General features: G+C 37.8%; 5 protein-coding genes across 8 annotated transcripts in view; 4 read left to right on the forward strand and 1 right to left on the reverse strand.

Moving 5' to 3' along the window:
- LOC149083643 (sushi, von Willebrand factor type A, EGF and pentraxin domain-containing protein 1-like) overlaps positions 1-28,381 on the forward strand; it is a 67,929-nt gene extending 39,548 nt beyond the window's left edge. Inside the window, exons 12-20 of one of the 2 annotated variants that reach the window (XM_089234129.1) lie at positions 1,267-1,376; positions 4,320-4,473; positions 6,938-7,489; positions 11,374-11,541; positions 14,555-14,704; positions 20,016-20,219; positions 22,529-22,612; positions 24,128-24,334; positions 25,867-28,381. In XM_089234129.1, the coding sequence (XP_089090255.1) occupies positions 1,267-1,376; positions 4,320-4,473; positions 6,938-7,489; positions 11,374-11,541; positions 14,555-14,704; positions 20,016-20,219; positions 22,529-22,612; positions 24,128-24,334; positions 25,867-26,066 (1,829 nt within the window). In that variant the 3' untranslated portion in view covers positions 26,067-28,381. Of the gene's footprint in view, positions 1-1,266; positions 1,377-4,319; positions 4,474-6,937; positions 7,490-11,373; positions 11,542-14,554; positions 14,705-20,015; positions 20,224-22,528; positions 22,613-24,127; positions 24,335-25,866 lie in introns of those variants that run through there. The other variant, XM_089234130.1, reaches the window with a different exon arrangement.
- An 11,648-nt stretch (positions 28,382-40,029) lies between these two features.
- Positions 40,030-51,265, forward strand: LOC149083645 (8.6 kDa transglutaminase substrate-like). Of its 2 annotated transcripts, none has more exons than XM_089234132.1 (4): positions 40,030-40,181; positions 46,022-46,124; positions 46,276-46,405; positions 51,016-51,265. In XM_089234132.1, exons 2-4 carry the CDS (start codon positions 46,078-46,080, stop codon positions 51,133-51,135), a joined length of 297 nt encoding a protein of 98 aa, XP_089090258.1. In that variant the 5' UTR covers positions 40,030-40,181; positions 46,022-46,077; the 3' UTR covers positions 51,136-51,265. The 2 variants fall into 2 exon arrangements, with proteins under 2 accessions (XP_089090258.1, XP_089090259.1); XM_089234133.1 differs by lacking the exon at positions 40,030-40,181 and adding an exon at positions 44,063-44,151.
- A 5,068-nt stretch (positions 51,266-56,333) lies between these two features.
- LOC149083646 (transmembrane protein 256 homolog) lies at positions 56,334-62,817 on the forward strand. The gene is made up of 3 exons (XM_089234134.1): positions 56,334-56,616; positions 61,272-61,393; positions 62,438-62,817. Exons 1-3 carry the CDS (start codon positions 56,394-56,396, stop codon positions 62,579-62,581), a joined length of 489 nt encoding a protein of 162 aa, XP_089090260.1. The 5' UTR covers positions 56,334-56,393; the 3' UTR covers positions 62,582-62,817.
- A 3,460-nt stretch (positions 62,818-66,277) lies between these two features.
- Positions 66,278-84,896, forward strand: LOC149083647 (uncharacterized). 2 transcript variants are annotated; one of them, XM_089234136.1, is made up of 15 exons: positions 66,278-66,534; positions 68,563-68,649; positions 68,764-69,673; positions 69,825-69,978; positions 70,891-71,035; positions 72,318-72,358; positions 72,486-72,567; positions 73,597-73,742; positions 76,977-77,126; positions 77,284-77,403; positions 80,249-80,316; positions 80,423-80,557; positions 80,667-80,920; positions 82,385-82,533; positions 83,602-84,896. In XM_089234136.1, the coding sequence occupies exons 2-15, from the start codon at positions 68,583-68,585 to the stop codon at positions 83,665-83,667; spliced, it is 2,487 nt and encodes an 828-aa protein (XP_089090262.1). In that variant the 5' UTR covers positions 66,278-66,534; positions 68,563-68,582; the 3' UTR covers positions 83,668-84,896. The 2 variants fall into 2 exon arrangements, with proteins under 2 accessions (XP_089090262.1, XP_089090261.1); XM_089234135.1 differs by having other exon boundaries at positions 66,356-66,534; positions 82,385-82,528.
- Positions 84,897-86,299: 1,403 nt separating this feature from the next.
- On the reverse strand, positions 86,300-101,149 carry Taf9 (TBP-associated factor 9). Its single transcript, XM_089234137.1, has 6 exons — positions 100,784-101,149; positions 98,897-99,033; positions 95,030-95,164; positions 91,060-91,117; positions 86,595-86,750; positions 86,300-86,475 (listed from the first exon to the last, which is right to left on the reverse strand). The coding sequence occupies exons 1-6, from the start codon at positions 100,899-100,901 to the stop codon at positions 86,378-86,380; spliced, it is 702 nt and encodes a 233-aa protein (XP_089090263.1). The 5' UTR covers positions 100,902-101,149; the 3' UTR covers positions 86,300-86,377.
- Between the last annotated feature and the right edge of the window lie 631 nt (positions 101,150-101,780).

The following is a 101,780-nucleotide window of genomic DNA, read 5'->3' on the forward strand; positions in this document are numbered from 1 at the left end:
ATTTCCTTTGTGTTGCCAATTTTCCAACTTGAAATCACACATATTCCTCAATTTATTTATTTTTTAACACAGAAGACCAAGCTCTATCATTCCTATAGAATTTGAACACATCATTTTTCATTGTTTTTTGACCAAAATATCTATACAGGGTGGATACAAATTAGTTGGATAATTTTGTAACTGAATAATTTATGAAATATTAATTGGAAGGTACCAGTTCAATGACAGATGAGTAATGTATCCTAGGTTTGTGGATAGATGGTGGTTATTGCTGTGGTAAGGCGACTTTTCATGAGTGGCAAAGTGAATGAACATAATGTCAGGACTCAGTGATCATAAAAATAGTACTCGTACTGCTCCAACTGGGGACTTTCAACTATTAACATAGTTCAGGTCACATTTGACATATTTATGGGGCGCTGTGAGCCACTAACTTTACAATGCACATGCTACCAAAGAACTTAGCTACCACTAGTTGCTACTACTAATCCACACATGTTCCTCATCCATAGTCCTCTGATGAATTTCTAATGAATTAGTACATGTGTTATGAACCTAACGTGAGAAGTTTGTTTCTGTGTAATGTTTTTTATAGGGCTGGCATCTATTTTTCGAACTGTGAGTGAAGTGTAATGATACCACAAGTTGCTGCCAGGCCATGCGTTGAAGGCTCCTGGTCAGGGCCATCTTAAGAGCATCATGGGCCTCCTGGACAAGTAGTTTTTCTGAGGCCCTACCTGGTAAATTCTAAAAAATTTCAACCAGATCTCATTTTTGTGAGGCCCCCCTCTTCTCTTGAGGCCCCCGGGCCATGTGTTAAGACGGCACTGCTCCTGGTTTAGGCAGCATGAGGATTTGCTTAACCCTGAATCCTGACATAATGTCTATTCACTTTGCCACGCAAATGAAAAATTGCCTCGTCACTGAAAACCACCATCTATCCGTAAGTGCTTATATCTAAACTTTGGATGCGAGAGATGATCCAGATGACTACTAGGAATGTTCTCTTGGTTGATAGCAGGAGTTGAGGGTCTGGGAGTGCAATGCCATAGTTTTTTTTTTCTCAATTTTTTTTTGTGTCTTTAATGACAATGATCGTAAATCTTCTTTTTTTAAATAACTATCAGCCATTGAACTGGTACACCTTACAATTAATTTCTCGCATATTATTCAGTTGAGAAATTGTTCAACTAATTTGTGTCCAACCTGTATTGTAAAGCAACTAAATATTGCAACATGTTGAATTCTGTGGGATTTTTTTCATAGGCCGATGTGTAGTTCCAGTTGTTGATCAGGGAATTGTCTCAAGACTAATAGAAGTAAAAAAGTTGAAGGTTTTAGAATTCTCTTATCAATACAGAATGGAATATTCTCCAGTGAGTATCAAATAATACAGCTTTAAGGCTTAGATATAGCTTATTGTGTGGTATTTAACTTATTTTATTTGTTCTTGCATCTGATTGTAGTTGTTTTCTTCAGGAAACAAATATTTACGTATTATTATTTGCATTGAACATTGAAGGACCGAACACACCAGGCTTCACATCTCAGATGTATATCATGTAGTAAACCCTGCCACCCCCCCCCCTCTTTTGCAGACACTGATGGGGACAAAGAATTTGTCTATAAAAGAAAATGTAGAAGAGTTGATCAACTTTACCCAAGAATATTGAGAAGACACCAACGAATAAGGCAAATACACAAAAAATAATAAAAGTCCTAATGCATTTCAACACCAATGGGTGCCGTCTTCAGAGGAAAAATTTAACCACTAGTCTCGCTGACCGAGTTTCCCACTTGGGTTGAATACCAAATCTTAACGCTCGGTTGCTCAGCGGAAGAAGTATGTCTGTTCACTTCAAACGTCGTGGTCAGAATGGACCACAACTTCCGCTGAGCAACCGAGCGTTAAGATTTGGTATTCAACCCAAGTGGGAAACTCTGTCAGCGAGACTAGTGGTTAAATTTTTCCTCTGAAGACGGCACCCATTGGTGTTGAAATCCATTAGGACTTTTATTATTTTTTGTGTATTTGCCTTATTCGTTGGTGTCTTCTCAATAAAAGAAAATGGTTCCCTATAAACTAATAAACACAGTTTTAATAGCATTTGTTAAAAATTGTGTGTGAAACTGGTACATATTTTTGTACAAATGTGCAATTTAATTTACAATGGAATGCATTAAAAAATTCAGAATTTTCTGTTGAATAAGCCACTGGAATGTGTAACCCGCCTACAGAAAAATAGCTGGTTTTTCTTTTTCAAAAGTATTTGTTTTGATTGGAGATTTCTCTGGATTCTATTATCCTATCAAGTATAAAATTATATCACGCAAAGACCACATCTCCAAAGAATGAATACTGAGCTGAATTTGAAATGAAGTTAATCTTGTTTATGATATCAACAACCATGGGTGGATATAGAGGAAAGGGGGCATGAAAGGATTGCCCCCCCCCCCAGCATCAAAGGTGGAGCAGACTGGTCTAATGTATATATAAATTGGCATCATCATGTTTCCCCCCAGCAATCAGTCTATGTCATTGTAAAGGTTTTCTTTGTTTGACTGTCTGCTCATCCGCAAGTTTAATCCCCAGGTGGGCAACTTATAATGGAATCACTTTAGTTGCTGAGTTATAAAAAATTAAAAAAAGATGAAATTTAATAATTTATCAAGTTTTTTCATAGCATTTATCATGGATAAGTTTCTACAAAAGAAAGCAGAAGAGAGATGTCAATCATGATGAGAGAAGTGGTGATAACGTCCTGTTCCAAAAAAAATCAAAGAAATTTTATTGATTTTATGAGGAATATTAATGGCAAACAGACCCAAACTTAAGCAAAAGGTTAATTTAACCTCTTTATGATCACACATGTAATATTACGTCCAAACTCCAGTGTAATAAATTCAAACAAGTTCTCCGTGTTTTCTTTCCTCTCTCTTCACCATCGCGAAGCTTCATAGTTAACTCTATCTTTATGGAAGTTGCTTTTTCTTTCTGTACTCCTGTTAAATATTTTTTCCCCCCACACATATAATGTGTAATGTATCTTTTTTTATACACGTAAGGTGAAAGAGAACACATAGGGTGAATGTGAAAAAAGAGGACTCTAAAGAAAACTCTTATCCATTATACTTTTTCCTTTTATATATTTTATTATTTTCTCCCTTTCTTTTTTCTAACGTGTGGTTAGGTTACCAGGTTTATCGCTGATTTGTCGAACATAATCCAAGTCTTTTGCCAAAAGATTGTATGTGAAGCGGTTAAATGTTTGTCAGAAGTGGTTAAATTCCTGATTTGGTCAAGTTGAATAAACAAAAGAATTCATTTGAACTTTTAAAATAGTCATGAGAAAAACCATTGGGGGAGGTCTCCCCTCTCTTTGGCAAACATTGCCACTATGAAGAGGCTTGGTCCCAAGGTTTGCATGTATGTGGAAATGTTATTTTCATTCACGAATCGATAAAATAGTAATATTTAAAAAAGCTTAATTGCAAGACAAGTGAGAAAAAGGCATCATATGTACCTACAGTGGCTGATACTTTTTTTAATAGTACAAGGTATTCACCCGAAGAAACTAGAAATTGTTTACTGCTGGAAAAGAATTAATGTAGATTTTTGGATATTTCAGTTTGGCCATAGCTACTTTTTAAAATGATGTAGCACACAAACAACATATTCAAACATTATTTTCAGTCAGATAATCTATGGTAGAAGACCCGTTGAATATAAAAAACCCTAAAATAAAACGCTAAAAATTTCACCATATTGTCAAAAAAATTTGTCGTTTTCACCAAAAAGTCGAAAAATATTTCTGATGTAGGCAAAAGAATTAAATCACTCAAATAAGTGATTTATCTATATTAAGCTTTCTATATAAACTGTGTGAAAATCTCAAAAGGGTTGAAGAGTATATAGTTTTGTGAAAAGTGACACGGGAATGCAAATGTTGATATCAAAGCCTGTCTTGAGCTTGTAGAAAACTTGCAGAGATGTTGGTGAGAAACGTGAAGGCATCTGACCATACAAATGGAAAAACACTGTTCTCGATGTTATTTACATTCAGTATAGCCCTTGTAAAATTTTGCTGCCTTCAAATACTGTTTCTGTCATCGCCTAAATTAAATAAAACTGTTGCATTAAAAAAAATTTAAAAAAATGTGATCCTCTATGTATAATTTATATGCATAAGAAAGATTTTGAAAATGAATAACCTAAGAAGTACTTTTATAATTTATTTGTGTGCCACTCACCAGATTACGCTTACGTTTTATAGAATCATCCCTGTAGATATCACAGTTTCAATTACCTCATCATTTAGGTTAACCCTGGATGGCAGGTGGAAAATGGAGAGAAGCTTTATGTGTATTGTAAGCCGCCTACCATATTTTCTGGTGATGTTGCTAATGACGATGGACAAGTTATAATTTTTTGCATTAAAGGAAAATGGCAGCCACCTCCCATATGTGAGCTAGGTAAGTCTAACAGTATTTCAAGAACATGCATTAGATTCAGTAGATCGAGGGTGTCTGCAAACTACAACTCGTGAGCCATATGGGGATCACATTATTTTAGTACTTACACGTGACTCTGAAGTAAAACTGATTAGAAACTATCGTAGTTTCATACTTCAATTTTTTACAAATTCTGGACTTAAGAAACAATGACTTATTGAACTCAAAATTGGCATGTCTTGGCACTAAAATAGAACAGAAAAAAGACAATCGGATTTCACAGTGCAAGTATTTTGCTGTAAAAAATCTACACAGAGAGCAAACTCAATGATTTTCAATACTTTTAATAGTCTTGTGGACTTGTGTCATGAATGGAAAGAAAAAATGCATTAGTATCTCCAATTCCACATATTTGTGCAAACAATCATTGTATAATATGTATTTAAATGTTAATTTAGGCGCCAAATTACAGATGCTAACTCGGAATCACGCCTTAAATTAAAATTGACAAATTACCAAGGTGGGCATTGCTCAATACCAAACTAATGTAAAATACATTTTTTGTGCTTTTTTTTTCTTCATTTGATAATTTTTTAATATTTTCATGTTTATTGTCATGTTTATTCATTGTTTAATATTTTATCATGTATATATGTTGTTTCTAATTTTTGTAAATGCCTTTTTAATTGGGTTGCTGTAATTTTGAAATATGACATCTTTATTTTGGTTATGGACAACTTTTTCTCAGCTACCTCATTGGGCATTTTTTTTGTTGCAGGGCATTGTATTTGTATTTGATGAAGAAATCACCTTAATTTATTGTAAATAAGCCACTGGAATGTATGAGTTACACTAAGAAAAATTACCAAAAGAAGAAATGTCTTACAAATCTTTGTATTATAGTTCATTTAATTATAGTTATTAAATTATAGTTCATAAATTTTAATTTTAAAAAAGCACTGATATGAAAATTAAATTAAATGTGTTGCCTGTTCAACTTGCTGGTCAAGTTTTCCCTTGAAATTTATATGTGATTATATACAACATTAGACATTACTCTTGAGTGAAAGTATAATTTTTCAACCGGAATAAAAAGAAATGCATAAAAAAATGCTCATAAAAAATCAATTGAAATCTCTTAAAATCGGAAGAAAAAAAAAGTTTTTGGATCAATTCCTGCTTTTCAACAGCTAAAATTTCAATTTTAAAGCTATATAAGCCATGGCTTTGTTCAGAAAAATATGGTTGCATTAATTATCTGAAATTTTTCTTTCTTACTTGGAATATATTTATGGCTCTCGTATAATTTTTCGTTTCAACTCTTTCGTGTTAAAATTTTGTTGCCCCCCCCCCCCATGCACTAATTCACTGATTAATCACCCATTTGTTACTTAAAAAACTGCTTTTTATGAAAATGGAAGAGCACATCATTAGATTGCCAAAGACTAACATTTTTTCCCCTCAATATTATACTTTTCGTGAATTATTAGAATCCCTGATGTAACTGCATTTTCAATTTGGTGATTATCATTTTATAACTATTCTTTGTTTTCAGAGTCCCACAAAAGTAATGGCCTGCAGACCAGAGGTGGTCAACAAGCAGACTTGAAAATTTAATTCTAATTAAAAGGATTTAAAATTAAAATTATTCTTTTTTGAGTCATAAATACGGTGGAATATTCAATATTCAAGGACTTAGGAAAAATTATCATTATAAGAGTGTTTTTTTTTTGCCTCGGCCAACCAATATTGAATAAATAAATAAATAATAGTTGCAATGTAATTTTAGTAAGCTATCATTGTGGGAAATCTCCAGACCAATGATTAATATATAGTCCTCCAACCATGAGATCAGACTTGGCTACGGCGTGTCGCATCACATCAAAGGATTCTATTCTTTTCCAGAAGGCCAAGCTAAACATGAAAACTCATTCACTGACGGGCTGTTCTCAATGTGCAATCGTTTTACCTAAAAAAATTGAATAAAATCGTCCAACATGATGTGACATGACATGTCAATCAAATCTCATCTCGCGAAAATTGTAACTTGTTCAATTGGTTTGATGTCTTTTCTGCAGAGTTACCATTACACCATAAATCAATAATCTGATGCTTTGTATAATTCTATTATGTATGCATATTACTTTTAACTGCATGACCTGAAATGTATTTTCAAGTTGTAGTAGTTTGTATTTTGAAATTACTTTGCTTTGCAGGGTGAAATTCTCAAAAATGCCAGATTTGCCTACATATCTGGGACCAATACTTGCATCAATACTGCAGACAGTATTGCTATATAGGATTTTGACAGTGTCAGAATTGTTCACCTAAAAGATTAGACCTAAATACTGTTAGTTAGAGGTTTATCGAGCTGTTTCAGTCATGTTAATGGTACCGGAGTTCAAACCAGTTAAATGGTCTGTGCTAGAAATTTTTTGATTTCAAAAGTACTGAAATTTTATTCTTGTTTTTAATTTTTTTACAGATGGAATAAAAATTGATGCCACATCATCTGTTATGCCTGTGACAACAATAGTTCCTATACTATCCTCATCGAATGTCATAGATCCCGAGTTGAAATTATCGCACAACACTTCAAACACCACATTCTCAATAGCAAATGAAACTTTGGAACCAAAACCACACAATGCATCTGTAGCCATTGAACCACCACCTCCACAGGTACCGAATAGACAAGGAGAAGTTTCATCTGTGAATACAGCTGAGGAAAATAAACAGCAAGGAGCATCTGAAAGAGGAACGAAATTACCTCCATTACTGAAAAATGTTACAGTTTTAGCCGAAAAATCTAAACCTGAGAAATGTACCTGTACCTATAATTCTCTGGATGAGAATCTTGTAGCCTATTCCGGCAAAAGACTTCTAGAGCTGGGCTCAGAAGTTGAGAAAGGGGATGAAGTGGTTTTCCATTGCAAGGTTGTTGGCTACCAGCGCTTGATTGGAGTGAAGAATATCACTTGCACTCACTGCTTTTGGACTCCTTCAGATTTTCCTGTTTGTGGAAAGCCTGTTGCAGGTAAAACTTTGCTTCATTCTTGTAGCGAGTTTGTAATGTTTAGTAGATTTTTTTTTTTTTTTTTTGAGGGGGGGTTCAGTTAAGTTTGGCTCTATATACTGGGTAGTAAAGAAAGTCACTAAGCCACATTTTAGTGGAGAATCATTGATCTTAGAGGCATACTTCCAGTTAAAAAAAGTATCCAAATAACATGCAGACCTCAGAAACATCATTCACATTGCAAGGTGTGTATAGTTATTAAATACAAAACTTTTTATACGGACACCCTGTGCTCAAATATCAAATTAGAAAGTTGTCTGTCTCTCTTTGAGGCCAACAAAAAAAATTTCACTTTTCTAAGTTCTATATTTGAATTCAAAAATTCGAAAAAAATTGGGATAGAAGAAAGAAAAGGGGGGAGAAAGCATTGTCCGTTAGCTTATTCTGTTCTTTCCCGACTTTTCTCCGATTTTTGAATTCAAATACCTCAGCGAATATTACACTTGGAAACGTTGAAATTTCTTGTGTTGGACTCAGGAGAGACCGGGCAACAACTTTCTAATTTGGTTTTTGAGCACAGGGTGTCTGAATAAAAAGTTAGTTTTTGTGTTTTAATAACTATAAAATTGTAATAAATATGAATGGCGTATCTAACGTCTGCACACTATTTGGATACTTTTTCTGATTGGACATTATGCCTCTAGGATCAACAGCTCACCTGTAAAATGTGTCTCAGCAACTTTCCTTTTACTACCCTGTATAGTCAAAGTGTTATTTTGAAACGCTTCTAGCAACTGATATTGCTATATTCAAGAAGTTACCTCAAATTTAATTTATGCTAACAGATCTTTGATTCGTAGATTTATCACGGAGATTAAAATTACTTTAAACAGAGCCCCTCGCATCTCAGAGCTTAACTCATAGGCCGGAATCTTTGGCTGATCTAGGACCTGCATTTTTCATGGACCCTCAAATGTAAGTTTGTAATTCAAAATCCAAAGATAATATATTGTATATACTCGTGTATAAGCTTTCCCCCCCCCCACCCCACTTGAGAACCACCAAAATAGCAAAAAATTTAAAATCCACTTACAAGAAGACCCCAAAAATTAGGAAAATTTCAGAGGAAAAAAGTTTTATTTCTACTAGTGGGTGCTCCTGCCCCCCTTTCACCTTTGGCGGCCAACCCCCCCCCCCTCCCCTTTTTCTCTTCACAACATATCTTGTTTATTTCTTTCCACTTCATAAGAGTGCTATGAAAAGTGGCATGTGAAAGCACCAGACAAATTTTACAATAATAAAGCAACAAAAAACAAATGTGATTCATCAATTTACCTCCCAGAAGTCCTGTTGAACCTCGACAAATTTTCACAAAATTTATTTTCACAAAAACGCATAGTTTTCCAACATTTTTTGTCCCGTCGCCCCCTTCTTCAGAATTTTTTTGTCCCATCGCCCCCAAAGCAATCTAACCCATAGGATCTTAAGTTATACCCGTAGCTTCTACCATCTCGCCCCCCTGGAATATTCCATCACCCCCCCCAAGGGATGTTATTAATTTTTTTATCACTGGTTAAAAATTTAATATTGAAATTAATATATTTAATTATCTTAAATTTTCCATCAACCCATTCAAATTTTGTCGAAAATTTTGTATTCATTTTACCAACAAATAAATTCCAGGGGCCCAATCAACGACCCGAGACCTAATTTGTACAATTTCAGCGGGGGCTTAAACTGGATTTATCTTGGGCTTCCACTGTTGCAAATTTTACTGTGTAAAACAAAACAAAAAAATATGATTCATTCATATGGCCCTCAGAATGAAACCTGTCAACTACTACATGGACGTTTGTCGGACATCCCTTTCCCTGTGAGGGCCACAAAGAATTTTCATTTATATTCATTTTACTGACAATTATATAATATCCGGAGTCCCCAACTAGTTACCTGGGACCCAATTTACATACTTTTAGTGGGGCCCCCAAACTGGCTTTATCTTGGGCTAGAGATGTTGCAAATGTTTTTACAATGTTAAAATCAATGAGATCAACAAAAATCAATGAGATTCATCCAGGGCTGCCCGAAATGAAGCCTATCAACTTTTATATTTAGCCCTGACTTGAAGGCTTGTCGGGCATTCCCCTGTGAGTGCTATCAAATTTTTTTTTTATTAATTTCACAACTAATAAAATCCAGGGCCCCAACCAATTACCTAGGACCCAATTCACATACTTTTAGTGTGGGCCCAGATGCTTTATCTTGGGATACCAATGTTACAAATTCTACCACCAAGTATTTCAGCTCAGGGACCCTGCTGCAAGATGTGGGGCCATGCCTCTCGGTACATACACATAACTTGGTCCTGATGAGTCAAACGGTTCCTGATATATTGAAGAGTTAAATTAAGACTTGACCCAAAATCGTAACCGATTTCCATAACACAAAAACGTAACTGATTTCTGTCACTCAAAAACATAACCGACTTTCTCTACATAAAATCTTTTCTCTAATTTCCGTTGCATAGAAATGGGCCCTTTTCGAGTTTGTGATTTTATATTATAGGATAGATATATGACATAGAAAGTTACAATAAAAATAATCAAAACCTTCCAAAACTTTTTCTTTTTCAAATTTATTCTGCTGACACTTTATGAGACATAAATGATATTTTTTTTCTATCATATCATATCAATCAGGCCAATCAAACACTGCTTGAACAAAGAAGCTGGGGTGTATAATTACAGTCTGCTAATCGCATGGAATAATTGTATGATTAAAGGCCTGTTGCTCTCTTTAAAAAATCTTGTCACAGAGAACAACTGGCGTACAATGATACAATCATTCAATCATTACACTTCACTCATAGTTGGAAAAATTAATGTCAGCACTACACGTAACAAGCATTACACAGAAACAAATTTCTCATTGTGTTCACTACACACACACATTCATTCCAGCACGTACAAATTCATTAGAAATTCTGCAGAGAAATATGGATGAGGTGCATGTGTGGTTTAGTAGTAGTAGTCTGCTGCCTGGATATGTGTGATTGCTACTGTTTGCCAGCCCAAACTGATGTATTTAACAGTGGTACTCAAACTTTTGTCACTCGTGTGGTTTCCTTAAACTACTCATCTGGTTCATCTGCGGCTCTTGGGAATAGCTTAGTAGACATTGTGCGTTTATAAAAGAACTACTTCAAAGCATAAATAGGCACACATGTCAATACTTGCAGCTCATCGTGATGCCTCTAAAAGTCGCAACGCACACTTTGAGAAACACTGACTTAACGTATTGTGCGGACTGATTTTTTTTCGAAACCCACTTAACACAGGGCCGTCTTAATGCATGGGTTCACCAGGGCATTTTCCAGGTGCCTTTTGGTGCATGAGGGACGTTAAAGACCCTATGACAGCAATTACCATCACTTTTGTTTAACTTGTGAGGCTTCAGTGTATTGATTAGATCGAGGAAGGCCCCCCTGATATTGCACAGATAGCTCGGTTTTCATAGGTCGAAGTGAACCCATTTTGTGAGGCCAGAATATGTGTACTCATACTATTAAAGGGAGGTTTTGGTTATACTCGGATTGATTTTTTTTGCTCTTCAAAAACTGACAATATTATAATAATAATACTGTTTATATAATCAGACCTTCCCGTATATATTAACAAAAAACTTGAGGGTAATTAATCAAGGGCCTCCAAGCTAAAGCTTGCCCATAACATGACACACAAAACACAATTCAGGAGTCTGCTACTTTCACTGCTAATTTAGAGCGCTTCCAATTTAATGTTTGTATAGTTTTCAAACATATATTCTTATACTGATTGAACAAAATTATTTCAGAATTTTTTGGCATGAAATATGGGCGTGGAAAAAGTTTTCCTTTTTTCTTTTAGGAGATGCTGTAATGGATTTGGAAACAGTCTCTTCGATAACGATTCCAGTTGGGCCATCTGGTCTTGTGTACCTGCCTGAAGGCATCGAAGTTCATATTATATGTCATATTAAGGGCAGACATGTGTGGCCTATTCTTATAGGACCTAATCCTGCATTCCAAGTTCAATGTAACATTTCTTTTCTTTAGCGTTTGCATGATGTTAAATTTTCATAACACATTTTGAAGAACTTTACTTGGCGGGGGAAATTTTTTTTTGTTTTGGATCATTGCTATGTACAGTTTTAGAATGACTGATGAAGAAGTTTGATTCAAGATGCAAGTGTTTCAGATTATGAGCACATTCATGAAACAAATTACCTATTAAATCAAAATTCGACTGTAAGTTTTTTACCCATACATCAACAGTAGATTGAGGCTAAAATATTTATAGTCCTGATTCCGCAAGAAATTTCAATTATTGAGCTCTATGTGTTGTAGATAATTGATATGTTTATGAAATGTATCGGAGAATGCAAGTGATTCTTACCCATAGTATGATATATGAAGAGATGAAGCATTAAAGAGAGGAATTAATTACCAAAGCCTTGTTGCTAAGTTATTAGCCAGGTTAGCCAGTTAGTTAATACTTGCCAATTACCTACATTGATGTTTCAAAATTATTATTTTTTTAACTTTACTGACTTGCAACATATTTAGGTTGATGTGACCAAATCCTCTGTTAGCGCAAGGTATTTTTTCAATTCTGTGACTTGTGTGCCAGCTGTTTCAAACCTTGCATCAAAGCATTTCAAATACAGGTATCCCTCGCTTCACACGATTTCGCTATAACATTTTTAAAAGTTGATTTTAGGAATTCCAACCTGCAAAATTCAGCATGGAGTTTAACTTTAATCCTGGAAATGGGCTTGCACATTGACGATTTATATATTACATAGTTAAATCTTTTGACAAAAAAAGACATTGTATTTGATGATGTAGCTGAGGCACAGATGAGAGAGATTCTCAGATACAACTCCAGAGACGTCATGGATGAACAACGTTTGGTAACACATTGGCAATGCCGTGAGAAATTTAGTCGAAAAAAGCTGTTCCAGTGAAACACTAGAATTTTTATATTTTCGAGAAATATGTGGAATTGTTTGGCTTTGCCACTAAAGTTTTCATTAAGAGACAAAAATGCTGCTGGTCAGCTAAATCTCAACTGTTTGATCAAAAAGAGTTATCAACCTATTATACCAGACTCTTCAGGAAAGAAAACATCCACATTCACTAAAATCAATCAGAAATAGTAAAGAAAGAAAAAGTATTAATTTAATTCATTCTCATATTACTTAAATTCCACAGGATTTATTTGTATAAGTTTGAATAATTAATTCATTAAAAAGTTCCTTTGCTATTGGGTTCAGTTTTTTCATCTTTCTGAAGAAAATCAACCTCCCTATCCCTATCTTTCCCTTTGTTAAATTCAACTCACTTTAAGCGATTTCGTTTTATGCTATTTTGGGGAAACAATTTATCTTGTAAAGTGAGACAGGCCTATACAATGCCATGCCATTCTTAACCTTTGAGTGAATGACTGACTGAAAATAAACGAGAATTACATCAATATTTAAAATTGATATCTTCCACTCGTATTTATGTGATGATTTTCTTTGTTTTTAAATTACTCTTTTTTATCACAAAATACTCTTTTTTTAAAACCAGTCTTGCTCTATTCTGTGTAATTTTGACAATATATTTCATTCCCAGAGGTGTCAGCTCCCCATTTTGTTCTGGACGTGTCGTCTACAAGGAACCACTTTCAATACAAAGACACAAAGACCACAAGAGGCAAATTTCCCAACAAGGTGGCATGTCCATAAAAATATGGATGTCACATATAACTAAAATACCGCAACCCAAAACAAAAGCATGTATCATGAAAAAAAATAACTAGTAATATATAAATATACACTGCCCATAAAAAGATTATGGCTGTGTCAATCTAAGTATGGATAGCTTCTTGATCTATCCCACGATGCCTGTCATACTTCTTTTTAAACGTGTCAACTGTATTAGAATTCACGACTTTTCGGAGATAAGCTATTCCATTTATTGACAACCCTATTAGAGAGAAACTCCCTGCGACACCATAACCTGGAGTTTTCCCTTATCAATAAATAGTGGTGTTTCCTTGTCAAAGCACTTAGTTGACTTGTGTATTAATAACTGATGGTCCATTCTATCCAATCCTGTTGAGAACTTTAAACACTTCAATCATATCCCTGTTACCCGTGGCTTCGCTCGCATGGATTTGGTAATCTGAAAATTATTTTGGCGATAATTCCCCGTGCAACATTTGAAACTATCATGATCGTTTGGGGGTTGAATTTTCAGAAATTCTCTCTTAGTGGGTGTCTACATTATAAAATATTATACCAACCAAATTTCATATTTATAGCTTCAGCGCGACACCATGATTTCTCCATGTAACCTTTGAATCACCTTATGATCCCCTTTACAGGTTGAAATTTGGAAAATTCCTCCTTCGTGAGCCTTCACATCATAAAATGAAACAACTGACTAAATTTCATATTTATAGCTTCAGCAATGATTGCTCCATATAACCTTTGAACCCTGCTTAGGGGGTTAAATTTTGAAAAATACCTTTTTAGTGAATTTCTACATTATAAAATGAAACTACTGACCAAATTTAATATTTTTCGCTTCAGTGGTTTCAGCTTGGCGTGATTTCTCTATATAACCTTTGAAACCCCTCCCCCCTCTTAGAGGTGGAATTTTAAAAAAAAACACCTTAGTGACTCTACGTCATGAAATAAAACTACTGACCAAATTTTGTGTTATAGCTCCAGCGGTTTCGGCTCAGCGATGATGAATCAGTCAGTCAATGAATCAATCAGGACATGTTATTTTATATGTATAGATGATATATGACATGAATATACGCTCTAGCGAAGGAAAATCTCTATCTCCTCTGTAGCTTAGTGGTCAGATCACTCGTCCGGCAATCGAGGGACCCGGGTTCGACTCCCGGTAGAGGCAGAGATGAGTTTTTTCCTTCCTTAAAAAATTAACATCTGAAATAATAAATATCTTCACAACATCCAGTCTTCTGTATATCTTGTATAGATGATATGTTGGTTTTTCAAAAATTATTTTTCTTGTTTCTTTTTACTCAGATCAAAGTTTGAGGAATGGTAGGAAGACCCTTTTCCAAGCAGCGTTTATTATTCGAAGAACTAGTAAGATGCACAATGGAATATACAGATGTCTGCATTTGAGAGATCTATATGATTACACATCCACCCACATCAATATTACAATTGGTGGTAAATTGTTTATGTATTATCGTTTGAATGGGTTATGTTATTCCAAAATTATAAAGATTTTGCATTGTTTTAATGTTTTTTAACCTAAAAAAATTCCTGCTTTCTTAATATCTTAATACAGTGCAACCTCTATACCTCGACTGCCCGGTAATTTGACATGTAATATTCCAATAGTTGGCACAATACTAAATTCCCTCATTTCACAAATCTCTCTCATTCAACACATGATGACCAAATCCTGCTTAAGTAGACTACGATTTATATTGCATCATCACAACTCATTTTCAGAAATCGTCCATGTGTTGATCAGTTTGAAAATTTTTACATTACTCTCGCTGTGTACATTACTCTCTGTGTGTTTCTGTTGATTGATATGAGTCAAAGATTTTCCCAAACACTTTTGTGTAGGGTTACTTCCCGTTGTTCTTCTGTTTGGAACCTGAAAACTCAACCCGTAGAAAGCCACAAATAGATGTGAATGATCTCTGAAATTTTTGAGCAAGAGATGGTTGAAAAAACGAGATCAAAATACTTTTAAATGAGAGGGAAAAAGTTATATTGTGGACAATTGCACTGCTTATTCACAAATCACAGATCTTCCGGCAATCAAAATATGCTTTTTGCATTTAATTCGGGATTATTCTAAGCACAAACTTTCCACAGAAAATTTCAGATCAAAGCATTTTATGAATTTGTGTAGATGATGGAATATAGAATTGTTCAACACTATCACTATGCAGGCACATATGCATACATAAACAATTTTTAAAGGTGAAATAAAGCCTTGAACATCTGCTCAAGTCAATATGTTTTTCTATCACCCTTGGGGTGGGGAGTTATCAAGGTTCCACTGTACTTGTCAGCTGAGACAAGCACACATTTAGACGCCCGTGTAATTTAGAAGGAACAGTTAAAGAGTGAATTTGGTGCCTCCCGATCCAGCACCATAGGCGGAGATTGACTTTGAAGTCTGAGGGGGCAAGGTCATTATTGCTGGGGGGGACGATGATGATGATGTCAGCTCATACATACATATATACATTAGATCAGTCAACTCCACCTTTGACGCTGGGGGGGGGGGGGCATTGCCCCCCCCCCCACCCGTATCTCCGCCCATGTCCAGCACCCGCGGCACCTACCCGTCTCCAGTTGCGGCCTTGTCTGGATAGATTTGTAAGTCCCTTGCATGCACAGATTCCAAAACTTTCATATTTATCATGCCTTTGATGATGAGGCAATTTAGCAGCACCCGAATCGCTATTCTACTTTGATTGGGAATCACCCGTCCCGTGAATTCATGAATATCTATAGAAGTTAATGAAATATTATTTCATTTAAAGGAAATTAATGCTTTTGAGTGCATAAAATTTAGCTTTTGATCAGCCACAGGGGCGTAGCCAGAAATTTCGTTTGGGGGGGGACCAAAGTGATAGAGCAATAGATTTTGCCATCTTTATCCTTTTTTTCAGTCATTTTCTCACATTTCGGGGGGGGGGGACCAGACCCCTATTCCCCCCGCTACGCCCTTGATCAGTCATATTGAATGTTCTGTGTAAATGTCCAAAATGCACTGATTTAGGGCCAGGGACAGATCCAAAGGAGAGCAATGGGGTTGAACGTCCCTCCCAAGATCCAGATCATATGGGAAAAAACAGTCTGTCCCATAAAATATGAGAAAATCCTAAGGCAGGATTAGTCTCCCCTCCCAACACATCACAATGGATCAGCGCCTGTTCAGGGCTGTCTCAACGGCATCATATTGTTCCGGATAATTTTCCACAAGACTTCGGGATTGCAAAACAAGAAGCGGTTCGACGAACAAACACAGATTTATTTACAGAACAGCAATTTACACGTATTTACAAGCTAATCAGAGAGCTAACAACTTTCTCTCAACGTTCAATCACAAATGACTTTTCATCCAGTCTCTCTATATTCTAGCCTACTTGAGCCTGCCATCTTGTGGGCGCCACACTATTTATCACCCCAGTGAAACTTCGAAAAAAAGAACATTCTACAAAATTCTATTTTACAGTTTCCAAGTCGACGGCGCCACCGTACGGAGGGATTGAACTAATGTCTGGAGGAGCGGGACTTTCTAGAATGTTCTCACCAATCGGACCTTTTTCCGTTTAACCGAAACCGGCATCAACTGATTTTGACATTTTGAGAGCCATAGAACGAATCGCGCCATCTATCATCGATAGATCGTAACAGTATATTCCCAGGCAAAGTAGTGTTTTAAGCCTTCTTACCAGGATCGAAGTACACCAGGACCTAGAGTATCAGAACCTTGATTAACCGAGTTTCCATTTATCTGCGGTACTTTCCATAAATTCCTTTTAAAAAGTGGATGCAGTAAAATGACAAGCTAAATGCTTAGCAAACTCATTCATAGAATGCTGTAGCGCGTGAAAGATCTCCAGGGGTTGTAGAGGTTAGATCAGCATTTTCCAACACATCAGAGATATTGCCCTTTGGGGATGCGATAGAACAGATCTGGGGGGACAGTATAAGCTAAAGATGCAACACAAGATCTTATTGGTTGGCTTAGCTGGGGAGCAATAGAAATTTGTTTTGTTTTTTCCGAGAAAGGGATTGATTAGAAAAATAAGTTAACACTCTTGACTAGAGACTAATATCTTATACCTGTTGATTATGAGCACTTTGGTGTTTCCTGAAGCATTTAAGAGTGCTGATGATCTCAGAAGACATTTAAAGACTCTTTTTCAAAGTACTGTGTATAATCTTTATAAATATATTGCAATATCTCATACAACTTTATACTGTATTCATTTGATCGTTTTATTGCTCTATACAGGCTGTCCCAAATGGTTTCACAATAGCTATCTCTGCAGCCGTTGACTTTAGGAACATACTTTTTGATCGCAGAAAGTTTCCAAACGACTTGGAATTACTTGGAATCTCAATTTGTTTAAGGGGTGGCATACTTGAAAAAATAAAAAAAATGAACTTTTTGTGCAGTCTCCGTGTGCTAAAAGTTCCAATTGTTGAAATGTAGATCCCGCTCTGAAAAGTCATTTGATAAAAATTTCATATTTTTAAATGCAAATAGATGTATCTCTAGTGCTACTAATCACTGTATTGACAAGTTTTCATTGGCTCAATACTAAGTGTCATTTTTTATAGACTACACAAATAGAATTGAACTTACCTGTTTTATTTTTTCACTACCAATAAATAACAATTGCATTTTTTGGCAATTACTGAATTTTTACAGCTTTGATTTTAATTTACGTTTTACAATTTGTGAATAACCACACTGTCAATAATTGGCGATAAATGCTGAAAACTTCAAAGTCAAATATACAGTTGCCCCCCCCCCCCCGTATTCGCGGTTTCCTTATTCGCGGGGGTTTTTTTTCTTTATTGGAATTTTTTTTTTTTTTCAACATAGAAATCGTCATTCATGTGTTTTGTTTACAAAATTTGAGTTGTGTATGTTTAAGATGGCTCATTTTTGGATGGCTCGCTAAAGACATTACTGTCATCACTGAAGCCGTGGCAGCTCCCGAGAGAGAAACAGTCACCTCGGGTTGGATTAACATTTGGCCACAATAGGCGCTAAAGGACACAACCATTTCTACAGAGCCAACTAAAGAGACCATAAAAGACATTGTCACATTAGCGAAACAGGTGGGGGGGGGAGGGTTCAATGATATGGATGTAAAAGAAGTCGAACAGCTAATTAATAGCAATTCAAAGGTACTGACCGAGAAAAAATTAATGCAGTTGAATGCTCCTGAAACTGAAGCGGTACCAGATGAAGAAGATCAAGATGTGGAAGACAAGTTCACACCATGAGTAACAGAACGGAAGGGCTTCGCAAGTTCAAATCAGTGATAGATTGTTTTCATGACATAGATCCCTCTGTGTTACACTCTTCACATGTAAAAAATTGGTAGAGGAAGCCTTGTCAACATACTCTAACATACTTGATGATATGAAGAAGAAACGGCAAACAGAAATCACAATGTTCTTTCATAAAAAATCGCCAATAATCGCTGCACCCTCTTTTACATTCCCTTATACCTATGTGTTACCCTGCTCTTCTCATGCTGTTCAATAAACGAGATATACAAGAAAAAACTATGGTTTCTGTTATTTGCGGATTTCCCTTATCCGCAGTCACCACCGGACCGTAACCCCCGCGAATACGAGGGCCGACTATATCTATTAATATTGCATTTAAAAATATGCAATTTTTTGTAAGATCTACATTAACATTTCACTTAATGAAAGTTTTACCAGACAGGAGCTACATAAAAAGTTAATTCTCTTCTGTTATGTATGCAACCCCCTTGGAAAATTTTAAGACATTTTGAGTAATTGCACATCATTTGAAATCTTTTTGTAATTGGAAGTATTTTTCTAATGTCAGCGGTTGAAGAAATATCCACTGTGCAAAAAATTTGGGACTGCCTACGCAACAATTACAAATAACTTTCTTGAAAACATAATTTTCACCATTTATGGCTTTGTTTATTTCATTCAATGCCAAAATTGTTAAAGTTTTGGTTATCCAAGTTAGGTCTGGCCCACATTAGCTTTGATAATTAGGGCCCTACTGTACCATTTTACAAACTGTAGAAATCGTAATACCAGATCTCATTATCACGAGACACCTGTGTAGGCCCATGTTTTATAAAAATAATAATAATAAAAAAATATATATATGTATATATTCAATAAGAAAAATACAAAAAAATATTTATAATTTAAAAAAAAACCAGATTCCTTTTTTACTATCTATTTTAGCCAAGTATCATTTTATATTATTTATTTAACCAAGAATCCTAGGACTATTTTGAATTATCAGTAGAACATACTGACACACATGATGTGAATCAATTTCAATGTACAGAATATATACTCAATATTTAACCATTATTTAACCAAGATTATCCCCTTCATTTCCCCCCCCCGCTTCCCTCGTCCCACTCTTCTGAACCCCTATGCCCATTTAGCATAATATCAATGGGTATACAGCCATGTTGATTGCTCTAAAAACTCAATTGAGTTCCAAAGATGGAGAAGATGCGGCGAAAGCAGGTGCTTCGTAACACTGTCCACCGTAATGGTAACGGCACATGTTTTAAGCCCAAGATTATGATAAAAGCGACAGAAAAACCTAGCCGTGTTCCAATGCCTTCTGTTCCAGAAAATGTTTATTTTAATGTGATAAAAATAGACAATAGCATCCGGAACATGTTGTTAAAAATGCCAAAACTTTCATTACGACCTGATTGATACGTCATAAAATTACTTTTCTTATTTTTTTCTCTGATAGAACCTACACCTTCACTGCATACACCGACTCTCATAGAAATCAAATCCTCCACATCTTCAATTTCCTTAACATGGGAATTTCCATCGCATTTGATGGAGTCCATTAATGGGTATGTTGTATCATTGAATGAGAATGGAAAAGCCTCTGAAAAAACTGAAGTTTTTATAAACAAGTTACAGGGACAATACACAATCAAGAACCTCAGTGAGTATGTGAAATAATATAGTTGTCTGACTGAATTCTTTCAAAATTATTTCTTTGCCGTTATACATTCTGTCTGTTATATGAAAGTATCGAATCATTATGTTTGAAGAAAGGCATTTAATAATTCCAGAGTGGGGACTCGCATGAATTCTTACCACTGTTCCCCCTAAGCTATGTGTGTGTGTGCATGCATGACTGTGCAAAGGGAAGATGTTTCATATAACACTGGACAGCAAAGTTTGGCAAAGTTTCTGCATCCGAAACAAAAATAGCCATTTCTTATGTAATTGGTGTGCTGAACACAAATTTGACCAATAAAAAGCTGGATTGGCTACGGTTTTCTCCAAAATGGCACATTTAATACACATGGTAACATAACTCAAGTATATAGAAAACAAAATAAATATACATAAAAACAATACAAATACATGGAAGTGCAAATGTATCGCAGCACAATAGTTCATTTATTGCATCTGACATGTATTTTGTTTTGCATTGTGTTGGTACCTGACATAAAGAATGTCTTTCAATTGTGCAACAGTGGTCAGCCCGCATTGAGATTGACCATTTTCCTTGGTAATGTTGATTTATAGTACTTATGTGTTTTACGTCCTTACTTCTTTTTTCAAGGTACAAAAAGCTCATAAAGCACTTTCCGACTGTTTACAGGATAATATTTCAAAAAGAAGAGGCAATAAAACTTTTTCATCGTGATATTCGTGTTCACCAGGTCAAAACCATTCAGAATCATATTTCTTGTCAGATGCAATTTCATTGTTGTCCAGTGTAATTTATATAAATCTTTGATAACTTAATTTTGAGAAAAATGACCCCTTTGCCTAAATGCCTTGTCTATTAGATATTTGGCTACGAAAATGATGGCATGTTGATGTTTTATTCAATTTTCAATGAAAATAATGGTATTTTTATATCATTCAATTTTGTTGCGCCATCTCTTTTCATGTATTCTAATAACCTAGCACCTTAAAATGATTCCAAATAGTTTAAAAAAAAGAACATCATGGAAACTAGTTATTCGAACCAGGACTTTCAAAACCATTGCATTAACTCAATTTATAGAAAATTGATGCAATTGTTTTTTTTTTTGTTTTTTTTTTTTGTGAAAATTTCAATGAAAGTGAAATACACTCATGTCCATAAATTAAGGATAATTCAGAATCACACGGAAATCGAAATCTAAAATAAAAATTTCACCTGTAGAATTATCACACACATCTGCAAGAATGATATGCAAATTTCAGGAAGCCACCAGATGATGCCGATAGTGCGTCACAATGCGAGAGTGTAAGAGAGGGGTATATAAGGAATGGTGGCAAAGAAGTGAAATTGTTCACAAGAGTTCTGTAAGGCGCTCAGTGCCATAAGCGAATAGTTATGTCACAGAGGACGCATGTGGATAATTTTTTACGTGGTAGAATTATCGGCCGACTGGAATGTGGGTGTACTCAGATGGAAGTATCCGAGGAACCTGGAATTGCCCAAAGTATCATCTCTAGGCTTTGGCAACGATTCCAAGATAACGGAAATGTCAGTAGACGTTACAGTACAGGTTGCCCCCGAGTTACAACGCCGAATGAACACCGGTATTTGGCAGTAACTGCCAAAAGAAGCAGACGGAGCACCGCATCCGACCAGTCTCGTCAGCTATCTGCAGCCACGGGTACCACAGTTTCAAGGCAAACCATGTACAGACGTTTGGGAGATATTGGTCTATATTCTCGCAGGCCTGTCAGATGTGTTCCGCTCACGGCAACTCACTGTCGGAAGCGATTATATCCTGGAGATATGGAATGGCCAGCATTCTCACCTGACTTGAATCCGATAGAGCATGTGTGGGACATGCTTGGCAGACGAGTTGCAGCCCGTCAACCACCTCCTACATGTGTACCGGAACTTCGGAGAGCATTGCTTACTGAGTGGAGTGATCTTCCCCAAAATCAGATCAATAATTTGATACTCAGCATGCCTAGGCGTTTTATGCACTGTATTTCATCGCATGGGAGACATACAATGTATTAACCATCATACCAACCATGTAATAGTAAGTTTTAGTAAAGGAGAAATTTTTTACAATTGCTCCAGGGAGCAAAAATCGTAGTTTTTATGAATGGTATCATACATACACCATCGTTTTTGTTCCTTATCTTTTGTTTAATAAATGGGCTTTATGAATAAGTAATGTTTGTTTTGTTTCTGAACCTTTATTTGCCGGAGCTGGCATTATCCTTAATTTATGGACATGAGTGTATTTTATCCTTGTGAATCATGGCTCCTTTTTTCTTTTCCAGAGCCTTCAACAGAGTATATGGTAACCTTACAAGCATACAAGTCACATGATAGAAGTTTGCCTGTGTCCAAGATTATGCGAACAGGTGTGAAAAGCAGAGCTTTCTTCCAGATTTTTATCCTTTCCTTGTTTTTTACTGAATTTCTTTCCTCTTTGCGCCCTTTTTTTTTCTGACCACCTTTGCCCATTCTTAATTTTCCTCTCTTCTTCTTGCCCCTTTTCTGAATTTCTTCACCCTTTCCTCTCCTTACCTTTTTGGCTTCCACTGTTCCTGGCATTTACCGATGTAGTTAGTTTATGCCTATGCATTATATAAAGTTTTCTTCTTTTCACAAAGTTTTTGGCAGAAGTCTGTATAAAAGTCTATTCACACACATGTCAGTCACAGCCTTTCTACACTTTATCTCAGTTCAAAATATATTGTTACAAAGTTACTGTAAGACATTATTTATTTAATAGCAATTTGGTTTTTTCACTTGCATGCAGATGTACATAAATAACGTTTGTATTATTTGAAAACTGTAATTAGGGGCAAAATGGTGCATTTACTGAAAATCATGGTAAGTTGGTTACCATGATTAATTTACTGAGTTAGTTTGGCGACATCAATAGCATTTATGATGCATGCGGAAGCTTGTGTATCTCACGGAAAAAAGACAAGTATTCTTGAGGTTCTTTGAGAAGATTCCCCTCCCCCCCCCCCCCTCTCCATGGATTTGGCTAATGAACATTTCCATTAATATGGATGCATGCACTAATATAAAGCAGCCATGTTGTGAGCTGAATTTTTGCACCAATCATAATCAGTTTCACCATGCAAAACTCTCAACATCAAACTGAACAGTGGACATTCTAGGAGCTTATATTTTCCATCTGCATGCATCATGGCCCCCCACAAGAGAGGAGCTGACAGGGCCTGGGATGATTCTCATCATTTTTTTTATTTTTCAAGCTTTAAAACAGCTATAGAAAGGCCCATGAAAAGTCTGACCTGCAAAAGATCCTAGTCTAGGGACCCCTGCTCTAAAATGTGAGGATCATGGCATGCATGAGACAGAAATGAGCTTACCAAATCATAAATGGACAGGGAGTATATATATGTAACTCTTTTTATTAGCATGTCATATTGCTGTACATATGTGAATTGTGGCACCCTGTTTGAGTTTGAGAGGGTGCGCAAATCTTTGTGCCTTTAATAATTTTGAGGGTTTGAAGATAATCTGTGAAAATATTTTTATCTCTACCAGCCTAATCATTCACTCATCAGACTCAGTTCAGAATCTGATCCTAATATGTTTTGGAGAGACGAGATGAATCTCTCTAGCAATGGCGTCAGAAGTTCCTCAAACTTGTAGGTGCTTTTCTTGAGCTTTATGTACAAAACTTTGATTTCGAAATCAATTCTGGGTGTGCTCGTAACAGTGCCACAAATTACTGCGAGTGTCAGAGCACCCCCAGCTCCGGCACTACTGTATCACAGAATGAAAATGGGCTATGACTGCTGTTAAGCAGTTACTACTTTATTGCAAACTTATTTCATTTGTTATTGTCTTATTTCAATATATATATGTCATCCAATTTTTTATAACATTTGTTTCAGCTGCTGGGTGTTCAATTTCATCTATTCAGGATGTATTACCGGAAGATATTGTTATCAATGAGGATATTGAGAGCAGTGGTACTGACACTGTTGCAGAAGGTACAGCATTTCGCCTGGCCTGTGGCACTGTTGGTATGAGACCAAATGGCCAACCCTTTGTTACATGTCATGACAGTGGGAACTGGAAAGTAACGCCAGATTTAAAATGTGAGTTTGCATTTATGTGGTACTTCACTGACTTACATTTCAAACATTTTGTCTGTTTTGTCATGCCGGTTAGGTTTTGCAATCAGACTAGTGCATATGATTTGAAAGCTAGACAAAGCCAATTATTTCTTGACTGCAATCGGATATCAAACTAAATAGTGGAAGGTTTACATCAGCCTCATGATCACAGAGAAGGAAGGAGGGCGCAAAAATTATCAAACACATTTCAAAAGCATCAAACCAAAAGTTTCGTTCTGTGCATCTCAATATAGGGAAGCCTTTTTCCCAACATCAGCTAGCAAGTCGGTTTGCTTAACTTGTTTTGCACATATCACTTCTATCACTGAACCATCTGTAAAAAATATTGTATCGTTTTTAATCAAGTACTTTTCCTTCTAATTTTCAACAGGTGCAAAGTAAGAGATATGGGGGGGGGGGGGGGGGTTTCATTGAGGAATAAACTTTACTAAATATCTGGGCTGTCATTGCTATAATAAAAGGCCTTTAACCCTTTAAGTAGTTTTTAAAATTTTCCTGGTGTGCATTATAACTGCCACAGCAGAAATCACTAAAACTCTATAAATTGTCACTTTTATAGAGAAAAAACTTATTTTTAAGATTTTTTTTCTAATTTGTGAGTTAATAGATGCTTCCCCCCCCCCCCCAATATAAAATAATTACAATAATGAAACAAGGAAAAAATTATTGCTTTCTATTATTTATGCTGTATGCATAAACGTGTATTAATTTGAATTGAAAGGGAAAAAAAAACATTTTCTCTCCCCTTTTGTTCTCTAACTTTGAATAAAAGCAGACTCCGCCCACTAGCAATTGATCGACTGGAAGGGGGAATGGAAAACATGTTTTACTGTAAAAACAATTTCAACACAATAACTGGGCTCTGGGTTGCCGAAATGAGAGCGTTTTAAGAACCTGAGATATTTCAGGATTGCTGAAATAAAGCAGATCAAGTCAGATGAAATATCTCTGAATTGCCAGTGTAAGGGTTAACGAGGCAAGATATCTCATCAATATCAGTGAGAGGGTGAAATGAAAAGTCTAGTTTAAAATACTGGTCGAGTGTAATGTCACTGGGGGGGGGGATTCTGAACCTCCGTATTAGAAGCCAACAGGATCGACATTTTGTTATACACAACAATCTTCATTCCTGACTGACTTCGATGGTATTTCCAAGTTCACTTCAGCAAAATAATATCCAGAAAAGTCTCTTCTTTCAGAAAAATAACATCTTTCTCTATTGTTGCCATCTGGGGAATATTTTCTGAAATTAAGGAAGGCTGCAATATCTCCAATCAGCACATTACACTACTATGTGTTTTAGGGAAGAAGAGTCATGTCTCTATGGTACATTGGATAGCATGCTTTGCTTGGACTACTAGAGAACTTGTGGGTTGGATTCCCTGAGGCGTCCAGTAGACTTTTCAATTTAACCCTGGCAATAATATACAGAAAGTCTCTTTCTTGACAACAATCTCCAGACTTACAACTTTCTTTTGTGTTATTTTTTCCAGGTATCATTGCATGTGGTCCAATCAACAAGCCATTAGGTTCAAACTTGCGCATCGACCCTGAAAAAGATATGTACAGATTTGGAGAATCTGTTGCTTTGTCATGTCCTACTGGACAGAGATTGAACACAACAACCGTGAGAATAATGTGTTTGAAGGATAGATGGTCAACAGAATTTGTTCCGCACTGCAAGGACATTTAACTAGTTAATTTTTCTTATGCTTTATCATTGTAAGCTGTTTTAGTGTCTATTATAAATGTTATTTTACCTTAAAAGCATGCCTGATGATAAGATTCAAAAGTATGATTACACAGTTACCAACTCGTTGGTTATCTTCAATGTTATATGTCTTTGAATTCTCAAGATAAACATATTTTCTACCGATAATTATTTTCTGGACGCTTACATATACCAGTAATCCATAATTTTGGTTCGTGGCATTTGCTGCTGTTATAATGTCATACTAGTGGTTGCTATTCTTGTAGACATTTATACTCTCTAAAGTCTCTCCACAGACCTCTCTGACAGACCCCCCAACACAATACTTATATAATATGAAAATTCAGACATTTTTTTACTTTAAAATATGAATTACAGATAATAGTACAAACAGCAAAACAAGCATAACTCTGACAACATATCTACATTAGGACCATGCATACACTACACACACAAGACTTTCTTGCATGTAACCAATTCATTTGAATTGGATCTTCACAGAGGAATGTATACAAGCATCATGTATGTTTAAGTAGTAGTAGGACTTTCATATTATTCCTACAATGCAGTGGTACAGTATAACTGGTGTCTTTGTCAATATGACAAAGTAGTACAAAAACATGTCTGAAGAAATTATTGTTGTAGCTTGCTCATGGGGCTTAATCTCAACCTGATCTAGCAGTTGCCAACGACTTTGAGGTCAGCAGTTGCACATACATCGGCTTCGCAATTCTTTCTTCTTTAGAGAGTATTTGCACCATTATAATTTCTGAAAAGGTACCATTAATCTCCTAAGACTTCTGATCAAGATCTGGATTAGATCAAGTTGAGTTTTTCACTTCAAAGTCAATGCAAGCTGCGATTTTGACATCATATGTTGGTCTGGACTTAAATTCCAGTTCAATTCATAACAACTGCCCAATTGGGTTGAGATAAGGTCTCTAAGCTGGTTACAACAATTGTTTCAGACCCAAGTCTTCTTACCGCTGTTGAACACCTATATTTCTGTGGTACTGTGTATCATAATATTTATAAAGACAATACTCACTACTGCCCATGGCCGCAACCAGATACTTTGTCAGCTGGGACAAGCACACATTTTGGTGCTCCCATGCAATGTGGGAGGAGTTAAAATGTGAATTTACGTCTGTTAGTCCAGCGCCCGAGTCACCAGACCTGTCTGCTTCCCCTTTTTAGTATCCCTGGTACTGCCACAGTATAAGATTGATGTGATTGTTTAGAATTATTTTCATTTATCCTACTGTCATGAAAGTAAAAACAACACATAGGTAAAAGCAGAAAATGCCCCAGACTAAAACTACACTGCCCAGATGACCTCTTGTGGTCCAGAGCTCCAAGTTTGTAGCATAGCAGTAGAAGGGTTTGATTCCACCTTCTGGGCGGAACAGGCAACTTTTTTTAGAACTCGAGTGGCATAGTGGTAAGATGCTCGTCTACCACCATGAAGGTTGCTGTCACGGTTTCAGGTTCAAAAACCCAGGTAAGAATATAGATAAGATATTTTATCTTAATTACCCTAATGAGCTTGATGCAACCACAGATAGATGACACTTTCATTTCCAGCCCAACTCATTAATGGCAGTAAATTGCAATATAGCAATATGACCAGAGTTGGTGTTTGATGAAGTAGACCAAAATTACATGCAGCTGATGCACATAGTTTGCATCTGGACAATTTGTATCCCTAGGTGATGTGCTTTTCATTTACCAAGAACTTAAAAAAAATAATATTGAACAAAAACAAAATACGAAACATCGCACACACCCCCAATACAAACAATCAACACACAAAACATGAATCCAAGATTGGGATCTCCCAATTGATTCATTTTCTCCATCCAGATTCATGGCCACCATTTTTCTCGGATATTATGAATTTTCAGTTTGTCTCATTGTATATTGTTTCGGTGAATATCACAACTAAAGCTGTGACTGAAAAATTGGTAAAAGACAAAGAACAAAAAAAAAACGCTTTTTCATGTGCTTCAACTAAAAACCTTTTAACCTTTATTCACATGCAAAGTTATTTTTGTGAGTTAACATAGCATTCAGATGTATTTTTCCCAAACATCTGAAATTGAATTACTTAGTAGCATTCATTCCCCCACGAGTTATAATTGAGCTGAATTATATTTTTGCATTATTGATACTCTTTTTCTTTTTTTGAATGACTGTTCTATCCTTGCTTGAACCTTGTTCAGTCGCCAAAAGTGTCCAAAGCAGGCATAGAAATTAACTGTATCAACTCTTTGTTATTAAAATCTGATTTACTTTAACTGAAAAGTTTAGTAATTTTGTGAGACAGACACATTTTTTGCAGACTAAAAGACAACCTTTTTCAACTCAAACGCACACCTAAAAATTCTCTTTTCAAACACTGAAAATAAACGATAAATACAATGAAAATTAGTTTAGGGATTACTTTCGACCTTCTTTATCAACACTAGATGACAGCACCACACAGACAGATCCATACTTTTGGCCTGTGTTTATTTTTTGAAAACCCATATTTTTCACAAAGAAATGTATTCAAATTTCAAAAAAATGTTATTTTGCTGCCTGTACAATAATCTCTTCATTCTGCATAAGTTTTAATTTGTCATATTGAAAGCTTACCTAAAATCGAGTCCCAAACTCAAGGTGTGCCCTCTTTAGGCACATCCACAAAATTAAAATGGTATAAGTGCAATCTTTACAAAATTATACCTACCTACCCCTCTAGGCCTACAATTTTTTTTTTTTTTTGAAATTCCAACTTTAAAGGGTAGCGTGCTGGAAAGAGTTAATGAAGTATTGGTCTTTCTTTGATTAAAACCCATTATGCATCGTTTACTGGTATTATACTGCATGAAATGAACAAAGGCAGGGCCTGTGTTTCTCATAAGTTTAGGCCTGGGGGCAAGTATGAATTTTTGGGGGCCCCTTATTTATAGTCTTGTTTAAGGCAGAGGCATATGCAAGGGAGGGGGGGGGGAATGTTTGATGTTCCTGCTATTATATGATTTCTTATCTTCGTCTGAGGCTCCCATGTTTCATTGTTTTTAATAAAGCTTTATGGGTACACCCATCCAGGGACGGGCTTAACTATTTTGCGGCCCGGTGCGCTGTGGAACAAAGTGAGTGCACCTAACAGTTTGAGTGTGTAGCTAGTGTTGTGTTTGATATTTCAGTGCTGCCATCCATCGGCAAAGCCCCTGGCGTTCATTCATTCATGCGGCCCGGTGCGAAAACAGCTGCTTTGCGGCCCCACGAAATTATTTTTCCCGATCCTTGAGGGGGCTGAAATAAACTCAGCCCCCAGGTTCCGATGCCTATGCTATTTTCTGGTATAGCTCTCTTCATCGAACCCATTCTGCTGCATAATGTGGGTGCCATCTCTACAACATCTGTACACAGCACATCACAATGGAAGGGCTTCAGGGCTAGAACCCCTTAATACAATTCTGGTATATGAAGGCGTCTTAGGCAGGGCTAGACGACGGATTATCTGCCCAGAGTTACAACTAAATACTCTTTCAGCTGTGACAAGCATGCATTTTGCCACACCCCCCCCCCCGAGTAGTTTTAAATAAGTGCGTCGTTAGAGTGAGAATTCGGCGCTCTTTCTTGTCCAGCGCCCCTGAGCAAATAGGGCACGTGCCCACAAATTTACAGGACGCAAAACTTGGCTGCTTTTTGCATAACAGGCAAATCCCTCCCCACGCCTCTGCCTCAAAGAAAACTGTACAAGAGCCGCCCAAAAATAGTATTTGCCCAGAGCACGAACTTATGAGATGCAGGCAGACCGTGGGTTGTCAAAATCCTAGATCTCGAGGGTCCGATGTCTTGGACAGAATCTGAAGATATTGCTTTGATAAGAAGTCAAAATGTAACTCAATGTAATCAACGCATTTTTCTCAATGTAAACAAAGTATTTTTAATTCATTTTGCGGCCCCTAAAATTTTGCCGTCAGGTGCGGCTGCATCCTTCGCACTTGCGTAAGTCCGGCCTTGTGCCCATCTTTCAGGAACTCTTCAATAGCTCTCTGAGATAGGTAAGCGTGCTGTGTTCGGTCTTCAAAGGAGTGTTCCTGAAATACAAAAGGAAGCTGATTTTTGAGCCCTGAAAATTTATGGACCCTGGGCATGTGCCTAATTTGCTCATGCAAGAAACAGGCCCTGCCAGAAGACTGGCAACTTGTCACCAAAAAATCATCTGCATTAAATGAAAATCTAGATTGGATGTCTTGTATATTTGTGCAGTCCGTCAATCACACGAAGAGATGGTAACATCGTTTGGTGGGGGGGGGGGGGGGGGGACACTGGGCCAAAGCAGAAATTAGAGAGCTTCTACGACTAGGGTCAAAGATAATTCAATTAATGAGTGAGTATGCGTAGTTCGAGTTTTGAGGCCCCGAAATCGTATGGGCCCTGGGCAATGGCTGGATGCCCCTCCATCTTATATCCCCTAGGTGGACAGAGCGGGGACCATGGTTGGTCTGGACGGCAAATGCCCCTATAGCCAATACCTTCTAAAGCAGCTTGCTCTAGAAGGTGTTGCTATAGCCCAAGCGGAAAGCAGACCCTGTTTCTCGTACACCTAGAAGTTCAAATTTAAATTTTATTGAGTGCGCTGGGAAGCTGTGGGAAAAAGAATGCATACATAAGGGGCCACAACTATGCTGGTCCATGAGCTTTAGGAGCGAGGAGAACATGTAAAATATGTATGCTAATTGAACATGAAAAGATTAGCTAGATGCGTTTCAGAACTAAGCCAAGTTCCTTCTTCAGTAGCTTACAAAAAGAGGAAATGGAAAAAATGACAAAAAAAAAAAAGATGATCCTGATGAAAAGGAGCATCCTGAGCAATGTCGCTTGAAAGAAAGATATAGTCCTCCTACCACGAGATGAGATTTGGCTACGGCACGTCATGTCACGTCAAACGATTCTATTTTATCCTAGAAGGACATGCCAATCGTGAAAGCTCAGTCACTGATGAACTTTTCTCGATGTACAATCGTTTTACCAAAAAAAAAAATTGAATAAAATCATCCGACGTGACGTGACATGACGCAGCAAAAATTCATCTCGTGGTCGGAGGACTATACAATAGCTCTTAATACAGCTTTGATCCTGAGCAGCGAGTTGTCCCCGCTATACGGGGTTTTCGCTTTTTTCCCTCCTCATTTTGTCACCTACTTCAGAAAGAACTTTATACAGTTCGGAAACATGTTTAGAATTCGTGCCTTCCCCCCCCCCCCCACAAGCCGACCAAAAATTAAAATATCGAAAGATAATATAGTTCTCATACTGTATTTTAACCAATTTCTATAAATTAAAATGCTTTTTGAAAGGTGGTAGCGCGCTCCAAATGTCTCGGAAAGAAAATTTTGGTACCCCTCATCCTTTTTGGGCCCCCTCCAAAGGTCGATGATGCGTACGCCTCTGCTCTGGTGGGCTACAGCCCGCTTATTCTCTCACCCCCTCCTGTAAATATGCTTCTAAGCTATATATTTTGGATCGATGATTCTGATACAGAAGAAGAAACAAAATGCTAAAATTTTTTTGCCGATGAAGCCCGCTATCTCTAATTTTACTGCTGCATTGGAGATTTTATCATAATAGCTCGGAGACACACTCCCCTAACATTTTTGTGGTGTCTTTACGGATGGGTCAATCGAGCCACACGGGGGCGTCGGAAGTGTTTCGAACCTGTGGGTGCTCGTCTTGAACTTTATGTTGGGAACTTTGATTTCTGAATCAATTCTGGGGGTTGCTCGGACCAGTGCCACAAATTACCCGAGGCTCCGACGCCACTGGAACCACAGCAATCTCGATTCTAGCTATTCTGTGGTACCGGCCCAGATGGAGCCCAGGGTGCCATGTTAAATTGTCGCACGAAATTATTGAAGATTTGTGTTTAAAAAAACTGGGCTCCTGGGGGCACCAAAAAACGATTGGGTCTGCATTTGCATTGGGAATAAAATATAATAAAGTAAAACCGTAATTGGTGAAACGGGGTTCCAATGGATAGTTATAATCCATCAAACCCCCTTCATCATGACTCTGCCAATTCCTGTGCTGTAGTGCGCTTTGCAATGATAGTTAGATTCTAATAAGGTGGGTGAAGACGTAGGTTCACCTGAGACCCAAGGGTTTTTTTTTGTTTTTTTTTTTTCTTTCAAAAGTTTTCAAATCTTCATAGACCTGGCAACACACGTCGAGGCATGTGTAGAATATTTTTTGGTCTTTTTAATCGTGCTTTGTGTCTACTGTCGTATGATGAGATCTCCGCAAGGTGTGGAAATTCAGAATCGTTCAATTTATAAGTTCTTTGCCAGTTTCTTTGCATATGACGTTACATCAGCCACTCCGGAATCACGTCTGATATTAACGTTTCTAACGCACCAAGGTAGTCCGGTGTATCTCCTCAGAGTCTTGTTCTGAAATCTCTCCGGAGCGATGATATTCATTTTCTTCGAGAACAACCAGACAGGCGCAGCATACAGAAGAATCGGTCTAATTGCCATCTTATACAGAATAATTTTATTTCGAATTGAAAGACTTGAGTGCCTGTGGCTTAGTCTGTTGAGCATGACCGAGGCCACGGTCGCCCTACGGATGGCATCAACACACTGCCGGGAGAAACTGAATCTCTTGTCCATTATCACCCCCAAATATTTATTGTGAATGACTGGGTTGATTATAACTCCTTGTACCTCTATGTGTGCTTGTGGTAATGAGGACTTGTTAGTGAACCACATGAATTTGGTTTTATCTGCATTCAGTTCAACACGGGTTCGCACACACCAGCGCTCGACCAATCTTACCATTTCTTGCAAGTTTGAAAGGGCCTTGCCAGGGTCCTTATCTGTGCAACAAAGGGCACTATCGTCGGCATAAAGAGCGGTGAAACCGTTAGGGGCAACTGAGAAGTCATTCATATGAAAATTGTGGTGGATGGGACCTAACACACTTCCCTGAGCTATTGATGAACGAATCTGTCTAGAATTAGATATTGAGTCATTTATCTGTACTCGGAGGGAGCGCGAGTCGAGATAGTTGCTCACAAATTTGATGATGTTATACGGCATTCCCATGCGAATCATCTTAAACAGCAGTCCATTGTGCCAAACTTTATCAAAAGATTTCTTTAAATCGAAAAAGGCTACTGCTGCAGTGTCTTTATAAATTTTGGCTTCTTGAATTCGTTCTACGAACCGCAATAATTGAGTGGTGGTCAAGTGCTTGCTGCGGAAACCGTGCTGCTCTGGACCGATAATGTTATTGTCCTCTACAAATTTGTGTAGTCTGATGGCTACCACTCTCTCAAAAAGTTTCCCTAATGAACTGAGAAGTGAGATTGGGCGCCAATTCTGTGGATAGTGTAGGTCATGTCCAGCTTTGGGGATGACCTTAACTTTAGCGAGTTTCCATTCTGCCGGAAAGTGGTTTGTACGAAGTAATTCGTTGAATATGTTGACCAGCGGGCGAACCATATTTTCGGGGAGATTCTTGATAGTGTTGTTGGTGATGGTGTCCTGACCAGGTGCTTTTTTCTTTTTGAGGTTTTTGATAATGTTTGTCACTTTTTCAGTGTTTGTAGGAAATAAAGCAGAGGGTTGTTCTGGGGGAATATCCCTAAAGAATACTTGAACGTCTCTGTCAACACTGGCAATAAGCTGAGGAGGAGTGTTATCACATGGAGAGAACTGTCTCTCATATGTGTCAGCAAATATTTCCGCTTTATTACTGTCATATATACTGTTCCGCTTGTGCCGACAATCGGAGGAATCCTCGAATAATTAGTGGGCTTACATGTTTTATACACTTTGTATAACGTGCCATCAGCACAATTTGCCTCACGTAAAAAGCTGAAGTAACGCTCACTCATTTAATAAGCGAGAAATATGCTTATTACCCATTCACAAACTCATTCATGAATGAACGACACTGTACGTCAATTTCCGTATATGGAATGTTTCGGAAGGGGGGTGGGAGGGCAATGACCTCTCCCGCAGTACAACTGATAGTAAGCGTAATACTACACTTTCTATATTTCGAAACTTCAGATCCGATTCATTCATAAATTTCTCAGTTCATTCATAAAACTTTCTCACTGATGACGTAACGAGTGGTGTCAATTTCATTCATAAACTTTCAACGCTTTCCTCCAAATATGTAAATCTTTCTGGTGACGTAACGTGGGACTTTTCAATCACTTAATTTTATTAGAAAATATTAAATTTCATATGTTTATATTGTACACATGAGAGTTCGTTGTAAAAAATCAACGCAGAGACAATTTTTTAATTTAAATTAATAAAAAAATAATCATTTAATTTATGAATGAGGCTTTTCGAATCGACGTTATAATCAGCATCAGATTTGAGCGACAAGCACAGGATGAGCCCCCATAGAAATCAATGTTAAAATTACCGATTTTAGTGGGGTTTTCCGCCACATCAATAATTTTAAAAATAGAATTTAATTCTCGATTTTCGAAATATTAAGTTCGCTTAAAGACATGAAGCTCAGAAAATTAAATATAAAATCATTAACCGAACCTACTCTTGAGTTGGATATCCATGCAATAACATTAATTTCAGCTTTTTATTTATATGTTCTCAAGCACGAAAATGGAAATTAATGTCTCCGTATTGTCTTATAATACTTAACTGCATTAATTCAAATAGTTTAGGATGTTTTGAAATTAATTATGGACCCATAAATTACATTGAAGAAATTCCGCAGCTTTAATCAAGCATGTTTTGAAGCAAAAACAAGCAGATGGCTAGCTTGAAAATTTTGAAATATCTAGCGCTCATATCGAAAAGAAAAAAAAGATTCATTTCTAAGTTTCTTTAATTTAGATTTGTGTCTTTCATGAGTCACGCAGGAAGTCGCCATATTGGTTTACCTTGCCTACGGTTTGTATGTCCCTCAAAGAAAGAGGAAATATCACGTGATCTAAAAAGCCTCATTGTCGATGAACGGCAAATATACTGTATATTCCACGCTTATTCAAATCAGTGTTGTCGAAAGTGAGCAATATCACCCCCCAAGGAGCAATGGTCCAGGGGAGGGGGCGTCTTAAGAGTATCATGGGGCCCCGGACCAAGTGGTTTTTCTGAGGCCCTGCATGGCAAATTCTCGAAAATTTCAACCTGATCTCATTTTGTCAACCAACCCCCCTCTTTTGAGTCACCCCGGGTGGAACGTCTTAACCCCATGCGTTAAGGCGGCACTGGCTACGGGTGTAACATAGGGCCCCTATGGATTCACTGAAATTCGTGGTGGGGAGTTGATGGTACAAAAAGTCTAGGAAAGCACTGTCAGGCCCGTCATTTGGGGGGGGGGGGACAATGGCCCCCCACCGACCCAGGCTTTTGAAAATACACTAAAATGGTATATATATATATATATATAATTATAACTACATTGAGTACATGTTCTTTCCCCCCCCCCCCCCCGGAAAAAGTTGAAATGACAGCCCTGGAAACTGATCTAAATTAAATCTACGTTTATTTGAAAAGAGAAAGAAAATGAAATGTGCAAATATAGGGCCGTAACTACTTAGAGCAGAGGTTTTTGACTTTATGTTCGACGGACCTTTTGTGCTAGTAAGATCAGGGCCGGACTTAGGGGGGGGGTGCGAAAGGTGTGGTCGCACCGGGCCGCAAAATCTCAGGGGCCGCAATTTTTCCAAAAGAAACCTTTTCTTTTCTCGGAAGATGTTTTGGAAATTTTTGATTAAATTTTATTTATTTTTTCCTGTTAAACTATACTGTATTCATGATTTTGGAAGGAGGCTTTCACAGTTTAAAGCCCCAATAATATCATTTTTAGTGTTACTATATATGGCATTAACTTATTTCAAAGAGGAAAAGACTATATATATAGGTGGTCGCATTATTTATCACTGAAAAAAGTCGGGTCTTTCTTTCTGCCATTAAAGAATAAGACGGCCATATTAACCAAAAAAAAACATGCTTAGAGCATCAAACGAAAAGGGACATCATAAAAGAAATTTAGTCATTTTTTCCTCTTGGAAACCTCTCCTCTCGTTGGAGTTATCATCTGGTCTGGAGATACCAATAGTGTGCACAAGGTGAATGTTTGTACTTTTTATCCGTGTGGTGCGTTAGTTATTTATGTTCTATAGTATGGGGACATCTCTAGATGATGTCTGCCCAGGAGCGAGGCAACTTCGATTATGTGAAGTGATAATTGCATGCCTTCCTAGGAACCTCTGAACTGTCATGTTTTCCTAGGGAGGCTAGAGAGTTTTTCAGTCATAAACACCATCTGAATCATTCTCCCACATGTTCCGGAAGACGGATATGCAATGTATGAATTATAAATTTTTACATTTTTCACTGTTGAGCTTCCGAAAAAAGTAAGAAGTTTCTCTGTTTTTCTTCGTCCCATTCCAATTAATCACCTAGTACAGTACCAACATAAGAAATATTTTGTTTCATGAATAGAGACATTTAAGAGCACAAAGATCCGAAAATTTAGGATGTAGTCTACGTTGCTTGCAGGCAAGGCAGTTCATTTTCTGATAAGACAATGTGTTAGCCTACTTTTAAATAAATTACATCTGAAGTTTAGACTGATTGCAGCTAGTGTTGTTAATATTCGACAACCTATACCAGGGCGTCTTTTTAATTTTAGAATTTGAATATTCAAATACTGGTGATTGTAATCTTGGATTTTATTTGTGGCAAGAAACTTGGTTTTAAACAAGTAATAACATTGAAAAGCTCATATACAGTGAGTCCTACTTATAGCGTTTTCCAAAAACTCGTCATAAAAAACGTAAGTGGGAAAACGCTTTTAACAGGAAATTTCGATAAGTGTTAGTAAAAGTTAGGATTATGAAAATAAGTCGTATTAAGCGAGAAAACTTCGTGGGAACGTTAAACGGAATATACTGTGTAGTAATTTTAAATTAATCGACATTTTCAAGTACAGTTCTAACGTGTTTCAGAATTTTTCTTTTCTTTATTTTTTGTGAATCTTAGCACTTGATTCCTTTACTGCTATTATTTACTTTAAGCAAAACAGCAATAAAAAATTCGAAAAATGATCACAGTTATCGACTTGCAAAGTATATTCGATAAAGAGATGATAAAACACTTTAAAAGTATAAAAAAAAATGTATGTCTGCGTGTGTTCAATATGTTTCGAGCCACGATGAAATGTAAGCAGGTGGACCTCGCTAATTATTAGGGGCCATTCAAGTATTATGACAGCATCGATGGGGGGGGGAGGGGGGTTTCCGATTTGCTGACTTTTGATGACGGAGGGGTTGGATGATTACGTCATCAGCCACCCTTTATGAAGATATGAAATATTCTTAATGGCATCTTATTCGATGCGCCAAAAACTGAAAAAAAAACCTTTCGATAGTTATTGGGCACCTGAGCTAACATTCTCCCTATTGATATGGTGATGTTTGAATGTGAAAGTGATCTTTATACTTCAGTGATCTGAAAATGTGCCACGGGCCACTCTCTGGAATTATGCCACGGGTCATTTAAGCGATTTTTAAATGTTCCGCTTTATTCATTTTTACAAAATTAGGTTTCAGAAGGGGCAAGCCACATCAGATAACCTTCAGGGCCACATTTGGTTCGTGGGTCAAGGGTTTACAATATATAGCTTTAAGGGTGGGTCACAATAAATTTCTTAAAGAGAAATTTTGAGTTCGTAGCTTTCAAATAGCATTGAAATCAACAGAAATTGATTATAATAACATATAAAAAGGTATTTCCTTTCGAAATTTTAATTTGAAAAAAAAAACTTTTTGCATCAAAAAAAAATTTTTTTTTTCGTCTGGGGGGGGGGGGGGGAGAGACGCAAGAGCCCCCCGCCCCAATGCCCCTCCTGTGTACGTTTCTGATCCCACCAATATGCGTTAAAAAGTAGGGGGGGGGGAATTTTGCTGACAAGGGGGGTCAAAAATGGCTAAAAATTTGCTGACGTAATACTTGAACGGCCCCTTATTAATCATGTATAAATTTTGTGAAATTAATTAAAATGCGATTCCCTCTCAATATATCGTGTTTGATTGATTACGATCTCAACTATCAACGCGTTCCTTAAATAACGAAAAAATAAATGTAATAAAATGAGCTTTTCTCTGACCAATTTTTTCCCTTTCAAGATTTATGTTCGTAAGTCGAAAATTTATAAGTTGGGGAGCGACTTCATCAAATTTTTTTTTGGAGGGGCCGCAAAATTTTTTTTGCACCGGGCAGCGAAATTCCTAAGCCCGGCCCTGAGTAAGATAATGAGAAAGTCCACGGACTACTCCCCCATCATCCCGTGCCAATACAAGGAAGACCACGGACTTCTTTATATCCGAAGCAGGGCCGTCTTAAGAGCATCATGGGTCCCCGGGCCCAAGTGATTTTTCTGAGGCAAATTCTCGAAAAATTAAACCACTTATTTTCCTGGGAACCCTCTTCTCTTGAGGCCCCCGGGCCGTGCCCGGGTGAGCCCATGCGTTAAGACGGCACTGAGTCGAAGCAGACATCTTCAGCTGCGGATACAGTGGAGGCAAGCGGATCCACGGGGCGATATATCGGAAAAACGACTTAACGTGCAGGTGCATCCGATCATCCCGTATTTTACGGGAGAGACAAATTTTCCTCATATTATTCGGGGCGATCGCCCCCATTGCCCTCCTCCGGATCCGTGCTTGCATTTCATGCACTCATTCAGTTCATTTCTCACTTCTAGTGGATAAAAAATTTACAAAAGAAAACCAGTTTTTTCAACTTATAGTTTGCAGATGAAACGGAAAACGACATTCATGAATCTTTGAAGTTTGTGGTTTGAAAATTCGATGGGTAAAAAATGTAATGTTTTTACTGCTTCTAAGAGAGATGTTTAGTCATCCAAATGGTCCGATTTTTTTTTTAAACGACACTATCTCGATAAAATTCAAAAGAAAGCACAGCTTTCCAAGTATCAGTATCAAGGTTTTCTTCTTTGAAGAGCTCTCCGGGTTCCGGGATTTTTAAGGGTTCTGTGTCGTTTGATAATGCGGTATCCCCAAAAAAAGTTAGGCAGTGGCAGATTTCTCCCCCCCCCCCCCCCCAATTACACTTTAATGCAGCGATTCCCGATTTGGGGTGCCTGGACACAAAGGGTTCACGACTTTTTTATTGGGAGTCCACAGCGCAATTGTATAATTGTGAAAAAAATTACAAATAAATTACTTAAAATGTTTTAATTAAATTTACTCGCGAAACAGCGCCGATGCAACGTTGGTAGACTGCAGGAGTAATATTGTTATGATTTGACAAAAATTGTACTTGTGGTGGCATCTCTCGATAGGAGTACGAAACGTTGTTTTAGTTCTTTTTCCGTCCAGTATATGGCATTGATTCATACGGCATTCCAGCGTCACATTTACTAGTACTGGATAGAATGCCCTCCTATGTTAAAGGACATTCTCGCTGGTAGATAGCTATGTAGTTTCTACTGCTATAAATTGAGTGCCCATGGCAGACACCAAGATTTCCGGGGGATACACGACTAAAAGTATTTGGGAACCGCTTCTCTAATTTTCTTAACCATTCATTCTTACAATTTGCTGCCCTGGACTTCAGCCCGCTTGGCGACCCCCCCCCCCCACCAATAAATACTCCCCCACTGGTAAGAGCACTTCAGGACATCACTTTTCTCAGAAAACCTTTGGTGTCCTTGAAACGGAATTGCCACCATCTCTGTTTATGCAGGAAAAACAGTCAAAGGTACGCATCGCAAAGAGCATTTCCTTTTATATCTGCACCGTTCTGGGTATTAAAAAAAAAAAGACATTCTAAATAGGAAACTAACGGAAACAACACGAAAACAAAAACAAATTTTTTTAACACATGTTGTGAACCGTTATCAATCTTAACATGAGGAAATACGAATCCAGGATATCAATGTGATAATACTTATCGGCACATGCACGTGGAGTTTCCGTTATCAAAGACGGATCGATTTGTCGTTGTATCAGTGACTTTTTGTCGCCAAGAAAAGACAAGCCGTCAAAAGTCGATATCGAGAATATATTCACTGCAACATTCTTTGAAGGTAAGTCTTTTTTGTTTCTAGAGCAGCGATTCCCAGGCCAGCCGCAAGGGCCATATGGCTCACGGCCGTAGCTTGTCTTCTCGCGGCCCCCACTTGAAAGGGTTATTATTATGCAAAATAAGTGTTAATTTTTTTTTTTTGTGAGGCCCTCCCTTTTGGCTCGGAGCCCTGGGGTCGTGCCCCGGTTGCCCCAACCTAGTTATGGACCTGATATGGCTCTTTTTGGCATTGGGATGTTGCAGTGTCTAGGAGGCTCTGTTGTTTTCACTCGTAATAATTTCCAGTGGACGACAGGCCTAAATATGCCGCTAGTCACTTAAATAATCTGAAAATGTGCCGCAGGTCATTTAATCGGTCTCGTACCGGGATTTACTATTATCCGCTAGGGAGGGGGTTCAGATGTAGCAGTGATTCCAGTGCTGCCAAGGGGTAGTAGGGGGTATAGGAATAGGATCCACCAATTCAATATAGGCTTGAAGGACATTTGCTCCTCACTTGGGGTCACGTTCTTGGAGCTTCCCGCATTTACCGATAGGTGGCTTCGTTCGGATGGGATCCATCTAAATAAGAGGGGGGTCTGGGAGGTTTACGATAGTCTTAGATCATGTTTTTTACTCCCAGACCACGTAGTCGGGAATGCGGGTTAGTTAATGATAATCACAACAGTACTGACGGGAAATCACCCACCTCTGACTTGGATGGCTTCTCGATTGACACTAAATCACCGGGCAAATTAAAATGTGTGTGCCAGGAGCTTGGGTAATAAGAAAGATTTTTTAGAAACTATGATAGTTGTGGAGGGCTTGGATCTTATAGCCATTACAGAATCTTGGGCAAACGATGGGGATGAATCTTTCTTACACATCTCGGGATACGATACTTTTTTGAGAAATAGATCTGATAAGAAAGAGGGTGGAGTGTTGATATACGTGAAATCATGTTTGAAGGCTAGGGAGTGTAACGTGCAGAGAAGTGATATTGAAACTATATGGGTTGAGCTTGAGAACAAAGGACGTCATAAATTTATTGTTGGGGTTTGTTACAATCCACCGAATAGGGATCCAAACTACATCGCCAAATTGCATGATGAAATTTCCTACATGTGTAAGCGAAAGAGGGTTCTCATACTAGGGGATTTCAATTACCCAGGTATTGATTGGGAGAACCTTTCATCTGGAAATCAGTATGAAAGAGACTTTCTTAAGTTGGTGCTCGAAAATTTTTTTTATCAGCATGTATCAGAAGCCACTAGGGGCACCGCTATTTTGGATTTAGTTCTTACCAGTTCTGAGGATCTTGTTGAACATGTTTCGGTGGGGGAAGAGTTTTCTTCCAGTGATCATCGTATCGTCAGATTTCACTGTAACTTTTCCTCGGGTAAGGTTGATAACAAAAGACGACAGAAAAAGGTTAGCGGAAGTTTTCAAAGAGCGGTTGGAATCAGTAGGGGCGGTAAGTCAATGGGAAGAATTTAGTACGAAGCTGTCCTCTGTTTTGTACGACGTCATACCCTTTGTTCGAAAAAAACGTGTTTGTACATCGCACCCTCTATGGTTCACGGATAGCGTGCGGAACCTTTATCTTGAAAAGAAAAGGGCATTCAGAGAATATAAAAGTGGACGAGGTGACCTATCATTGTTTACTGATAAAAGAAGACTGTTGAAGAAAGCGATAAGGGATAGTAAAAAGGAAGTTGAATCTAGGTTGGCAGATAACATTGGCTCTGACCCAAAATCATTTTTTCGATACGTCAATAATGGATGTAAGGGGACAGTTGGCCCCCTCTCGATAGGAGGCTCTAAGGTAGAGAGAAATGTAGGCATGTGTAGTGCTTTCAATGACTTTTTCGCGTCGGTTTTTAATGGAGATATTCGATATACGGGTGTTGCATGGGGTAATAAAACCCTCAACGATATTCAAGTAGAAGACGTGGAGGTCCTAAATCTTCTAAAAAATGTATGTGCGAGCAAAGCACCAGGACCAGATGATATCTATCCCAGGGTCCTCAGGGAATGTGCTAATGAATTGTTGGGGCCAGTCGCACAGATATACAGGAGTAGTGTTGCTGAGGGTATCGTCCCAAGAGATTGGAAACTTGCTAACGTTGTTCCGATATTTAAGAAGGGTAGTAGAGAAGCGGTGTCAAATTATCGTCCATTGAGTTTGACGAGCTCCCTCTCGAAAATTTTGGAAATTATCATCAAAAGGCAGTTTGTGAAGTGGATAGACGAGAATAATGTATTGTCGGATAATCAGCATGGGTTCAGGAAGGGGAAGTCATGTGTAACTAACTTCCTTTGCTTCTATGATCACGGGACTAAGGCTTTGGGTAAGAGCAAAAATGTCGATGTTGTTTACCTTGATTTCCAGAAGGCATTCGATCGGGTCGAACATGGCAAACTCTTGAAGCGTTTACACGAGATTGGAATTGGGGGCAACTTGCTGAATTGGATAGAATCGTGGTTAAGAGATAGGTCGCAATGAGTTATGGTGAACGGGGAATTCTCCGGTTGGACAGACGTCACAAGTGGAGTTCCTCAGGGAAGTGTCCTTGGCCCCATACTTTTTTCACTTTTTATCGATAAACTCGATCAGGGTATTGATGGGATTACTAGCAAATTCGCAGATGCTGTGAAGCTAATGGGGGTAATCGGGAATGAAAGCGATAGGGAGTTGCTCCAGACAAACTTGAACAGGGTTGCAGCATGGGCAATTGAATGGAGCATGACGTTTAGCGTTGATAAGTGCATGGTCGCTCATTTTGGTTCGAACAAACCACGGTTCTCTTACGAGTTGAATGGTGTCACTATCCCGTATGCAACTAGGGTCACCGATTTGGGAATTCTCATTGACGAGCGGCTTAGGTTTTCTGAACATTGTTCAGCGCTGGTCAAAAAATCGAATAGAATGCTTGGTCTCATTTTCAAAAAAAATTTTAATAAATGGAGTAGCTTACCCCCGGAGGTAGTAAATTATCACACAATTGACACGTTTAAAAAGAAATACGATAAACATGTTGGGGTAAATCGAGAAGCTGTCCATTCTTAGAATAAGACAACCATACGTATTCTTTATGGGCGTTGTATAATATTTTATCATGTGTATATATTGATTATAATTGTTGTTAATTGCATTTTTAATTGGGTTGCTGTATTTTTTAAATATATGACATCCATATTTTTATGGGCATCTTTTTATCAGCCACCTCGTTGGGCATTTTGCCTGTTGTGGCGTTGTATTTGTATAAGTGAGCTGGAGCTGTGCCGTCGTTCACTTTAGTGATCTGAAAATTTTCCACTGATCACACACTTGAGTGACCTGTAAATGTACCACGGGTCAGTTGAGTGATCTGTAAATGTGCGCGGGGTGTGTTTAAGTGAGCTGGAAATATGTCGCCACACACACTCAGGTTATCTGAATATGTACCACCGCGCACTCAAGCGATTAGAAAATGTGCTGCACATAATCTGGAAATATGTCGGGCCACACGAGTGACGTGGAACTGCACCACGGATCACTTAAGCGGTCTGGAAATGTGCCGCTTATAATTAATTTTCACAAAATTAGGTTTGACGTTGCGGGCTACATCAGATGACTCTGAGGGCCACAAGAGGCCACCCTGAGGTCGAGCATGCATATAAGAACACTTGTTCTTATAGTATTTTATGTAATTCCTAGTAAACATGAAAAACACACACACACACACACAAACGTATAACAAGTCCTTTATATTCAATTACCGTTATTATGAAAGCAAGTATATTCAGATAATACAAGAGGAAGTAGGATTCTTCTCTATTTCGTTTAAATACTACAGCTGCAATTGTTTCTGCTATTTCACAATCAGAAACGTTGTTATCACGTGTTTACGCAACTGTGAATTTTTCAGTGTGGGAAACGTCAAATCTCTGCTTCGAATCCAATCTCGTCGACAGAGGTGACAGCAGACACGTCTGACACACCAGCTGCGGTAACTAATAACAATATCTTTCAGTTTTTTTTATGGCAGTTCTCCCATCATGCTATTTTGTGAAGCCATGGAGTCTTTCTGGGCCGCCGTTATGCCGTAATTTTTGTCGCAACCGGAAATGGATATCGTGGACGTCTTCGGCAGGGTCGGGTGTCCCAGGTGCTGCACTATAAGGGGCACCGAATAATTTACCTTTAACCTTTAATTGGCGTGGTCATTTTGACCCCACACATTCTTCATCTTGCCACCCCTTGAGAAAGAAATGCATCTGGACCATCTTATTTTCAGTACCTTTCAAGCTAGTTGTTTACATGTGTTTGACAAATTTATGATGTTTTTCTTCCCTCTATATCGTTTGTTAATCAAAGCTACCGTGGCGGTCAAAATTAACCCCACTACACCTCTTGCGTAAGCCTTTATGACGATAGGAGTGTTCAGATTGAAATGGTGTATCGAAAGAGAATCTCAATAACAGTTTTAAATTAGTCGTGAAACACGGGATATCCGAGGTTAGCATGAGGATTGTGTTGTTAGTGAATTGTACGTAAGATTTGTATGATCAACATGTCTTAGTGTTTTTTGCAAGAACTGTGTTTCCGACTCGGAATAAGACTAATTTTGGTGCTTGTGAAAATGTAGTAAATATTATTTTAACTTGTAAATTTTATTTTCTGAGTATATTTTAATCACATCTGTTCATTTTTTAAATCATGAAAATTGCGTTCAAAAATTTTATATATAATTTAAAAAAATTTCAAAAGTCATGTATCCCTACATGTCTTTGGAATGTACAGTACATCTTAATGAAAGACCATTTTGGAGAAAATAATTAAAGAAATTTGAAAAATTATTTAGTGAATTAATTGACAGATGAATGAAGTCATGTAAAAAAAACCCATTGCTTTTATGAAGACTCTTTTGGTTCATTTTTAAAACGCATTAATACTTGCCGGAGTCAAAATGAAGCCCCCACTACGCCAGTTACGCACAGAATTTTCACAACGCCAGTTAAGGGTTAAACTGCTCCTTCTACGTTACACGGGATTGTTAAAATGCGTGCTTGCCTCGGCGGACAAAGTATCTAGTTGCTGTCCTGGTCTTCAGTGCGGGTGGCGACGAGCAAGTAGATAGTGGACGCACTGAAGATGTCCGCGGTAGTGGACGAAACGTCTACTTTCGGAACCATCCAAGACGTAATAGCCCAGAAAAATCTCGTGAAACTCCTACGTGAAAGTAAACGTTTCATTCTTTCTATTTCTCATTACTTCTATTCCTCTTAACTGATGTCATGGACTTAAGGCGGAAATTCTCTGGTATGGCAATGACAAAATTCATTCACTAATTACCTCACCACCAAACCAGAACATGGACTACCTCATTACCTCAGCAGTTTCCACTTTCCTCAGTTTACGTTTTTATGTATATGGAATAACGCAGTGTTTCTCAACCGCCAGGCCCTAATACTAGTCACACCGGGTCGTGAGTGATTCGAAGTTTCATTTTCCCTATTAATTTCTCGTTAGTTGGGTGTATGACCTGTCCTTTCACTTACGCAAAAGAGATTTACCGGGCCGCGGGCTTCCAAAGGTTGAAAACCACTGGAATAACGTGATTACGTCTGTTGTTCTACCTCTTTGTTACCCCCCTCCCCCCGAAAAAAAAGTTCTGACTACGGCCCTGCTTCTCCATTCCCCAGATCTTCTGAAGACAAGGAATGTGAATCTATATCTTTTTAAAACATTTTACAAGCTACAGCCTCCCCGTTGTTTCTTTGTTTTGATTTCATTGGTGATTTTTATCAGGCTATATGGAATGTTTTAGGAGAGAAGAATTCCTTGTTTCAAAAACATCACACTTCTCTCTTTAACAGCATAATAATCCGGTAGACAAAGGGCTGTACTTTGCTGCTGCTGCTGCTGAACGAAAATGAAGACCATTATCTTCTTGTGCTTTACGGTTGCACTGCTCTGCTTGTAAGTATGTAATAATTACAAAATCTGTGTGATGGTGGTGATATCGCCTCCAATTGATCTGCTGAAAATGTTGATATACTTGTCGACTTGTGCATTCATATGCTATTCACTGAAAAGAAACACGATTTTGTACGGCGTGTCCTCATTACAGGTTCAGCGAAATCGAAAGTACGTCTCCGATGAATTGTGATTACATGGACTGTACACCTCCGTGCGGAGACAGGAACTGCAAATGTGGATCGTATAAAGACGAATGTGATTGTTGCGATTTCTGCTTCAAGGTACGTACGATTTCCAATGATATTTGAGTATTTAGATGTATAGGTAAAAGCCCTTTCACACGGAGTGGATGCGGGTCCGGAAGAAGTTTTAACAATTGGTATATACAGAGCTTTTCAGACGAGGCGAAATTCGCCCGCAACTTCGAAGTGTTCATGCGGGCCCGGACGTCGTCCGCATGTGTCAAAACCTGAAAGTGCGGGCTCCGCATCCGCACATACAAGTTTTTTACATTAGGTTATTCGGAGCTATTCACACGATGCGGGTCGAATTCGTCCGCATCTTTGACTACTTTTAAAGATGATTTTGAACGGAATTTTTTTAATTATTTGCTGTAAATACCCTTAAAAACACCATATGAAGGTCCCTGTTCATCAATAGGATGTACCCACATACGTCTATCCCTCCGTTAACTGCCTTTTGTCCATACTTTACAATTTTATACAATAAAACCTATCAACAACGGCCACTGACGGGACCCAAATTATAAGCCGTTCTGTAATTCATTACGAATATAATTGACTACATACTTCAATAACTTTTAAATTTAACTAAAAATTTTAATTGTTTTCTTTTTAGATATTTAAAATTATTTTAAATATATTTTTTTAAATTTTAATTTTTTTAAACTTAAAAATACTTTTATTAAACGTTATCCACGTACGGCGTTGATGGAGGAAAGAATAACCTCCTTGGATTATAACCTCCTTTGTACGGCGTTCACTCAGGGCCGGATTAAGACGTTTGAAGGCCCTAAGCACTTGAATAGTTTTGTTGCCCCCCGATACCTACACGTATATTTTACTCGATATTGAGTCTATAAACTTAAAAAAAAATTGAAATTTTATATTTCAGAAGTGACTAATCTAAGGATGGGATTTCATTATAAAAGGTTTATGAAAGTTATTTTATAAAACTTGAAAAAAGTAACCAATAAATTTATCGGTTACATTCGAGCAAATGCAACCGATCAGCTTATTGGTTGCATTTGTAAAAGAATTACCGTATATACCGACCCCCTCACTTCAGGACCACCAAAACCGCAATAAATTGAAAACCCGTGTATGAGCCGACCCCAAAAATCCGTGCATTTCAGAGAAAAAAAATTCGTATATTTTCACGCAAAATGAACAGCTTACGGAAATTTACATCAAAAAATGATTCAAACATTTTAATCCGTTTCTTCTGAGTCTCCAAGCTCATCGTAATCCATCAGATCATCATAGAGGGGGGTGCGGCATCTTCGTTTTTATCTTCATCTGGGCTGTCTCATCGATATTGTCGCATTCAAAGAGGATATCATCTTCAGTTCCGTCCATCGCATTGCTGATGCAACACGTTTTTGAAGGATCGGATGATAATTTCGGTGGAAACGGAATTCCACACCTCATGTACTAATTGGCACACTAGGCCAATGTCAGGTTTCTTCTAGGCACCACTTTTTGTAGTTTCTTTATCATCGGAACTCATCCATTCGATCCACAAATTCCTCAAATAGTCTTTGAGAGGCTTGTTGATGCTCACATCTAAAGGCTGTACAATCGACGTTAGCCCACCTGGTATCAATGCCAATGTTTTCAATTTCTTTGCCTCGTCTTTGACATTATCCGGTTTTTGAACATATCCCATACCAATAATGCCGGTTTCTCGAACACTGCTACAAAAATGACTACTGATTGTGGGGTCGATATTTTCTCATCAAAAACTGACCCGAGTATAAGCCAACCGACCACCCCACTCCCCCACTTGAGAAACAAATTTTTCCACAAAAACACTCGGCTTATGTACGGTATTATAAAATTTTTATAGTGTAATCCGGGCTTAAAAAAAACAGAATAGTGATGTGAATATTTCTAAGCACACACATTTTGAAAGTCTCCACCCTCCCCCCCCCCCCCACTTTTTTCTACTTGCAAAAGTCTTTGATATCTCCTGATTTTTTTTTTTGGAACATCATTGGATGTTTTTTGGAGAGAGAGAGAGAATTTTTCTTTCATATTTTTCCGAAAAGACAGATTTTTATTTTTTTCGAAATCTTTTGAAAATATTTTAAGATATTTTCTTCCACCGACTACTTGTGAGGATCGAACTGAAGGCCATGGCCCCCACATAGGGGGGGGGCTGACAGGGCTCTAGTCCTGGGGCCCGGGACGATTATCGTCATTTTTTTGCTTTTTGCACGCTGTAAATTAGCAACAGAAGGGGCCCCGTTAAAAGTCTGACCGAGGGGCCCGCAAAAGATCCCGGCCTAGAGGCCCCGCTACAGGATATGGGGGGGGGGGCCATGCTGAAGTCGTCTTTATACACATATTCTATGGGGCTAAAGATTAAACCACCAAAGAATGGCTCTAGGCTGCCTATGGGCACTCTGAATCAGGGGTGAAGGAGCCTAAATCCATCGAAACATGCTTAAGGAAGTTTCTTTCTTTCAAACCAAATCCAGCCCTGATCAACAGATGCAATTTACGACCGTCAAACCGAGGGATACCCAGGCCACATCACCGTATAGCGATATCGGCCGATTGTCTGGGTAACTCTGGCAATTTATTTATTTATAAAAAATATATACACAACAAAATCTTTGTATATAAAATTGATTTTCTGTCAGTGTGTGTGTGTGTGTGTGTGTGTGTGTTATTATCTATACAAATCTACAATTTTTTAGACCGATCGTAGCTAAATTTTGCATATGCTATACCAAACAGGATTGAACGATAGCCGGTCGAATGGTCATAGTGATGGATTCGCATCGCGAAGACCCAGATTCGAACCCCACCGTTGCCACAGGTGGTGGCCGGCTGAAGTTGGTGCCCTGTGGTTCCCAACTTCGAGGTGCGAATGCGAGTCGATATCCCGTTAAAAAAGTCTCGCCACAGAGAGCAACAGGCCTACAACGGTGCGATTAATCAATCATTACACTTCACTTATGGTTAAAAAAATTGACTGCAGATCTCAGCACTGCACGTAACAAGCATTGCGCAGAAACAAACTTCACGTTGGGTTCACAACACGCACATTCCGGCATGAGTAGCATGAGTACCCATACAGCCACTGCGTGGTCATTGGATATCATTGGACATGCGTGGCGATGGGTCGAGTTTCGAACCCCGCTTGTGGTACAGTGGTGATCGGCTGAAGTTAATTTTCTGCGATTTCATAACGTCGAGGCACAAGTGCATGCCGATTTCCCATTGAAAAAAAAATTATCTGCGCAAAGAGTAGGCAATCCTTCAACATGATACTTACGTAGTAAGAAAACTCAATCATCTTCCTTTTTCCACTTCAAAATACGGAAGACAGATAGCAGCGCCATTTGAACCAGAAACACGTCTAACTTTAGCATTATAGTTACGTTGGCGTCACACATGCACCTAAAACACACGTTCCGGCATGTACCGATTCGTCAGTGGGCGCGGTAGCCCAGGTCGATAAGATACTCGCCTAAAGTACCAAAGGAAGATTTAGAGGTGTCGCGACTTTGATACCAGGTTCGACCTTGTCAGAAACTTTCCTCACGCGATGGTAGAACAGAAACGGTGACGTGACCACAGAAAAAGATTGCTACCGCAGGGAGTCCTACGCAGAGAGGGTTAGCTCACCACCCTCTCGGTGATTATAAAAAAAGAAGCTGCCGTTCGAAATCGGCAATAAATTGTTGGTCCCGGTCTAATCAGCCGTCGTGTGCAGAAAATGACCGTGGTACGACATAAATGATCAAATGATGACCGATTCGTCAGAAATTCACGAGGTGCGTGTACGATATAAGTAGCATTCTTGAACCGAGCGAGTTGGCAACTGAATGAGTGACCGAGTCAGTTTTAAATCGGTTGGCTATTTTAGGACTCCCTTGACCACAGTGACGGATCTATTGGGGGGGGGGTCACCATCCCCCTCGCGAAATGCGATAATTCATGAAATTTTCGAAACTTGTACATGATAATATTACAACAAGAAAACTTCGACTAAAAAAACGTGCAAAGTCGGGACATTTCTCAAAAAAGTCGAGATGCAGAAAAATGGGTATGTTACTGAAAATGTGGGACATATGGTCATTTTATATTGATATTTTTTTTTTAAGGCATTTGTAAAATCACTTTTCCCAACAGCGAACTCTAGATACGGGTCCGTGAGTGGATGAGAAAGCAAATAACTGATTGTTTTTACATTGCTCAATATTATTTTGTACATGGGTTCGTAGACTTCATTTTATTACCACAAAGGTTGTGGAACTCCTGAGCTATTGGATAATTGGTTAATACTTGGCGGAGGCACCGACATGATTAATTCATTGGGGTGGGGGGGTGGGCTGAAAGTTGCCAGTCGTCGCGTATAAACGGGATTCAAACCCGTATATAGAAGGGTTCATTAATTATTGGGTGGGGAGAGGGGGGCTGAAATATCCTCAGCTCTCTCCCACGCTTGAACAAGGCCGAACTTGAGCAAGTTAGAAAAGTCCGACCTGCATCAATGATAAAATAAAATACAGTATATTTATAACGCAGTATTTTAATTGGAATTTTTCTAATCTTTGTGTCATTGAAAAGTCGCTTTTTCCTTAAACTAAACTGCGTTTTCAAAAAATTATTTTTGTGTCTTGTTTTTTCCCCCGCAGTGCCCGGGAGAAGAGTGTTTCCCGATCGCAAATGACCGATGCATAGATGACAGAGAATGCCAGATGCCTAAAGGTCTTGATTTTGCCGCATTGTACAATGCAAAAGGTGTTTGTCCCTGATCATTGTGATGATTGAATTTCGAAACCCGATCACACCAACAAAATAACCGTTATTTTTTATGTTCCCCCCCAACATTCGTACATTTTCTCGGAAATGCCGAAATAGTTTGAATAAAATTTTGAATTTTAAGACGTTTTGTTGATATTTTCGTTGTTCGTTCCGTTTCCCGTATTTTGCGCGGACATTCCTTTGTGTTATGTCCCTTATAATGAGATGGGACTGCCAAAAATAAGAGACATAACACACAGACAGGAATGTCCACGCAAAATACAGGCAATATTTGATTTTGTAATATCTGCTGAAATTACAGACGAAAACAACTTTCCATAGCCTATTAATTGCATTACGATTGCTATGACTCTAAATACTGAACTTCTTTTATTCTCACATATCCATCATGGTTATGGTAATATAGCCCGTATTTCATAGGACAATCCCACAATTACTCACACGGAATTTCGGCCATCACCCCAGCTTTTTTGTAAAACTGCCCGTTTTTCTGAAAAGTTTACTTGAATTTTTTATTTCCATATTTGGCCACTTTTCTAGCGAGAATTAATGACGTCCTGCATTTTCTCGTACTTAAGGTCTCAATTTCCCGTATTTTGCTCCGTCAAATATAGTCAGCCGTCGACATTCATGAAATATAAATTTTACAATGCAGTGGTTTACATTAATCCTTTATTTCTAGAGCCGTCTTAAAAGTTTCGTTGACCACCGGGTGAAATTATCTTTCTGAGGGACCCTATCTAACTAGAAATATCTACCTAGCAATTTCGATGCTTAATCTTGAAAATCTTAACCATATTTCATTTGCATGAGGCTCTTTATTGGTTTTTGAGGCCCACGGGCAGTTTCTGGGTCGACCCATGCGTTATGTCGGCACTAATAATTTTCCAACCCATTGACTATTTGAAAAACAAATTGATGATTTTTCTCCCACAATTTTCACTTTTTTTGGCGGCAGTTGGCGATGCAATATCTGGGAGATCCCGATTTCCCATATTTTTCTTCTACGAAATATGATCAATCTACATGACACTATGATCAGGGCAAAATAAATTGCTATAAAATGTTATTTGTCCTCGTTTCACATATGCTGAAGAACATCGCAGCTTGGCGTTGTCAACGATGCACTTGGTGGAACGAATTGCAGTACTGAAATAGAAAGGAAAGTTCTAGAAAAATCACTGATAAAGTGATTGATGATAACCGCTGACAGACAGATGGCACTATCAGTTACACAAATAGCTCTCTACCATTATCGAGAAGAAATAAGCGTGTCATACGTTACGTAAGCGTGCGTGCGTACGGGAAAATTACAAATTGATATAGGCGTGACTAGGATGACCATACGTCCCGTATTTCCCGGGATAGTTCTGGTTTCCTTTATTTTTCTGGCCGTCCTGACTTTTTGGCAAAAGTGTCCCGGTTTTTCCCGTATTTTACACGAAATTGGATACTTATTCTTCATTGAAGTCAAAGATTGAAATTATTTTTCAACTCATAAATTATATTATGATAATTACAACTATAAATAACAACATTAATCTCCCACATTTGTCATGTTGAACGTTTTATTTCGTGGAATTAATTTCAATCCACTGCAATTCGCAGTAACGCTTCGTTTCTCGCCATTGAGATTTTTACCGTAATTTCAGCAATATCTGGCAACGTTGTACATTTTTGGCGTTGTTCTGGGCGATAATTGGCGATGTCCCGTATTTTCCCGTATTTGGAACCCCAATTTCCCGTATTTCTCTCGAGGAAATATGATCAGCCTAGGTGTGACTATAATTTCTTTGACGCAAAGAAGGGATTGTCAAGACTTTTTCCGAGGTAAATCCAATTTTATGCAATATAAGACACAAGAAAACGGATGGCCAATCGCGAAAGGAGCTGAAATAAAACTTATATAGAAAATTAGACATAGAGAAAAAAAAGGTGTCTGTGAAAAACGCTGAAATAATCCATTATGACATCCATCCATTTTCCAATTTCATCATTTAGAAATTGGAAGATGGATGACAGCAGATAAGATAGAAGTGATAGATAGCGCGATAGAAGTGAAATTTCTAGGTTTGACGTGACTAGATTCACCTCAATTGAATTTAATTTTAATTATTTAAAATTGAGTTTAGAAATTTTAAATTTAATTAAAATGCCGTAATAATCTCATAGTAAATCCGATACGTAACAGATTTGTTCACTAAAAATTTCTGCCGATAATCGTGATAGACTCTAAATAAAAGAAGGGGAGGAGGTGCGTTTTAACTTGACTGAAGTCTAGTCAGTGATGGTAAGCTCGTCAAGCAAAATTTCCCTCGAAAATTTCCCGTTTGACTAAATTTTTCCCCACACATTCCGAAATTTGTGCTGCCATCTATCGGTGGAAATATATAGTCAATTATTTTACACCAGAAAAGCATTGTTTTGCATTTATATATTTTTTTCAACAGAAATTCTTTTGTTTTATGACCTCTCAAAATTTCCCACAAACGCCAAGAAATTTCCCATATGGACCAATTTTGGCCAATTTTTCCCACGAGTTACCGTCACTAATCTGTGCAGGAGTGAAGATTAAGGGGAAAAAAATTGACTCTCTTTATGTGCAGAGATGCGACTGCGCAGCCAATTAGGAGTTAGTACTACGCCATCACAAAACTTGCATTCGCATGTGAAAAATATACAGTAAAACCTCCCATAAAACGGTCACCTCTGAACAACAAGGAGAGAATAATAACTTTATTCCTTCCTCCATGTCTGAACAACGACCACATTTTCCTGGAACAGAACGTCTGCCATTGAATTAACATTAAGGTTGACCTTAACAACGATTTCCTAATGACGACCACTTTTGTAAATTAAAACGAAAGAAAAAAATTATGCATTTTTTATCTCATTAGAAAAAACCACCCTAAAGATTAAATTTGCTTGGAAAGAGTTTTTCCTCACTTTGAGCCCTTTGAACACAGAAATAACTCTATAGGTTCCTTCCCACGTCAGTGGTTTCCAAAATATGGTCCGCGGACCACGCGCGATCCTTAAGTAAATATTAAGCGGTGCGCTAGACCAGCACCTGATAGAGATAAAAGGCCTCCGCACGCTGCTCGTGACGTCAGTAAGTGGTCCATTTTCCCTCAGAATATTCAAGGGGGAAAAATTCCTCTGCTTGTCAAGTATCGTCGTTGTGCGGAAAAGACATGATCGGGCTCAGAATTGGCGATTTCTATAACCCACATGCAATCACCATGCGGTATTTGTGAGCCAAGCAGGAAGATTCTACGCCAAAACAAGAAGAAACGAAATACGATGCTGTGGTTCAAAATGTGTCAAACTTGCTATTTAGTCTTAATGACGTTACAGATGAACTTGGCAACCCGTGCGGGGCCCTTCTATCTCTAGGAGGTGTTGGCTAGACGCGTTTCAAAAGCAATGAAGCAGAAATTAGGGTTAGAATCTGGCAAGTGGCTATTTCATAGACCAAAGAGTCTGGTAAGCACTAACTGAAAATACTGCCGTAGATTACAAAAAAAAAAAAAAAAAATAGCTGATTGCATCGGAGGATGAATTCATGTCCCAAGATACAAGGATTACGGCGCAGCTCCGTATGCATTTTTCTTAACAGAATTTTTGAATACTAGAAAACCACAAATAAAGTTCATGAAAAATTCAAGCAGCTTCAATGAAAAATAAATGTCGTGCTACACACACACACACACACACGCATAAGCAGCTTTTTCTAATTAATGGTATGGGTCGTTGTAATTTTACCGGAAACCAAAACAATTTATCTATATTTCAGAAATACTGAACCTCTCAACAACGGTAAGCCCCCCCCCCCCCCCGCCCAATATATATAACGGCCACATTTTCTCTGCCCCTTTAGTGATCGCTGTTGGGAGGTTTAATTGTACTCTTTTGTCTCCGGGGAGGGGGGTGCGGCGTCACGGGGGAGGGAAAGGTAATATATACCCCCCCCCCTCCCACCGCTACCATCTATGAAATAAGATCAAAACTATGTGTTATAAATTCTTCAATCTTCAAGTATAATTGAGCGTATTAGTTTTACACCGGTGTATAGCTTCAAAATGATATGAAATCATGTATTGTTTATTTTCATGCTGCATGCTGATGTAAATCATAACTTCAGTTACTATATTTTCGTTTGCCAATCGTGTTTTTTTGCGGTAAAGATAATTATTCCATAATTATGGCACATAACTGGCATTAGTGTGCATAAAATTTACACCATATACGCTCAACCCATGGTCCGCTGGTAAATGTGGCACTCGGATGATGATGATGTGGCCCGTGACCTCAAACATAATGTTCTGAAAATGAACTATGCACAACATCTACAGATCACTTAAGTATCCCGCGGCACAGTTCGAAATTACTTGCGGGATTCAAAACAGGGTTCCAGATATCTCAAGTGGCCCACAGCTTATTTCCACATGACTTGAGGGAGGCTTGTGGCACATTCCCAGATCACTTAAGTGGCACGCGATGCAGTTCCAGAGCACTCGAGTGATGCTGGCGCAGTTCCAGAGCATCAAGTGATGTGTGGCCGAATTCCAGGGCATTCAAAAGAACGCGAAATATTTGCAAATCACTCGAACCCACGGCACAGTTCCGGAACATTTAAGCAGCCAGCGACACATTTCCAGATCACTTAGGTGATCCACGGCAAATTTGCAAATCACGTGGCCCTCGACACGTTTTAAAAAAAATAAAGTGGCCCGCACTCTTCTATATGAAGGTTGAGTACCCTTGATTTACACCAACTTGTAGCATGAAAATAAAAATATATAGTACGAAATCATGTACTATTTATTTTCATGCTGTGCACCAGCAAAACCAACCCTCAATTTTACTTTGACAAATAGTTTTGTTCTTATTTAATAGACGGCAGCAGGGGCCCAGCTCAAAGTTTCTCTATATTTCAATCAATATCAATATTTATGTGGATTTCTTTTAAATATATATGTTTTTTGTTAATTTTAGCGATAATTACCAATTTTATTTACCTTTGACATCATTTATGGCAATTTCCTGAATTTGGGTCCGTCCACAATGTCCCATATTTTTTTTTCGAAGAAATATGGTCAGCTCAATTATCTCATATAAAAAAAGAGCAAATTTGGCTCATTGCCAAATAATTGACATAACTCGGCTATCGCTTGTCATCTGCTCCTAATGGACTTTAACCGAACCTAAGCGTTCAGCGTCTGTCGTATTGTTTACATCGCAAGCGATGGGATACGGTGAGCTGTTTGATTACGTTCACCCCAAGAAATTGTACCGTGAAGCGAGTCGTCTGGTCGGCTATCATGTCCCAGAACCCGCAAACAACCCAGTGAAGCAAGTTCTGGACAAAGATCTCGTCAAGATGGCCAGGATCATCGGCTCGTCATACATCCGCTTAGCCGGGATATCCGGAGCCATCGCTGTCATCATGGGCGCCTACGGATCACATGGTATAATCACGGATTTCTTTCTTTCATTGGAAGATATATCAACGATTGAACTAGATTAAGTGGAATAATAATCAAGTATAGGGGGCGCCTTTATTAGAAGGAGGCTGGGGATTAACTTTCTTATCTGCTTACACTATGAACGAAAAAAAAAATTTGGGGGGGGGGGACACGCTAACAATACTGTCAAATGGTGCCCCCTTTAAAGGAAGGAAGCCCCCCCCCCCTCCGGGCGGCAACTATCTTCCTTTAATAATATTTTCTTCATCGAATACCGCAATAAATACTATATGATGCAATCAGTTTGCTTGTTAAAAATACTGGCCAGAGGAAGGGGTCCTCATTAGAGGATTGAGGGTTCTCTGCGTCACTGATATCTTCTTTTAATGATAAGTGATTTTTTTTTTCTTATTAAATATCCTCGTTCAAGGATTGAGGGTTCTCTGCGTCACTGATATCTTCTTTTGATGATAAGCAATTTTTTTTTCTTATTAAATATCCTCGTTCAAGGATTGAGGGTTCTCTGTGTCACTGATATCTTCTTTTAATGATAAGTAATTTTTTTTTCTTATTAAATATCCTCATTCAAGGATTGAGGGTTCTCTGCGTCACTGATATCTTCTTTTAATGATAAGCAATTTTTTTTTCTTATTAAATATCGCAATGTGCAATGCATTGCAACTTGGTTATAAAATAATCCATCCCGCTTATGATGTTTTTTAAAAAAACAACAATCATGAAAAATTATTGTAAGTGGGAAAGCACTTCAGATGGGAAATCTCGGGATATCCAAAATAATTCCAATTAATCCGACACACGCTACATCATATGTACGGAAGGAAGAGAAAATGAACTATATATTCTAGAAACCTTGAAGAAGAACTATCCCAACGGTTTTTCGAAACACAGCGGCTATAAAGTGACGTCATTTGGAAGAAAAAAAGAGAGAGAATAGAATGGAAAAAGAGAAAACCAGTTTGAAAATGGCAGTAAGACCCATTTGAAAGACGCGCTAGGAACATGGAAAAACAACAACCAGCGCCACTGCCTGGCAGAATTTTTCGAACATTCTGGAACAACGACAACCCAGCAGAACAACAAACCAGAGTGTGCCAACAATGGCAACTTATCGCCGGAAAAAAAGTCGACAACTTGGCGTGTCCCCTATACCGAAGCTGTTCCGAAATCTCCATTAGAATAAGTACGAGTTTGGCCATGGGCGAAGATACGGGGGGGGGGGGCATTGCCCCCAGGGTCAAAGGTGGAGTCGACAGACTTAATGTATATGCGTATACATGAATTGACATCATCGTGCCCCCTCCCAGACTTCCAAGTCTATCTCCGCCTTTGAGTTTGGCCCACAAAATTTAGCCGTGCTAGGCGGGGAAAACTTTCCAAGTGAGATCCACTGTATTATATGCAAGGCCAGAACCAAGGGAAGGCAAGATGGAAGGGGAGGGGGGGTTCTGGAGCCCTGGGCACTGTACAAGGAAAAGCATAGAGTTTACTCTTTTTCCCATTCAAAAATAACAAAGGGGGATGGGGGAAACCAAAATAGGTACTGGCCGGAATCTAGAAATTTTTCCTCAGACATTTCGCCCCAATATGATTCACACCCTGTACATTTTACTCCTGGAAATTTCACCTGCTTTGACCATATGAGTGATTGAGTGAGTGGCCATGTAAGTGACTGACTTTATGAATGAGTGAATGACAGTATGAGTGAGCAATAGTGACTGTATGGTTGAGTGAATGACCATATGAATAATCGAGTGACTGTATGAGTGATCAAGTTGGTGATCGCATGAGTGATCACACTCAGTTGGTCTCTCATACCATCACATACTGTCACTCATCATATAGTCATCAACCCACTCGTTCACTCATATGGTCGGTCAACCCTCCAACTTGTCACTCACACAGTCAGGGCAGACAGAATGTCCAGGGTAAAATGTCAGATGAAATTTCCATAAATTGGGTACCGGCCCCAGGTGACAGAGTCAGCTTTTGTTTCTAGTTGCAGCCCTGGCTATATGATCCAATTGCAGTAAGTTTGAATCCTAGAAATACTGGTGGGGCGGGGTACCTTGGGTCACCATTATCTTTTGATAATCCATCTCCATTATCTTTTGACAAATTTGCCTCATTGAATACTGCAATGTGCAATACTATAGGATGCAATCACAGTTACCAGAGAAGCTGCAGGAAGCCGAAAAGGGTAAAGGGACAAAAAAATTAAAGGAGGGAAATGGAAGCGAAATAGGAGAAATTAAAGGTATGTCTACATGTGCTTGCTATGCATTGTCCTTGAGTGGTTTGCTAGAATTTCCCATCCATGTGTATGACTGTCATAAAATCTTTGATTTTATACAGCCAATTCTTGGCTATATAAAACTGGGTTGCTGTCAGAACCGGGTTGTGCATGGGAAGGGAGGAAACAGAAGGACCACAGTGAATTCACAAAGCCAAACCTCAGCGGTCAGGGTGAGTGAGCCTGTGCTGATGTACCTTTGGGGGGGGGGGTCATTCAAGTATAACATCAGCATTGAGGGGAGAGGAGTTTCGGATTCGCTGACTTTTGATGACAGGGGGGGGGGGTTGAAGGTTGCTTATGTCATCAACCACCCTTTTTTGAAGATATGAAATATTTTAAGCTGCTGATGAAATTTTGCTGACAAGGGGAGGAGGAGGGAAGTCATGGTTTGTTTTGCTGATGGGGGGTCAAAAATGGCTACAAATCGGCTGACGTAATTCTTGAATGGCCTCTTAGAAGTAAAAATTCAAAAAATATTGAGAGATGGGCAAAAATTTTACAAAAAGCAATGGGAAAAATAAAAAAAACTGAGGTGACGAAACTAGCCCTTGAAAAGGCTCAACCTTGAACAGAAAAATTTCAGAATAGGCCAATTGTGCTCACATTTAATCACATTTCTAGGAAATCAGTATTAAAGGCCTGTTTGCATAAGTGATTTTGTAGTTAAGCGAATTTCAAGTTGTCTAGTACTTTCAAAATCTGTGCCAATGTAAAGGCCTGTTTGCACGAGTAAATGATTTGGTGATTAAGTAGAATAGGATCCAGTCTGCGAGGTTTGTTCAAAAAGTATCTGACCATAATTTTTTGAGCATGCATGAACCAGCGAGCTTGGGGGATATGGTTTGCTACATGTATGTTAGCAATTCTAGTATGCATGCTTTGAATTTTTGCCTGTCTGCATGAGCTGCCAGTCGCAGCAAATTGTCGATGAGTGAGAAAGCGTAAGTGATCAGCGTTATTGCCCCTACATCCTGGAGCATTACCCCTAGGCTGGGAACTTTGGCAGGCCCCCAGGCCAGACTTTTCATGGTCGCCTCTATAGTTAATTTACTGCGTGAAAAAAAATCATCCCATGGCTAGAGCCCTGTCAGTCCCACCCTTGGGGGTGGGGGGCATGATCAGCATCGCATTTTCATTTTTGACAAAATGGCAGGAAAAACGTGAACAACGCTACCACGTTAATCGTGATGGAGCTGCCAATTGCAATGCAGAACCTCTTGGTAGTACTCCTTGGTGATGGCTGTGCGTACTCATGATGAACCACACCACTGAAGTCGAAGAACGCAGCATGACTTTGTCATTGCATCTCCTGGAGACCAAATCGTCAGTCAAAATGGAATGAACAAAACCAATGCTAATGCAGGTCTCACCTGCAAGTTCTGTGATCATGATTCAATGATCCTGCATCACCAGAGTCCTCGCTTATATCAATAACTACCTCATTTCTGGATGTTGAGTGCCTACCAGAACATGCTTCGCTCTCCATTGATGTGCGCCCATCCTTGAAGGGGCTTCTTCATCTCAGAAGGTCTGTTAAATCTTGTGATTGTTTAATGCTGTAGCATTGTTGAAGTTTTTCCTGCCATTTCGTCAAAAACAAAAATGCAACAGCACTCGCTTACTCTTCCTCACTCATCTGCAGTCTGCTGGCAGCTTCTGCAGTCAGGTAAAATTTAAAATTTGTATGCTAGGATCACCTATATACGTGCGCTAAACTCTGACTCCCTAGCTTCATTGGTTCATGCACGAAAAATTATGGTCAGATACTTTTTTTGAAAAAACCTTGTATATATTTCCGATTAAGCAGGCACTACGCACGTGCGTCAATGAGTGTGGCCTCATATTATCCAATGATCATTCATTTCCTGTTACTTTCGTTGGGACAGATTTTAGAGTACTTTGATGACTTAAAATTCAGTGAACTATTTAACCCTTGTAAATGAGCCGTTAGTTTATTGATATCCATTGATAGCCCTAGTATTTGCGAGGCTCTCTAAAATGACCTTTAACGAGAAACATACTTCATACATCACATCTACGGTGATTTCCATAAGCTTGAGGGCAATGCCTTGTTCACTTTCATGAATGACGGAGTATCCAATGTAACAACAGTCAAAAATGCCTGCATAATAACAACGCTAATAGTGTTTTTCGACACTATTTATTTTTGTGCTCACATACTTGAAAGTACGAGACAGATTTACTCGCCTTTATTGCGCCTTTTGTTATTGGTTTTTCCTCCATTCAGTAATTGCCTCAAAGGTATCTGAACTACTGGTGATTATATTCATCTAATATGTGTTTGAATACCTAATTGAATTTTTTTTTCTTCATTTCTCCGCAGGTCTTTTCCCCAGAAAAGATGTTCCGGATGAAAGGAAAGAGATATTCAAAACGGCCAATTTCTATCATTTTGTTCACACTTTGGCTTTGCTGTCAGTGCCTTTGACCAGACGACCATACATTGTGAGTATAATTATGTAATAATGTTTGTAACCCGTAGATTCTGTCACCAGAGGCACATTTTAGTTTTGCCGCCCTTTCTACAATCTAGTCTAATTTTCTTGCCTATATACTCTTTCCTCGGATTCACCACCCTGTGCTATAACCCACTTGCACCCCTCCCACTCCCACAAGTATACCTGTGTCTCTAAGTCACTCTCATGCTCACACACTCTCTGAGTCACTCTTTTATACAAATACAAAGGCAACAACAGGCAAATTGCCTATTGAGGTAGCTGAAACATCTCTAGCATATGAAGCCATTCATATGCTCGTACTTTGTTTCTGCCACTGGCATGCTTGTGCTCTGTTTTGTTCACTCACATGGTTGCATGCCATTTTGGTCACTCAGATACTTACAAATGCTCTGGGTCACTCTTTTGGTTGCTCACTGACATGGTTCCTTGCTGTATAGGCCCTCTTTTATTCATTCACATGCTTGCTGATGACACTCTAAGGCCCGTGATGCACATGCTATGTGTATCATGAGCCTGTCACTCTTTTGCTCACTCACGTGCTTACAATCTCCCTAGGTCAATCTTTTGATCGCTCACTGACCTAGGCCCCTTACTGTCTCGGCAGAGGCAGATTTTTTTTATGGTTATACAAATTTTACCGTCCTTCTTCCATTTCAGTAGTTTCCTTGGCCACTCATTCCCCAAATTTAACACCCTGGGCTATAGCCCACTAAGTCCCCCCCCCCCTCATGTAAACACGCAACTGCCTATCATAAGAATAGCTATAACATAGGCAAGATACATGAGCTGCCCTGCTCGCCTATATAACATCTAGTCTTATGACAAATCCTGCCAGGCTATTTAAACCGTGAATTCCAATCGCTTGATTCTAAGCAGTGCCATAACGATGCTCATCTTCTCATGAAGGCACAGACAGTAATAGAAACTGGAAATGTTTAAGCTCCCTCCAGCTTCATTTCGTAATGTACAAAATATTATTTAACTCAATGTGATGTCAGAAATTTCTCAATTTGTATAAAATCTCTCAAAGGTTGGTCCCATGATGCTTACTGGAATGGCGCTATTTTCCGGCACGTGTTATTACACCGCTATAACAGGCGACACAAGAGTTGCAAAATTCACGCCTTATGGAGGAAGCCTATTGATTCTATCCTGGATATCGATGTTGCTGTAATGCACAACCTCCTAAAGTCTTCTGGCCGATACTCAGTCGAAGGGAAGTATAACCTTGCTTGGAAATATAAGATTTTATCCGCACATATGCGTGACCTGAATCTGTGTGATGAAGCGTAACAAATAGAGTAATATTTGTTTGAGTGAGCGCAACATTTATTGTTATATATATACATATAGTATGCATGTGGTTGAATCATATATTCTGAAGTTGGAAAATAAAGTTATTTTTCGTTATTCTTTGTTTTATTAATTTTCATGTCTCAGCCAGGGCTCCATCATAGACGCTGACTGGTGGGGGAATAGCAATGCATATTCAACCTGCAGGCCTCTCAATTAAGTGATCTGGAACTGTGCTGCAGTTCACTTAAGTGATCTGCAAATGTGCCGTGGGTCACTCAAATGATCTATAAAATGTATAGTGGCACACTTTAAGTGATCTCAACAGCCCCACAGGTCATGTAAGTGATTTGTGCATGCAATGCAAATCACTTGAGTGATCTGGGAATGTGCCGCAAGCCACTTCAGTGATCTGAAACTGTGCCACAGGTCTTTTAAATGGCCTGTAAATGTGCCGCAAGTCCCTTGAGTGATGTGCAACTGCACCATGGGACACTTAGGTGACCTGCAGCACATTTCCAGAACACCTAAGTGATCTGGGAATGCCATTAAGATCTGTAAGCGTACCGTCGGACATTTAAGTTATCTGAAATTGTGCTGTAGGCTACTTAAGTGCTCTGGGATTGTGCCACAGGACACTGAAGTGATGGCCTCGCATACACAGGGTGATTTCATGATAATGAAATTTGTGCAATAATTTTGAAAGAAAAAAAGTAAATTAGTTGTGTGTGTTTGTTTGTTTGCAGCCAGGTAGAAGGGGGGAGCAGAAATATTACTATTGTTACGAAAATTGTGTAAATAATCATTGTGTATCATGTTATTTTTTGCCTGTAAATAATCATGAATGCATTTCTATAAATCTCGCCAAATTTACAACAAACTTGGCAAGTCTTGTGAAAGCGATGATTTGGCGATGTCATATCACCAAGAGAAGCGTAAAGATGATACAAGAATAGTGGAGATTTTTCCTGGAAGGTTTCTTTCTGCTATATAGTGGCGCCACCAGCAGAGGGATTATGGCATTACAGGCTCTATGAGCAGTTTGTTGAATTTTAGCTGGAAAACGAGATTGTATTTGTATGTCACTCTGTCTCTCCGTTTAGTGTGTTTCGTCAAAATCACTGCTTGTGAATACTAGTAATAGCTGTTCTGTAAAATGAATCTGTGTTGTTCTTCGAATTGTTTCGTGGTTTGCAATCTTGAGTGCTTGTGAGAGACATTATATGAAGCACTATGTTACTCAGAGACCCATGGTGTCGAAAATTTTGAGCAGGTCTCATTTTCATGGGGCCCCTTCAGCGTTCAAGTCCAGAGGGACATGCCTGGGTGATCCCATGCATTAAGACCGCACTGCCATGATGCTGTTGAGATGGCTCTGGGTAACCTCTCCCTGCCCAGTGCATGACATTAGCTGTCATAGATGAGGACATCTGCTTTGGGTTACCTCATTTTGGGTCTTTTTGAACGTCCTCATACATTTTAGAAATTTCTCCCTTTTTAGGGCCCCAGAGTTTCCCCCCCCCCCACAAAAAAATTTAACTTAAAAACAAAAATCGGGTCATCAGTGTGTGTTTATCTAGTTTTTATACCCACACATATTAACACGCGTTGAAGGAATGCAGGACAGTATTTACCATTGATAAAAAATTAGTACACCCCCCTTTCCCAAAAAAAAAAGTTGTATAGGTACATATCAACTGCACCTTTGTATTGGTTGGAAAACAATTTTTTTTTACTTTGTAAAGAGGCCCCCATCTGTTGTGAATATATGCAAACCGCGCTGCGCGTGAATGTGTCCTCATTTCTGAGTTTCGGCATCTGGTAACCAAAATCGATTAGAGAACGTTGTTCTTTGTTAGTAGAGAAGTGCCATCTGTTGTGAAAATATGCAAGTTGCGTGAACGCGACCTCATTGATGGCCGTATTCACCGACAGAGTTCAAACTACAATAGCAAGTTAAAGGATTAGTTTGCGATCGAAACTGTGTTGGTGAATACGGCCGTAAGTTTCGGAATCCGGTAACCCAACGTCAAAGGCCGAAAGAAATAGTAATAACTTAGTAATGGCTTGATTGTAAAACATGGTATTCTAAGTATAATAGCGTCATCTGTTGTGAGCAGAGTTAAATGAGTAGTTACTAAGGTAGCAGGCAGCACAAACGTGCGTTCTCAATTTGGTTCTCATCTGTGACGACCCTAAATTAAATTGTCGCTTTTGATGAAAATTTAAACTCGGCTGCAGTGGCTCTAAACAAGTTTGATTTAATATCGAAATAGTGAATCGTACAGCCATCTAGCGATGAGTAGGAGAACTTTCCTACAATTTTGTAAATATCAAATATGTGAGTAGATGGCAGTACACATTCTAGTTTTAACACGAAATAAACGTGCTAATTGCAAAAAAAATTTATTCGTTTATTACAATTCTGACCAAAAAAAACTTCACCGCATGAGTCACCTATAATTTTGAGATTAGATGGCAGCACCAACAGTACAAAAACAAATAGTGGAAATTCCCATTTAAGCCGGGTTTTCCTAGGAATAGGTGTTTTGCGCAGCGTGAACCCAACAGTATAATTTCGCGTTGGCAGCAACGTGTTACATAATCACGCTACGCGTTTGTGTTTTCCTAGCGTGGCGCATCAGATCAGGGCGTCTATATGAAGTATATGTCTTTGGCATCAGCTACTCTGTCGTTTGCATGCTCCGCTTTGAAGGGAAGGAAAAGAAAACACACAAGAGTGAAGAGAATATCGGCAAAACCGTGGTTTGATTCCTCCAGAAGCAGTCGGTTAATCACGCCCGACGTAAAGCGCTGTCGTGAGGCGTATTGCGCTCTGTAGGAAAACAGTCACGCCGCTTTTCTTATTGGTGAGTGGATGGCGTGTCGCGCTGGGCGAATCACGTTGCGCGCGGCACAGGAAACCTGCTCCTAGGAAAACCCGGCTTTAATGAGTTCAGGATTCAAGCCTTGTCAGTCCCCACCACCTCATAGGGAATTATGCAATCAGCACTGAAAATTTGAAAGCCGTCTGAAAGTTTTACCACCAAAGAAAACATGTCTCAGTTTGACACTAAAATTCTTCGGCTACGAAGATATCATTTTGAATCCCTGTTAAGCCACGAATGTCTCTGTTCAGCCACGGCCATGAAATAGAGACGGCCCTGGTTCAGCCGTGTTCGTAGGCAGCTTCAAACTGTTGTGCAAAATCTAACAGAGCCTGTTTGTGAAAATATGATTTGACTTTTATGAAATTTGTGACTATTACATTACGGTCATCTTTTGTTACCAAGTTTTGTTGAGCAGTAACGTAATACTAAAATACACATTTTCTAAACGATAATCATAATTCGGTATTCACGTGGAGTGAGAAGTTTTACAAAGTAGCCGAAAAGTAAGGAAATGATGCGTTTTAAACCCGCTTAAAACTAGACGTATGGTAATAGAATACCGAAGATAACTTCTCGGTTCGGGCGCATGGGGGAAAAGAAAAAAAAAAAGGTCACATTTAAGATATTTATCGTAACTCGCAGAAATATTTTGCAAAGTATGTCGTAAATGCTGTCGCTACCGGTTCGTGTTGTGCGCCAATGGGAACGAACCCCGCGAGGCATGTCTGTGACGTCACGAGTTTGTCGAATTCCTGGAATATTTTCCCCTCGATCCGATGCGCTTTTTCTCGACGGTCAAATATTTGAGGGACGTTTTTTCAATTGTTTTATTTTGTTATCATCGTCGTCCTTTTCGAACATAAAAGAAAAAACGTTCACCGACTGAATATTTTTATCAACGACCGAACAAACATCTTTGTTTATCATTTCGAGCTGTTACAAAGTAAGTTTTATTTTCTTTACGTGTTTATAAAAAAAGTAGAGATATCGAGGTAATGTCCCGAAGGCAATTGTTGTACATCCTGTGGAATTTCACTAATTTTCCTCATTAAACGATCGTTCCCATTGTTGGTTACACGTCAACAATGCTTAAATATGACCATTGTTTATGAATGTATCGATTTTAGTATCCTTATATATCTGTTAAATTATCCAATTCCACTCTTAAAGTCTAACACTTTTAAATAGAAAGGTGATGCTCATAACTGAAGCGCATTTAATTGAAGCTATTGTTGGAAAATATTTGTGCTTTATATCCTATTTGTTGCGGTCATTTGTGTTATTGTTATGTCATTAAATAACTCTTGAATAATGGCTTAATCCTTAAATGGGTAGCCTTTCTATGTGTTACTGTATCTAGATTGCATCTAGTCCTAAAGAAATTGGGGAGAAAAAACATTAACTCAGATGTTTAGTAGGTATCTTATAGAGTGAAATTTCTCTATAGCGATACTCTGCGGACCAAGAAAAAAACCCATTGTTGTAGAGGGATTATTGTTAAATCAATAGCGGTAGTCTAACATTAGACTAGACATTTCCAAACAAGATATGAAATGGGTATCGTTGGAGAGGGATTTATCGTTATATCGAGTATGGGCGAGATGAGATTTCACTGTATTACTTATATCCTCGAAGCTATCTCAATTTTAAAGGAGGCTGTCTTAACCAGGGCTATACAAATTGAATGAAAAATTAAGGCGCCAGCCCAATCTCTTTGGAGCCAAGCATGTGTCGTTCGAGGAATAATGATTGCAAATATTTTTACTGGGGGACTCGGAGACCCCTGTCGGATGACGTGCTTACGAAAATTCAGAGAGTTTTGCATTATCCTTGACTTAAATGTTGTAACACCTAGAAAATTTCTGTTGCCAGTTTTTAGTGCTACATCAATATATTTTTTTTAGTTGCACCTGGGATTTGCCATGCCCTGGTCTTAATATCACAGAAACCCTGGGGTAGAGAAATGCACCGGGCCTCCCTCTAAAAGTTTGACACAATTAATGCTAATTACTGTGCAAGGTCATCAGAGACCCCTTATGTACCAAGCCTCGTTCAGGCAAGCCTTTATTTTAATTTTTTATTTAAAATGGTGTTGATCTTTACTGTAATATGTGTATTCAATGAATTTGTATACGCATGTTAGAGAGTTTGAGAGAAGATTAACTCAGACATGAAAAGGGTCGGAGATGAAATTGGCCTTCCAGCAAGCATGTGTATGTAATGGATGGACACCGTCCTTTCCTCCACACATCTACATATGCAAGCTCAATGGAATGTTAGAGGAATGAAAAGCTTGTGATCCAGGTTGACGATAGTGTGAATAGCAAGCATCTAATATCAGATCTAAAAAAACTTTGAAAAGTATAAAGAATATGTGAAATATCGCTGTCCTCCAAAAGTGCCAGTGGTTGGTCCCCATGTCTGGTAAAGCTGGTACTCTATGCCCAAATGTGCAAAAAAATTGTTTTCGCAGTCAAAATCACTCCATGTTGTGGACTAAAAACAGCTTTTTGAACAGTTCAGCATGGCGGGTCTGGAATCAGGTTTATTTGCACCAATAGTGCCCCATCGAGCCTGGAACTTATTACCAAGGCAATGTTTTGTCATAGGTGCTTTGATATGAAGTAAACGGGAGGCTCTAGGGTTACTACGCATCCATATATATAAGTGTTTTAGACATGCGGGTGCCCGACATGAGCTTAATGAGAGAGATTTTCAATAATTCTTAGTGCAATTTAGTTGCTCTATCTTCAATTCCCATGATCAGATAGAGCATCCACACAGCTTTGAAACCATAGACGACGTGGTATTTTCTAATGCTTTTGAACTCTTCGAATCAATGAGTGGTGTAACACTATCTAGATTATTTCATCACGTATTTTAGAAGTTACAGTAGGCAAATATAGACTTTTTCTTTCTCCCTAGAATTTGGTTTCATTCAAGTTTGAATAACGCAATATTTTGATTTCAGATTCATTTTAGGTAGCAGTCATGCAGGCTGTGGCGAGCACTGCAGTTTCCAGAGCTTCTATCCCGCAGAAAGCTTATATTCAACCGGGTAAGGTCACTTTCGAATTGCATGATTAAAGTCTTATGGTCAAACTATTCGAGAAATGTATTTTGTCTTTTCGGGTAATATTCTGAACTGAATGTCAAATTTTTATTTTTACAGGAGGGATTCAGAATCTGTCTGGAAGCGACACAGATGTTTCGACATCAACCGAAAATCTCACTGCTGAAGAGAAAAGTGTCCTACGCAATGGCATCCGTCAGGAGCCGCAGGGAGAAGAGACCATAGAGAGCAATATTGACATGTCCTCTATGAATACTCTTATCATCCACAACACCAGCCTCAGCGGAGAGAACAGTTCTTTGTTTTACGGTCACAGTATCCACGACATGAAGCGAGCTATCAATCAGAACGCCTCTAGAAAAGACATGGAAAAAGGTAGTCCCATCCCCCAAGAACAATATTCACCTCAAACAGAAAATGGCAACACTCAAAGGGTTTCACCGAGAAACAGCACAAACTGCAGCGTGCTGTCGTCTCCGAAATGCATGCAGAGAAAGATGATGTATAGCGTCCAGAAACCTCCATGTCACGGTTCACTGCAACAGTTACAGCAATGCTCTACTAACGAATACATCCATCAGTCAGTGCCTCGGCACATCTCGCCGCACGGGTCTTACTACTTGCCTTCTAATTACGTCAGTGCGGAAAACAGTCCCCAGCATGAAATATCCGATGTTCAGAAGCAATACCTCAACCAGTCAGAGATCCTGAAGCATCTGACGAAGGAGATGAACTACCTACCAATCGAGATGCAAGAGAACTGTAACTACCCTCCCCCACCTCCGGAGTATCCGAAATGGCAGTCCCACAGTGATTACAACAGAATGATAGATGCGAGCATCGCTCCATGCATGCAGCTATCTGATGGCTCGTCCATGTATGGTAATGCTCATATTGTGCGTTCTCCAGATCGTTACTCTGTCTCTCGTTCACACCCTGACCTCAGTCATCTAGGGAAGAGCTGTAGAGTCGAAGAAAACTGCGGGAAAGTAGCTGCCATGATTCAAAGGTTAGCGAATCGTATTAAGAGTTTTACCTCTGTGTGGCCTATGTATTTATAATGGAAATTAAGTTCAATGAGTTTCTCTCAATACCAATAAAATTATTCTAATTTGTGATTCCGTTAATTATTTTTTGTTTGTTTGAATTTGTCATTTCAGGCCAGAGATGAGGGGACGGATTCCTATTTCGATCAGCAGTGATTCGACTCCCCACCTTCAGGTGAACCAATTGATAGAAATTTTATCCACAGAGAATGTCGCCCTGAAGAATGAACTAGATCTTTGTTACAAGAAAGTCTCGAAGCTGCAGAAAGTGAGTTTCTCCCACTATTAGGCTTAATTGAATCACTTATTTCAGAAGCCCTTTTCTAACTGCACTAACTACTTACCACACATCAACTACAGTCATATATCACCATACGACAATTTTCAACTAATGAAGTTCGGCGGGAAATGAAGGCTCCATCCATCTATGGTCACCCCAGGATCGGTAGGTAAAAACTGCACCAACTGGTTTCTGTACTAAACAAATATTTCAGAGACGTCAAATTGGGGTATACAGAACATTGTTTTAGTGGGTTTCTGCACTAAACAAAGCGTTGATTGATCAACTACAAAAAAACCGGTATAAACTCAATTTCAGTTGGTTTTTTTTTTACGTTATAGGGTTTCCGGAAATAAGTGATTTGATTAATCACTAATTAATTTGGGTGGGAAATCAAAGGGCTTCTGTAAATATCATTCAGTTAGAATGATTTTGCACAAAAAAAAATGTTTAACATATCCAAAAACGTCCAGTAAATATCAGGAATTTATGGAAGCAGCGTTGAAAAAAACGACACTTAGAAAAGTGAGGCACCTTAATTATATAATGAGAAATACGGCCACGTTTCATAAAATATGGGTAATATGGTAGCCTTATATGTGTTACTGTTTATTTTGGTTCTTGTTATGCTCGTATAAAAATTTTAAACGTTCAAAAGTATGTTTTTGCCAGATTTTCATGAGAAAATTAAATCTGATTAAATAATTAAAAAATTAAATAAAATTTAATTAAAATTAAATTTTTATATCCTGAAGGTTGGCAGGTCTGCAAGGAATAGAATCTCATGAAAAATCTACTTTATTTTCATCAATTCCCTTTTTACATTTATCTGTGTAAGGATAATTCAGTGGTTCTTTACTGTTCCCTTATTCACTTATCTGTTCCCCCTTTTGAATTTAGTTTGAGCTGGAGATACAAAAAGTGCAGAAGGCTCATGAAGATTTAGTTCGTTCGACAGAGAAGAAGGAGAAATTAGAGAGAACAATACGATCAAAGCTTGAGATGGAGATCAGGCGACTTCAAGAACAGAACAAAGAACTTAAAGGTATGTTGGAAACGTTTGAACTTCAGTATTTTATTAACTTGGATTACTCACAATAGGAGACTAATGCTAATGTTTTATTATAGGTTTTTATGTAATTTAAAGGATTGTGTCGCATTGTAAATTGTCACTTTACAAATTTACATTTTCAACTCTCGTGACAAGTCCTTCAATTGCATTATATTATTATTCAACTAGTTTTGATTATTTTATAATAGAGTTTGAAATCTATGTTTCAAAACAACATCGTCTTAATGTATCTGTACTACAAAGATTGGCAAATTAAAAAAAATGAAAAAAATAGGTGCCAGCCAAAGTTTTTAGGAACCAAACAGGGTTTGGTTTAATACTAAAAACTGCTCCTATTCATATTTTGCTACGTCAGTACTTAATATATAAATGTAATGTACTTTATGCATAAATGTAATGTACTTTATGCATAAATGTAATGTACTTTATGCATAAATGTAATGTACTTTATGCATAAATGTAATGTACTTTATGCATAAATGTAATGTACTTTATGCATAAATGTAATGTACTTTATGCATAAATGTAATGTACTTTATGCATAAATGTATACACATAACGTAAATATTTGTTATGTAATGTACATTTTAAGTCAAAGAATATAAATATGGTTATGAAAATTATATAAATAGTTCTCTTATTTATCATTTATTATGTCATTTCTTTGCTTGTAAATAGTCATTATCTTATGTAAAAATTTAAATTAACGCATTCCTCTGTAAATATTGCCAAATTGGCAACACACTTAGCAAAGTTTGGTGACGGCTCCAATGATTTCGCAACATTATGCTGCCAAGAGACTAGGCTGGATAGTTGAGATTTTACTGTACTTCTAGTCAGAAGAGGGTTTATGATTCGCTGACTGTCATAAAAATTTTGCTGCCTTGTCAGATTTTTTTTTTTACTACCTCATAATCTTGCAGGTTGATAATAACTTATGGGATAAAAAATAAGTTTGGCTCCACCCTAGCTTCAAAATGCAGAAAAAAAACCTTTTGGCAAACAAATCTTTTCTCATATTATGATATTGGCTCATTCCATACTTTGCGAAAGTTATTAACAATACCCGAATGATAACATTATCAGTGATTTTAATAAGTGTCATCTACTGTATTTTTTCCTATATTGTTGATTCCTCTGAAAATGTGGAATATGATGGGAAAACTATGCTTATTATTCATCATTTCATATAATGCTAAAAATGTTTTTATTGCAGTTTTATATTCATTGATTATTTGATTTTTTTTATTAATAGAACATCTGGATTCTGCGACTTCACATCTGTCCAAGAGACCTGTGAGTCCCCGTTTTTTATTATTTTAAGTTTTCTTTAGAAATCACAATATTGTTACAATTTGTCAATTAAGTTATATTCACATTTTTTTCTCCACATTAAATAATTTTATATTTAATTTGTTTTCAGCTTACTACCGATATGGCTGATTCAGAGCTTCGTAAGGAGTTGAGCAAAAGAGAAGTTTTGGTGGCACAGCTGTTGACGCAAAGTAAGTCTATGTAGAAAAAAATATACTGTGCATTTTTTTTTTATTCGGGTAAACATCAAACAATTTCTATTGCTATTTTTTTCATCCATGGGTACTGATGCTTCCGATTTACACGAACGCCTGCAGATATATTTTAGCCTTATGAAAATATTCTGGTCGGAAACCAGATTCTTCATCTCTAGAAATATTTTTGAAGAGAACACTCTTTTCAGCGGTGTCTGTTTCTTATACGTTTGGGCCCTGGGTAAATACAACTTTTTGGGTGTCCCTTATCTTATATATAGCATTCTTTGAGCCAGAGACTTATACAGAAGGGGGGGGGGCATGGAGGGCCTGTATCCTTCACAGATGATCAAAAATAAAAAATATTAATATATTTGTAAAAAAATAAAATTTGCCACTGCAGATCGGTTATTCTTCCGTGATCAGTGTATCACGATGGGGTGGGTGGCACGTGAAGTTTTCTGCTATTGGTCCTACGGACCACCAATGATTTTGAACGTTGGCAAAGCTGCCAATTATTGCTATTAAGTTGGCAAAATAATTTCAATTGTTGATTTTAATGAGGGATAAAGAAACCCGCTCAGGCTTTGTTAAAAATATGGGGGGGGGGGGAGGGAGATGGGACATTTTTATTTCATAAAAGTCTGGACTGTGAAAAGTACGGGCAGGGCATCCTTGGAAAATGGTTCATATATGCATAGGCGGAGATATAGACTTGGAAGTCTGGGGGGCACAATGATTGATGTCAATTCATGTATACATTAGATCTGTCAACTCCACCATTGCCCTGTCACGCTTCCTGTATGTCTGCTCATGGTCACCGTACGGCAATCCTACAAAATCCCCAGTTTTCCCTTTTATTTGTATGACACGTTTTTATCGGAGCGAAATATTTCATCACATGATAGACAGATTTTTCAAGTTTAGAATTGACACCTATGTTCATCCTTGTTTTATTTTTATTTTGCCTGTCGTTTATTTAAAAAAGAAGAAATGTCTCAAAATTTATATTCCAATTCCTACCAGATAAAGAGCTTATGACCGAAAAAGATCAACAAGAGATTCTTCTGCAGGCACAAAGAGCCACGCTGCAAGAGCAACGAAATCATATCGATATCCTTGATAACGCATTGACGAACGCCCAGATAAATGTTGTGAAATTGGAAGAAGAGGTATTTTTTTCTTTTTAAAGTGGTTGTGTTGTCCTGCATTTTATGTCTAAAATAAGATTTTTCCCATGTGAAAAAAATAATTCTGGTAATCAATCCAATTCCCCCTAAAACCTATGACAGTGTAGGCCAGAGGTCCTCTACCTCCTTCTGGTCGCAAGCACTGCCTGTATCCATCATTAAAAGAAGAGCACCTTTACTGCAAGTTTGACATGCGAATGCATGAAATCAAGGTGATTTCAGTCTGTGAATGCAGTTTGTACAAAGTGTTAAATTGGAACATTGGTCAAGTGCTCACAGGCATAGAGCACTTTGGGTGCTTTAAGGAGCACTGTGGTGCTCACAAGCAATGGGTTGAAGATGCCTGGAAATTATATGTTTTGATTACAAAACAACTAGTGCAGGGTGTGCCACAGACTCCCTGATTTTAAAATGAAATAACTCTGAAACACTGAGAGAAGAATAAAAATAAAAGTATGTGTATTTTGGAAGCTGTTAAAATTGGGTACAGAAGTTTCTGCAAGAAGAATGGCAATAACCACTGTACCACAATGGATTTTGCTATTCTTGAGGAACACTTCCGGGATAGAGTCATTGGATTTTGAACTGTTCCACTGGGCATGGATTGGCATCCATACTTGCCTGCTCGTACCCCTTGCAACTCCTCTCTGTGAGGGCAAATTGAAGGACACTGTTTTCCGGAACACTGGGCAAGTTTCAAGATTTGATCTGTGAGGCATGTGCGTCTATTTCGGTTGTGACACTACAGAGGTGACTGAAAATTTCATTCTTCATTTGCACCCTCTGTGTTGCAAAAGATGCACATTTTGAATTAGTTGTGATGTGGTTTAAGGGACATTCTATAGCCTATTTCTCAAATTTCATACTGTGACTACAGCATACATTGCCACCTGTCGACAACATTTATAACTACTTTTCGAACTTCTGTATTATATTTTTAAGGCTTCCAAAATAAACATTTTTTTTTTTTTTTTATTCTGCTATCGATCACCATTTCCAAATTATTTCATTTTAAAATCAAGGAGTCCTTTGTGGGACACCCTGTATATGCTTACACTACACTGCCTGCTATGACTTTTGAAGTGCTTCTTCAGCTTTCTAACATTTCATGAGTGGGTAATTGTTCACAAGATGGTCATTTTCATCAATTTTTTTTTTTCATTTACGACTTGAATTGCTTGTCAGGAAATGGGTATCACAGGTTGAGTTACTTCTATGTATTTTCTCCTGCATTTCCTGGTCTAATCAGCTCTTAAAAGCATAAAATGACCCTGGTGCAGCGAAAATTATTAAATGATGCATGTTTCTTTTCTACCTTTATACACATATAAACTAATAATAAATAAATAATTTTATTGATTTGACCAGTAGGTCCTTTAGTGAGTGGCAATTCGTTGTTGCTGTTTTTACAGCTATATTTACAAAGTATACAATGTATTGGGAATAATGAATCATGTAAGGTGGTGTCAGAATAATTAATAGAATGCAAGGGGGGAAAGTGAATGGTAAACACAGAATAAACATGATCATAATATACAACAAATAATAGGTTACATACACACACGCATATTAAGTGGGCAAAAGAAATAAAATATTAAAAAAGCAATAGAAACATATGGAACTCAGTCTTAACAGAGCAAGTGTAGATCAATAAACGTCAAGATAAATAGATATATTGAGTATACATTGTCGGTGAATGAAAGTAATTGAACTATATTAACAGGACCTGCAGAGAGATTTAAATATTTGGATCTGGGATTTTTTAGAATAAAAAGGGCAGTGGAAAAAAAAAACCAGATTCCAATCCTCAAAAACGAAAAGGTTTCAATGTGCACAATTGTTAGTGGGATCTATTAAATTTTTTTTTAATCATTGACAAAAATTGATGTCTGATTAAATCTGAGTTGGGCAAAAACCCTTTCAACTGAGATATGGAAAGGGGGGAAAAATCTTCCATCAGGAAAGTTGTTTTTATATCTTTATAGTGAGGAAAAACTTTACTATTTACAATACGAGAGAAATCAGTTTTGATACTCTTTTTTTTTTTTTTTTTATATATATTCTCGATAATCAGCGGAAGATAAACCTTTACAAGACTTGGATTTTCACACGTATAAACTATTTCTGATGAATTTTCATGTTTTGGGAAACTATAGCATAGTATTCTCTCAGACGTCTAATTATCCTCCTTTTTTTCATAAGTCCTTCATTTCTTTGATTCCACCGAAATTCAAAAGTTTACTTCTGTTTCTTTTTCCTTGCATTTCAGTGCTTTAACATTGCATACAATGTTTTATTCAATGTGTAACATACCAAGGCTGGGCTAATCTAAAAAAAAATTACATGCCAACTGGGCATGCAACTTAAACAAATTCGTACCAAAATTAATATTTTACATGCCTGAAAAACGTTGCTTAGTTTTTCCCTTTGAGCAAATTTTTCCCACGCACTCAAAATAAATGTGCTGCTGTCTATTGATGGAAATATGCAGATAATATAGAAAATTAGGAGCATTGCATTAAAAAAATATTCAAGTTATTCCTTTTTCTACATTAAGAAATTTCCCACTCGGACCAACTTTGAACCAGTCATGACCACCTAGTCTAAAGGTGGTACTATACTGACATGGCGTAATAATCATGTTATGTCAAAGACGGGAATTCTGATTCATGGAAATTCTGTGCCGTAAACAATAATTCACATTATTATAATAAGTCACACAATTTACCATGTTTCTGACATGACGTAAACTCATGCGTTGTCAGTGTAGTGTGTTTCGGCCTTTAGGTTGGTATTGCACTAACCTTGACAAATGCAACTGATGAGCATATCAGTCACACTCGAGCAAATAAAACTGATAAGCTCATTGTGGTTGCATTTGTCAAGTTTTGTTAAAGAACTTTCATAAAACTTTTGTATCGTGTTTTCCCTCTATTAATGAAAATACTGACTGAAGAATTTAAATGAGAAATATGTACAGTAGATATATATTTGCATTTCTCATTTGTTTAAACTCTCAAAATTTCCTGTAAACACTAAAAAACAATTCCCTTATCTTTTGGATTTTTTACATGTCCATGTCAGGAAAGTGGTCAAAAAAGAAATACATGCCCAAGTAGAATTTTTGCATGCCTCAGGCAAATAGATTTGTCCAGCCCTTTAACTTTAATTTTTAAGTGGTTAGATTTTGTTTTAAAAAATTCGTTCTTTTGGCAGAATTGCAAGAAACAAGTCTATGTTGAACGCGTTGCTGAACTGCAAAAGTCTTTGAGAAATTTGCATCAATCAGGTGAAAGAAGATTGCAAATAGAAAAGAAACTTCGATTGCAACTGGAGAAAGAAGTGGAAGCCCTAAGACAAAAGAGGGTAATTATCTGTTAATTTGATCATATACCAGCATCAGTTAATTTTCCCCATGGTGTATTTGAAAGTGTCACTATTCAACTCAACGAATCTGATTTGTGTATTGAATCTGGTCAGTTTCCTGGTGCAGTTTCTTAAACTTCTAAAAAAATTTTCTTAGGGTGGACGTAAAACAGAATCACCTGTACCGAAAGATGAGAATGAAAATGAAGAAAGTCTGAAGAAAACTGTAGTTGAATACGAAAAGAAAATTATTAAGCTTGAAGCTGAAGTTACAAAGGTAATTTTCTGCTGGAAAACAACATGTTTGCTATTTCACTCTTTGGTATATTGTTTGTTCTACAAAGGTTAAAAAAATTTGCATATGAGTGTGTACTAAATCAGTGTTTCTTACCCTTTTTCATCTATATAGCAGGGGTGCAAGAGCTGCGCCAATTGCACCAAACTGCGCCGAAACGGTTCTCTTGCTACATGGTGTGCTAAGGCACCGAATCTCTGTGCATTTGCGCCAATTCTTGTTTGTGGTTCGCGGAGGTACCGCTAATGCACTTTAGTGCGTCAAATACCTGGAATTTAGGGAAAAAAAGCATGAAAATTTTGTTCACGGGACGCGCCCTTTCCGAGACACGGAAAAAGATACGGAGGGGGGAATTCGTCCGAATTTTTTTTCACTTCCCACCATATACCACAATCGCGTTATCTTGTGACCTTGGAAAGTAGTTCTACTACCTTGAAGTATAAAGTCCTATACTGTTATTGGTTAACCGGCTGGCTATCAAAGTCCCTGAATGAATATGCCGAATTTTCCGATTTCGGAGACAGTTTTTTCTCCTACTGGTTATATACTGAAAATAGTGGTAATTTCGCAGCTGCCAACCTGCGTTCAAAGACGGCATACATACATCGAAAAGGGGATTGGTTTACTCGTTTAAATTACCGACATTTTTGGAAGATCATTGGGAAAAAATGGGATCTGTAAAAACTCCAGCTAAAATGCTCATCGTTTTGTCATCTAGCCACTATGCAGTCGTGTGGTTATCGTCGGCGTTTGCCGATCGTGACAATTTGACATTGCGAAAATCCAGATTTGGTGAACACACACACAGGGGCGGCTCGAGGAAAAAAATTTCTACCCATGCGGAACCTGTTTTTGGCATTACTGACACCGTTTTTTTTTGGTCAACAAAGCTTTTTTCACCCTTTCCACTCCATTTGCTACCCCTCCTAGCGCGGCGCCCAATATGGCCGCATGGTCCGCCACTGCATTGGTGGGGGAGGGGGCATGCTCTTAACAATAGTCAAAAAGGAAGGAGTTTTTACTAGGAGCATGTGCTCATTTTACATAACTTCTGTGAAATGCATTTTTTATATTAATGTCCTACCTTTTCAAAATATGTTGGAGAGAATGAAATGTTTGCACTCTTTCTTGTTTTTTTGCACTCCCTTTCGTGCATTGCTGGGATGGCACATTACTCCCTCACGTATTGCTGGGATGTTGTTTAACATTGTATCACCAACAGAACTATTAATTATGTGTGATGAATGGGTTGCACTACATTGCAAAGAATTACAAGAAGTGAAATCAGTTCAGAGAATAGATATTGGGCAGACATATTCAAACTTTGTGACCTTGAAAGCAACCCAAAGTTCAGAATTTTGCCAGTTTTGGTGAAGGCTTTTTTATCTTTAGCACATGGTAATGCAGACAGTGAAAGAGAGTTCATTGTTAACAAATAAATAAAAGTCTGTTCGAACATTGAAAAATCTGTCCATCCAATGCTTTAATGGAATAAGACATACAAAATCTTATGTTCAAGGGCGTGAAAAATTTGAAAAAAATTATCATTGAGGTGCTGAACTTCTGAAAGCAACCTGTGATTCGTAATCTATTGACATGCTATTAGGTTGAGAAATTGTTTAAGTAAATAAGGTATTTTTATATTTTTCTCGTTTTTTTTGCATTTTGCTTTTAAAGTTAATAATTCCTTTAAATTCTGTGAGAAGCTAATTTTTTTTTTCACAGAAACCCTTATTATATTCTGCATGCACTTTTTTTTGTTATATCAGGATGAATAAGATTTTGGTGTTCAAGCAGCAGAAATTCTTGCTGCCTAGGTTTTTAGTATGCATGTTGCTTAATTTGAAAAGAGTAATAATAAAATAATTCAGAAAAAATTTAAATGGATTTTAATTTGTGAAGGAAATTTATTTAGAATTATTTTTTTCAACCATTTTTGGCAAAACTTTTGGCATTTCACAGAAAAATTACTCCTTATATTGCAGATATAGTTCGTTTTTAGTTCTGTTCCAAAAATGAAATTTGCTGCTCTGAAATAGATGAGGGGCGCTTGCACCCCTGATATAGCCTTCTTTCGACATATTTTCTTTCCGTTCTTCAGCACAGGCTCTTTAAACAGTGGGGGATCGTCAAGGGTATGTAAAGTGAAGGGGGGCATCATCTTCACACCTATGCTGTTAATACTTTTTTGGGGAGCAATATTCACCTATGACCTCATTAACCTGATTCCGTTTATTATTAACCGATTAGTGTCTCCCCTCTTTCTCCCCCCCCCCCCCCCAGTAAAAAAAAACAGTAACATACCAGAGCTTTTTTGACAAATCTCAAAAATTATTTAGGCACCAGCCCAATCTCTCAAGAGCCAAACATGGTAATTTGCTCAAGAAAAACTGTTTTAAATAATGTTTTCTTTTACTTTTCTCATCTTAAAAGCCGTAACAAAATGAAATAGAAAAATTGTGTGTAATCCTTAGAGTATAATTTAGCAACCACATTAAAAAAATTTTAGATGCCAATACAGATTTTCTAGTAGCCATGGCAACCTGTGATTTGTCCTGCCCCGACATATACCATTAGCCCCTTTGCTTCTTCACATTTTCATGATTCGTAACTTGTGATCTTTTACTTGGTGTCAGAATAATATGCAAACATGGTTCTTTTCTCCAGAAACAGCTATGAATGCTAAAATTGCTTTCTTGGGTAAAAATTCATATTAACAATATTTAAGATTGGATCAATTGAGATTCATATTTAAATTGGATTGTTTTATCAAATTCTTCACCAGAATGAAAATCACTCATCAGAAACTATTTCTATTTCTTTCTAGTGGGAACAGCGCTACATCGAAGAATTTACAAGACGACAAATTGAAGTAGATGCAGCATCAGTTCCAAAGTAAGTTTGTTATACCTTATATTGTCTTTTTTTTTCCCATCATACAACTGAATATTCTTCAGACTGGAAGACGAATCATTGAAAATGATAATTTTTCTTTTTGTAGAGATGCTAAGATTGCAGCATTAGAGAGAACTTCTCAAGAAAGTGAGAAGTTAATAGCACAAGCACGTACTGAAAAGTTGAAGCATATGGATGAGTTGTATGCAGCAAATAGGAAATGTGCTGAATTTGAAGGAAGGTTTGTGAATCATTGTCATTTTTGTCTTGCACATGGCATGTTGTTAATAATCTTTGTCTAGAGGTCTTGGGGGATTGTCATTTTCAACTAATTTTCTTTTTGTTTCAAGGATAAAAGATTTTGAATCAAAACTCGCTGAAAAGGATGCAATGATCAAGGTGCTTCAGCAGCATTCACAGTCGAAAGACGCAGTCTTGCAAAATGCTGTTTTAGGCAGGCCTCCGAGACACACCAGAGCTGCTAGCACGGTTGGGTTGACTACCACCACTAGCCACACCACCACCGATGTTTCTTGCTTAGGAAGGACATCACCTTCCCCCACAAACATGTTGCATAGAAGAGCGGGAAGCAAAGTAGAAATGGGTAAGTAGTGTATATCCATTCAATATGAATAAGTATAATTCATGTACAAGTTGTAAATGCAGTATGTCCGTCTCATTTTTAGACCGAATAGTGACACTTTGTGACATGACTTTGATTTTAGTGTTGTAGTGACAGGTGATTTAACCTACTGTGGGGTGATAATTCAATTTAATGATTGCTAGCGTAATGACCTATTTTTCTAAAGGAGAAAAAATCATGATTTTACTTTCATTAATAAAAAATCCTACTTTGTTTTTAAACAATCTCTCCTACATTTTTTTTGTATACAATTTTTGTACATATATATAGAATTCAGATCCATGCAAAAATCTCTAATTCTTTCATTCTCCAAGGTTAGCATTTGTGATAGAGCCTAGATTATATATATGCATTAAAAAAGTGGCTAAATATGCTCTAAAAATATGCCCTTAAAAATGCTTAAATAATTAAAAACCCAAAATATGCACTAAAATATTCTGAAAAGGTTAAAATTCCGGAATACATACCAAAAATGAGAAAATATTCATTATAGAAATCACCATTTAAAAAATATATATGTTTTTAAAATGCATATTTTTTGTATTAGTGCATATTTTATTTACAAAAAAATATCCCACATATGTAACATACTACATATGCAAATAAATTCTACGTAGTTTTAATTTCTAGTTTGTTGTGGCTGCTCAGTAACGAAATCGGTTTCCGGGTTATTAGGCCATGGTCTAGGAGATTTTCTTCCTGACGTTTCGCCCACATCTGTGGCAGGCATCATCTGAGATTATTTGGATGGAACTCAGATGATGCCTGCCACAGATGTGGGCAAAACGTCAGGAAGAAAATCTCCTAGACCATGGCCTAATAACCCGGAAACCGTTTGCAAGTCATCTAACGCCGGCCATGAAAGCCTCAGACAATATTTCAATTTTGACACTATTTCTAAAAAAAAAAAAATTGAACACTTTTGACATATTTTTAGATATTTATAATAAAACTTGATATTTGGAAAAAAAATACAGTATTACAAACATCTATTAATTCATTCAATCCTACCTGTGGGGGGGGGGGGGAAGAACCAATTTTATAAAAATATTATGAAATATTTGAAGAATTATAAAAAAAGAGTTATATATATATATATATATATATATATATATATATATATATATATATATATAAAAACCTATAAAAATCTGCACTTCTGAAAATTCTTTGCTTTCGTGCATTTATATGCATTAATGCTGAAAGAGGTAAAATATACATATGCAACCCTCTTTAGCTGAGGTTATAGTGATATTTTGCCAGATAAAACACCCCCTTCCTTGAAAAAATCCTGCATATGCATTTGGACATAGTCCGAGCTCTAGTGATAATATATAGCACATTGAAGCTTGCAATTGATTTGTTGGATACCCCTATAGTGACTGACTACCTGCAATAATTATAAGCATTTTTTTATTTTTGCAGCTGCTTCAGGAAGTTTACTAAGCATATCAAGCGATGCATCAAGTACAACCTCAAAGGCAGACTCTTCGCCAGTAACTGACATGGTTACTGGTTCACAGAAGAGTCTGGACGAGCAACTGAAAGACTTGGATTCTCGCCTTTCCAGTAAGGTAATCAGTCACTTGAGTTAAATGTGAAATTAACTCATGTAGATAACTACTCTTAATGCTAATACAGTTCAATGTCTGCTAAGCAATGAAAAGTTTATAGTTGATCTGCTATTGGCTCGTAATAATCCTTTTACCTGTAGATAAATGGATGGGATACTAACCCTGCACTAAAAAGTGATAATTTATTGCATTATATATATATCTAGTAACAAATTATGAAAAAGTGAAATTGATATTTTCTGTGTGCATGTGCAATTAAAAATCATCATTTATTAAAAATGCTTATATCTCATCGAATAATAAATTGTCACATTATAAATTCTTACACAGTGTCTCCTGTGTAGTGTCAATTTTCCTGAGAATTTAATAAAAATTTGTTGCAACATTCTGCATGTTATAAATGAAAAACATGCTATGAAAATTAAAATTTTTTATATGAAAAACATTTATATCATCTTGAATATACATGTTATTTTCACGAAAATGCACCCAAGTATTGCACAAAGTTACAAATGATTTAGTTCTTTTATCTCGTACAGATCAAAAACCTTTTTTTCTTATTCAATTTTTTGTTAGTCCCCTAAATGCACTCGTGACCAAATTTTCATTGGAAATTATTAGTACAAGCATACGGTTCACATATCTGCCCAGTATTTTTCTAGAGTGGTACCCAACTTCTCGAGGGGATCTCCCCGCCACAGAGAGCAACAATACAATTAGTCAATCATTACTTCTTACTCATAGTTAGAAAAACTGATGGCAGATGGAAGCACTACACACAACAAGCATTACGCAAACTTCATGCCAGATTCGCTGCCCATATTCCAACATTCGTTAGAAGTTCCGGAATATGGACAAAGTGCATGTGTGGTTCAGTAGTAGTATTTTTCTATAAATTTGAGAAAATGTCTTAACCTCCAAAAAAGTACAGAGTTTTGGAAACAGTGTATCATTTGTATTTTCTATTCCTGCTTTTTTGACTTGAATGAAAATTAGTGATGACTTTTTGCTGATTCAGTTCATTAAAAACCTATTTTTGTTTAATGCGTTGCACATCTTTTTTTTCAGGACTCGATAATCAGCGCTCTGAGAGCAGAGAAAGAAAGATACCCGAGTCACTTCTGGAGAGTGTGACAAAAAAATTCATTTTGTGCAAATGAATGAAAAGTATGCCCTAGTCAATGCAGGCACTCATGAGTATCAAATGATTCAATGATGATGTTTGTTGTTACGTGCTGCATGCAGTAAAGGGACGCGAAAAACTGCTGGTTCAGTTTTTCAAGACTGTTTTATTGAACTTTTTTCTGCTGGTATCGCTTTTTTTTTTTGTCCTTATTCAATAGATACGTTCTGGGTTGTTAGCCTGACAAAAATTTAAGTATGTTTTTTTGTTGTGTGTAATTAAAAAAGAATAATTACGTGGATAAGCCATTTAAAATGATCCTGGAAGGTTTCAATATCTCCTGGTATTTTTTTTATACCATTTGTGGTGCAAGATGACCAACGGAGCGAATCTGTTGTTTCTCCTTACATGAGGTAAAGTGACGATTGGCTATTCCAAAACACTATCTACCTCTTTTTCTTTTAATTTATGAAGCTTTTACATGTAATAATTAAGAATGATCAGTTTATTTTTATTTCACTTATGATTCTCAATCACATGAAATATTTGAGACCTACAAATTTTTTCAACTGTAATCTATGGCTTCCGAAACCAGTGCCTTAAACCGCAAAATTCTTAATACGCCTGTAGGAAAGTTGTATCAACTGTCTCTATGCCTATAATGCTTTACACATTACCAGGAACATTTAAGTATCTTGCGTACCCCCACCCACTTTTATGGGTGGAATACAACTGTATTTATTGCGTAAAAGAACAAAAGTACAATTTAAAGGATGTTGAATTTTTGTAACAAACAATGAACAATTTATTGGAAATCGCTGATTTTTCTTGCTCTTGAAACATGTATCTATATGAGATTGGCCCATTGCCAGGCTGGCTTAGCAATGTTTTTTTTTTCCGGAACGAATCTTGTATCCCTATATTTTTCTAATAATGAAATATTTACAATTTTTATAACATATTTATTAAAAATTTGAAATGCTGGAGCAATTTGGACAAATTATATACAAATTTGGTTGTAAAAAAAAAGAAAAATGTACCTGAAAATAGAAAAAGCTCGCTTTCAGATTTCCCAGTGCTTCTTGCTATAATTTTACGGTACATGTTTTTTAGATATTTTTTCCCCTTGCAATTTTTTTTGTGCTTATATTACTAGCGATGAAATACTTGTGTATCTTGGCCATATGCAAAAAAAAATTGTGTTGATTTATATACTCAATAAAACTTGTTGCCAAATCAATTGTTACTAGTATTTTTTCCCTGTAGATTTACTTTCAATTTTCTCACCAGTTTACGGGGGGGGGGGGGGGTGTTGCACAACCTGTTCAATCCACAGGCTAGGAACTTTATGTAGAGTGACCTGTGTTTCGCAGGACATTCCCATAATTTTGGTTACTTAAACTTCCATAAAATGTCTTATTTTTCTCCTTTATTTTCAACTAAGCTTACTGAATTTACAAGATTGAGATTATTGCCGTTGACAATTCTTCTGGCAGGGATTGGAAACTACGTTTTTTTTACAATAGTCCGGATAATTCATGTAGATCTAAATTTTCCTGTATTTTTATAAAGGAAATATGGTCAGCCAAAGCATTTGTTTATACTTTTTTTATTGGAACACCTTTTGTGGGCACCCAATTTACAGAAATTAAATTAGTAAAGATTCAATGTGAGAAAATCCCCATATGACTGAATTACATTATAGGATGTATTTGTTTTCTGTTAATAAGGGATTCAATAACAGCTGTAATTCAAAAACTTGAAAATGTCTAGCTGCCAAGTCTTCTGAACTACCCCAAAAAATTCTTACATCTTCCAAATTTAGACCACGATTGAAAAAAAAAAAATCACTCTTAATTACTTGGGAAAAGTCATTTTTCCAACAAAATTCCACATGCTTAAAGCATATTGTCCCCATTGCAGTGAATGTGCAAGTTTGAAAAAAAAGGATCATGGGGGGGGGGGGGGTTTTAAAGAATTAAAATGATATATATATATGTTATGCACCAATGCTACTTAGTATACAGCGCCACCTTACAATATGTATTCCGATAATGCATATTATTTATTAGAGCACAATGTTAAAAATTTAACTAGTACTAGAAATCTAGATAAAAAGTCTTGTTATTCCACTTCTGGTTATATTAATCTGATGCAAAAGAAATGGATTATGTTTTGATCCCCCTTCATTAGAGCAATGTGATCTAAACACAACCAGTGCTATGTATAGCTAGAGATTGCACTGGTTGTGTCATCTAGCTATAACTCTGGAAGAACACATCTGGTTCTTGGAATAGTATAATAGTATTTCACAGACAATTTCTGAAAGAGAACTTATGATTTTATGAAACTAAATCCTATGAAAAAATTATTCTTGACAAAAACTTTGTAATATCCGATATACATAAATATGGTTATTCATTATAAGGGATACTTTTAACACTATTTTGGTATTGCAGGTTCACTTGGAGATGGAAACTATTTCATTAAACCGATACCTTATAGCATCCGATTTTGTTATAAGCAGGGCCGAGTTGTAGTAACTTAGGAATGCAGAAAATTCATGTTTTAGAGATTCAATCACAGTTTTTCTCCCCCTAAATATGACAAAATATGAGTCCAATATTATGAACAATATATAGATGTTAGTGAAAAAAATATTTATCTATATGGAAATGTATTTACAAGTGAAACTGAATGTAAAAACATAAGAAAGAAGATTCATTCAACATCATAATCATCAGCATCATCTTCAAGTTTTCTTTTTTCTCCGTGATCCGGGAATGCTGGCAACGGCACAGGAGGTAGATTGTGGCTACCTTCATGAGAAAAAAAAATTTGTAAATTGCAAAGAAGTTTAAAAAAGTCTGCAAAGTTATCCCACCGATATTCAATTAAACTATCCAAAGAAACAGGAGGTGTAACGTGAAATACTTACCATCAGAAAACTTTATTGTTGGTGTCCTTGTAGATGTGCTTGCCATAGAAACATTTCTTGGGAAAACCGTCAATGGAGATGCAATTGGAGGTTTTGAAATGACGGACAAATTCGATCCGCTCTTACCATTCATGCCGACTGATGAAAACTTTGATACTGAAAGTAAATCCATTGATTTATACATTATAGCAATCAACTATATTGTATTTAAAAAGAGCAGTAATGAAAACAGAACAAATTTTTAGAACATTTGTTATCAGACTCATACAGTCAGACATTGATGTATAAAAAAAACTTAATACGCAGGACGACTCAATAGCAAATAAGCCCAACATGATAATTATGGTGAGAAGGACCTAAAAAAACTTCCATGTTAAAAGTAATAGGTGTTCTGCTGGGGTCTGAATGTCCAAAAGTTAGTCTACAACAGCTATCTTCAACTAGTTGCTTGCAAGCACCAAGAGTGCTCGGTTCAACATTCGGACACTCTGCCTAACATAGAATCCCCATGCCCGATTTCGTGCTCACAAACACTTAACACTTCAATTAAACACCCTGCAAAAATTATATTCAAGGATTACAATTATGCAGATTTCAGGCATCACTCGGTTAAAAGTTGCTGTAAAGCATGCTCTTCGTTTGATGATGGACATAGCAGGCCCATAACTAGGCTGGGACAATGCCCCAGGCTAAATGGGTGTCCAAAGTCTCTTTTTTCCTGAGCATAACCCTTTCAAAGGGGCCCAGAGGAAAAAAGTCTGTCCTGGGGCCAGAGAAGGCATGCGCCGGTCATGGCACATAGGCAGGGCTGGCCACTCGAGAAAGGTTAAAGACACCTGGTCTACAGCATCTATGCTCAACCCATGACCCACGTATCAAATGTGGCACGTGAAACTAGCCATAATATTATATATTATCTTTAATGAATAACAGTTGAAGAAAAATATGAGTATTCCAACTGGTAACAATTCTGGATTTGCTGGGATATCATAACCGTCAAAAAATTATATTGTGTGGTGGCTCAACACATTTGAAGGCCCAGAGACAATGAACATTTTTGGACCCTTTTTCGACTTCTTCATGAAAAGTTCTTTCCATGGTAGAACAAAATTGAAAATATCGAAATGAAATGTTCGAGAAATAAAAAAATCAACATGAGAGTCTCGCGCAAGAGAAACTTCTAGGTTTGACACCACTCGATTCACCTCAAATTTAATTTTTTAAAATTTGGTTTAGAAATTTTAAATTTATTTCAAATAAGAGTGATCTTGAACCCCCTTATCTTTCTTAAACCTTTCCCTCCCTAAAGTTGACCTACTTGATGCCTTTAACCCCAAGACACCTTCCACCCTGTAGAATTCTAATGAGTTTGGTGTCATATGGAATCATAATTGAACCCGCTGTAAATCCCACACGTGACAGATTTGTCAACTAAAAATTTTCGGTGATAATCAGGGTCTGCTCTAAATCAGGGGGAGGGACTTCTTACTCTTCACACCTTTAGTACAGGAGTGAAGAGTAAGAAAAAGTTAAGTGCTCTGGATGTTTTCTGCATTATGATAGCACAGCCAATCAAGAGCTGGCACTGTGATGTCATGGGGGGGGGGGGGGGTAATATACTGTCTTTGTCCAACTCAAACCATCACCCAATTCTATTTCCTTACACGGCCAAATGCCTATTGACACCCACAACCCATCTGCTTTTCGGACCTTCATCGCACGTTATTCTGTGGAATGAGTTGTGAGGAAAAAGGAAGTGTTTCACTTTTTGTGATGAATTTCTTTTCCCTTACAAAAATTCACATCCCCTGGCTACAGTTTTACTTCAAAAATCTTCAATGATTGGGGGACCTCAAGGTCATGAAAATGTTGAGCATCTTCGGTCTGCAGCATGTTAGATGAACATTTGGACACTACCTAACATACTTTTGCAGCTATTCATCGTAAAAGTTGTGTTGCTCAATTGACAAATGACAGTGGGTTTTTTGTGTTTCGTTACACTTCACATAGCTCAAGTGGCAGGTATTCTTTGGAGTGTTGTCAAGTTGCCCACATGAACCTACATTTATTCCTCCTCTCCCACTTGACTTACACATAAGGATAGAGCAGTGCAAGCCAAGCAGGGAAGTGCAAATACTGATTTTATCATTGACTTTGCATCACTCCAGAAGAAACCTGATACTCCAGGATGTGAAACTTCATGGGTCGTTTGACCAAACAATCCAAATGAGCCTTTTTAACGTTATTACTAAACCAGGGGGCTTGACAAATATTCCAGGTCGTTATAGCAACTAGAAAACCGGTATTGGGTCGTATGTCAACAGCGTATGCATCTGCGGTTCAAATGGTTCCCTATGGCACTATATAACCACGTGTCCCCAGATGAGAGACTTCCACTTTGGCCAACTGCCAGAGTCCAGAATGCTTGCTTGAAAGATGAGAATTCTAGACAGCCCTCTGAACTTTCAATGTTTGCAGAGGTTGATTCGATTCCTGGACAGACCGCAACCTACATCTACTCCACAATAAGACACGAGCTGCGGGATCAAGGGGACGGCATTCGCGCTCGGAGGACCCGTCTTACGAGCCAACAAGAGAGGTAACACGGTTACCTATTAAAAAGTATAATTTACAGCCAAGAAGACATGCATCGGTTGTTTCACTGACATCTAATAATCGATACAATTTACACCCAAGAAGACATGCATTGGTTGTTTCACCGGCATCTAATAATCGATACAATTTACGCCCAAGAAGACAAGTGTCAACTGTTTCATCCTTTTCCGGCGGGTGTGAATGAAATGGAGATGCCGGACATATAGACGTCAATTTATATCTTATTACAGCTTGATTGCTGAGATTGGTATATTCTAGATTGGATAAACTCACTTCCAGATTCTATCACATACAAGACAAAAATTATTCTTTGATTATTTATATAAGGACTATTACGATTACGGACTGATTATCTGTGGATGATGCTATATGATCACAATTTGTACGATTATTTATTCCAGATTATTTATTGTATATATGTATATCATTGTTATTTTTACATAAATTAATAAATTTCAGGATACACCCATCCCCCGGGAAAGTTTCGATATCTCTCTGAGATGGGAAGCGGGGTGTGTCCGGTCCTTCAATGGTATTGGGTCCTTAAATTTTTCTTATGTGATGGTTAATCTTTAAATGCAAACTTCACATACATGCAAAGTCTTTCAGACATTTATTACTGTAGCCAATTTGAAGATATAAATTCAGAATCTCCTTTGCACATAAGATGTGTGAGGTCATATTCTTTCTATTTTATATTTCGAACTTGATGTCCAAACCAATGACAACTCTTTATTCTGTTGCAGAGCATGTGTGGCTATGATTTCGCTAATTTTATTTTTGTTAATTAAAATGTTCTTTTTCACTTTGAAGTTTGCAACACCAATTTTTTTTTCTTATCATAGTTTCAATAAAAAAAAAGGTAGTTATATACTGAAAGTAATATTATTTCATTATATTTATTTTATATGTGATTTCTGAGGCTTTGTATGTCCTCTTTGAGGCCCTGTATAAGCAGTACAAATCAAAACCAATTTTTTTAAAATGATTTTTCCATATGTCTCATTAACTATAAAAAAAGTTGTCAATTCAAAAAAAATCATGCATTTAAGGATTAAAGCAGTCAGAGGAGGACATTTCCTGATTTCATAATTATGCGTCTTCCAGCACAAGAAGGGAAGCCATTAAGCCATAGAAAAGCCTAAAAAACCAAATTTAGGACTGGCTTTACTCAAGAAAAACCATGCTAGGCTCCTCAGAAATTTGGCTCGGCCCTAAATTTTTTTTTTCCAATTTGCCAAGCCCCGTTCTTAACGACACAGTTTAATACAAAATTTATCCTATAATCAGCATAAGTTCTCATGTGATAATTTTTGTTGCACCAGGGCCATTCAAAAATAAAGGACAAAATTTCTGTACATACAGTGGACCACAATTGATGCACAGTCGCTAGGATTATGCAATATAACTGTATAAAGAAGTAAAACTTCCCAAAATTGGAAATGCATAGGTGCTGATTTGAAAAATATGTAGTTTTCACATAACGAAACATTTTGCTGCCAAAGAAAATACATACCCCCCCCCCCTGATTTCTGAGTGTTGCAAAAAAAATTTCCAATAAAGGGAAAAAAACCAAGAATACGTGGCCACTTTGATATTGCAAGGACTCAGGTAATTTCTACAGGAATTTTTAATTTTTGTGAAGCACAATTAGGTGCATTTCAAAGTGGGAGTCAGGGCACCCATGAACCTATGGAAATGTTTCAATACGATGGGGTGAAAAACTGGCCTCTAGAAATAATACTTTCTAAAATAGGAGAATGTATCAAGCAAGGTTGTACTAAATGGGATCTACTCCACTTTATATACATATCTGTATACGCACTAGAAATGTACAATATGTATATACCTGATGTAGAAGGCGGCATAGCCATTCCCAACCTAGAACCCGACTGTATGCCTCGGAGCTGAAAAAATATAGAGAGAGAATTACTGGATTATCAAACATTCAAATTTGAAACACCATACACGATGAAAAAAAATAAATCTAGGGTGAACTGTCACTGACACAGTCACAACTGTTGATGAGAATGTCGTTAGTCTCAATAATCAAAAGTGAACGGGACCAAGAATACTTAAATTAACTGAAAACAGTCCACATACCCCCCCCCCCCCCCACACACATACAGATAAATTTAAAAACCATACATTTTCTGCTTTGGCAAAATCATCAATTGCAATCTACTACATTTGCATTATTTGACATTATACAAATACAAATACAACGCCACAACAGGCAAATTGCCCAACGAGGTGGCTGACTTAAGAACATCATGGATCCCCGAGCCCCTACCCACTACTGCTTCACCACACATGCACCCCCCCCCCCCCTGCGGAACCCCCCAACGAATCGGTAAATGCGGGAATGTGCGTGTACGTGTAGTGCAACCTGACGTATAGTTTGTTTCTGTGTAATGCTTGTTATGTGTAGTGCTGTCATCTGCCCCCAGTTTTACTAACTATGAGTGAAGTGTTATGGTTGAATGATTTACCGTTGTAGGACTGTTGCTCTCTGATTCCTTCCTCAATTAAAATCAATTATACAAATTTTGTTGATAGGTTTTTGGTTAAGAAAAGTAGGGCATTTTACCAAAAAGTATGAAAAATAGGACTTGTGGGAGCCCTGCATTTATTAACAACCTATTTTTCTCTACTAGAGAAATATTCCCTGTGACACCACAACCTAAAATTGTCTCTTACCAATCAATAATGGTGTCCCCTTGTCAAAGCAGTCCAGTGATGGCATATTAATAATTCATGGTCCATCCTATCCATCCCGTTGAAAATTTTGAACACTTCAATCATATCCTCCGACACCTGAATTCTTCCAATGTAATGGATCTTCAAAAAATGAAGTCTCTCTCCATAACTCAAGCCCCGTTCTCCACCAAGGACAAGCATAGCTCTTCTCTGCACCCATTCAACCAAGTCTATATCCATCTGTAGGTATGGTTTCCAAAACCTTACAGCATACTCCAGTCCAGGACGAACTAAGCCTCGGAAAAGCTGAAAAATTACTTAAGGAGAACGCGAAGAGACCTTTCTGAAAATTAAACAGAGCATTCTATTCGGTTTTTTTACCATCGCTGAACAATGTCCAGAAAACCTAAGCCACTCATCAAAATTCCCAAATCAGTAACCCTAGTCGCATCTAGGGTAATAATACCATTCAACTCATAAGTGAAAAGTGGGTTGTTTGAACCAAAATGAGCGGATATGCATTTGTCAACGTTAAATGCAATGCTCCATTCATTTGCCCATGCTCCAATCCTGTTTAAGTTGGTCTGGAGCAACTCCCTATCGCTTTCATTTTCCCAACTAACCCCATTAGTTTCACGTCATCTGCGAATTTGCTAGCAATCCCATCGATACCCTGATCGAGTATTGATAAAACGTGAAAAAAGTATAGGGGCCAAGGAAACTTCCTGGAGGAACTCCACTTGTGATGCCTGTCCAATCAGAGAATTCCCTGTTCACCATAACCCACATTGTGACCTATCTCTTAACCACAATTCTATCCAATTCAGCAAGTTGCCCGTTTTAATATAGATAGCCTATGAAAAATTCTGGTCTTGGGGCTCCCACGAAAATCCCAGCCTAGGATTCGAGAAACCCTCCATTCCCTGGCAAGTCCTCTTCAAATTTAAATTACAGGCATTCGTAGGAAAAATGAAAGGAAACCCATCCTTGGAAAAAAGCAGGGAGAGATTTTGAGAAGGAATTTTGAAAATTTCCAGCACCTTTCTAATTAGCTGGAACCTCAAACTGTATTAATGTAAACAAAATTTAAAATAAAGTGTCTTTGCGTTCTCCTCCTGTTTAATATCATGCACGTTTCAAGAAAAGTTTCTGAAGTTATGTTGAAGGAATTGTAGGACAATCTCATATCTTTTGGGACACAGCAGAGGCTATCTACCTTAGTAATTCCTGATCTCCCACAAATGTCTTATTGCGTTTGCACACTGTCACCTGCATCAATGATATCTGATGCAGCAAGCATTTGCAAAAAAAAAAAAAACCCCAAAAAATGACTAGACCGCAGCATAACAGCCACGAAAATTTCAATAGTTATCTTATACCCATATGACTATATATCCGTTATATTTGACTTAGATAAGGCATGCACTCTTAACTATCTTATCCATAGACCTTGACTCTTGCTAATAGAGTGATTGGGATATCATTGGATTTGTATTGTCGAGAAATATTGATAGATATGTTTTGTCAATTTCTGTTTGTGAACATCATGAATTTTTTGCTTTGACTAGAAGGTTCTAGGCAAAACCATTGTTCCAACCGCTTCTTCTTGTAGTAAAGGAGAAGACACATTTTCCGCGGAGAAGCAGATCTCTTACTCAAGATGGGATTCCACAGGTAGTCACAAGATTTTAAATGAATGATTTCCACATAGCAGTAGCTTTCAAAGTGCTCAACAAGGCTACCACAGGCAGTGACTAACATGGTCAATGGCAGAGGACAGTCACTGATTATTCAGCAATTAGAAGAAAAAGAAATCATAAGATTAAAAAAAAAAAAACTGTTGTTACCTTGGGGGCCAATGGATTAGTACAAGGGAACTGCGGGTCTCTAAAGTGTGAGAATCACTGAAGTGTAGTGATTTTTAAATATACATATACAGTCGGGCACAGATATAATGACATCCAAGGGAACTTGAAAAGCATTTACAATACTCGATAGTTGTGAAATAACTGATACATGATAAATGCTCGAGTTTAATGCTGTGAATCCACTGACTAGAGATAGCCAGATGGTGGGATAGGTGTTCTCAGATAGAATTAAAATTATTCACATAGGTTTGAATAAAATATTAGACTAGTATACTGTAAGTCAGTAATTATCAAAGTATGAATCATGACACCTAGTGGCATTGCCAATCTTTGTTAGAGGACAGTTGTCCATATTGATGTGTGCCTGTTCAGTGCTTTGAATTGGTCTTTTATGAAAGTATTCTGGGGAAGCCATGTTGACTGAAGCATGAAAGCTGCAGGTGGCAAAAGTTTTACTCACTGTGGAGTGAGAATAACTGTAAGCGGGTCATTGAAACTGTTACAGACATTAATGGTCCTGGGGTACTCTCATAAGACTGAGACACACTGACATAAACAAAACAAATTGTGCCAATCTATTTTTATTAGAGCAGTTCTGGGAATGATCACAACCAGCACTATATATCACTAGGGACAGCCATTCTAGCTTCAGATGATGCTGAGAGAACACGCCCATAGCCTTTCTCAGAATAGTGCAGCAGTATTTCATATTCAGACTTCGTTTCCGCAAGAGATACTCTGATTTTATAAAAGTTAATGGCCCCAAAGCAGAATGTACCAAAATCTGTGATGCACGTCGCAGAACAATTAACGCTACTGCAGAAAAATTTGGAAGAATTTTAAGAAAAAGTGCAAAAAAACACTATTATATGTTTGGGGATTTTTACCGCAGAACATTTCCAGTCAGCAGAAGGCTCGTCGCAGAACAGTGCTAAACATTCTGCTTTGGGGGTTAATGGTATGAAAAAAAAAAAGCATTCTTGCTGCAAACTTTGTTAAATCCGATATTCCTAAATGTGACCATTTGTTATAAGCAATATTTTCAGCATTATTCTGATATTGCAGGTTCACTTTAGGACAAAAAAAATCTGCAACTGACATTTTGTAGTATTGTAGTATCCAATTTTGTTATAAGTGGGCTCAACTATATATACTTCTAAACATAGTGGCTAGTGACGGGGGGAAGGGGGGGGGAGGCACCAATACCAAGAAAATAAAACGGTAATACCTTCCTGACAACAAATATCTCACCTTTTTCATGGAGTACCGCATTCTGTAATTACAGGCAGTTAAGCTATAACGATCAGGTGGCAGTCGAATCCCAGTGGTTGCTTTGATCATAGGAAGTGGTGCATTATTCTTCTGTCTTGCCACCGAAAGTAAAAGCTGAAAAGGTTATAAAACAGGTATCAGAAACATGAATTCTTTGGTCACAACAGACTGCACAATCACATGTAATATTTTTTTAAATAAAACCAACAGAGAATAATTTCCAGTATACGTCAATGGGACTGTAATCACCTTAGATAATGGGCACATTCTCAATTAATAAAGATGATTCACAAAAATTCAAAAAATAAAATCTAAATTCTCGATATACTGCATAGTTTTGCTCTGTGACTATTTTTTATGGCCAACCTCGATTTGGCGCTATTAGGTAGGGTTACTGGTGAAAGATAGGAACACCCACTAAAGTTAAAAAATGTGCCAGAGAAGATTGTTGGTAGCATATCGCTGCATGGCATAGTCAAAAACTTGGCAAGAAACACGTTTTTCATTCATTGGGAATTAACCTAGAAAACTGCTGATAGCAAGTAAATTTATTTATAAACAAACAAAATATAATTTTTACATTTACCATCATACATTAAAATTTGGTGAAATATAATTTTATTAAAAATCACCAGTTAAACCAGTTTCTTTACTCATCATGCACGCTGCTGCACTAATGGATGGTATATACAGTTGAATCCTGTTTTAACAAATACAGTTATAGCGAAAAAATCTCGTTTTAACACACACTTTTTTAATCCCCCAGATAAGTTTACGTAAGAATACAAAAATATTGAAATTCTTTTATAGCAACATTTTGTTATAATGAAGTGATTCTCTTGGAGTTCCTTATAACTGGATTTGACTGTATAGTCCCCCCCCCCCCGTATTCGCGGTTTGTTCCTTCATTGGAAATTTTTTTTGGCAACACTCAGCAATCGTCGTTCACATGTTTTGTTTACAAAATTCGAGTTGTGCTTGTTTAGGATGGCTCATTCTTCTAGTGCTACTGATAATGCTTTGAAAATGAATAAAAGTGAAAAAACTTGACAAGAAAAATTGGATATATTGACTTTGCTGGGCAAAAGTTAATCAATACCTGCTGTGGGCCGTCATTACAGAATTAACGAATCTATGATGAGATATATATAAAAAAAAGGAATCTGAAATTCGTACAGCTGTAGCTGCACCCGTGGCGGTCAAAACTTTGCAGCGCCTACGGGATCCATGTGTTTCTCTTACAGAAAATACTGTTTTTTGTGGGTACAAAAGGCGGTATTATAACGAAAAGGCGAAAAATTTTACTCTTTCATAAGGAAAAGGCTGGTGAAACATCTATTTCATTAGAATTTTATGCAAGTAAATTGTTTCATAGGTTTAAGAAACAATTCGGATCACGCAATGTAAAGACCACTGGTGATCAAGCCTCTGCCGGCCAGAAGGCAGCTAGAAAACTGTAGAAAACCAAAGACTGTAGAAAATTATTGAAGAGAAGGGTTATGTACCTCAGCAGGTGTTTAACACTGACGAAAGTACACTATTTTCAAACAAAATGCCGCGAAGTTAAGCAAGAGAAAAAAATGCAAGCTCCTGGTTTTAAGGCAAGTAGAGACAGACTTACTAGGTATGTTGTTTTGCACAAATGTGTATGGGTACATGATATAGCCTATCATCAATTTCAAATCTGCGAATCCGTGAGCATTGAAGGGAAGGATAAGCCAAAGCTCCCAGTATTTTGGACGAACAATAAAAAGGCTAGGACTATGAAAACACTTTTCCTGGATTGGTTTAAACAGTGTTTCATTCCAGATGTCAGGAGTACTTTGAGAGTGAATACATGCTATTCAAAGTTCTTTTGATACTGCACTGACCGAGGAGGAATTAATGTAGCTGACTGGTCCTGAAACTGAAGCGGTACCAGAGGAAGAAGAAGAAGACATTCACCACAAGTAACATAGCGGAAGGGCTTCGCAAGCTCAAATCAGCAATAGATTATTTTCATGACATAGATCCCTCTATTTTTCATTCTTCACATGTAGAAAAATTAGTAGAGGAAGCCTTGTCAACATACTTGATATGAGGAAGACACGGCAAACAGGAAAAATCAACGTTCTTTCAGAAAACATTGCCAACAATCGCTGCACCCTCATTTACATTCCCTTCTACCTCTGCATCACCCTGCCCTTTCTCATGATGTTCAGTAAACGAGATATACAAAAAAAACTATGATTTGGGTTATTCCCCGATTTCCATATTCGCGGTCACCCAAGGAACGTAACCTCAGCAAATACCACTCAACTGATCTGGGAATGTGTTGCAGTCCACTGAAGCAATCTGAAAAAAAAAAATGTGCTGCAGACCACTTAATTGAAGCGAGAATGTTCTGTGGGCAGTTAAGCAGGGCTGTAATTAGAGGGGGGGGGCAACTGCCCCGAGCGGCAAAAATTGGGGTTGGGGGCAGCAGTTTTAGGTGGGAACAAAGAACACCTTTACAAAATTATTGAATTTTACAGTTGTGGGGGGCGGCAAAAAATCCTAGTTACGGCCCTGAATTAAGTGATGTGGAACTGTACTACATAGCGCTTAAGTGATGTGGAACCATACCACACTGCCCTTGTGATCTATAAATGTGCTTCAGGTTACTTAAAAAATCTGTAAATATGCCCAGGTCACTTGAGCGATCTGTAAATGTGCTGTGGGTTACTCTAGTGATATTGGAATGAGCAGCGGACCACTTAATTGAAGTGAACATGTGTCGTGGGTCACTTGAGTGATCTAGAACTAAGTGATCTTCGAAAATGTGCCACTTAGTTTATTTTTACAAAATTAGATTTGAGTGTTGCGGGCCACATTCAGCTCGGGCTATGGGTTGAGCATGCATGGTCTAAAGGCTGGTTTACAAGAGCTAAATGCTTAAGTAGTTGACTATACTTTGAGTGACCCAATACTTTAGAATACATGCCAACATTGAGGCCCATTTACAATGATTAAGTAATCACTGGTCAGGTAGGTGTGGCCTCATATTATCCAATGAGAATTTACTATTGAATTACTTACATTGGGACAGATTTTAGAGAACTTTTGACGACTTAAAATTTAGTAAACAACCTTAATCATTTGACTCGTGTAAAAATAGGCCTATACATACTCAATTTTCACTGCCTGGGCATTGTACAGCTGTTCTGGATGCAGATCAGGAGAGTGTTACCTAAGAGGGCTGCTAAACACTGGTACTCGATTCAGGGATTTCTCACCCTACCAGTACTGTACCAGCAGGATTGCAGCATCCGGTTTTCAATGTGTCTGTATACCCTTATGGGCAGGTCAGGGATGCATCTACAGCATTACCCAAGAGGGTTGCAGTGATGGTACTCTATTCCAACTCTTCTGGATAAACCTTATACCTATCTGGGTATTTAGCAAAACGAAGCAGTAACGTGGAATTTGTGAATTAAATTTTTACAGTCTTTTCTTAATTTTCGGGTATTTGAAGCACTATAGTGTCTCTATGACGTCCCCAGGGCCAACAATGAACGGCAGGACTTTGCCACTGGACTTATCCTTTTGCCGAGATCTCTTCCAGCCCAGCTTCGTGGCAGAGTCTGGAACACTAAGAGCCACCCCAGGGCCAACAGTATATGGTGCCATTTGCTTAGGCCTTTTTGTCTAACAATCAAAAACAGCAAAAAATATAATTTCTTTTTTTTGTACAACACAGAAATTTTGTTTCAAATGATACGCAGCTGAATTAGCTGGTAGTAAGTAATTATATACATAGAAGGTTTTGTTCCACAGGATTTTCATCGTATATGGGGGGGGGGGGAGAGCAGTGTAAACGATAAATACCTCTCTAGGTGGAGGGATTGTGAAATATTTGTCACACTGAAACTCTGCTGCAACTTTGATATCATCTTTGTCTATGGTCTTCTTCTTTGCATGGGTTGAGAATATTTGTGCATCATCAACCAAATTCGTCACATACCCTGAACGAGAAATGAAACAATGAAACCAGTAGGTAGTAAAACAATATTATGCAGTAAAATATAGGAACAGAGAGATCTCTAGTATAATCCCTTTTTTTGGGGGTGAGGGACTTTTTTTTTTTTTTTGGTGATTCCCAGCTTGTTGGGCTTTTCTTTCTGGTTGGCGATGGTGAGCGATTTTCTTCTATTGGCTTTACTTTTCGTCTGCCATTTTTGTTATTCACTTCAGCTTTTAGATTACCGTTTCAGTTTTGAATGTTGGTTATCTTCTCAACGTGAAGTCACTCCTACAGATCGCTTGAAATAATAAGCTTTTATATAGAGCACAGCGTTTGAATCAATTGAGTTTGTTAGCAATTTTGGGAGCTTTTTTCGTTTGTTTATGAATTGTACCTTATTTGCCGTTTTCCCAGTATGTTACATTCTTTTCAAGTCGGAATATTGCATTTTGTATTTGTTTTCCCTCAGCGTGTACATTCATATTTCTATTTTTAATTTTGGCATACTAGCCGTTATAGTTTTATCCAACAATCGTGGCTTTTACTGAACCACGAGAGCTTGTTTTTCCTGACCGCATCAGCAATTTTTCATTTTAACAGGTATTATCCCGGGTTTAGCTACTTTTTTCTTTACTCTGTTTCACTCTTGGCAACTTCTCGACATGCTTTAGGCATTTTTCCTGCCAAGAAAAAAAACATGCTAAAAAGGGATTGTAGTTTTGTTCTGTAATATGCTGCCAACACCATCCTCTTGTGCACATTTTAAAACACTAATTCGTGTTCTTATCGTTCAGCTGGTAACCCCAGCCAATAGCGCCAAGTCTGCATTAAAAATAAGTGGCTAAGTAGTGGTATACCATATATCGGGAATTTACCAGATGCTATTGATAGTGACGATGTTGATGACAATAAGAAATGAAAATGCCGCTAAAACAGATAATGATTGCCTACTGACTTAAAAGACTTTGGCTCTTTCAAGATTTTTCATTGGTGACTACAAAGCGCCAAAGTAATGCCCCCCCCCCCCCTCGTCCCGTCGAAAATGAACCATGGGCGATGTCCAGCGTCAAATGTGGAGTCGACTGATCTATTTTATAAATGTATATATGAATTGACATCATCGTCGTGCGCCCCCCCCCTCCAGACTGCCAAGTCTATCTCCGCCTATGAAATGAAAGTTATATTGCGAGGGTTGTTATAACAAAAGTAAAACATATATGACATACAGTCGATCTTACTTATAACGTTCCCATTTAGAACGTTTCCAGGATAGTACAATTCATTTTCATGGTTCCAACAAGTATAATTTACATTAAGATTTCCCGTTTAAAGCTTTTACCCACTTACGTTTTTTTGAAAAATGTTATAAGCGGGATCCACTGGAGAAGTTCTAACATTCAGAATTTATCCTACCGTTCTTTGTAAAGGAATGGTCGCTATAATGCGGGGCCTTTTTTTCAAAAGTCTGCTGTATTTCTTTAGAAATGCGTTAAAACCTCTCTGGACGATCATCTCTTATTGGGCTAATTTTGTTTTTGTCTAGAAATTAAACAAAAAAATTTTTTGTTGAGTTTACTTTTGAGGAACAGAAGGTGGCTCCCTCTATCACCGACAAAAAAATAGTTTCGTTGATATTTCGGTCCTTCAAAATTCAAGTAAACAATCGAGTGTTTACATATACTCAGATATCAAAACAAATTACAATACGTCTTATAAACATTGACAAATGGTCTATATATATATATACGCACTATAAGTGAACTCCAACATTTGATTAAGAACTCTGGGTTCGTAATCTTGGATCCCGATTTCTTTCAAAATTGATGCCATAACTTGGGCATCTTTAGGGGTGCTCTTAGTGGACGCCATTTCATCAGCGACGGGAATGAAAAATGATTTTGATTATGAACTGAACGGCTTTGACCACGTCGATAGCTAACAACGGGAAGTGGATTACCCAGTTAGGTGACCATATTTCAGTGAGACACTTACGGCCGTATTCACCGTCCAGGTTCAGAAAGCGATCCAGGTTCTAAACCGCGTTCCACCTCAAAATTGGTATTCACCACCCCTGAATCGAGATCTACGGACCAGCTTTTCGAGCCTGAAACTGAACCTCCGATATCGGCGATCCAGCAGGGTGGATCGAGTTTCAGCGCATGCGCAGTGAACATTATCGTCGCTGCAAACACAAACATCGACATAGTAATGGCGGTCGCTCTGAATTGTTTTTACGATGACCCGGAATGAAATAGGTAATTTAGAATAATTTATTAATTATAAGGTGATGAGTGACCGCGTTTAGGTATTAAATGTATGTTAAGTAATTATCCCCGATCAATGAAAGCTTTCAACTACTACTTGAAGCCATCAACAAGTGACGAAAGAAGGTGAGTAATGATACTTTTCTATGATTTCCTTCAAATCTGAACTTCATTCGCTAACAAAATGATCTTTATCAAATAATGATTATTTAATAATATGAGTAATATACTCATGTACTGATAATAATGACAAATTCGTCTTTATGGTACCTGAAACAGGGTCGTAGCGGGCAGGGCCGTCTTAAGAACACCATGGGCCCCCGGGCCAAGTGGCTTTTCTGAGGACCGACCAGGTAAATTACAGAAAAATTCAACCAAATCTCATTTTTGTGAGGCCCCTCTTCTCTCAAGGCCCCCGGGCCGTGCCCGGGTAGGTCCATCCGTTAAGACAGCACTGGTAGTGGGCTCTCTCGATGCAGACTTT

Source organism: Pholcus phalangioides, unplaced genomic scaffold (assembly GCF_987345545.1).
Source record: "Pholcus phalangioides strain wild (caught in Gottingen) unplaced genomic scaffold, Ppha-v1.0 ptg000008l_1, whole genome shotgun sequence".
Taxonomy (NCBI): domain Eukaryota; kingdom Metazoa; phylum Arthropoda; class Arachnida; order Araneae; family Pholcidae; genus Pholcus; species Pholcus phalangioides.

Bases quoted from the DNA above. Each gene is read 5' to 3' on its own strand.
- LOC149083645 (XM_089234132.1), top strand. From the start codon at position 46,078: ATGAAGACCATTATCTTCTTGTGCTTTACGGTTGCACTGCTCTGCTT. The intron at 46,125-46,275 runs GTAAGTATGTAA...TCCTCATTACAG, and splicing joins ACGGTTGCACTGCTCTGCTT to GTTCAGCGAAATCGAAAGTA. The intron at 46,406-51,015 runs GTACGTACGATT...TTTCCCCCGCAG, and splicing joins GTTGCGATTTCTGCTTCAAG to TGCCCGGGAGAAGAGTGTTT.
- LOC149083646 (XM_089234134.1), top strand. From the start codon at position 56,394: ATGGGATACGGTGAGCTGTTTGATTACGTTCACCCCAAGAAATTGTAC. The intron at 56,617-61,271 runs GTATAATCACGG...ATTTCTCCGCAG, and splicing joins GGGCGCCTACGGATCACATG to GTCTTTTCCCCAGAAAAGAT. The intron at 61,394-62,437 runs GTGAGTATAATT...AATCTCTCAAAG, and splicing joins TGACCAGACGACCATACATT to GTTGGTCCCATGATGCTTAC.
- LOC149083647 (XM_089234135.1), top strand. From the start codon at position 68,583: ATGCAGGCTGTGGCGAGCACTGCAGTTTCCAGAGCTTCTATCCCGCAG. The intron at 69,979-70,890 runs GTGAGTTTCTCC...TTTTGAATTTAG, and splicing joins AAGTCTCGAAGCTGCAGAAA to TTTGAGCTGGAGATACAAAA. The intron at 72,568-73,596 runs GTAAGTCTATGT...AATTCCTACCAG, and splicing joins GGCACAGCTGTTGACGCAAA to ATAAAGAGCTTATGACCGAA.
- Taf9 (XM_089234137.1), bottom strand. From the start codon at position 100,901: ATGGCGTCCACTAAGAGCACCCCTAAAGATGCCCAAGTTATGGCATCA. The intron at 91,118-95,029 runs GTGAGATATTTG...ATATTTTTTCAG, and splicing joins TGCGGTACTCCATGAAAAAG to CTCCGAGGCATACAGTCGGG. The intron at 86,476-86,594 runs GTAAGTATTTCA...TTTCTCATGAAG, and splicing joins AACAATAAAGTTTTCTGATG to GTAGCCACAATCTACCTCCT.